We start from the raw sequence: 144,179 nt of genomic DNA, 5'->3' as shown, positions 1-144,179 counted from the left end.
ATAGGAAGGAAGGAAATGACAACTCTGAGGGGATGGCCACGCTAATTAGCTTGACTGTGGTGATGATTTCACAACACGTACGTATTTCAAAACATCATTTTGTACAACTTAAATATGCACGATTTTTATTTGTCAATTATACCTCAATAAAGCTGGAAAAAGAAGAAAATTGTATTGAGTTTCGAGGTGCAACTTGAATTTAAATAAATTCAATAATATGAAATGTTGGGATGACAGCAGTTTGTCAGAAAAGTATTACTAGGTGTGAAACTCTATTTCGTTAATTGATCATATAAAATATTATATATATATATATATATATATATATATATATATATATATATATATATATATATATATATTTTTTTTTTTTTCCATCTTGTCTATTCCTTTCTGTACCTGGAAAGGAAGACACCATACAGCAGCCTGCTGCCTTTGGCCTCTGTTTTTGACTCGTTCTATTTTGCACTATGTCAACAGTCAAACCTGTTGAATTATTATGCTTGCTGATGTTTTGACAATGCCGTACATCTGTCATCAATCGTATTAGCTGATAAAATTAACACAATTGAACCCTACTGTAGTCACTCTGAAGTAAAAAAATAAAAATACTTTTCAGGGATAATAATAGCTTCTTGCTTTTCCCCTCTACTTCTGCAATTGTTGGTAGTAATTGGCATGTGCCACTCTCTTCCACTTGACATACCGTTACGTTTATTTTTCTTAGGTGACATTTTGATGATATATGAGACTCATGTGACGCTAATAACGCTTTTCATATTCAACCCATCTTTGCCTTCATACACTTATATAAGCAGAAAATGACTGTATTTGTATAAAAGCAGTCCTACAGAATTAGTTGTGAACTTAGAAAATTTTCAGTTTGACACTAAAAAATGTCACCATTTGATTATTCTTGCCATCTTATCAATCATACTCTGAAATGTCAATTCAGAGTAAAAAAAAATGTTTTCATAAAAATAAAACCAGCATTTATAACTCAATAAAACCATGACACCAGTCACATGTTTCAGGGCTATCTAATTATAGAAGGGGTGTGACATTTATTCTCACAGGAAGCACAGATTGTCAAGAAAATTATTGTGGAAAGTACCAAAGTGATTTTTAACATTCTTGCTTCTACTGTAAATGTTCAATAAATGTTCCTTGATGGACTAACAGATGTCAGTTTTTATGCTAATGTGCTTTTTCTGAGTTTGTATTTTAAGAAATGTAAAGATATGAAAATTATAGAAAAACATCTGCAGTTTTGATGCTATGACACAATATTTTATGTTCATAAATTTTTCTGGTACTCTGCAACTGAATATGAAATTTAATATGGAATTTTAACTCTCTTTTGGGATTTTATATTTTTTAAAACAAAACAAGTATGCTAAAGCAACTCCATTTTGTGAAGTAGCACCTTTAAAAATATATATAAAATAAGACTGATATGGTAAGTTAATTAGAACATTTATGTGTCTGTTCTACCATGTGCCTACTGCTATTCAAGCCAGTGTAAAAAAGAAACAAAATAGAGGTCCTGACCTCTGTATGCAATGAACTTGCACTTAAACAAAAAAAGATTTTAAAAGAAAAATAATTAAATACAGTATGTATAAGGAAATTTTTTGTAAACTACCTAAAGAGATGCCATTATTATTTTTAATATCTGTTAGTTTGAGAAATATTTATGGAAGAATTGTTGCTTAATATATAGAACTTGAAGAAGTGGTAAGATGTGGATGAAAATCTATATAACGTGAAAAAAATTCAGCTACAAGTGGTGACCAGAGACAAATAGTTATTTAGAACATCTAATAATTTGAAAATCATAAAATATCGTAGTATGCATGTTACAGACAAAATTATAATTATAAGAGTTCTCTAATGTATACAAGCAAAGAAAAAATAATTTGATTTTGATTGTGTTTAATTCCAACTAATGTAAATTCATGTAATTCACAAGGACATAATAGGACCAGTAAAATATACTGGGAAGAATTATTTAGATTATTCTGTCTATTAAGAGTCATAAAAATTTTCATACATAAAATAAACACAGATTATTTTTTTGCCATCCAATTTGCCTATGTAAAAAGTATTCTTTGCGATGTTGGAATCCTTTCTTTTCTTGTTATATTAACTGCATTTGCCAGTTTCCTTTTTTAAGACTGGAGATATCTGGAGAGGAAAGGTTTTAGTCCTATGCACTAATGCTCTTCCACAATCTCCTGTTATAATAGGGACACTGTGAAACGGGAGCTGATGTTGACTCGGATGGACTCCCTCACTTTGACTGACACTGGAGACAGAATTGGCTGACTTACACTTATTGAAATAAAAACTATGGCAGATCAAGTCAGACAGGATATAAGCGTTTCCAGTACGGGGATAAATTATTAACAACAACAAAAGGAGATAAGAGGAAAATTTCACTGATAATAGATGAAACCAGTCCTAAAAGGAGCTTTGTGTTAAACACAGAGAACTAGTAAGCACATGCGTGTTACGCTCTGAGAAGTGGTGCGTGCTAAAGATGTAAATAAATACCGTAAGAGCTTCTGCTGAGACGAGAAGAAAACCCACTTCAGGATTACTGCATTAACACAAGCCTGGGGAGGCTGCCAGAGGAAACAGAGTTTAGTGGATCCCGCAAACTAACCTTAGGAGAAACCACGGGGAGACAAGATAGCTGGGTCATGGTATGGGAGGGAGTATTGGTTTGCCATGGCTGCCAAGACAAAGGGCCATACACATGTTGGTTTAAACACCAAAAGTTTAGTGTATTATGGTTCTGGAGGACAGAAGTCCAAAATCAAGGTGTCAACAGGGTTGGTTCCGTCTGAGTTTTGTAAGGCAGAATCTGTGCCAGGCCTCTCCACAGCTGCTGGTGGGTTGCTGGCCATGTTTGGAATACCTTGGCTTATAGATACATTATCCTGATCTCTGCCTTCATGTTCATGTGGAATCCTCCTGTGTGTGTGTCTGTGTCCTAATATTCCCTTTTTATGTATGGACATTTGTCACAGTAGCACGGGAGTCCAGCCTACTGCAGTATGGCCACATTTTAACTTCACTAATTGCATCTGCAACAACACTAGGGTCTCTAATATTAGACTTCCAAATGCATATTAGATCATGTCACTCCACTCTTTAAAATCTTTAAATAACTTGCTATCTCGTTCTCAAAAAAATCAAAGGATTCACATTATACGGCCTTTCATTATCTGACAGAAGACAACCTCACATCTCTCGCTTCTCGTCTCTCCCTCCCTCATCTCTAGAACCCATCCATCTAGCCGGAAGTCTTGAAGTTCCCCAATGTTCTACCCACTTGCTGTCTTCTTAGACCAACCTTCCCCATAAAAAAATTCTTTCACTGAGTAATAACCTCAAAACAGCTCAAATTTCCCCTTTTTAGGAATCCATTTTTGCCCTTCCACCATTCCTATACTTACGTGTCCTTCCTGTGTGTCCGTGTCAGCTGGTCTTCAGCTGAACCAGTGTACATGCGTGCGTTCTCACATGGCTTGCTTTCTACTGGACTGTGAGCTTTAGAGAGAAAGAACAACGTTTCTTTTCATTATGTTCTTAGTGATATAAGAAAACGTGGCTCATCGGTGGTATTTGAAAGAATGAAAGAATGAATAAAACAGTACCTTCTTGCTGATATGTTGCCCTCAAATGTTCTGTTTACTAAGTTTCTCTGTTCTCATCAGAAGGGAAGGTTGAGTCACTACTTGGTCAAAAGAATGACCTATGTTTTGGACTTATTTTAATCAAAATTTAAATTATTCTGTAGTTTCAAATTTTTCAAAAGGAAATTCAGTATATATACCAGGGGTGCCAAGAAAATGTTTACACATGACTTGTATTCATCTTTTGTTATTGATATATATTGAATAGTTAATGCAGTTTTAATACCGTTTCTTCCTTTCTTAAAATGTGTATACATTTTTTGTCACCCTCTGTGTGTGTGTGTGTATGTGTGTGTGTGTGTGTGTGTGTGAATGAAATTAGATATCTGGTATTATATAGAAACATAATATGAGGATAAAGGTTTTCTGAAGCCGTCATTATATTGGAACCAGACCTTAAAGGAGAAGAGGTGCCCCCTCCCCCCACCCCCCCACCCCCGCCACCCTTGGTATTTCTACATTATTGTGGACCATGCCTCTTATTAGTTTCACTGGTATAAGTATCCTGTTTCAGAGTTGGTTCATAAATGATCTTGTTGTTCCTAGTATTGTGTCTTGGCCAAGAATGTCCAAATGTTGCTAAGATAGAGCAAAGATGTACTTTAAGGTTTGCATCTTTTTAAGGATGAGAAACAGTGTCAGAGCCAGAATACGCTGTTAGTGATAGCCCGGAAATTAGATTTTCTGTAAGGCTCCGATGAACTCATAAAATATTTAGAGGGTCCTATGCTAATATCATATCAAGGGATATGCTGCATTCAGTGTTATGGGTTGTAGTAATCAAGTAGATGAAACCAAAAAATAGCTCTTCCATTTACTTGTGGTATTTTTCTGTCCTTTCCTTGTGAAAAGGTTATTTATCAGAAAACTTTATCTTCATTGCCAGTAAAAATCATGCGCTGTGAGTTCTGCATGTTTTAGACGTGTGTCTCTTAAAAAAAGAGCAATGCTGGTTCTTTGGCCACGACAGTGCCGTGTAACTGGCATGGACGGTTACATCTGTCAGTGAACAAATTGTCCTTTCCCTGTCCTGAGGAAGGTATTGTTATGGTAACAAGTAAGTTCCCGCTCATGTTTTCTTCTTTTTTTTCTTCTCAATAACAATTCCATTTTACCGTCACCCCAGGGTGGAAGTGAAGGAGTTTGCAATATGCCACCCCCAAATATGCCATTCCAGCATAAGGATTTTTTGAACTAAAGGCAATTGAGAAAAAGCAGACAGAGGATGAGCTATCTGCTCTTCCCCCACCTGCTTACAAGCAGACTTTAAATTCCCTTGTGAAGGTGCTCCCCGCTCCCCGCCAAACTGTACCAGGGAGAGGATACTAGCCTGGTCACCAGATACAACACTGAGAAATCTATGGAAACAAACCTTATAGAGGGTCCTTACCGTCCATTAGTTTTCCCCACGTATTTACCATCTCAGTTTGCCGCCCCAACAGCCTGAAGCCCTTTGCTTTGTCTTGTCACTTCTCTACACATTGATTGTCCTTTGGTAGGATGCCATATACGAGAGTCGCAGGTCCTGATCAGCCCTGCGTGTTGCCCATCCCTGCGTTTCTCCCACCTGTATGTGCACTGCCTGTGATAATAAACTCTGCCTTTCTCTTCTTCATCTACCTTTGTCGCTCACATTTGCAGGACCTCAGCTAGAGAACAAAGGAGAATAGAGGAGAAAGTTGTTTTTTGTGTGTTTTTTCCTCCCTACAGAAGTAATGGGGAAATTGTGGAATATAACTAAAATATTTTCTTGGACCTATGAGGAGGAGACCATATAAATAAATAAGGTGAATTTTGAAGGAAGATGGGGCTTCATCTCTGTAAACACGGTTTGGGAAACGAGCATGATGTTGAACTACAAACCAGCAGGACAAAATGTATAGGTAGGTGCGTGAGGAATGCTTAAGAACTTTCTGTGACTGGAAAGTGAACCTCTAGGAATCCAGTGCTGTTTCGTGCCCTAGGTAGAGATTGGCTGTCTCTTCTTTTTAAAAGGAATGACTGCATTAATTCATCAACATATCAAGCTGTCCCTCTGGCTGGGGGTGTAGCTCAGGGGTAGAGCATATGGTTTGCAGGCCTAAGGCCCCAAGTTCGAACCCTGGCATCTCCCAGGCCCTACACTGACTGTCCTGACCTCCTATTTAGGCATATTCACTAAATATTATGTCTTCACAGTGAGCATATATATCAGTGCTACACATTAGCGTAAACTATAGGTGATATCTTACTGTAATAAGCTATCTGCAAAGCTAGTGATGTGATAATGGTATTTTCTTTCAGTATTTATGACTTTTTTTCCTCATGAATCCAAAATAAAAATCTAGCCTTTCCTAGTTTGATTCATTTACATCACAGCTAATATCCTGTTTGTTTTGATAAAACCATATAAATAGATAAAAACTTACCTTCTCTGCTATGGGCATGGTCCACTTAAAGAATAAAAATACAACAAATGTATTTATAATGCTCCTTATTTCTGACATATTTCACATAATATCCTTTTATTATTCACAGCAAAGTTCCATCAGGTAACGGAGCCAGGGAGGCCTGATATGTGTCACACATCTCAATGTGGTGACCAGTCAGTTACCCTAGACGATTACCTGATTATAGCTTTAGTGTAATCCATGGAATTAAAGTGGACCCATTCGGATCAAACATTGTAGAGTTACCTTCGCCATACAGTTTGATCTCCATCTATAATGATGTACAGAATGAAAGACTTTAAAATAGTTGCTGTGTATCTTTGGCGAGGAGGAAGCTGATTCAGGCCTCACCTGACTTTCAGGTCACCCAGCACAAGTGACACCGTTGACCTTGGGCATTGTTAAGCCTGAGGAACTGAAGGAAGTGAATTTCTACACACGATGGAGGGCACTGTCGGTGATGGCACAGATGCCTTTTTCTAAGGAAACATTAGTGATGTGAATTCAGGTCTATATGGTGTGATGACCAAACAAAGAGACGTCAGTGAGTCTCCCTTTGCTGCATTATGGGTCTATTTGTGTATTTGATTGTATGCTTTCACCCGAGCATCTGTTAAATTGTGTTTACTGTTTTAATATGAAAAAATGAAGAGAACTATTGTGACTTCAGCTACCTCTTTTTCCTCAGATGGCACAGAATGACATTTCCGATGAATGGAGCCCCAGTTTCCCCTGTGTGTTGAACATCACCCTAACTTTGGCCCTGACAAAGATCCCAGAAATCAGTGTTTCAACACTTAATTTGCTTGGACACATTTAAGACCTTCAGATCAAAGGCGTCTTTAATTATGTAATACAAGGCTGTACATAGACTCATGTTTCAGAGGGATATTATTCACAATGAGAAGCTATTAAACCTGAGAACTGAGAGAACTAACAGTTTCTCTAATTACTAACATATATTACACATTTTGTTGCTTCATTTGCAATACTATCTCTCCTCGGCGTGCTCTCACTGTCAGTTCCCTTTCTTACTGCACTCAGATGTTCGGAAAGGGGGACAAAAAGGTTACGTGCACTAGCTTTGTCCCTGTCACTATCTGCCCAAAACTGTGTGACAACCCCCATATTTTCCTGACAGACTTAACTACACCCTTCTTTCCCTTTTAGCACTTAAGTGTGGCTAAACTGTCAAGCTTGTGAACTGAAGTCAAATATCGTTTCATTTTGTATATTCTAGAAAATGGGAGACGGTCATAAAAGTAAAGCCAGAAACAGTAAAACAAACAAACGAGTGCTCAGTGTTTTCTCTGCCGTAGGAGACGAAGAAGAGAATAAGAAATTGTATGACGAGGAGGTATGAGAGTTACAATAACAGCGGCTGAGCGGCTGCGTCAGGAGATGGTCTGAGTGCTACTTCTGTTACCTCACTCATGCCTTACAGGAAGCTTGTGAGATAGGTGCTGTTTAAGCTCCCATTTTAAAACTGAGGATGCTGAAGTGGGGTGTTGAAAATATGTCTTCTGTGTGGCCACTGCACAGAAGTGACAATTAGTCTGGTCCTGCCACGAACTGGCTTTACAGTGTTGAGAAATTCATTTGCCTGCAGGGTCCTGACTCCTTTTGCACGGAGGAGGTCATATGCTCAGGCAGAAGTAGTCTCGGTTTTGCTGCTCGGTGAAAACCACTCTCGGGATGCTGTGTAGATGGATGTTTGAGTGGGTTTTACAGCTACAGTGACTCTCAGTGGATTTATTTCACAGAAAATGGAGATGATGCTTAGAGGTGTTCAGGGGATTTGAAAAGTTAACATGTTTTACATACCTTGCAGAATTCCTGATACACTGACAATAGTGAGTTCCCATTCTTTTCCCTCTATCAAATAATAGGCAGATGACATCCAAGACAGCTTAAAATTCTTAAACAGTGATTCCAACATCAGCCCATTATTTGGAGAATTGAAGGATATAATTGAGGCAAAAATATATAAGCACATGACAACTTTGGACAACAGTTCCAAAGTTATTGTGTATTATTTTAAGAAAAGACTATAGTAAAATTATTCAGACCGGATTCAGAGTATGATAAAAAAAAAAATGCTTTGTTTTCAAAGAAGGTAGGAAACTTATGAACTGGAAAGATTTGGGAATTTTTTTTCCCCAAATACCTGCAAAATAATTTTTTTTACGCATGGCTCGTTGTGGTAGTAGGCAATATTATTTTCATATATGATACTTGAAACAAACAAACAAAATAGCTGTTGTAACATTAAACGGTTATCTAATCAGCCTGTCCACCAGAGCTTCTGCCTTCTGCAGTCTTCTGACATCTCGTCTGGTTCCAAGTCGCAAGGCCTACTGCAGAGGGAAGACCTTGCACATTTGTTTCTTCTCTACAAGTCAGTCCCCACACCCCAAGAGCTTTCTTCATGTTGTCCAATGGTATTCAGAGCTGAGCCCGATGATTCATAAGTGTAGAGTCGATTTGAATATCTTCCAGTGATGTTGGCTCTAACTGCCAAAGATGGGTCAGTGAACATAATCCTGGGGACATATTGGCCATCAGAAGAAAGGTGTTTGTCGATGGCTTCATAAACTAGATTGAGGAAGACAGACTGCTCTGCCAATTTCTGGGTTTCTTTATTTTCAGCAAACACTTTCTTTAAAGCTTGACTGTGTGGGCATTCATGCAAGTACGAGTAATCATCAAAGGTGTACTGCTTGGCTTGGATTTGTGTAAAGCTTCTTCTGTGTCTGAGTCCAGATGAGTTGCTCACCCCAACCTCTGGAGGGTCTGGGGAAGTTTGGGTGGCGGGTCCTTCCTAGCTCCCAGTTTGACTGTGGTATCTTTGGCCAGCGTGTAGGAGGGTCACGGCGAGTAAGAATGTTGACACCAAAATCTTCTCCATGGCAAGTCTGGGGGAGCCAGGTGGCCTTAAAATTCCTGGGAGTTTTCAAGAAGAATGTAAAACAGGGCAGATGTTAAATGCTGCATAGCTTTTTTTTTTTTTTCTCTTTTCTTGCATAGCCTTCCAAAGAGGAAAACAAAAACCCAACAAAAAACCATTCACTGTCCCCAAAGTGACGAGGTGAGGAGAAGAGGTCAGAGACAAAACTTGTTTAAGAATCTGTGTATCCACGTTCGAGGGAAGCAGAGTTAATAGTGATGTAGTCAGGGAGCGGCAGACAGATCAGGGAAAAGAAACTTACAGTCAAAGCAGGATGACTAAAAGTCCAGGAAACTTAACCCTCGATCCTGGTGGTGAAGGGAATTCACCGCTCAAGCCAGACTTCATCGCTTCCTGCATGTTTTCATTTCCTCTTCACTCCTGGTTCCAGAATCATTCACTCCCTCAGTGTCCCCTAGGTCTGTGTGGTTAGGTGTGCCTCCACCAAACTCTCGTGTGTCCCGTGGTTCCCTTGGTCACAAAACCGATCACGTTTGCCTGTAATTTCTTGGTGATTGTCTCCTCCTTCATCTTGAGCTCCTTGAGAACAGAGGCCATCTCTTATACATATTTGTGTTTTTTATATTAGACTTTACGTTTTACAGCAGTTTAGAGTTACAGAAGTGTGGAGGTGATAATACAGAGTCTCCATGTATGCCGGCATCTTCTTATTGACATCGAACATCAGTGTGGTGCATTTGCTAAAATGAATGAACCAATATCGGTACATAATTAACTCAAGTCCATAGTCCATTCCAGTTTTCTTAGTTTTTATCTAATGCCCTGTTTCTCTCCCAGTGTCTGATCCGGGGCACCATTACATTAGTTGCTGTGTCTCCTTAGTTTCTTCTTCAGTGTGGCTGTTTCTTAGACTTGCCTTCTCTTTTTTTTGTTATAGCAGACGTTGAGTGCATTGGGCACCTGTGACCCATGGGTGTGAAAGAGGGAGTCTGCGAATTCCCAGAGCAAACGTGCAAATATGTATGTGCATGTGTAGACACAAGCGGGGTATGTCTTTATTTCAGTTACCTTCCTCTAGAATCCGCATCTATGCTGAAATCACACTCAAGCTCTATTTGAACATCGTGATAACAAATGAAATGTCTGCTGTGCTGCCAAAAATCTGTTCTTGAATTAAGAATTGCTGCTTCTGATCACTAGAAGAAATACTGTCTGCTTGTGGCCGTTGGGATGGCCTGTGCTTTTAACTTGGATAGGAAGAACCTTGAATGTGTTCCATAAATGCTGACATACACTTACGGAAATAAGTCTGTCTTGAATAATGATGTGAAAAAGTCACCAATAAGCACCCTTTAGTAAAGTACAAATGACTGTCGGGTACAATGTCCAGAAATGTAAGCTTCGGGGAAAGTGACAATTCTTCCGGAAATTGTGTCCCTGGAAGGGCGATTGGGCTGAGTCCAAGCTTTGGCCTCAGCATGCCTGTGAGAGATGTCCCAGAGCAATTACAAGTGAGGAAGTGGGTCAGATTGCCACCTGAGAATAAGATTTCCCCCACTAACCTCAAATTGACAATTATCTTTCTATCAGTAAGCTACTCTGTCATGCATGGTGACTGCCTCAGAGTCAGGGGCGTCTATGAGGAGGCTGTTTCTGCAAACTCAGGGGAGGCCAGGGCTCTGCTGCTGTGCAGACCTGCCAGGGAGCTCCCAGGAAGGTGAGCCCTGCCCCCCACAGGCTCTGACTTTGCAGCCCCTCCCAGACTTCGGGCGTTGTGCCTTGCATGCTTTCTCTCATATGTAGTAGCTTTTTCTTCCTGACCACACTCTGACTGATGTGTTGAGATAAACATCTTTCTTCAAAATAGTTGAGGATTTATTTACATATTTATAAATTATTACATCTGTATATGTATTTACTTTACCTAAGGGCAGAAAAAAGGACAACTCAGGTTGCATAATAATTTATTATTTTTTTCCTAGAATTTGCATTTAAGATTAAAAACTTTAAAATGCCATAGATTTTACTTCATTTTATATGTAATGTGAATACATGCATGTATAGCAAAATTATAAAAGAGTAATTAAATATTCTCATCTGGTACAAAGAAAACACGGAAGAAGTGTTGTATTTACGATCATTACAAAGTACATACAACCAAATAAGATATAGAAATGCATAACACTAATAATGCACAAATCTTAGCCAATTGCATACATCTATTGCAAACTGTTCGCAAGACAGAAAGTTTAAACAATCATTTTTAACTCTCATTCAGACATTCAGGGTCTGGAAGAAATTCTTACCATGATCAATACTGATTTTGTTCTGAAATTTCTTTCACCTACACAAACACAGCTCAAAATCAAGACTTAAAAAAGACAGGTTTCTATTGCTAAGTTTGTATATTCAACAAACAGTAATTGAGGTGGCCACTTGGGTTTTACTTAGCAATCTTGTGGCCAACACATAAACGGAGAGTATTGGTCCCCTCACATGGCGAGACATGGATTTCATTTTCAGCTGTCAAGGTTGCAAGTGTACAAAGCGGGGACTGTCCCGAAACATACCTTCACGTGTTCTGCTGCCATTTTATGGCATCTGTCGTTTCTGAGGCTACGATTCATAATGATGTCACCCAGCAGTCCCCATTCTTGTTGTTGTCACTCGGAGGCACTTCCCCAACAGCGGTGGGCAGGATGCAAGGTGGAGAAAGAACGCTTTTCCCACAATTGACTGGAGCATTGTGTGTTATTATCGAATTCTTTCGACCATAGACACACTTTTCCTTTACGTGGGTGTGAAACTGGGGACGAGTCACCATGTTTCAGTGGTTGTGAATGGAAGTGCTTTCCCTGCACGTGATGCCTCTCCCGGGCTTGCTCTCAATCCCTTTGGAGTAAAACACATTAAACTGATGTCCGCGTGTGTTAAAGGGCACTCGATGCCCCATTCAGGGATAATATTCCGGACCACGCAAGTCTGAGGGCAGTGAATGTGGACATGTCCAGCCTAAGACATCAGTAAGTTATACATTGGTAAATCCAACAGATGCTCTATTTCCCTACGACGCAAGAGTAGCTGAAAAAAAAAAAAAAAAAAGCATTTGGGAAGTGGAACTTTTCTATTCATGCATTGTTCAAGTTGCTTCTGTAAGCTATTAATTGTAAATCTCTTCAGACAGCAATTCTATTGTAATGGTGTTTCCAATAGCTCTAACAATACTTGAGGCATATCCAGTTAGTATTCAAAAAATTATAGATTCTTTGCATTCTACAGAAAATATTATTTACTAGTATTGAGACTAGAATCTGGCTTTTTTTTTTTTTTTTAAAGTGTGATACCTACAGTTATGAGCAGTTTAGTTTTTAAGATTTGTGTTAGAAATAAATCGATCCTTCAATAGTGGTGATGCATCTTTAAGTAATCTGTCATGTGAAGATGATATGTAAATACGTGCTTTTGCAACGCAGTATTACTCAATTTCCAGAATGAATAACCAGACTGAGACAACTTTATATTTCTCACTTGCATGATTGACATAATCATCGTTCTCCCTCTCCTGAAATAAAAATAACTGTGAGGCAGCAGACTGCTTAAAATCCAAATGCAGTAGAAAATTTCCCTTTCTTACCTTACTTATGAAATGGAGCAAAAAGTAATTTGTCCAGGAGACTCTGAATAACAAATACAGAGAATATTGAAACTCATAGTCAGTTTCCCCATGTATTTTGCTGAAAAATATGAATGATTACCATGTCACTAAGAGAAAACTCAACTCATATGGCTGTGCTCTTTCAAATTTATCCATCACAACTTTGCAATGCATTTCAAACTCTTGCACTGTTTCAATAAAATATCACTTTGTTGAGTGCAGCAACTGCTAAAATTTAAGCTTCCCAAATACTTTTCATTGGTTAGGCATCTTCCATACACCTAGAAACTCAGATTGAAGAAGCAAGGCAATTAAGTTGTCACAGACTTTGTAATGCATTACCAATGTGTTCGATGTATTTGTGGTTGAAAATATTGTGTTGGGTCTCACTTAAATGTTAATTTCTCAGAAATATCATTATGTGGGCAAAAATATGTTAAAAAAATGACTAACATTTGAAAAAAGTATTTTAAAATATGGTTACACTTTTGTGCCTCTAAAGCACACATTGGATCTCTTAGACTGAATATGCAGATAGATATGTTAAAAGGTTACTGTGCATATCTTCCTTGTGACCCTTTATATTAAAAAAAGTTTCAAAGTCTAGACAGACCTTTCTCTCGCTCTATGATAGTGATACTTAGTAAATTTATTGACAATATAATATAGCGTTCAATCGCCTGAGCTCTAGGGTCAGAACCCAGCCCCTCTGTTAACAGATGTGACCTTAACCTAGTTGTTTACTTTATCTACGTTTTCTCTGTTATAAAAGGGGAAAATGGTAGCATCTACTTCATAGGGTTCTTGGAAGGGTTCAATGAGTTAATAAATGTAAAACATTTTGAAGAGTGATTGGCACATATTGTTTTCTAATTGCCAGCTATTGTTATCTCTTTTAACTTTATTAACATCCTATGAGTTAGTAATTTTACTTCTCTGTTTTTTGAGATAAAAATCTCCTGAGATTTAGCCATTTTAATTAACTTGCCCAAGGTTACCTATCCTGCAAGTATTGCAGCCTGGATTATAACCCAAATTGTGTGATCAAAGTCCGTGAGTTTTATTCCTGTGCTATAGTTTCTCAACCCACCTCCACTTTTCATGATCCTCCTCTCTCCTAAATTTTCCAGCACTGATGAAGTCATGGCTCAGTTCAGAACTATGTTCTACATCACAAACACCGTTTTCAATGTGTTTTAGTTTTATTTGTCCAGGTAGGCTAGAATCTAATCAAAGGAAAGACTTGTGCTTTAAATAACACAGTTTACCCAGAGTCTGTACCACGGACCTGAGGAAGAATGTTTTCTTCATTCACATCATCTTATTGGAACAATGCTGAAAAGATATGCCTTAACATATGCACAAATTCAATTACAAACTTCTGTGGACATTTTCTGAAACGTTGGCAATTATATTTGGCACAAGTATGTTTTTCCTCAGTCAGTAGTTGTTATATCATTCCTGAAAGAACTTGATACATAGATTAAAGGTTGACTAGAGAATTCTTATGCAGCTGTAACATGAGGAAAACTACACGGGCCAAAAGAAAAGACATGTGGATTGTTCCGCGTGGCCAAAAGACTTGTGTGATAATTTAGCTGTACAGTGCACATGGCGGTGAAATCTGTGTTCCCTCTCGTTGCCAAGTGTAAGCTTGCTTCATAAAATCAGAGTTACGTGGAGTGATTCTGAGTTATCAAATGGAGATCTGCAAAGAACATCTGTGTTCTGACCTCTCATTTAACACATGTGGACGGTGTTTATTCACCGTAATCTGGAATAAAAGATGTTCCCTGGAGTTAGTGAGCTGTGGCCTTGCATATAAAAGGGTCAGCCATTTACCTGCCTCAGGAAGCAGCATACTTATTATGCCATATTTTGCATTATAAAGGCGATAAATCAGGCTGTGGTGGAACTAGTGGCTCCTGTGTAAAAAGCTTAGTAGCACTCACCTATAACTTGACCCATTTCTTCAACTTTGAGTAGGCGTCTGTGATCAGCAGCAGATGTAAGGGACCCTGGCGGATACTAGAGTCCACTTACAGTAGAGAAAATGAGAACGTAACACGAACACAGACATGGCTAAAGCACATGCTAAATCCAGTTTACGAGAAACACCTTAAAAAGGCTGTGCAGAGATGTGATTGCCATAAATTATGATCACTAACGTACGTTGTTCGGCTGCGTTCATTTACATCACATATTAAATGTGATCTGTTCCCAAAGTTCCATTTTGAAGACACAGAAGATGCTAACGTTTTAAGCAAGCAATGACATTTCTGTTTCAATGACATTTCTGCTGAAAAGAAAGGGCATTTTAAAAAGGTAGACTCTGAATTACAGTGTCTTCACTCACTGCAATATGTAAAGCTCTTAACTGGTAAAGTAGGTCTCCATCAACAAGATGGTTCAATGTTACAAAAGTAAGAATGCTTCTAATGCTAAAGTACCTCTTCAAAATGAGCAATACATCTCGTTAAATAATTTTTTATAACACTAAATTCGGCCATGAGCTGCTTTATGGAGTAGCAAAATGTCTAAAATGGATTCCAGTAGCCAAACATGATCTGTAGAGACATTCTTTTCTTACCTAAATTTTAGCACTCTTGCCTTGGAACAAAAATCATATATTACACGATCATCTTTTAATAGCACAGTATTCCATGGCACAGCCACTGAAGGTTTAATTTAAAATTTTAAATAAATATCAATTGCAATTTCACTGAAAATGACGCACACATTTATTGGTATTTTGACGATTTAAAACAAGGAGTTGTGGTGGCACCCAAGAAAGACAAATGAGTAAAACAGAAATTTCAAAAGGAGCACCAATAAATAAGAAAGAAGCTTTGCAAAAACTCAGACTATTGAAAAAGCTAAGATTAAGATGGTATTTGGCCAAGGGATACAGAAATACCCAACTGGATGCTAGCCTTTTAAAAATGAAATTGATTATATCAAGTTCACGTCACTTATGACGTTTTTCTGTTTTGACCTAGGCTGAGACCACTGGTTTTTATGTCCTTCACTGCACACGTAGATCATAAAACCTTTCCTGCTCAAGATGTGTGCTGCCCGTCACTGCCCTTCCCATGCAACATGGAAGTGATGTTCCCTCCTGGTACAGAATCGATGCCACTGCCCGCTCAGCCTCTGAACCAACCTATTAGGTTGGTGCAAAAGTTATTGCAATTTAAAAGGTTAAAAATAATTGCAAAAACTGCAATTACTTTTGCATCAAATGACTAACTAGCTAATGTCTCTGTGGATATTAAGTTTTCTCCACCTCTCTAAAATCTCATCATTCTATGTCCCATGTTCCCGAGGGTCACTGTCCTTTTCAGGTCACACTTTTGATTCCATATTATGATCATTCATTACTTTATAAAAAGGTGTAATGAACATTACAACGAGGTATGATTTACTCTTCCATTGCTGCCATAACCAATTACCACAAACTTAGCCGCTTAGAACACCGCTCATTTATTATCTCATAATTGGGTAGGTCAGAAGTGTCAGAAGTCCGGCGAGCTCAACTGGGTACTCTGCTTAGCTTCACATGATGCTCAAATCAGGTATCCATGGCCAGGCTTCTTAGCTGGAGGTCTAGGGAGAATGTTTTTCCAGCATCACTCTGGATGTTGATAAAAATCTAGTTCCTGGCTGATGTTGTTATGAGGTCCTTATTTACTTGTTGGCTGTCAGCTGGAGGCCAACCTCAGATCCTAAAGGCTGCCAACATTCCCCTATGTAGTCCCTCCTTGAAGCCAGAGATGGAGTGTTAAGTCCCCCTTGTGCTTTGAATCTTGGACTCCCCCATGTATTTCTAAGGGCTCATGTGATTTCCGGCAGCCACCTGGAAAATCCTTAAAGTCAACTGATTAGTAACCTTAATCACATATGCAAAGTCCCTTTTGCCATGTAAGGTGAACTAGTCATAATTTGGGTGATGAGGTGTGGCATTGCCCTACTTCTCGGTCGTTCTCACTCACTATCTTTTTCATCAATTTCACTCCTTCATTAAAGACTTTGGCGCCTGTATGACACTCTACTCTGCCATCCCAACTCTTGATTTCAAGGGCCCTTCAATGTTGTAGTTTCGGTTCTTGGATTCCTCACGTCCACCGAGCTTCTCAATGTTGCTTGAGTCTGCAGGCCTCTTATAAAAATCCTGTGTTCACCATCCTCTCTAAAACAATGCTTGGGACCCTATTCTGACCCTATCATTTTACCCTTTCATGTCTCGCACTCCTTTACATCTATTTAAGATCCTTGAGCATTCCAGTACCTCGAACCTCCTGCTTTCAGCTGAAGCCATCCCTTTCCTGTCTGAGGGGTCTCTTTCCTTAACCATCCTTGAGCCCACACTCTAACCCTCTGTTGCATTGTCATTCAATAGACTTCCTTTCCTAAAACTAAAACCTGCTTGAATCCAGTTAGGTGTCTTCTATGTGAATTTAACATTAAAACATAAATACAAAATAAAAAGCGAGTTTAGGAATTTATGATGTAAAAAAACAAATGGGATAAGAAGGAACAAATCTTGGTCTAGATATCACAAAACACTACAAACAAACAAACAAACAAACAAACAAACAAACACACTTCTCTTGAAGAGGTAATGACAGATCTTCAGCTTAGGATGGCTATGGATACCCAGCAAATGTCTTGTGCATTTATTTTCAAGGTCTTGGGCTGATGGGATAAATAATTTTCATAGCTGTAAACAATATGCCTCCATATTGCATGTAATCCTTTCTCCTCAACTTGCATCTGTTTTATTTGGTAAAGAGGAATAAACATCTGAATATCTCTCAAGAATAGAAGATAAGAGAGTAACGACTTTCTGATCACATTCTTCAGTCAGTTCCATCACACCCTTCCTTTTGTAAAATGTTTGAGGAATGTGCATGTGTTTCAGAATTCCCACTTTAGGACTGTTCAGCCACAGGGTTTTACTTCCCATTGGGTTTGGATCCATCTGGTGGTGCAGACGTAAAAGATCTTCCCTTCAGCTGAAAGGGAAACACATTGATCACACGCTTTTATCATGCTGCAAACTTGACTGTTTCCGTCGTTATCAAGTAGAAGCACAGTGAGCAGGCACAACTTATGGCCATGACCACAGGCTTGGCAAGTGCAGCCCGTCACGGATGTGGGAGCACTTCCGCTTTCTCTCTCCTACCTGCTTGGGTAGCTGTAAATGGAAAATGATCTAACTTCCCAACTGGTACACCACATACCCACGGAATGATATCCCAAGGGTGGTGACTGCCTTAAGTCCCATATGCTCCAGCATCTGTCTTAACTCGTCTGCCAGGCACTAGGGTAAGCTTGTTACTTGGGTTACATGAGCGAGTTGTCCAACTTTTTCCTCTTTCCTAGTGTTTCATGCAACTAGAGAGACAACAGACAGTAGAGAACATTGAAAGGTCTGAAGAACACATTATCATCCTTACCTCAGTCTTACTGTGTGGAAGGGGGGATTATTCTGCTTGGAAAAATAATGGTCTCCTTTGCAAATGAAATTTTTGCATTGACAGATGGTCCAATAGGAACCCGTGTGGCTCTAATTTAGTTTTTCTAATTCATAAGTATGGAGAGATTTTATTTGATGAATAAATAGGAAGAATGTTGGAGGGAAAATGTCCGATGGAGGAGTTAAGAAAATGCACATTGGTGTGCTCTGCTTGTGTTTCTAAGTGTATTCATTACTAAATAGGTCATGCCAGTTTTATTCCCTAGTTTCCCCAGAGTGAAGCCAATTTCCCTTCTCTCAGGTTTAAGCTAGCTCTGATAGCAGATTTCATTGACAACACTCCACGATAAGACATTTTATGACAAGATTTGTTTCCCCTCGTTGATATAAAGCATGAAAAAGTCTGCCTACATTTCCTATACCTGAGGTACACAGCCTTCAGGTAGTGGTATCTTGCGATGTAAAAGGGAATAAGAGTTAATAGACTGAAAACACTGGCTCTGGACGAGGAAGACAGACAGGATAGCGATCTTAGCATATCTATAGCAGTTGTGAAAATGTGTCCACCAGATGTGACAGCTGGTGGTCACATGCTTCCCGTTCTCCACGTCCATTGGCCAGGCTCCAAGCAGCAGTTTTGATTGCTGTGTGCTGCACTTTCTTCAGAAAATTCTCTTTCCTCCCTGATATCTGAGATATGGGCCATCCCTAGCCACCTTTGTACCTTTCTGTCCCTTTTTACCTCACCATTCTCTCCACTCTGTAGATGTTGCTATTCCAGGTAGAGGCTGGACTCACTTTGGTTCCTTTCCTTCTCTGCATTCACACTTCCACTTTGGGGTGCCTGGAGCACCCCACATGTCCAAACTGTCCAAAGTGGGGCTCGCTCTGCTGGGTCCTTCAAACCTTGGCATCTTCGTGGATTCTTCCTGTGCACCTGTCTCCCCTGAAATGATCGTGACTACATTCTGCGACTTCCACATTCCATGCATTTCTGAGCTCCCTTCCTTCCTCTGCAGCTTCACAGCTCTCGCTGGAACCAGTTCTTCTCCCATTAGGCTCTTCTGTCCGCTACTCCTGCCTCTAAGATCATACATCCATATTCACTGATATCTAAGGAGTTTTTGTTGAATACACGTTTACTCATACAGCCATTCTTTCTTAAATCTGTTTTATATCCCATTGCTTTTGAGTTAAATTTCGATGTGCTGCCTGTATATATGGGCTCGATAATTAATTATATGAAAACAACTTTAAGAAATATTTAGAAATTCTATTTCTTAGTAGTGTAGTCATATCAAAAATGCCTCTCACATCATAGATTTATAATTTCCTAAAAACGATATTTCCACATCTTTCAGTGTTATAGTATGAGATAGATTAAGTGTAAGATTTATTATTTACATAGAACTTGAAATAAATTCCAAGGTATTATTGCTGTTCTAAAAAATAAGTTTCACCAAATTTATTTTTGCTGTGTTTGTAACCTATAGTAATAATTCATCAGCTTCGCTTATGCTTCATTAACTCATAATTAATGCAATTGTTTAATCACAGGCTCTGGTGAAGTGGTAAAGTCTCAATATTGTGTATTCACCTCTGGGAAATGCATAAGTTTTCAGCATATTTTCTCATTTATTTTGTAAAAATTGGACCAAGACCCTATGAAATGCAAAAATTCTTGGCTCTTATCCTTTGAAAAGTCCCTAAGGGAGCCTTATATACTACATATGTTTTTCTTGTCAAGCGTTATGGCTGTCTTTGAATGTGGTTATCGTAAGAAAACAAAGAAAAGTGTCATCAGTTGCTTTATATTTTTATTATAACCTGTGAGTGAGGCTTGTTTATAATACAGATACTCCAATACAGGTCAAAAATCAGACTTTGTGAAGTAAAATGACCCACTTCATTAAAACAGCAAGAAACAAATGGAAAAGTTCTCTGTATATATTTTCTTTTTCAAGATTTTGTTAATGAGGTGGAATTAAATATGGGAACATCAGAAAATATTTTCCCTCAATTTTATATTCATGAAAATTACATGTAGAAACACAAATGATTGTGTTTGATTATGTTGATTATTTATCTATATTTTGTAGATTCTTGATTTGTACCTAAGTTATTTTTAAATAATTTCAAATTTATACTAGTTCCAACATACTGCTCCCTTGTGTATTTAAATATGCCAATAAATATATGTGAAAATTACAGAAGAGCTTAGCTTAAAATATTTATTTAATATAATTATAATGTACAAAAATATTTAACACTAAAAAAAGAGAAGTTGTCTAAATAATTCATTTTTCTTTCGAGTTAATTATTTCTCAGTCATAGATTCTAAGTCTTATCTGCAAGGATTCTGCTTTTAAACATTAAAGATTTTCTTTTTAAATGATAAAGTTAAAAGTTAAAAATTGTTTTTTATTTAGCAATTTTTAAACATTAAAATGAGCAAGAGAAATCATAATTTGCTAAGTTATATGGATAATGTATTTTGACCTAAAATGACATCAAATGAGTAGCATACTAGAAGGCTAAAGAAAAATAAAAACCTTGAAAATGATGGAGACAATAATTAAAAAGTTTCATATATTCTTGATGCATTTTTGATCACTTCCAAAGAAATTGGAAATCAGAGAGGAAGAGTTTTCTCTTCCAAGTAGTCTTATCTGTGAATGAAAACACATGAATCTATGGTAGAACATATAAAACATGTGAATTACAACATTTCTGAATAAAATCACAAGTTAATCAAATGGCTAATATTTTATGCTCCTTCACACAGCTCAAATCTGTGAAGCTTAGTATCTATAGCAACTATCACAGGGTAAGGGTGTGTTTTTCCCAGACCACTTTTTGTTTTGTTTTGTTTTGTTTTAGATTAAGAGGAATTCCCTAAGCTTCTTGTTAATATTCTGTACTAGCAAACTACTGAACCAGAGAAAGACTTTTGCTAGCAACTGTGTTTGAGATTAACTTCTGAAAAGTTAATTGCAAAAGACAAGAGTGAAAGCCAAATGTTTGCAATAAATATAACACAATCAAATATATGACATTATAGAGTCATTAAAAAGGTCAAATTTAGAATCACCAGCTGTGAATATAATTGAAAAAAAAACACCCCACAAAACATTGATTTCTTTATAGTTTCTGAAGCGCTTGGATATGAAAAACATACATTAGACAGGAAACCCAGCTGGTGCTAATCCATCACAACTACTCAATTGAGCTACAAAAAATAATGTATATGGATGGGGATCTTTGATCCAAAATCAATGTCAATACTTTATTATTTATTTACTTATTTATTTATTGAAGTTTAAATTTCCAACAAGGGGGAAGCATCATGGTTCAAAAGTAAACCTTTTGAGACTACGTAGGGTAATTTATAATGTAGTCATTAATATTTCTGCAAAGTAAGAGTTGCAAGGGAATTGATGTTTTCAATGGGACAATGCTGGTGCTAGTGGTTCTTTTCATTGTTTTGCATAGGACTTTAGGACCAGTTGACCAGTGAAATTGCAAACCTATGCCACATAATTTGTTAGAGAAGAAAAGTAGATGCCATATGTTTCCTTTTGTGTGTCACATAAATATCTTAGGCCATGTGTTTTTAAACTAGCCCATGTCAGAATCACAGAAAGGCTTAGTAATTCATGGACTGCAGCCTCTTCTTCCTCTCCCAGAAATTCTGCCTCAGGAGGTCTGAGAACATGCATTTCCAAGTGCCCAGGGAAACTGATGCTGCCGGTTGGGGACCACCCTTTGGCAACCGACCGCTTTGTTAGAATATAAAACATCTCAGTGTGAAGTATCCTGTAATCTAGTCATAGAGGTTTCCCTGCGTTGCTTTCTCCAGCCTTGTGTAATCTTTACATTCCCTCCTTAATTCCAAATGCATAAAAAGAACAGCAAAACCATCATTCTCTGGAGCACTTGAGGTCTGGCTTCCTGGCATGGTATTAGTTTGGCTCAAATCAACTCTTATAAAAATACAAAAAAAAAAAAAGAATATAAAACATCTCCTACCTCCTACAGCTATTAGGATTGAATGTACAACTGTTTTTCTCATCATTTGTCTCTATATTTATTGCTTGCTTATTTCCTTACGTAACTTAACATAATTATTAATTATTCTGCATATTAACCTAAAGTATCTCTCTGAAATTGATTTTATTTTAGCCTCCGACTTTTGAAGTTTAAACCACCACATTTTGATTACTCTCAAATCTCTCTAAATTAGGCTTTTTAAAGATCCTATCACACATTTCAAATATATTTGTTGTTCATATGATATTGACACTCTGTTACTATGATCCAATCTTGTTTTATCTATGTTCCACAATTCTAAATGACATAAAACATAATATAGTACCTGACACATAAACACTTGTGTCCTCTGTGATTCCCATAAGAACATCTGATATTTCTGGGTTAAGATATATGTTTTGTATGTACATTCTACTTAAAATTGTCTTATATATTCCAGGTGTTCTTGAAATAAATGAACTGAACATAGAGTAGAAAAAGTCCATTGGTTCTTTAATTAGTGTTTAAGGAGTCCAACTTTTTCACAATGTTTAAACTCCTTAGTACATTTCAGAAATAGATGTTTTTCTTCCAGTGTAACCAATGGATGTTATACCTGGAACAAGGGTTATGCTTGTAGTAGGTAGGAGCATAGAAAACAAGAATATTCATGTTCTTCAGGACCCAAAATGGAAGCTGTGCACATTTCTTTTACAGTCTGTTTGCTCACATGTTAATTCCTAGCAGCGAAGAAAGGTCTGGGCACCCTGCTCACGGGTCTCTTACATTGTGTGTATCTTGTGGGAGAGGCACTGTGCTCCCTTTGCTCTGGACGCTATGTTCAAATATTCTTGTGTATCAAACAGCCTTGGGAGATGAAGAGACTGTCTCCCTCCAAATCAAAGGTCAGGCACTCAGAGTTTCCGAAGCTCAGGGTTACTCTTCTGTAAAGCCATCACCTGTGTGCAGCCCTGTGTGGAGTGGGACACGGGAACTGTCACAGGAAAACGCTTGAACTCTGCATATGGTTATTGCTGTAACAAAGTCCTTTTTCTCTGACCCAGGGATCTCACGTCTTCTGCCAGCATCTGTCAAACTGTTAGGCTCATGTGTTACATTGAACGTGGGATAAAATTCCATCTCCTTCAGAGTTCTTTGCAGTTTTGGCAATGATGATAGGATGGTGACAAAGGCATTGTTTTCTGGAAGAGAAAGGATGGGGCATTGTAAGCTGATTCGTGATGGCAGAGGTCGCTCCAAAACGAGGCCACCCTTACATGCTCAGGGAGAACACCAGAGAGATAACTGATTCATTATTTGTGTCCTCCCTGTAGACAGCTTTACCTGCAATGCCTATAATCCAATTAGAACAGATGACATGAAATTTGTGATCAGTGACACCACTTCAGTCTTGGAGATGTTCAAATCAGCCACAGCTCGTGGCTAAGGTGGTTTTGGTGGTAGAATGGTGCTTGATTTGGTTCTTATAGCCCAAGGCTGAGTTTGTGTGATCTCTGATAGTTCTGATTGATTACTTGTATTATCTAATAATCTAATATTATCTGATTGATATCTCAGGCCAAGTGGAAGCCTCAGTATAGAAACTTAAAGAGAAATTAACCTGACTTTCTAAGGTAGAATTAGATCGTTTGCAGGGTGTTGCCAGCTGGTTAGGTTGGAACCGTGCGGGGCATGGTTGAGATCAGCACTGCAGGACGGCCTCATTGGGGTGCTTTGAGTCTTGTTGGTAGTAGTTTAAGAAATTTCCAAATGAGAGAAGTTTAGGGGACTCAGTGCAGCTTCTGTCAAGCCAGAATGCTGTACTCATTGAAATGTTAGACAAAAGCAAAGAAGATATAGAAATCAGGACTGAACATTGTTGGACAACTCTCCTTGGTTCTCCCATTTCTGTGGACTGTGCAAGCAGTGTATGTCACCAGCTGCCTTTTTTCAGGACTATATTTGAAGGATGTTTGTTTAGTGAACAGTCAGAAGAGAGGGCATCTCCTGCAGTCTACAGGGAGCACTTCTGTTTCCTGCGTTTTGTTGGTCTGCTTTCCCTCACAACCCGCTTTGTGAACAAATGTCATTTGACACTTCTCATGTTTTCTGGTGGGAACTGGGGCAAGAAAATGTTTATACTTTGGTGTTGCAGGGTAAAGTGTGCCCTTCCCTCCAGATTCACATTTTGAGGTACTAGCCATCAATCCTAACCACTATTTTTTTCAGGATAGCACATCTACTGTATTTGGAAATAGAAAATTGAAATAGCTGATTAAGTCAAAATGAGGTTATTAGAGTGGGCCCTGAATATGACTAGTATCATAATAATAAGAAGGAAAAGGACACAGATGCACACAGAGGGAAGACCATGTGAAGACACCGGGAGCACGTAGTCATCCATAAGGAGATGAGGCCTCAGAAGAAACCAACTGTGTCAGTACCTTGATGTGGGACTTTTAGCCAGGGGAACCATAAGAAAGTAAATTTCTATAGGTTAAGCCACCCAGTAAATGGTTCTTTGTGATGGCAGCCCTAGAAAACCAATACTTCTGGATACTGCTATTGGTGTATGAGGTAAAGCCCTTTGTTTCTGACCTAGGAGTCTCTCTCTCTCTCTCTCTCTCTCTCTCTCTCTCTCTCTCTCTCTCTTTCTCTTTTTTTTTCCCCCTTTTGGTTTGTTGTTGTTTTTCCTCCCTAGCATCTATCCAAGCCAACCTGTCGGCTTGCAAGTACAGTCCTACTTCGGACATTCACAGTTCTGGGAAAAAGGAAGCTCAAAATTTAGTCTCTAGCTGGGTGGCCATATGCTCAGAACAATTCAAGATGGGAGGACAGCTATTATGAGTAAAATGAGGAAAGTAGCTACAGACGCTGGCAATGGGGTGGGGATTAGGTGGGCAGAGTAATAATAATGGAACTCAAAAGGAATAATAATGATGTAATAAGAACAAAGATGAAGTGTACAATCACTTATTTAATCATTTAAAATTTTACTACCATATTCTAAATAAGAATTTCCCAATGTTTATCCTGCGGATCCAAAGAAGTTTCTGGGTTAAGCGTTGTTAAATAGTGGCTTCATTAAGGGTTTTCAGAGCCTTTAATATGGTAATGATTGATTCCCTGAGATAGCTACAGTGATGGTTTTTCACTGAAACTTTCACTGAAATTGACCTAGTCATAGCCCATGGTCGTACTTTGAAAAATTCTGTTCAATCCCATAGAATTAGAGCTAGAATGTAACTCAGAATTCTGGTCTACTGTCATCATTTTACGATTTAGTGAACTGATGTCTCTATAATTGTGACTTGATTTAGAGCTATGTGCTTGAAGAGTGAAAAATGGGATCCATTTATTCTGATTTCAATATGAATAGGTTTTCCAGAATAATACTTCTTTTTAAAATAGGCATACATTTAATGTAAATAAAGCTACAATGTGACATAATATATATAACACTTAAAATGGTTTACCTAACATATTTATCTGTCTTAAGCTAGTTTGATAGCACTAAACGCTTAATACTCGATAATTTATTACCAAAATATTAAGATTATCCAGAGTATTAATATTTTAATAAATAATTTTATCAGTAGCCATAGAATCTTAGATAAAACTTTTTGGGGAAATTGCTTAAACAGAGTACGTCAAGCAAAAGCTATTCTTTGAAAATATTCTAATTTCTTGTAGTAAGTATATATGGTCAAAAAACTTCTCTTAATTTTGTTAAAGCCACTACCACATTTAATTGACAACATCGCTATTAATACATAAGTTGTAAGGTTTTAGGTATGAGTCGCTCTTGAATCAGATTTTGTTCATTCATTGTTGTCTTTGAGATACCATTGCCCTCTTACCCTGATCAATATTAAGAGGAAAACTTAAATGTTATGTGGAAAAGTGTACCTAGAGGAAAAGAGCCTGAAAGTGGAAAATATAGATAGATTGCTCTGATACTTCTAGTGACGGTGGCAGTGTGGGTCTGGGGGAGGGGTCATAGAATAATGGACTCCCACAAATGTCCAGGCATGGAGCCCAGAACCTGTGATGATGTTACTTCCCACGGCAACGGGAATGATGGTTGCTAACCAACTGACCTTAAGGAGATCAGTGTGGTTTATGCAGGAGGGGCTGATAAGTCACAAGAGTCTAAACGAGAGAGAGGGCAGCCCAGAGCCTCCCTCAGTGTTGCAACATGACAAAGATGCAGCTGGTCACGGCCACAAACCCTGACCCCTGATGGTAGCCCTGTGAGCCCCAGTTCAGACATGTGACCTCTAGACCTGTGAGATGATCAGTTTGTGTTGTGTTCAGCCAGTGAGTTTGTGGTCATTTGTTACAGCAGCCACAGGAGACCGATACAGTCCGTACATACACTGTCAGTGTTGTTTCAGAAACACCAGCTTCTCCATCCTCCCACGGCTTCCCTGTGTTACTATGCAAGTAAGTTTCCTTTCCCAAAACAAAAGTCGAGAATTATACATGCACATCACATAGAAATAAATAAATGTAATGATAATAAGTGCTCTTGAGGACCGAGCGCCACTGTTGCTCAGAAAATCCCCTCCATCCTCATCCATCTGCGCCATCGTCTTCCTTTTCCTTCCTAGGATTCCCATCTTGATCTTCCGTCTACTACTTATTCAATTTGGAAAAAGTCATGATCCCGACTCAACTCTCATGCGGAAGTCAGTGTTTTGATTGGAGAAGTTTGGTCTTCAGTTGTGCCTTAATCAATATCCGCTGGCAGCTGGGAGAACGGAGTGGGTCTCTCATTATATAGTGATGACACCACTTTACAGTGAAAAGTCTGTTTTTCAGAATGACAGGTCTAGAGTCAGTGATGGCTGGGCATTTCCCCCCAAGATGTGCTGTGGCAATTAGTGGCTCCATTATGATTTTTTTTTTTTTTTTTTTTTTTAACAGAGACTCCAAATCCAGTAACACTTAGAAGCTGATAGCAAAGGATTCATCAAAGAAAGCCTGATAAGGTGTTTTAGCCTAATCTACAATTTACAACTCCTTTCAATGTCTTTCTTGACCTTCCTGCTCCACAGCAAGCAGAAAATGTATTTCTTTCTTCAGGTCTTGCAACTGTCTCATTCAGGGGATGACTGTGATAATCTCAGTATAGTGAGGATTTTGTACAGATCTCCTTCCACTCATTGAAGGTTTCTTAAATCAGACTGAAGACCTGGACCACTTAAATGACAACTTTCCCAAGCTCTCATTTTAACATCAATAATTCCGCTATCCTTCATGTTTCTGGTTTTGGCCCATTTTTTAGCTTCAGATGTGAAGACATAAATTATTTCTTTTATTGATTCATAGTTCCAAAATTGACCACTGCTTTCTGTGCTATACATTTTTTGCAACTGAATGAAATCAAGGTAAGCAAGAGACAGCTTCTGCTTCTTATACATTAAAAAAAATAAACATTTAAAGCTTACGTATGTTTAGACCATTACCGGTACAATTTGTTTCTTGCTTAATGCCTGTTGGATTAATTACTCTGTTAAGCACTGTTCTAAGTACTTTAAATAGCTCTTTGTTTTTGGTCATCAAGATAAATCTGCGGAAGTTCCATTATAAATCTGTGACATTAAATATTATACTCTATACTTAATACAAAGTAATAGCAAAAATTATTTTATTGAGAGTCTGCTACATAGTACTTTAATTAAGACTTTGCTCTTTTAGATAATATAAAAAGTTGAGTAAATGCATTTTAAAAGAAGAGCGATAATTGCATAAATTTGTGGTTTAAAATATATTTGTCTCTAATATTTTGAGCAGTAATGAGTACATTCTTCTTTGGTGAATCAGAAAGCCTTCATTGTAGCACGCCCTCCCCCCGCCCCCCCAATCATCATAGGTGTTTATTTATCTAAGAATCAGTGCAATTGGGAATCATTAGCGTCTGAGAGCTAGAACTATCGGATGTTTCCTATCAGAGACACCTAGAATAAATGGATGACAGGCATGTGTTAGGGCTAGTTGCTCCACTGCCCCAGGGGACATCTTGTCAATTTTGTTCTTGTCAGAAGGTTCTAGAATGTGTGTAATAAAGGTAGAGTAGCCGGTGAGACATAAACACACACCAGTCAGATTTTCCCATGGGACCCAAGATGGCCTTGTCTCACAAAGTAGGAGTGGTCAGATCGCCTGCCAGCCCTTGCATTTGGTATAACTCTTCATACGCAGATCAATGTTATTGGATTTATTCCACAAACATTTATCAGAACTCTACTATGTGTCTAAACTATGCTAATTGTTTAAAAATTTTAATTAAGATTCCTTTGCTTGCTGGGACACATTCCTTTGGTGAAAGTCCTACATGATTTGTGCCATCATTTTTATTTGTGTCTACCTAGCTGATCTCTCTACTTCTGGCCTTGCAGGGATTGACCTGCTCTCCTGCAAGGATTGATCCTGCCCTGTCATACTCAGTCCCATGTCACACCCTAGGTCTTGTCCTTAGCAATATCTGGACGCCTCCTTAATCTCAGTGTCAGACGTCTCCCCTTCTGACTACCACCTCTTATCTTTTCTGTCCTTTCCCTATAACTCCAATTCCAACCATCTGACTCATCCTTTCAGTGTCTGCACACTGTCCTACCCCCATTATCCTCCTTATTCAGGTGAAATTCCCACCATGCGATATTATAACTCACCTAGATATACCTTCTAACCTTCTCCCTGCTCTCGTGTCGTAGTGGGCAGTCCCTGGGATAAAGCGATGCTTGATTCTCTCCTACTTCCCGACACCAACATGTTGTGGCAGCCCAAATGATGGCCGCCCAAAGACGTCCGCATCCTGACCTGGGAACCTGTGACTGTGTGAGCTTACATGGCAGAGCCGGGGTTAATGTTGCTCATCACCTAATCTTAAGGTGAGGGCCGTCTCAGGAAGACCCCATGTAACACAAGAATTCGTAAGAGGGAATTGGGAGAAAAAACTGGAGACAAAGCAGCGTGAGAAGAATTAAGCCCGATACCCATGGCTTTGCAGATGGATACAGGGGGCATAGACCAAGGGATAAATGCAGCTTCTGAAAGCTGGGAAGGGCAAGGAAACAGTCTCCCCAAGAACCTGCAGAAAGAACACGTCCCGGCTGGCACCTAAATTTTAACCCATTCAGACCCATTTTGGTCTTCTGAGCCCTAGATGTGTAAGACAATAAATTTGTATGAAGGTACTAGGCTGGTGGTTATCTGGCAGCAAAAGTAGGAAACCGGTAACGTTAGCTGCTAGATGTGGGTGCAGGAGAGCCAAGGTGCATACCCCTGGGGCTGGCCTTACTCTTGTCCACCAGTCCCAGCTGGGACGGTGACGATGCCTGGCAGGTTACACTGGCCCTCTTGTCCGCTTCTGCACCGACAGCCTGGTGGACTGTTTCCTGCCCACTGTTAACATACCTAAATTTCCACACATCCTCAGTGTCAGCTGATGGCTTTTTTTCTTACTTCAGTGAGAAAGTAGAAGCAATGGAGCAGAAATTCCACACCTTTGCAGCCACTGCTCTCAAGCTCCTAAAAGTCCAGGACTATTTTCTTTCTGATTACTGTGGTCACACTGTGTGCTCTTCTGGCAGGAGCCATTCCCTCCACTTGTGTGGCAGAGCAGCGCTTTGGAAACTTGAGTACGTACACACATCATGTGGGCTTTGTCTCCTCCCCACCCCCACGCCAACACACACCCTTCCAGGCTCTGTCCAAGATTTCACTGACTTAGATCGCATATTTTCTGTTTGCTCCACTGCCCCAGGGGGCATCTTGTCAATTGTGTTCATCGCTTATCTCTAACACCAATAGCGATGTTGAGTGCATCCTAGGCGCTGAAGTAATTTGGGGATGAATGAGTGGCAAACAGCACCACCTTCTTCAGTTTGTATCAGCAAACAGTTATCAAGCACTCAGATTACATTTGTGCATCTCAGTGATGCTGGGTGATGAGCAATCAGACTTAAATAGAAGGTTGCGAAGTCAGATGAAGAAGGAAGGAACGGAGATGTGGAATCTAGGCTGGACACACAGTACCGCCTCTAATCTCAGTATAGAAAGTAGCAGAGAGAACAGCTTTGCCAGAGGAGGAAGGCAGGTGACGGGTGTGACGCCGCCCTCCTCTGTTCCTGCATTCCCTTCCAGGCCGTGGGTACAAAGACTGTGTCCTTTTTTAACTCACAGTTTATTTGTTTGTTTGTTTTTGATAAATTTTCAAACTGCATGAAAGTAACTGGCTATACTATGGATTCTGTTTCCATTTTTAGCTCATACCCTTCATCCACCCATCCACCCACCCATCCAGTAAAATTGTAAGGTCCATCTACATTGAAGCAAGGCATTCTGATGCCACAGTAGAATGTAATTATAGGAATGAGGTCAAGAAGTATACATTGGACTTCAGGGTACGTTCTCCATCCCCCCAAAAAGCCTTCTACTTAACAGCCCAGTTGTATAGCCTAAACCAGGTCTAGCCCCCAAATTCTAGAATCTTAGTAAAGCATAGACTAATACATCCCCCCTGTTGATGTGTGGCCAAAACGGAACGTGTTTAACTCCTATTGTGAGTAAAACTAGTCTTGGAGAGATTTAGAGTAATTTGCATATTGCTTGAGTAGGTGCCACTTTGAGCCACCTTACGGTACCCTGTTGTACTTAGTCTCAGTTGTCAAGAATAGACAATATGAATGGCTTTTAGCTCGGAATAGGGCAGCCATTCTATTTTTATTCTGGAGCCCACCTAAACAACATATATTTCATACTTAGAGCTAATACTGTGCTGAACTGAATTCCAACTACTGGCCTGGAAGTGAACAGAATCATTTTTCTTTATACCAGACTCGTAAGATATCAATTCCGTGATATATTCAGAAAATGAGCTTAGCAAAATCTGTACCTTTCTCTCTCTCAAAGCACATTTGTATTTTCTTACTTCCTTTTTTTTCCTTCATACAGGTGATGTAAGTAGATATTATTTTTCACTTTGCTACTTTCCACTGAAAAACACATCCCAGAAATTATTCTATATTAGTTTATATAAATTTCTCCATTTTTTTTTTTTTTTTTTTACAGCTGTAATATATCTGCAGTGCTAGGCTCTGCAGTAATCCTTGGCAGGAAATGCGATATGCTGTTCTGACACTGTCTGAGGCCACCCCCCGCCCCCACAACACAGAACCCAAGAAACCACTTCCTCCCTCTTTTTCTGTAATACATCCTTCCCTAAGGTAATGGGCGCAGAATGATTTAGGTGCTAAAAGCAAGAGAAATGGATGACAAAAGGGGGAGTTATCAATGAAAACAATCATTTCACAGATCTGCCAGTGTCATCCCTGTAACAAGTGTTCTGTGAAGAATAGACGTGTGCTTCTGTCCATCTCACATGCAATTTATATTCGTTTCACCCAAGGTGTGTGATGAGAGCAAATGTGGGAATCACAGCCAAACTCCATCGCTAATTCTGTAACCTTGGATCCATTGTTTACTTCTCTGTTTCCGTTTTCTCATCTGTAGAAATGAGAACGACATAATAACTCTCATAAAATCTTTGCTGTGATCTAAAAAGATGAAAGATTAATGATAGAAAACACATGAAATGTGCTAAGCATATAATAAATGCTCAGAAATGTTATATATTATTACAAAAGCTTCCAGAAAGGATCTGGATCTAGTTATGTAAAACTGCTTAAGAGAACTTTCTCCCTTGTCCAGCCCACCACCCCCATGTGTCCACATATTAGCATGGAGCCTTTGTGAAGACACAGTGTGGTTCTGCCGATGGCTTTGCATCCATAGTCACAAACGGAGCACGGGAACCTCCTAAGACTTAGTGAGTTTATTCTAATAACTATAAAGCTGTATTCAAGGCATACAGAAGACCTGGAGAGTTTCGACAGAGCAATGATCAATAAGATATTGTCAGATGACCAGAGAGATGGATGACACAAGAATCTAATATTATTCCATCTCTAGTTTGCTTTTCCCCATCACACACAGCTACTGGTGACCTCTACATAGTAAACTGCAATGTCTACTCTTTACACCTAAACTAGGTGGCAGCAGAGTAGACGGAAGTTCAGACACCAGGTAGCTTGTCAGTACGATGCAGACCTGTAATGTAACCCCCAGGTAGGTGACTCTAAAGTCAGTTTCTTTTCTGCTACATTCTGAGGGCCCTTTGTATTGTAAAAATACATCTTTTGCCCTAAGAAACAAAATGGACGAAGAGTTTAAGGGTTGCCTTGCTCTGGGTGCTTTCAAGCCAGTTGCACATGTCCCGGGGGCTGTCCTGCTCCTCTGCTGACCGCTGTGAGTGTGGTGGCTGCACCCTCACTGGGATGGCTGTGACCCCGCCAGTGTCAGCTGTCAGCCCCACCCTCACTGCTCTTGTGGGACAAAGGTCTCACAGCTCGCCCGTGACTCAGCTCCTGCACAATTGGTCATGGACGATGCTGCACCATGGTCTGAACCATCAGCCCCCACTGACAGATGTTCTAAGTGATGTGCCTTCAGCTCAGAATTTTTGTTGTCCCTGGAAATTGCCAGTGATTTATGAGATCAAATTCTCCTGAATTCCAGGAATAGTATCAGTTTTCAGTTATGTCTCATTGCTGGGATTAGTTTTTGGATAGTAAATTGTAATGTCTATTCTTTACAGCTGGTTAATTTTAATCTGCATCTACCTGGTCTATCCCGAAATGTGGGACTTACCCTATTCAGGGCAGTGATTCTTAGGATTGTCTTACTTTTTTCCCAGTCAGATATACTGAGGGTACCAAAAAAAGGTATATGAATGGACACTTTGGTCAACGTTGCACAAGCAGTAGTTCACTGTAATCAGAAGTGTCTGGACACTGATGGGAACCACTTTGAGCACCTCTTGTAATTGCAGAAGTCAAACATGACTTGTATTCATTTTTTTGCTATCGGTATATATCGAGTATTACAATTTTAATAGTTGTTTCCTTTCTTAAAATGTGTCTACATTTTTTGGCACCCTCTGTATATGTATGTGCATGCATGTGTGTGTGTATGCATGCACACACACACACACACACACACACACACACACACACACTTCAGCGTTTTAGTTGCTTCTTACTGGAAAGTTTTTCAGGCTATCTTGTCTACCATAACTGTGGACACAGAAATCCTCACAAAAAGTAACTTTATAGATTAAAAAAAATAATTCACAGCATGCAAATGACCTTTAAACACTTTTATGAAAATGATTTCATATGTAAAATAAAATGTAACAGATACATTTAGAAATCAGATGCAAATACTTATAATACGGATGTGTGTTTTCCCACCTTATCAGTGAAAATAGTTCTTGGATGTTTGGATGAATTCACAAAGACTTGCTTCACTTCTACCTCAGGTGTCTGGGGCGGGGGGGGGATGGAATGAGAAACGTGAAAAATAGAGCTTCAAGTATCATTCACTTAGGCAAACTCAGCATCGCTGGCATTTTCCCCATTTAAGACAAAGTATGATAATTACATAATATATTGTCAACAAAAATGAAAAGAATGTCTGTAGCTCTAAAATATTTGAGAAGTAAGATTTCCAAGATAAATGGAACAAAAATAGTAGAACAAGGTTTTCGAAGAGATTGTCCTTCAAAATAAACACCAGTAAAATCTGGAAAGGAAAGCCTTGTTGAGAAGTTAGGAGAGGTTGAAAGAAGACTGTTTGCTAAGGCAGGATTTTATGAAGCTCTGAAACAAAGAAGGAAACAAAGCCAAATGACTACAGCAAAATGCAGTAAAAGAGCAAATGATTTCAGGACAAAATTTAAAAAGATAGATCAATAAAGTCTTCGCTAGATGCTAAAGTCTGACGGCGATAGAAATATGTTTGGTAAACATAGGCGGCATCGAGGGGTTTCACACTAATGGTGGAAATGTCATTTAGAAAATTTGTCCTAATGCTCCTTCAGCACATGGTCTCTGAAAATGTGGACAATAGCCCCAATTTTCTGTTCTTTAGTTCGATAGTAGGCAAAACGGGGTTAGTGATGCTTATCGTGTCCTAATGCACAAAACTGGCATAAAGCTTAATGAAATATTTTACAGAGAATTTTAGACTGATAAATTAGCTTTAACATTTCAAATAATATTGTTTGAAATAAATTTGCCTTCACAAATTGATATCACAGGATATTGAAGTCATAGATTTGAAGCCAGTCTAGTGGGGGGTTATCTGGCTGGATTAAGCCATATGTTGATCAGTGATGACTGCAGAGAAAGAAGAAATGTTTATTTGGCCGAGTACCAACAGTGATGAAGTACATGGGTGCTGGAGCCAGCTGGCCTGGGTTCAAATCCCACCTCCGTATTTATTAGCTGTGTGGGCAATTTGAATAAAATATTTTGTGATTCATTATTCTTATCAGTAAAATGAACGTAATATTAATACTTTTCACATATAGCTGTTATAAATATTAAACCATATAAAGTACTTAGAACTATGGCAAACATATAGTAAGTACTGTTAGTACATTATAAATAATGATATTAATACAGGACTCGAGTTGGGATTGAGAAGCACAAGTATTAAGTTAAAGGAGGGTTCCTATGATATGGTTACAAAAGGAAGGATGATAATCACAGCACCGCAAATTCAGATATAGGATAAAACATTAAACATACTTGCATGAGACACCTTATGACAACGAGGGGCACAGACTGAGTGCCTTCCTCATCGAAAGCTTTTGAAGCAAGTTTCATGCCCTTCCCACCCCCCGACCCCCTTTCGACCTGTCAAAAACCCACCAATTTTTAAAAATCCCTTCAAGGTTCCCCAGAGCTGTACAAACACTTCCTTTCTGTTCCCACATCCACCTTCCTGTAACACTTACACATTTCTCTATTGCACGTTTATGATTTTTGTATTTTAATAATTTGTTTCTTCTTTATCTCTCACATGATAGACTAGAGGTCCTGGATAGACTAGAGGTCTGCCCCCCAGGGGACATTTGACAGTGTCTGGAGAGGTTTTTGTTGTCACAGCTGGCGGTGGGGGAGAGTCCTGACATCTAGTGGGTGGCGGCCATGCATGCCACTACACATCCTACGACAAATAAGGCTGTCCTCTACGGACACGCTGTGCTATATTATACAGGCGTTTCTTAGAGCTGAGAAAATGCTTTATTTACCTTGTGTTATCTCTGTCTAGCACACAGATTTTTCAATAAAGATTTGTTGAATTTGGGAATACATATTCAATTGTGTAAATAATGTTTAGAGGGATTAAATGTTTTCACGAGAAAGTCATTTCATGCTACAAAAATATCTTATAAAAGATCTATCTCAAAATGCTAATGCACAGGGATAAGATTCAAAATGTTTCATGATACGAACAGCCACACGAGGACAGGTAAGAGGCTCGCACAACAGTATTGGTATCCTGGTAGCTACAGACTGAGTCCTGGTTGTATATCTACCCTGAACACAACCATGTAACCTTTTCCCCAAATGCACGCTAGGAGGCATTATTTATGCTCTTCTAATAAACCTCTATTAGAGAAGGTGTATTTTATGATACAGACACTCCAATGTAAATGAACTAGGTCTTTCCTTTCAACTTCGGGGCAAAATCATTAGGACCTGAGTTCTGAGCTGAGCCTCCACTATCCTCTTACTCAATAACTTATTTTTGACCACCACACCTTAATTGCACCAGTCTGAAGGGGAATAGTAATTCAATGTTTGAAGCATAATTTGACTCTTAACATTTGGTTTCTCACTTTACCACTGTGCCACACATGGTCCTATTTAATCATTTGAAAAATTGACTTAATAATGCTATTTACACATCTAGAGTTTGAATGAATGGAAATTTTATTCCATCTGAAAGGTAGAACTCTTCTTTGAATTATCTCAGGATGCATCATAACTGTGCACTTTATGATAATAATTAAGTTAAATGTTCAGCATGGCTCATTGGATCCTTTTAAAATAAACATTTAGGGAATTAAAAATTAGTTTTGAATAATTTCTTCTCCTTAGAGAATTATTATATTTTCTGTTAATCACAAATTTAGGAACCATGTCAGAATTCTTCATTGCTTAATTCAGCCCAACTCAGATGTCGCTCCAAAGAACTAGTCATTTAAATGTAAAGTTTCCTATAGGGATTTCTTAATTAGCTTTTAGTAAGAGAAAAATATTAGCATCTGCTCTATCATCCTTTTTATTCAGAGAAAGATAAGGAATTCCAATATGAAACAACACCATTGGCTATATTCTTTATGCGTAAGAATATTCCATTGTGTAATACAGGACGTAGAAATTTGTTTATAAATAAGGAGATTACTACTCCCAATTCATATAATGTACATGCTTTGGAATTACAGTTCATAGGAAATTGACAAAACCTTATTCAATGTAAACATTATTACACAGAGAAACTAAAACATTAATGGGAAGAAACAACAAAATATATGTGTTTTAATGTTATTGGAAGTGGGTGGTTCTAACTAAATTTAGCATTAATTCAAAGGAACATGCCAATGTTTCATTCTGTTATTTAACATGTTGTCGAACTCGTGGGTGCATTAAACCACGTGGGACAGAGAAGGAAAGATGAAATGTGAGCTGTGTAACCTTCCCAAAGTAGTTTAGCTACTTAATGTATTACTTAAATTTCCACATATACATGCTTTATATTTCTGCTACTTCCAGTAATGTAGTTCAAAGCATTCTTTTGTCATCTTTCTAAGCTCCCTCTCTCTCCCACCCTGAAGACCATGAAGAGCCTTCCATTATATTTAGAATGTCTGACATGCAAACCCGTCCCCCCTATAGTGTGAAAAAGAAAATGAAAATTTCCCAGACCCTACCATCCAGAGAAAAACCACATTACCGTTATGGTGTATATTTCAAGACTTTTTAATTTTTGTATATATGTATGTTTTTTTCTTTGTTTGAGAATGGGATCCTCCTGTGCATAGGTTAGCTAGCATTTTGTTTTCTGCATAGAATGGTCTGCTGTAGATAATTTTTATGTCACTATATTTGGCTCTCCATTGTCATTGAATGTCCATATTGTATTTGGTTGGATGGCTGAACCATATGTACTTAACTGATCCCCCTTAGTTTGACATTGAGACAATTTTCATTTTTTCCCGATTTTAAACCACATTGTGATAAGTAGATTTGGGTACTGTTTAAAATTATTCTTAACTCAGGTTTTGACTTGATATTAGTGCTATGTTTAACATATTACTTCTCTAGTTAGTATATCACATTGTTGTCACAAAGCCTTAGTTTCAAGCATCGTGTCCAAATTACTTAGAAATGCATTTCCCAACCGACTTGCTCATCCCCACCTGTGGGGAATCAGACCCAGCATTTCCGGGGTGAGGCCCAGCTACAGATTTGTTAAAACTTCTCAAGTTGTTTCTCATCAAAGAACTAGTATCAGAGCTGAGAAAACTGACCCCTCTCTGGCTTGGACCAGAAACATTTTTGACAAATTGGGACAATTGATTATCCCTCAGGTCATAACTCAGAGTTAGCTGCCTTCTTTTGAGCAGCGGTTTCGCCCTTCAGTCTTCCAGGATTTCTACCCTGGGCATGAAACTCTTTCCGGAGACGAGTACAGAACCAAATCAGAAGATTACTGCTGGGGATTCTGAAGTGTCTGAAACTAATGTCTGAAAACCTTTGTCTTGACAGGTTCCCATTTCACCACGTTCTTTCACTTCCTCTCAGGGCCCTTTCACTTTTCAATTTCCATGGCCCGTGTCTTTGTGACTTTTTTGACCTTTTTGTTCATGTGAATTCATAGTCCATGGTCTCCCTTTTGTAATTACAGCCCAACTGAGGTGGGTAGACCTCCGCAGATGCCTCATAAGTGACACAAAATTGCATTTGGATTTTCCTGATTAATGTATCTAAGACAGGTCTAGCACACAGAGCTTTCTCAAAAAAATGTTTATTAAATCAGTGTTAGAGAAATAAATTGTTTTGAAAAAAGCAAAAGCTGAGGGAGAAAAATGGCTTCCCTTGTATTTCTAGACAACAAAAGAAAATTCAAAACTACGGAGAACATGAAAAAGATGAGTAAAAGTTTAAGCAGCTTAAAAATCACCTTATAGCTGTTTTTATCATTCTCCTTAGAATCTGAGTTACTCTGGATAGCGATTTATTCAGGACTCATGAGCCCTGAGACTCTTGGTGAAGCCACCTCCTTCCATTGTTAGTCCAATCAAAAGCTTGGAAATTCTGAGGTAAAGAATATAATCACAGAGGTATTGAGGGTTTGCTTGACGATCCTTTCAATGAATGGCCATGCAGTGTAATCACTCTTGTCGTTTGAGCCCTACCTGTGCACCAAGAAGTTTAAAATAAAGTATCTAAAGTATTTATGCATTTCAAGGAATGGGACCATCAAGTGTGTCATCATAAGAACAATAGCCCCAAGGCATTGGAAGACAATGCATTAACTTCCTGTCTATATTTATGCTTTGAAATATGGTATGCATTTCCCATATTTTTTTTATCAGTTCGAAATACTTTGTTTCTGTCCATTGGCTATAAAAGTTGTCATGTCATCATTGCTTCCCTGCTCTCTTTTCAACTGTGGGTACTGAGTCCTGTCACATGCACATCCAGCGTCGTCAGCCAGTTCACCCAGCTTTGTTATACATCTGGGGGCTCCTACCTGGAGCGAATTTTATTGTTTTGATACAATCTCTGCCCAGCAACTTAGCTGTGGACATCATGTGCTCTCTCCTGTTTGATGTCAGTCTCACCGCTAGTTAACAATTTAATTCCCATGTCCCCTGCCACACTGAAATCTCCATATCTATTTGAATCTAGCCTCATTTCCCCAGGTCCCTTGAATTGCTCTGATAATTAAGCAATGGCTGTGTCAACTCCCATATCTCTCATTCCACCCTATCCTTAGCTTTCCCCTTCACCATTGATATGCAATTGATGCTCTAATATTATACATCGTGTAACAAAGTCTAAGAGATATCTTACTTTTCGGATTTTTCATTTTTCATTGGGCATCCATTTTTGGATACTTTGCATGATCCCAGTCCTTTGAAATTTGGTGTATAGCTTATTTTTTTGTAATGTGTTATATAACTTTGGTAAATATGCCATTCACATTTCTAAATAAAATTTATTCTGAAATTATTGGTACTATTTTCTTGTTCTTGAGTCAAGTTTATTAATTTGATGTCTCCTTTGATTTGATATATCCTCTCATTTATGGAGAGTTGGGATAAAACTGCCAATTTTTATCTCTGACTGCTTTTTAATATTCTTCAATTTTTGCTTTAAATATTTTAAGTTATTTTATTAAGTGAATCAATATTCATAATTATGATTTTACTGGAAAATTAACAATGTTATTATTATACCATATTCTTCATAATACTAGTAGTTTTTTTTCCCTTCACATTCAAATTTACTGTGATAAAAATATTAGATGCACTAATTTGTATTAGTTATTGCTTCCATGGTATTTCTTATTCCAGTCTTAACATTCATTCTTTTTGTACTGTTCTTTTAAGAAGTATATAAGTTTAGAATATTTCTGTTTTTAAAATCCAACCTGACAATCTTTGTCTTTTATTTAAAGTATTTAACCATTTATATTTAATGTAATAACTAATATTGTGAATTTAAATCTATGATCTAATATTTAATTTTAATGTTCTCTCTCTCACTCTTTTACTTTCTACATATTATTTTTCTCTCTGTTTCATAGATTGCTAATTTTAAATAATTCCAAAAATTGGTCCATTTTCTTCACTTCTTATCTTTTAGTTATATATTTATAAGGTAGCTCTTAATTCTGTTTGTTTTTTCTTTTTTTTTTTGTTCTTTGAACGTATTATATCTTTTATCTGGGTGCTTTTAATATCTACTCTTTTTTATTATTTTTCTGCAGCATCCCTTTTGTAGATGTGGTTTTTAGGTATGATTTTCTTTATACATGTGTGTATCCTATTTTTGTTTATTTTGAACAAGTTTATCAAGGTATAATTTGTATACCACAAAATTCACTGATCTTATATATACAATTTAATGATATATTGTAAACATATAGAGTCTGCAATTATTACCATAATTCGGTTTAAGCATATTGCCAGCACTTTCAATAAATCTCTTACTTACAATCAATCCCCCTTCCTAGCCCCAATTCTAGGCAACCACCTAGGTGGAGATCTATTTTCTACTTTTATAGATTTTTCTGACTCTACTGTATTTTGTGGCACTTCTGGATCTGGGACTTGATGTTGTTTATCAATTTTAGAAAGTTATGCATCGTGAGAGCCCTGCAGACAGTGTTTCTACTCCATTCTCTCGTGTTTGTCTTTCCTGGACTCTAAAATTACAATATGTTCCATGCATCTCTTCTGCCCTAATATTTTCTCTAGTCTCTATTCTTTGTAATTTACTCCTTTTTAGGAACTGATTGTCCTTTTTTCCCCCTATGCATCATGAGCCTACTGAAACTCACACTCTTAGCTGCTGCTTTTTACTGGACTTCTCAGCCTCTAGGCCCTAGAGATTTGCAAATACATTGAGGGAAAGTGAAACCAAATTTGGGCTTCCTTCTGTGTTCTTACTTACTTTGGATCTGGACTCTCAAGGCTATCTGCCTGAAGAGCCATGAATTCTGATTTTTATTTTTCTGGCACTGTTACATGCCTAAAGTTTTAATCAGCTTTTCTCCTTTTAGCTGCTATTTTTTTAAAAATCTGTTTCTCAAGGACACAAAGAAAATTAATGAGAGCATTTTGAGTTACAGTTCCCATATCACATCAACAATGATTGCAATTTTCAGTTCATAAAGATAATTACCATGATTGCTTCCTTAAAAATAATTCTTTATTCACATATATTCCTCAGGACACTTATAGGGGACTTGCATTTGGCTAGAAGTGTGCCAATTTCATCACTTTATAAAAGCATTGTCAACTTGAAAAATATCAGTTCTTCAAAATTTGTCAAGGTCATTGATTTTGTTTTTTGAAGTGTTTCATTTAGCTTGGAATCTTATGTGATTTTATGTACAATGGATTATTTTCTTTTGTAGAAATATATATATATATATATATATATATATATATATATATATATATATATATATATATATAAAAATATATAATAGTATTTTGCCTGCTGTAGAGGATCAATTCTTTTATAAACAGTTGCTTCAGATCCATCATCATATTTTTACGATCAATTTTTAATGGAGGAACTCTTTCCACTTCTCAGAAAGATTTTAATTAGTTGTTATTTTCATTAGAGAAAAAAACATCACTTTTGCAAAGATTGTTGATAGAAATAGCATGGATCACTAATAAATATGGACATTTTCATGTAACTATGAATAATTAAAATCTTCCATATATTGGATCTTATATGTGTTAGGTCTCTGTGTTATGTTCTGTGAGGTATGATAATTTATTTCCTAGAGTTATTTGTCATCTTTTTGACAAAGAAGATATTCAACAGATATTTCAACAAATACCATTTCTCTCGTCATTCTTATTAAGATTTTGGTTTGTTTTGTTTTTCCTCTATAGATTTATGTAGAAACTGGTAATATAGGATTATGTGGTATTCGTACAATAATATTAATTCAAAGAACACGATAAGTCAGTGACCAGAATGAGTTCATATTTTCCCAGTGAACTTAATTTACACTAGGTGATACTTAATAGAATGGAACAATTCTGAAAGCCTGTAAATTTAACTGGGGGAATTAAATCCATATGTACAATGCAATATGGCTGAATTTATAATCAATGTTCCATCGTAAAACTAGATACACCTTGAAGTTAGGTGTACCTTTAGAAGTGAAAATATTAATGTGGTAGTTTCATGTGAAAAATCAGATCTTTACTGAGAATCCTTTAATTTTGTAATAATCTTTAAGACCAAAGGAAATCACTATGAGAACTGAAGCACATATATTATCTTAGGGAGTTTTCTATTGATGTTTTGAAAAATCTGTCAGGTATAATTAATAATGAGACTTTGGGCCCTATAAATTTTACAACCTGGTGATAAAAATGGTTTATTTTTTTTTCAAGAAGATATTTCAAAGCCACATTGCTATAGCACTAATGCAGAACAGAATTCTTAAAAGAAAAAGAAAAGACATCAGACATTTGTGTCCTCATTACATCATCACTTTGATCACTGAGTCCTGGTCACCTGATATATCTTGTTAATGATAGAACTTCTATGGAGACACTCCAATTTAGAGATTTTCTGAGAAAGGGAAAAGGAGATCCTAAATCCTAACCAAGATTAATTCAATTATTAACTGAAAAAAAAAGTTCATTCAGCCTAATTAGGAAGCATATTCTAGCGTCATAAAAGTTACACACTCATATAAATATTAAATTTATATTGCCATTAATAATGAAATTTTAATAAATGAGTGAAATAACCTTAATGCTAATTTAATGGGAAAAACCAAATGAAGAATGTAACATCATGAACTCTTAACAGATGTCTTAATTAGGTATCATTAAGGAGACTATTAAATGAATTAAAATGGAGACTTTCATTGGCTACCAAAAATATACCCTTTAATTTATAATGAAGAAGTTAGAGGCTGAAATACTCACCTGTGCAATAGGTAGAAAGTAGGTCCAAATTTTCTGGAATCAGTTCTGTCATCCTCATTATAGTTCTAGCTCCCTGAGAGTAGATACTTAACGCTATTTATTTGCTGAAAACTTTTAAATGGAGAATAAGATAAACTGGTTTTCTCAAGCTTAGGTTCATGGAGATTTACAAATAGTTCATGAAGTCTTTGAGAATGTTTGAAAATTTGTTGTTGTTTTTTTTTTTTTATAAATAAGATATTTTATAAGTTCAAAAGTATTTTAATGGTAATTTCCTGTTGAAAGATATTTTAGTTTTCTAGGTCAGCATTTCTTAGGGAATGAGGTATGGACCCTGTAAGCCCTCCAGGATATTTGAGGTTGTACTTTCCTCTTTAGGAGAGATCTGTATACTATTACAGTGGGAGATACAAAACAATGTTTAGTGCTTCCCTCCTTGTGCTTGATTATACACAACAGAGTCACTGTACTAAATGCTAGTAAAAATAAATCGTGACAAACACCCAAACAATATAATGTTCCAAAGAACAGTTACTTATATTTACCAATTAATTTCTTTTAATTACAAATTTATATTTATATTCATAAACCAGATTTGCAACCCCATAAATGTGTTTATAGAATTCTCTTTCGTGTCTAATCCACCTGCATTTGTTGTTTTGGCCAATGTTCAGTTGACTCTTCCTAAATTCTGAGTGAAGGCTCCCTACTCGCAAACCAGAATGGGGGCAATCTGAGCAGACTCCCATCCATTATCTCAGCGTGGCCCTCTGCGTCTCACCTGGGACCAGTGATGCTTCTGGGGGTCGCACAAAGGGATTAAATTGTCGAGTCAGTCAGATGCTAGGTTATAGTTCCATTGCCATGAACTGGGACAAACTCGGCAACAGTGAAAACAGAAAAAGCAGCTAGATTTTGAAATCACAAGTCCCCACAGGCCAGTGTTTATAAATATTTTAATTTTATAACTTTTAAATCCCCTAACACTCATATCATACACAGCACGTGCTTTTAGAAGAATAGATTTTTGTGTTGATTAATTAATATACCTATGGTTGTGTTATGGACTATTGAACATAGAAATCTCTTTTATTTCCTTTGAGTGCCCCCGTCCTAACTCACAGCACGTTCTGTGTCTGGAGGTCAATGTGCCACTATATGTAAGTAATTATTGGATGGAGCAGAACTCCAAGTACAAGCTGGGCTCATCTCTGTTTTCTATAATAATTTCCAGTTCACCTGCCAGTCAACTGTAGTTTCAGAAAATGTAAAGCTTTCCTTTTAATTTCAGGATTTGAAACCCAGTTCAGTAGCTTTCAGAATTTCCTTCTTCCATCTGCGTCAAAAGTTGTCTCCCCTTCACCCAGCGGAGGCCTGGCAGGTGTCCGGAAGCCCTGCCGTGGTGGAAAGGGATGTCACTGTCTGCTGTCATTACTGTGTCTTCTTCACCTTCTTGCTCTTCAGTTGTCCTTCTTGAGTAACTGGTCTTCAAGAACTCAAATAAAATGGCAACAAACTGTTTCCTTTGTCGGGTGCAGTATAGATTTAGCTGGTGAGCAGTGACAAAGGCTCTAGCAAAAGATGCTATTCTGGGTTCCTCAGAAGCCAAAGCCCTTGATTTTAATGTAGTTGAATTTATATTAGTGTTTTAATGTCTTCATATGAATTATATTTATTGTTTCTTACTTAAGAGGGCCTCTCCTATTGTATGTCATAAAGATGTTTCTACATTATCTTTGAAAATGTCCTTATTTAATGGAATTTTAATATACCGAACATTAATTTTGGCAAAGGTTTAAGTCCAATTTCAGTTTTCCATGTGGATTCTGAACTGACCCAATATCATTCATTATACAGATCGTATTTCCCTACTCACTTGCAAACCCAGCTTTGTCATTAATCAAATTTCAATTTGGGATTTGTCCCTTCTGGGGCTCTTTATTTTTCCATCGATTTGCCTATCCCTGTCCTAATATCACATTATCCTAATTCATAAAACATGACACATTAATTCTTGATATAGATTAAGAAAAATTCCTTCACCTTGTTCTCTTATTCTAAGTCATTTGAACCTTCACATAAATTTTAATATATGTTTTCAATTTATGTACAATTATGCACACACATATACACATACATGCATCTTGGAAATATTTTTATTGGAATTACATTAAGTCTATAGATTGATGGGTTAGAAATCATATAAGTAGTCAGAGTTCCCCAGGGAAACAAAACCAATAGTGTGTGTGTGCATGTGTGTGTGTGTTTTGAGTCTTTGTGCACCAAAAGATAATTTTTAAAACAGGTGCAAGTGTTCCTTTGCATGTTGTTTTTTATTTGTTGCTTTAATGCATCATTTTTTTTTTTAATTTGGCAATTTAAACTGACCTTGAAAGACAGACCTAACAGAGAAGGAGGGGACCTGTTCTTATGTCAGATTATGAGCCATAGGCTGTCTCTTCTCCCATTCATCCTAATCTTGACTCTGAAGTCTTCATGATATAGAGTTGGCTGTTGCAATCTTTTTGCCAGAACCTACAGTTTAAAAGTGTGACACTATGCTGGGTAGAATGCAGTTACTGTAAAACTGGAATTCAGATATCTACCTGCTTGCACATTTCCCTAATTCCATTCCATTCAGGATTCCTAACCCCTGTGTGTCCCAAAGTTTTGCTGTGGCTCCAGAGAAAAGATATATATATACTTTTTTTCTCTTAGGGGCATGTGCAGTGATTCCATAACGTATTTGCTTTCATCATCCATGTAGCTTCCGACAGAGATCTCGGTCTTAATTTCATCTTATTGAAGTGTGGGACTTGCCGTGTTCCCTTCCCTTTCTCCTCTGTCCCACCCTGGATGACCTACTCAGTGCCGATTGTGAGAATTCTCTCTGAGCTCTCTTTCCATTATCTCAGCCCCAATGTCGGTGTCCAGGCACATACTGGCCACACCAACAACTAGGAAACATTAAGTATCCACTTGTTGGTTCTGTTTTGGGTGGGCTTTCCTGAGAGATAAGGTTACTCTCATATCATGGGACATCGACGTTGCGGTGGCTGCTAGGCCAGCCAGGTATAAGAACAAAAGACGCAGTTTTATGAGCAGGTAGTCGACCTGCACGTGGTGTCCGTGGCATGTATTCCTGTCATGGAACAAGGCCAGATGGTTTTTCCTCTTCGTCCTCCTCTCAGTGTTTTTCAATTTTTTTCCAGGTGCTTTAATTTCACTAGGCATGCAAGAGACTTGGTTTTGGAATAGCTGTCTGTTTTTCCTGATTAATGCCAATTACTTATCGGCTGCCAGAGAATCAACCAGCAAATAAATAAACATTGGCAGAGGTAAACGTGGATTGGCCACACTTACCTCTACCAATCTGGAAGGGACTGCCATGGTGTTATCTAACTCACAAATATGTAATTATATTCTAACTCTTTTCATCTATTTTCTTGGCAAAGTGGATGTGATGATTAACATTTATATGTCCCTTGCCAAAAAGTACAATGGCATGTTTGGATACAGAATCTCGATTGCATAGTCATTTACAATTTATTTGTGTATGCTCTAGCATGGAGCTAATCACTTCTAGGAACTTGAATGACAGGAAAGGAGAAGATAACAGGGCTTTCTCCACAGCCGTTTAGAGATGAAGGATATCTCTGAGTTCTAATTTAAGAAAGGGAAGTAATTCAAATGATATGCTCTAATATCTCCGACAATGAAGAAAAGGACATTTAAATATGTCCAAAAACATGTTTACAAGGATGGCCTCATTAGAAACCAAAGAAGTGCAAATTCAAATGAGATATATTTTTTCCCCATCAAATTGTCAAAAGGTTGATTTAGCTAGGTATGAAAAGGCTTAGCAATGTACGTACTATTTATATAGTGATTCCACTTTAAGAATGATCAACTGCAACGATAGAAATAAGGATGTGAGCCAAATTTTAATATCAAGAGTATTTATCATAATGACAGTTCAATGTAAATGACAAGCAAAATAAAAAAAGTTATGGTATATGTATGCATGAAAGTGTTCTGAAAGCGCGTAATACGTGAAGTGAACATAAGCAGCACTGTGTCCAAGCCGCTGTTACTCAGTATACCCTGTTTCCCCGAAAAGAAGACCTAGCCAGACAACCAGCACTAATGCATCTTTAGGAGCAAAAATTAATACATATAAGATCCGGTATTATAGTATATGATATTATATGATATGATATTACGTTACATTACATTATATATATTATGTTATGTTATGTTATGTTATGTTATGTTATGTTATGTTATATTGCATTGCATTGCATTGCATTGCATTGCATTGCATTGCATTGCATTATATTATATTATATTATATTATATTATATTATATTATATTATATTATATTAAAGACCTGGTCTTATATTATAGTAAAATAAGACCTAGTGTTATATTATTTTTTGCTCCAAAAGATTCATTAGAGCTGATTGTCCAGCTAGGTCTTTTTTTCGGGAAAACATGGTATTTGGTTTATACGGACTTATAGTGAAATTTTTGTGCCTTTTATGAGGCTAGTTTTAGAGACAGTTTTCAAAAAGACCAGAATATAATTTTGGGTGTATTATTCAGTTTTGATTTCTAAGACAGGGTTTTGTTTCCAGTCATTCCATAAGAAGGCATTATCTACTGACGGAACCAAAGGTTAAACTGAATAATCAAAGTATGAAGCCTCCCTTAGGATCCCACTCTACAGAGATTCGACTATTTAGAGATGCACAGGTCTTAGGTAACAGTTTCTACTCCAGCAGCTCAAGATAGTTAAGCAAAGTCCAAAAAACATTAATAACATAGCCCAAAATGTAAAGTAAATATGTAATGGAAGTGGATCCAGAAATTTTGTTTCTTGGCCTTCGCAGACCATACGTAAAAGATATACTTTCGATTCCTGAAGTACGCACAGTTTTCAAGCTAGCATTATGCTTATTAATATGATTCTGCTTCAGAGGAAGCTGAGTACAGGCATCTATAAGTGATACAGTTCAGTCATCACTATCAGTTAAGAAGAGGCAGTCCTTTTTTTACGCACTCTGGGGGCTGCTCCCAGCTTCTGAATCACGATGTCCACAAATCGTGTGATCTGAAGACAAGGCACCTAGTCAGTCTGTTTTCCTTTTCATAAAACTGGAGATATTTATGGAATCTAGCACATACCACTGTGGAGAGGTTCAATGAAATACAACCTGTAAAACACATAAAATAGCACTTACACATTGTAAGCAGTGGATTATTTGCTACTTCAAGTTTATTATGTTTTCCCTTTGCACTCTTTTGCATATTTGCTGTACTTCACCACTTCATCTAACCTCAGTCTTGTATCTGCATCCATGAATACATTTGCAGTGGTGAGCATGTTTTATTCCTCAGGTGCAGTTTATATCACACTGTGAGAAGCGCTGGAAAACATCAGCACAGACCTTTCTACAGGCTAAAGAAAGGCCGGTTCTGGTGCAGGGGAGCCGCTTATGTTCAGGTCCTGTATGTAGGTCCCCGGGGGAGGGCCGAGCTTCTGTGTTCCATCAGGTTCTCACACGACACTGTGGCTGATGGACAGCAGACTATGCTGGCAACAGAGGAAATGTCTCACTTTACACATCGATGGGTGACATGTGAGCTCACGAGATGTGGGGACCATCCCTATTCCTCTCTATGGAGTAACTAAAGTATGATTGTGATAATTATCCCTTCTGGCTAATTCTTATCTTGTCTTTATAATTGGCCATTTTTAAATAGTGTTGTTTCAAAGGGGTTTATGCAAACATATATTTCCCTATATAACAGAGCAAGACTAAAGTGAGTAGTGAGTAAACATGGAAAAAAAATATTAAGGCTTTAAAAAATAGGATGAAATCCTTTATATGCTAATATCCAACAGTCTTATAGAAACGTACACTTTGCATCTCAGAAGCCGATGAAAGAGTTAAACAATTCAGCTACCTAATTCCTTGCAAGCTCATGAACTGTCATAAGACAAGATTTGGTCAGGAGAAAAACAGCTATTTCTGTTTCTAAAATCGGAGAGAAAATGCTCCCATGAGCTCATATAGAGAAGAAGCTTAGTGACTTGTAAACAACATTATCAATAATACCTTTTATCCTTACTTGAAGGAAAGTAATGAGTGTTCTTGAATTTTTTCTTAGAAGTTTCCTCTGTGTGAGTTGATGGAAAAATGCTAAAGCATAGCTTGGTAAATGTCAAAATAATGTGATCCAGGTGCAAAATTCTCCAGCACAGCCTCTTGATATAATATATCCTACTGTGTTTATATATCAGACTTCAGATGAGATCTGAAGCCACTGTGATGGAGAATTGTCTCTTACTTGGGGGACGTTGCATCTTACTGTCTTCAGACCTTCCCCTGGTTGGATGAGACCCACCGGCACGGAGGACAGTCTGTGGTACTCTACTGATTAAAATATTAGTCCTATCTGAAAATGCCCTCCCAGAAACAGCCAGAAGAAACTGACCAAATGCCACGGTACCCCGAGGCCCACAAAAGTCCATTCATAAAATTAACCATCACAAAATGGAGAAAAGACAAAATTGTATGCCTGCTGATTCTGAAACATTCCTCGAGCCCCGTGATGGACGAGTGTGCTTTTTCAATGCATTGGTCAGAACTCTCTCACATGGCTACACCTAGCTGTATGGGTGATTAGGAAACTGAGTATCTTAGCTGGACTTACTGTCATCTCAAAGAAAACCAGGAATTTCTTAATAAGGAAGAAACAGAAAATAGATATTGGGTGGTCAGTTACCAGGGTCTGACTCACTAAATAATTCACAGAGTTCCATTATTGTACAAAACAATAGATGACTAACATAGTCTATAAATCAGATATAAAGAAAAAAAATGTCCCCTGATTTCTCCAGATAGTGACTCAGAGAGTCATAATTTAAGGGAATTTGATTAAAATTTCAACGTTAGAGAAAGGTCATGTAGGATGCCCGTGTAAGGAGGCAGGCACACTTTTATTTCCATATAAATCCATTTCATTCTGGGATAACCAGCAGCTACTAAGTTTCAGGATTGGGAAAACTTCAAAGGGCAATTGCAGTGTTGTAATTACTACATCTGACAAATATAAACTTGTGCAATTAATTAAATTCTTCCCATCTTTTCTTCACACAATCCAAAATGGGCGGCATACTTCCCTTTTCCTTTTCCAATAACACAAGCACACTGTTAACTTAAAAAATTATGTATACATCACATAAATTTAGAAATATACCTTCCCATATTAATTAAAGCTTAGCTGTTACAGGTGTCTCTCCAATAAGCAAAGTGTATTTTCTATTGTTCATATAAATATTCCGAAATATCTCATGCGGAATAATTATTTTACGATTTCATTAATTCAAACCTAGTTATTAAAATTTATTTTTCTTTTACACTAATAGAGCCAAAATTTTGATCCCCTTATTGAAATGTCGGTGACTAATAATTAACATTTATTTTCTGAAATATGGCAAGTGGGGCAAAGAATTGTGGGAGTGGGGTTCAAAGTAGGGATGTATTTACTGAAATTTACTGAAAGAATGCCGTGTTCTCTCATACCAAATGTAAATAGTATAGAATATTTTTTAAACTTAGATTATTTATTGAATATCAACTATATAAATATTTAAATGCATGAGATATCTGACAAACATTGACTCATTTAAGTTTTTGCTGTGCACCAAAACACTCACAGTCAATAATATAGTGCCAAGTAAAATGCTGTTTTTTAATCTCTAGATGTTATCCTAATATCAATATTTACAAATTTTTTAATTTAGTTTTTGTAATTGAAGCTTATCATGGTATATCTGCCAAGAATTGTAAAAGTGACACATCTAGTTAATTACAGAAGTTCAAAGATACAATTTGGATAGATTGGGCTTCCTAACACCTAAATCTGTGTTATAAGGGTATCTGTATAGTTCAGAGTTGAAGATCTAAATTTACATATCTGGATATTTCAATAGTGATGTTTTGTACCATATTTATTAAAACAATTAAATATTTTTATAAAGTTTCACAGAAAAACAACCCTTACAGTGTGAGGTTACATAGACCAATCGTTTTCCTTCAGTTAGACTTGGCTTAAAGTCCTAGAGGTAATGAGGTATATTTTGTTTTTCATTTTATTTGACAGGAACCTAATCATAGTACCATTTTTAGAAATGCATGTTTGGAGTTGAAATCGAGTATTTTCTGAGATTTCTATTAACTGAGTGATTCAAGTGCGATTGATTTGGATGATTATTAAAACCGTAACAATATGAAATGAATGCGACTTATTACCTCAGTGTCATTTAGAAATGGAGCGTCATAAAATTCACCAATTCAGAGTGATTAGAGGGAAACCCAATGTAAGGTGGTTTGAAAAAGCAGGTGTGGATCGCAGACTTTTCTCTAAGAAATATAGTACTTTATAAATATACAAGCCATGCCCTAAAGGTGCAGAGGTCACAACTGTCCCTCCGTGGGTTTATCCAGGATTAATCCGGGTACTGACTCTCCATTCCTCACGTTGGCCGGTTGACAGTCAGTGTGAAATAAGGGCTGTCCACTTCCTGCTGCTTCTTTGCAACCCCCTCTTCCAAATGAATCACGCTTCCCCCCGACCTTCCCGTTAGTGCCCTTAAGTTGTTTCCTTGCCTCTATTTTTGTGCCCCTAAAATTGTTTTCTCACAAACCATTTCACTGCTTTCCTTGAAGCTCCTTGAAGGCATTCTTACTAAACCTCAAATAAAATCCAAATTACCAACAGGTCTCTCCAGGTTCTAGTGCGCCTGGCCTGTTACTACTCTCCACGTTCATGTCTGCAACTCTTGCCATTAGTCTCTACTCTCCAGATCCATTGGACGACCCTTCCTTCTCCAGGTACACCAAGCTCTCCCGGTCCTCAGGGTCTCACTGAGGCTGTTCCCTCTCATGCCAATGACTTTCCCAGTTCTTGACAAAACTGGCCACTACTCATTTTTCAGTTTCTAGCCTGGATGTTCTGCCTTTTCATGAATTTACTTAGAATTGCACGTCCCCATTCATTTATTCTCTTTAACATCACACATCATAGAATGTATCAAAATGACAATTTTCCAGTGCTTGTTATTTTTCATTATGTCTGCCCCCTTCCCACCTGGACAGACTATAGGTGCCCTGGCCAGAATCTCTGAAGAGAGCCGTTGGGCTCCTGGCACAGTAGAAATTCAATAAACGTTTGCAGATTAATGGAGTAAAATCTAAATGGTAACGGATCTGTGATAGCAACGATTCATTTGAGTTGGCAACAAATACTGTGTCGCAAAAATGGAGCCTTTATGTGTCAAACATTGTGTCATGAAAAGCGTAGCTGTCAGGACATTATCTTGTAATTTTGTAGAGAAATATAATTTATACTTTAAGCCATTCATTCAGAGGCAGTAATAATATTCATTCAGTGTAGGTGAAACAATCTTAAAATCTAAGGTAGTCTGAATGATTAATATTCATTGTTTCCTGAACTTTGAATAAGTATTAATGTGGAAACTATCTAGACTTATAAATAAGATGTGTAATTCAGAAACTAGTACCTTGTTATTTTTTCCACCTCCTCATTTACAAAGAGCGTGTGAATTTAAACCATTCTGTGGAGCAGTGTCTTTCCCTGATCAATAAAATATTCTGACAGATGGAAGGAAAGAACAGTGCTTCTGTTACCATTTTGAAATGCCACAAACATATATATTTTTTTTGAGCTTAGATCAAATTTATTCAAATAATAGTAGGAAAGGGTTTTATATTTTATTAAACAAATTACATTTCAGTGCATTCCAACTGTACAAGAAGGTGATACATACAGCAGAAGTCCCTCTTCTCTACCTTTCTCCAGCCCAAGGCCTCTGGTCCTGCCTTCTGGCTGAGCCCTGTCAAGAGCGAAGTTTGCATAATCACCAAATCCTTTAGTGCTCTTACATCCATCTATCTGCCTGTCTGTCTGTCTATCTATCTATCTATCTATCTACCTACCTACCTACCTACCTACCTACCTACCTACCTACCTACCTATCTACACATCCACACACATCAATTTTTGTATCTGCTTTTCCTAAGTGGAATTAAACATATTATTGTATTTTAGCAATTAGACTTAGAGACGTATTCATATGTATATATCAATTAATATCTTTCAACTTATTCATTTTATAGCTACTTTGTAATTATATCAGGATATGCTATAATTTATTTAGCCTTTGATCAATGACAAATACTCAGTTTTCTTAAATTATTAAGTCACATAATGCTGTGAAGAACAAAAATGTGGAGTCCCCATTTGCCCACATTTTTGCCATGATTTGACATTATATATCTCACCCATTTTGATGATTTTTTTGTTTTACATGTTAGTCCTAAGGATATACCTATTTTAATACTTTTACTAATATATTTACTATTCTTCTGAGATAGCCTATGCATATGATTTGTCTATTTGCATCTTTTTCTTTTCATTGTATATGTATATATAATATAAAGTATACATATATAATACACATGTAGACTCCAATTTAAATTTTATAGGGCTTTTAATAACATTTTGATATTAATCTGTATATTATATAATATAAAATATATAACAAATATAAAAGAGCTCTTTAAAATGAATGATAACATGTAGCTTCAAAAATTATATATATGTATGCGAATAAAAGAAAAAGTTGAGAAAAGCCTGCATACGAATAAAAAAAGACAAAATACATGAAAAAAAAACTTAGAGAATATGAAAAAAATGGAATTTAACTGTCAACTAGAGTTACCAAGAGATAACAAAAGCAAAGAGAAAAATTAACAAAGACATATTTGAAAATTTTCAAAGAGGAAGAACCTAACAAGAAATGAGCAGGTTTCATTTAACACACACACACATATGATTGAAAATATTACTGAGAAATATTAGAACAGCAAAGAGCAATGGAATGTTCCAGAAGCTTTCATTGTAGAGTGGAGGTAGATAGACAGAATTCAGTCAAGAATTCATGACCCTTATCAAAATCCCAATGACATTTTTTTGCACAAATAGAAGAAACCATGTTAATATTCAAATGTAATCTCAAGGGATTCAGAATAGCGAGTCTTGAAAAAACAAACAAACAAACAACAAAAAAACCCAAAATACAGAGTTGGAGTTCTTACACTTCTTGATTTCAAAATTTATTACAAAGCTATACTAATCAAAGCAGTGTGGTACTGGATAAAGACAGACATATAGACCAATAGAATAAAACAGCGCCCAGCACTAACTCCTCACATATATGGTCAAATTATTTCTCACAAGGTTGACAAGATCATTCAATGGGTAAAAAGCAGTCACTAAACATTGAGAAACGCAAATCCAAACTGCAATGAGATATCACCTCACACCTATTAGGATAGCTACTATTAGATAGAAAGGAAGGGAGGGAGAGAGGGAGGGAAAGAGGGAAGGAGGAAGGAAGGAAGGAAGGAAGGAAGGAAGAAGGAAGGAAGGAAGGAAGGAAGGAAGGAGGAAGGAAGGAAGGAAGGCAGACAGGAAATGAAAATAGCAAGTATTGTCCTGTCCCCCAAAGGAATCCAATGCTATTGAATGTTCTGCTGGTGGAGAAGAAATCTTTGGCAAATATTTGATTTTGATACTGAAGGGACTGTATTGTATGTGTTTGAGAAGAGGAAGGCAGTATCGGAGGGCTGGAACGAAAACTTCAGAGTGAGACTTAATAGAAGGTATTAGGGTTTGAAGGCAAGACAGTTTTAAAAAAAAAGTTGTCTAGCTTCATCAACTATAATCAAATCCATAATTAAAACGAATGGATGAGATGAAAAGTGCTCAAATGCCAGGCAAATCTATCCTCTATCAAAATTTAATTGGTCATTTAAATGGGAACCTTTATAATCATCCAAACTCTTTCCAATAGCAAACATTAAACTGTGCTAAATTGCTGGAGATCAATAGGAAATGTAGTCTTTTTTGAAGAAAAAAAATGGAAGTGAAAATACTTAGCCGCACCAATTTGCTGTCAGAAAAAGAGATGAACCCTAGAGACTAAATGTTGACTCAATAGCTGGAACAAAGTAGTTTCATTGATGACTGCCTGAGGCAGATGTACTTTTTTTTTTATTATTAGTTTCAGGTACACAAGACAAAGTAATACTTAGACGTTTATCATTTATATCCCTCACACTGTGTGAACCCCCCTCCCCCCATGCACTATCCCTCTGACATCGCACACAGCCATTACATTTCCACTGTCTCTATTCCTAATGCTGTACTCCGCCTCTTGTAACTATGTACATATACATATATGTGTGTGTGTGTGTGTGTGCGTGCGTGCGTGTGTGTGTATACATATATATATATATATATGTATATAAACTTGTAGTTGACATTCATTATTGTTCAGCTTCAGCTTCAGGTGTACAGTGCAGTGATCAGGCATCTACATCATCCCTGAGGTGGTCTCCCTAATGAGACAAGTGTCCATCGGATACCCTACAAAATCTTTACAACATTATTGATTACATTCCCCAAATTAATTTTCAAAACCCTGTGGCCATCTTGTGGTTACTGACTGTTTTCTAATCCCCTCACCTTCCCCCTTATCCCCACCCCCCTCCCATCTAGCCACCCTCAGTTTTTCCTCTATGTCTCCAAAACTGTTTATGATTTCACTACTCAAGGAATCCAACAGGCTAAAAGTGACTCCTATGCTTGAGGCATTTGGCTCATTCTTTGTTTGTGATTGTAAGTAACTGTGGAAGGGAGACAGGCACAATTTGGTTTTCATAGGCAAGACTGCAAAATAGATTCCTGGTCTCTGTTGAGAATATTGAAATTCTCCAGTGTATTGCAATCACCTGGTGAGACAAGATTTAGTTATGATTCATCATCAAAGCAATTTATTACGTTGATGACATCCCGGGGAATGCTAAAGGGTATGTGAGAACTGCTATAACATGCATGAATTACTAGGGGAGGTTGGTTTCTTTGGTCAGGTGAAATACGGGGCCAGACTAATCAGTTCAATTCTTGGTTATAACTTGAGCTAAAGAGCTAAGAGACATTCCACAGGCCGCATGGGATAAATTACTGTCTTTGCTAAACCCTACCAATAAGGAAAAAGTATAATGCCTGTGACATTTGAGTTTTGACAGACACATACACCTCACCTGAGCTTTTTGTTAGCTATTATACATGACGTGACCAGAAATGCATGTGCGTTTAAATATACAGACACAGACAACCGTTTAGTGGTTACCAGAGGATAAGGGGAAAAAGGGTGGTACACAAGGACAAAGGAGGACAAATATATGGTGACGGAAGGAAAACTGACTCGGTGGAGAACACACAATGCAATATACAGATGATGTATTACAGAATTGTACACTTGAAACTTGCAAAATTTTACTAACCAGTGTCACCCCAGTAAATTGAATAAAGATAAAAATATTCTTGCAGAAATCTGTAGCTCAAAAAGTGCTTTTCAGAACATATAATTTCCATAATAGCAAATGTGAAACATCTTTTCTTACACTTATTGGCAATTCACATATCTTCTTTGATGAATGATTCATATTTTTGGCTCATTTATTTATTGGCCTGTTTGTTTCATATTACTGAGTTTTGACATTTCTTTATGTATTCTGGATCCATGTCCTTTACCAAATATATGGTTTTCAAAGATTTTTCTCCTAGCAGAAGTCTCTATTTTTTATTTATTACCAGCGTTATTTGAAGAGCAAAGTTTTTCAATTTGATGAAGCCCAAGTTATCAATTTGCTTTTTTATGGTTCTTGATTTTGGCCTTATGTATAAAAGTTAATCTTCATACCCCAAATCACAGATATTTTCTTCCATATTACCAGAAGTTTTATGTTTTTATGTCTTACATTCAGGTATATAAACCATTTTCATTAATTTATTTTTTTTTGTATCAAGTATGTGTCTGTTTTATTATTTAGTTTTTGCAAACGCATGTCCAATTTTTCAGTATGATTTGTTTAAAAGACTATCCTTTTTTGCAGTAAACTGCCTTTGCACATTTGTACATGTCAGCTAAAGATATTTTTGTAGTTCTATTTCAGGGATTTATATTCTGTTCCTTTTATCTATATGTGCCTATTATTTGTCAATACCATACTGTCCTGAGTACTATAGCTTTATTATAAGCTTTGAAACTGGTCATTGTGAGTCTGCCAATATTTTCTTTTTCAGAATTATTTTGGTTATTCTTGTTCATTTATCTTTTGAATAAATTTTAGGTTCAGCTCATTAACATCTACAAAAAGCTTGTTGAGATTTTTATTGGGATAGTGATGAGTCAATAGATCAAATTGAGTAGAGTTAGTCTCTTAACAAATATTAAGTCTCTATATCCATAAACATGGTATATCACTCTAGTGATTTAGGTATTCATTTATTTCTTTCATCAGTATTTTGTAGTTTTTAGCGTAGAGATCATAGACATATTTTTGTTAGACTTAAATTCAACTATTTCTAGCGCGCGCTCTCTCTCTCTCTTTCTCATTAATGTGTACATATATATTTAAATGTCAAATTTCAATTGTTGCTTTACTGGCATATAAGGACATGATTGACTTGTGTATACTGACTTTATATCTGTGTCCTTTCTAAACTCACTTTTTACTCCTAGGAGTTTATCATAGACTCTGTGATTTTCTACATAGATAGCCATGTCAGAGATTTCTGTGCACTTCCTTGCCAGTCTCCATCCATTTTAGTTCCTTTTTCTACCCTTATTCCAGTGCCTTTGCATTACTCAGAGTTCTCCAGAGACACAGAACCAATAGGAAATGGATATAGATGCAGACACAGATATAGATATACGGATAGATGATACAGACACAGCTATAGATTATAGAGATAGATTATAGGGAAAAGGATCGGTATAGAGCTAGAGCTAAAGACAGAAGTAGAGATGGAGCTGAGAAGATTTACTATAGGAAGTGGCTCAAGTGGTTATGGAGGCGAAGAAGTCACATAATCTACCATCAGCCAGCTGGAGAGCCAGGAAAGCCAGTGGTGTCTTTAGCCTGAGTCTGAAGGCCTGAGAATCAGAGTCCCGATGGGGTAAGGCCTGGTCTGAGTGCAAGAGCCTGAGAAGCAGGAGTGCCAATGTCCAAGGGCAGGAAATGAATATCTCAACTCAAGCAGAGGAGCTAATTTGCCCTTCTGTCTCTTTGTTCTTCTCACGCCCTCAATGGATTGGGTGATGCCCACCTGCTTGGGGAGGGTGGTCTCCTTTGCTCAGTCTACTGATTCAAATCCTTACCTCTTCTGGTGACAGCCTCCCAGACACACCCAGAAACAATGACTTACCAGCCGTCTGGGCATCCTGTAACCTAGTCAAATGGGCACGTAACATGAACCATCACAGTCTCCCACTACGACGTAGACTAGAACTGGTGAGAGAGAACACCTGGGCTGTGTCCAATCACAGGGAGATATCACTCAGCCTCTCATCAGTGTTACCTGTAGAATATTTTGTAGGTATACTTGATTAGGTTAATGGTTTTTGGCTTAATTTTTCTCTCAAATTACTGAGAGGAATGTTGACCCTATAATTGTAAGTTTGTCTATTTCTGCAGATCTGTCAGGTTTTGCCTCTTGTGTTTTGCTGCCCTACTTTTGCATGTATTTCTACTGAGGATTTTTATGTCTTCTTGAAGAATTGATTATATCATTATCCAAAAAAAAAGTCTCTATTACTGATAATGTTGTTCTGAAGTCTACTTTTTCTGATAGTAATATAACTACCACAGCACTGTGTGAGTGTGTGCATGTGCGTGTTTGTGTGTGTGTCTACATGATTTATTTCTCTCTTTCCTTTTGCTTTTAACCTATCTGTGTCCTTAGAGATGGTATCTGGGGTTTCTGTGGATGGTATATAGTTGGTTTAAAAATCTATAATCTTCTTGGCTATTTTCCATTTGTTCTATTTGTTTATTATTTCTTTATTTTCTTTTCCTCTGTTTTCTCTTGCTTCCTCAATATCTCCAAATGGATATGTGAGAGACTTTCAAATTCAACATGTCTGGTATTGAATTCCAATCTTTTTTCCTTTAACCCTACCTTTTCCCAACTCAACTGATGGCAATTCCATTCTTATAGTTGCTCAGGTCAAAACCTCAAAAATTATTCTTAACTCCTTCCTTTCTCTTATGTCTCATCCAGTCTGTTTGGAAATAATGCTGCTCTGTCTTCAGAATAGATCCAGAATATTACCACTTCCCATCACCTCTCACCTAGACCACTGTGAGTCTCCACATGGGTATCTTTGATTAAGTTTTTATACTCCAGCAACACATTCTCAACACAACAGCCAGAGTTGCCCTGTAAATTAAACCCAGTGGGATAGTACATTGATAACTGAGAAAAATGTCTCTTAAAAATTATTCAGGAGTCGTTGATGAAAGAATGACAAGATTTAATATTTATCTAATTGGAGTTTCAGAGGAAGAGAATAAAGAAGATGGATGACAGGCAAGATTAAAAAATATATATTATATAGAATTGATAAAAGCCATTTCATAAGCTGGATAAATAAAACCACAAGGTGAAAAAAAAAAAAAAAACAGCAACAACAACAACAAAACCTGCTTCCAAATACATTGTATTCAAATAGTAGAATAGTAGAGACAAAGGTAAACTTAAAATAAACAGAAAATAAATGACCTCAAAGGAAAGATGCTTAAATGGTTGCTGAGTTCTCTATAGTTAATAACAGAAACCTGGAGAAATAGACTACTATTCTCAAAATACTGAGGGGAAAAAAGTCCTCATTCATTTGACTGAACACATATTTAATAAACATAAGTGTGTTAGTTGTGTTTTTTTTTTTTTCCCTTGTAGTCTTGGAAACATTTAATTTACAGGAGTTAAATATGAATTGATATGTAAGGAAAGAGAGTGGAAGAGGGCCAGAGAGCTATACATTTATATGGAATCTCCCCATCTGGTGTTCATTCAACAGCCAATGGCTGCTGGTGGACTGACCTCTTTCCCAAATCTCTACGTGTGGATGGTGACCACACAAATACCTTTTGCTCAGTCTACTCAGTTGACAAATACACACTATCACGTCCGTAGGCATCTCTTCTCTTTCTGTAGGCTATGTCAAAGTGTCACAGTATCAGAACTTGTGACAATCCTTGTGTCCCATTGCCTTCTCTGCACATACATAAAACAAGATACTTTTCACTAGATTCTATAGATGGCTACTGGTTGACAGATAGGTCAAAGAGGCCCCCAATTTTTTTTTTCACCTCTACCACTTTCTTGAAAATTGCTCAGGCTTCCCATTTGTGGGTGAGACTTCTTTCTATTTTCTTCAATAAAAAATAGAAACCCTGCTTACTTGACCTGAGCCACTTTGATGGGACGTGGCCAGTTGCACCCATCCTGGCTCACCTCACAACTTGATATTGTCACACTTAACAACGTTCTTAAGATTAGCTGGGTCTGCTCTAAATTCATGGCTCTTTTTCTGTTCTGGGCATAAAGTGAGCTGAAGGTATGGCTCTTTTGCAAGTCTGCCTGATTTCGCGATTTTTCACAAGTATTTTTAAATTGGTTATATTTACTGTATGTATATTTTCCCATTCTCTTATTTTCTCTTTAGGTAAAATAAAAAGTATAAATTAGTACATCATTTTAAGATGTACAATATAGAAAATACTTTTGTAAAGACCACTTATTCATCTTAATTTTTAAACATTTAATATACCCAGAGTTGTCAGTTTTATATAGGAGTAGATCAAATCTATGTGTTTATGTGAAGAGTAAACATAATTCACCTATTCCCAAAGATTTCTTATCAGCTATTAATGAAAAATTGTGAAAAGCAGGCTGCTTACCATATTATACACTTACCTGAGTCCAGGTGACATGCTCTGCCTTTATTTACTATCTGAATTTTAAGAAGGATGGGAAAAGAGTGTTTATTTATTTGGGCTGAGGAGTGAAATAGTGGTGATCGAAAGTTTTCATTCCCTCTCTTAGTCATAAAACCTTTTACTGAGAGATTTAGCAGAGTTTCTGGCTAAATTATTCTTGCAACAATTTTTCATGTTTGTTGAAGTCTCCTGTTTTCTCGCTTTCTCCATCTCATTGTATTTGTTTACCAATATAACATCCTGCCAAAAATAACTTTAAAAATGGAGCATCTGAAAGTTTATGGGGGGACATAATTCTCAAATGTATTTGAGAGGCAGTTGAAGGATTTCTGGCTTCTCCGAATGGCTAATGATTCTCACAGCATAAATAGTACATTCCAGCCTCGCGTCATAAGCATACTACACCACAAGATGCTGGCACAGAAATTCTTCCATTCTTGTATGCACATCACCTGTGTAAGCTTGGGAGACTCTACTCCCCTGCTAGCCCTGATTGCGTCAACTCAGGAAGTACAGTAAGTGAGTGGACAGTGCAGATTTCAGCACCAATCATCTTGCTGTTGTCACCGATAGGATGGAATTAGTCAGTTCTCCCCAGGGTGTCTGCGTTCCACAAGCATAATACAAAGTTAACTTAGCTGGTGAAGTATTGAGAGTTCTCATGCCCCCACTTCCCACCCCACACTGAGGTGGCACAAGCTCCTTCACCAGCTGCCTCCTCTCCGGCCTCATTCCTTTCTACTCCCCTCCTTTCCCTGTAATGAGTGCAGACAGATGGACACCAGGCAGGACGTACTCTCTCACCTATCCACACCTCTGCACGTGTCCACACGCTGGCGCCTGACACACCTGGACCTACCTGTCCATTCTTTTCCTGAAGGCCTGCTGACTCCTGCACACTTCTCTCCTAGCCCATAGCCCACGGAGGGAGAGAGTAGCATTTACATTTCATTAGTTTGGTCACTCATCAGAGGGCTTACCTATTATCGCTGATTATAAATTCAAGATTTCAGTTTAAAGGAATGAAGGACCTTGAATGAATGCAGTCGGTATTTTGATTTTTTGATATGAGCTAGGAGGAGAATGCTGACGTTGAGATTTCAGTGGAACATGAGAGCTATCCATTGAGCAGCTAGAAATGAAATACTAGATTTCAAAATTAAACTGCGATTACAGATTAAAAATTCAGACAATGTCCTCACAGAAAAGAGATTTAAAGCTGGGTCAGGGAATGGGATATCGAGGAGAAAGACTGGAAAGGGTGAAGCTGCCTTACCTGTGAATGATTTATCACCCTAGATTTTCAGTTATCAAGTCCATATCTATAATTTATTCAAAATTGCTGTTGAAGCTTCTTTTAATACTAAATTACACATTTCCTTAAGATGTTGTGTTTAAGCTGATGACAGCAATCCCGTCCTGGGGAGAAGCTCATTCTGCTACTGTGCCCACTGAAAGGCTGTTTATCCGCCCAGAAATGGTCCTGTCAGAGGTCAGTTATGAGATAGACATCCGTGCATTTGGCACAGTTCATCCGTCTTTTGCTTTCTGTTTCATTAGTCAGCATTAGGAAAATTACTTCTGGTCGCCCCAGCCTTCAGAATTGGTGTCTGGATCAAATTCATCCTGGGAACATTATCTTCTGAGTTATTAGTCACCTGTTGCTGCAACAATGTGCCTCCCGGGAAATGTTAGAGGCAGGATTTAAAAGATTAGGCTCGGAGCGTTTTCCCGGTGCCCCACAGAAGCAGGCTTGCTGTCGTTTTAAATTAGGAAAGATTATGGGAAATGAAAATTAAAATGAAGACATGGTTTGTTGCAGGCATGTTGATCATTTAATTATAATGTTGTGTGAATCTTAAGTACCGCTTTGCGAGATCCTTAAAAGCAGCCTTCAGGATTAACTCCAGTTTCCACAAAGACAATGAATAAAGGTTTGCCGTAGCATCTGCCGTCTTACAATCACACTTACTGCTGAAAAGTTTCAGAAATCGTACCTGAAGGTTGGAAGAAATTAAACAAAAATGCCTAAGAATGATTAAATCCTGAATACTTCCATTTAAGAGATTTCGTTATGGTTACAAAATCTTGACCGAAATGCTTTCGTTATGTGGGCACGTATTTTGAAGCGACAATCTGTCAGCTCTCATGGGTGTAGCAAATTGAGATGGTTTCCTAGGCTTCATCCTGGAACAGATTTGGTTCCTGTAGAGCCTGTTAACGGGGCAGTGTCTCCAGGAGGCCGCTGGTGGAAGGAGGCAGCTTTTACCAGTTGGTGCTAAACAAGGCCACGGGGCTTATAAATTCATCACAATCAGTCTAGAAAAGGAACAGTGTAACTGGGTTGAAAAGATAAGGTAGACACATCCTATCTTTTTTCATTCATTGTTTCAAGAAACATTTGTTGAATATTGAAATTCTAAGCCAGAACTAATGTAAATGGCCAAAAAAGGGGCATTAATAATATCGAAAGGAAGGTGAGTGGAAGAGTAACAAAATTCAGGGTAAATGTTTTTTTCTTTTTTTAATGCAGTGTTTGAGGACGTTATGAACAAAGAAAACAAAAATTGGATTAAAGGGAAAGGCATTTCATTTGGGAATAACTGCACATACAAAATCTTGGACATAGAAATTATCCAGCTTTGCATAAAATCAGTGTTTGTTTTGAATGGAGATTTTGCATTTAGAAAAGCAGGTTTTATGTTATTCAAATGGAGTTACATTCTTAAAATCCTCACTGATTATTCACAGTGGAATTTTTCTTCTTGGCAAAGAGAAATAACTTATAAAAAGGAGTATAACTTTACACTTTTTCTCATAAATTTTCTATTTTAAAAAATGTTATGTTACCATTGTGACTGTTTTAGGAAAACCTAAATTAGTTGCTAATGATCTTCCATAAAATTTTGTGAGGCCCTACAATGTAGATAACGTAGTGAGATTTCCTAATGGAAATTAAGAGTAAGAGGATTGTGATAGAGAGAAATTGAGAATTTAAAAAAAAATCTTGTCAAAAGAAAACAGATGATTACTTTGTATTTCTGCATCAGATTGATTCTTGATATTTCATTCATTGAAAGTCTCCCCACCTACTCAATTTCTCTGCTGTAATGTGGACGAATGACTACCTACATAATGTAGTTATAAGTATTATTAACGTTTATGTTAAACAACTTAGTTATTGATGATATATATTATGAGTGAAATAATCAAATATAAAATCAAATTAGTCTTAGATTAGTATCTTATCTAAAAATATGACGTGCCATAAAATGAATGATATTTAACGGTAATGAAAATTTGAAAGAAAGAAAAATAATTTAATCTGCTTTCAAAATCTTCAAAGGGTTCACTATATATACATGTATATATTATATACAGACTTTGGTGTTAACAAAGCAAAGCAAGGAGTCAAACAAACCAACAAACAAACTCTTCTCTGGCTCACCTCTCACCTCAGCATTGCACAGGCCTTGCTTTGTGGTTTTGTAAAGGTCCCATTTTTATGTTTGCTCTTTCTAGGCTAGCTTTTGTCCTAAACTACAGCTCTACTTTGGCATGAGGCTGCTTGGTTAAAGGTATGACCCTTTTAGAATAAAAACACTCTCCAGAGGGCCTGCCCTTACCCTCAGTTGTTTTCCTCTGTGATCTCCTGAGTAAGGACAACTGTCTCAGGTTTCTCAAAATTCAGAGAACAACAGACCATTCCCCCCACTAAATGTCCTAGGAGTGCCCAGTTCCCCAAATGAAAAGGCACAGACACATCTGGGCCATTATTTCTCACATTCTGAAACTAAATGTGAGACAGGTGGTATAAGTTGAAGGTTTAAGTTTGGAGCATTGAAGCATTTGAAAAGAAGGGATGGGATGCGTGTACTGCTAAGTCATGACCACTGGTTAGAATACTTGAGATGTCTCTTTTGGAACATCCTGTGTATTCTGTGATGGTGGGAGCAGACCAGAAGAGGTGACAGACTCCAAGTCATATGCTCACAAAGAATGACTTCTTCCTCTGAATGGTTATTCCAAAGGATTGTGATTGTGATGAAATAGGTGTGTGTGCGGGGTGGGGGGGGGGGTGAAGGAGGGGGAGAAAGAGACGGGGAGGAGGAAGGAGGGACAGAGGGAAGGGTGGAGGAAGAGTGTATGTCTGGCTCATCTGTGCCAACTTTGTCCTACATGAACCTCAGCAAGTCTCTCTGCTGTCCCATGTAGTAGTTACTATTTTTTGTACATGAGAAGACAAAATTTTAAAACAGCGTGACCAGCACTGTATTCACAAATGGTGACGCTAGGGTTCACATGGCTCGCATTAACGCCAAGTTTCTATTCCCAGTCGTAGCCTTCTCAGGGGCACAGTGATATTTCTGAGTTCCGCAGGGGACAGGCAGCCTTGGTAGCCGCTGAAGCAGAGAGCCATGCAGATACCTTTCCCACTATTTGACGACGTGGTGCTGCCTGCTGTCATGGTTCCTTCCGCTGCTCCCCTCTGACCCATTGTGAGTAGACGTCGGGACAATGCATTCAGCCTCGTTTCATACAACAGCCAGCAGTGTTGGAAGTGGGAACCGGTTGTAAAAAAATTTCAGATAAACTAGGTACATGCTGGGATTCCACATTCATTATGATGAGACCTACAGCCAGACTGAATAATTCTGGAAGACACCCTCTGTCTGTTCATTACATTGTCTTCAAATTTACTAAGTATAGGAATCACACGTAGCTTGCTGGTAGCCTTGTGTTTTCTCCGTGCCTCTAGCTAATTTAGGTAATAGTTTCACACACACCCTAGCAGATCTTTATGTCTACATGTTATAATGAGCCCGTCAGCCAGAAGCACAGGTAGCTACATGGACTTGTGATTGGTATTTGAAGAGGGAGGGAGCGCAGCCTGTGAGAACAAGCCCTTCGCCTGTGGGATTTGCCTTAACTCCCATAGTTGAACTGAGTTAAACTGTAGGACCCCCAGCTGGTGTTGCGGAATTGCTGGATGTGTGGGTTTTCTCACACATCTGGTGTCATAAGTGAGGTGGTTTTGTAATGGAGTGGTCAGAGTAGAGGAGACAGACCAGTGAGTTTTTCCAAAATGCTGGATTGTATGGTAGCTCTACGCTTAATTTTTGGAGGAACCACCAAAGTGTTTTCCACAGTTGCTGCACCATTTTACATTCCCACCAACAGAGTATGAGGATTCTTAATTTCTCCACATCTTCTTCAGGGCTTGTCTTTTGTTTTCTTGATAATAGCCATCTTAACAGGTGTGAGGTGATTCCCCATTGTGGTTTTTGACTTGCATCTCCTGCCCAGTAGTGATGTTGAGCAGTTATTCACATATCTGTTGGCCATTTGTATGTCTTTGGAGAAATGTCTGTTCAAATCCTTTGCCCATTTTTAAGTCAGGTAGTAGAATTCATTAATATTTATTGGTGCACAAATTATTACACAATGTTTTTTATAATTTTCTCCATTGCCATTGTGTCTGGATTCATTTCCTCTAATCCGTTCTCTGTTTTGCTTGTTTGTCTTTTACAAATTACTCTTGGTATCTATTATTCTGTTTTATTTATTATCCTTTTCAAAGAAACTACTTTTATGCTGTTACTTGTCTCTGTTGTTTTGTTGTTTTTCTCTAATTCATTGATTACTGCCCTTGTCTTTACCACGTTTCCCTGAAAATAAGACCTAACCGGAAAATAAGTCCTAGCATGGTTTTTCAGGATGACATCCCCTGAACATAAGCCCTAATGCATCTTTTGGAGCAAAAGTTAATATAAAACCCGGTCTTATTTTTGGGGAAACACGCTATCATTCATCCTGGTCTTTTATAATAGTGTTTAGAACATAGCAAGCTCTCAATGCACATTATTTATTATTGTTACTGGCTAATCATTTTTCTTTCAGTCTCAGACTTCCCAAGTCGTCAGTGTTAACAGTTTGGTATGCATTGTCACACACTTTTCCTTATGGTCATGAATAGGACAAGCAGAAATGCATAAGCACACAGAAATACTATTTCCTTTTCTAGGGAACATTTGGGATTATATTGAATATTACTTTGCAGCATCTTTTTTTATTTTTTGTTCTGAAGCATATTAATCCCTTGGGGACACATTTATATCAAACTGCTTTATTTTAAGAGATATAGTTGTATGGAATGGATGTGCTACAATTCATTCAAACTTCAACTGTTCTTAATCATTCTGTTTATTTCTGAGGTAGGATGTGTGTGTGTGCATGTGTCTTTTTTTTATTTCTCATTTTTATTTTTTGCCACTGCACTCAATGTTACATAAATATCCTCTTATTTGGTATATTATTTCTGTAGAAATAAATTCACATACACAGTAATATTTCTGGACTAAGCAATGTATGCCTTTTAAATATTGATATGTATGGTGGGATTCTTTTTTAAAAATTGTAGCATTTTATTCTGCAAAAAGCCTGCTTTTCCTCCTTGCACAAGTTAGAACTAAACTACCTGGGTTCAAATCTCAGCTCCACCATTTACTAGATGTGTGCTTTTGTCAAGTTTTTTATGTTCTGGATCTAAAGGATCTTATCTGCGAAGTGGGGATGATAATAGTATCCATCCTCAGAATGCGATAAGGATTCATATAGTAATATTGATAAAGCGTTTAAATTGTGTCTGGCATATGGGAGATGTGTTTGTTAAATAAATTTTAAAATTATAAGTGTATAAACTTTGCCATCAAATTGCTTTTTCAACATGTGTTTCCTTAATCATAGGAGGTTGACCCGCTTGCTATGTTGCTAGAACAGCAGTGTTTACTTTTCCTATCCTGTTCTTATCCTAGTTAATAAGACTCTTTTGACTCATTCAGAGCAGATCATGGTTCCGTTCCTCATTCCAGTTTTATCAGTTGTGGTTTATGCTTTTTAAGCAGTGTTGTTTCTGTGTTGTCTGTTACATCTGAATAGTTTTGTAATGGTGAGTGAATATTTGTGATAAATCGAGTAAAGCAACAGCAGTTTGACTTGAACAATTTGAGTCTTTGAGTCATCTCAGGGCAGCTTTTATTCTTTCTCATTCCTGATGAAGGCAGGGTCTTTACCTGTTCTGTTCAACGGGTATTCCAAGCACCTAGGAGAGGGCCTGGCACATAGTACTCTTAAACGAATGTGTGCTGAACGAATGTTTGGATTGCTCTGTTGTTCCAAAGGAACTTCCAATTTAATAAAAAGAAAAACCGAGGAAGCAAATGACAAGTTCTAAAACAAACCATACTTCTGAGCTCATTTGCTCAGACTGTTCCGACTGTTCATATTATGTATGCAAACCTACCAGGCTTGAGGTCTGAGTGCCTGGGCTGGACCCCGTCCAGCCTTGGCATAAGCCTTCCAACCCCTCTGGGCACCTCAGTCTCAGCTGCTGCTTTTGTTTATTTCTCCATTTCTGTTTATTTTAATTACCTCAACTTCTTCTGTCTTCGACCAGACCAGTAGGAGGACATAAGAAAGGCAGTGTGAAGGGCGTTATGCAGCGTGACAGGGACAGAGATCACGGGCTTACATGAAGGTCATTGACCAGAGAATGTCAGTCTGAAAAGCTCCATGTGTGTTCTGGCTCAAATGGCTTACAACCTTTTAAAAATCTTAAACTTCATTATGCTTTTTATGAAACGTTTCTTTCTTAAAGTTGGAAAGCGATAGATATTGTCAGACAAAAAAATGGAGGAACATTTATAGAGGACAATATGCTTTGCTTTTTTCAGAAGCTAATGTCTTTCTATTTATCAGAGTAATACATGCATGTGGGAAAAAGTATCGACCATTATGGAATATTCGTCCATGAAATATATATTCGTGTAAAAGCTATAGTCTCTTGTCTTTCTTCTTCCCACTCTAGTTTCATTTGTACAGGTTATACCTTTCCACTTTTCAGTGTTTGAATTCTTCTGGTTGTTACTGTAACAACTTTAAATAATACACATATGCTTCAATTTTCCTTGCTATTATACATTTATTTCCCTGTGTAGTTCCTTACTGTAATTTTCCTGGAGTTTTAGGAAGACAGTATCGTGAATCAGATGTCTTACCAAATCCTTTAAAAGTTTGCTTGGGTATAGCAGAGAAAGAACAGAATTTATGATCAAAATGCACAGCTTGAATTTCTTCTGCTTACTAGCTGATTTACTTTGGGGAAAAAATGTTATGTAAAATCTTAGAAAGTAAGTTTTCTCACTTATAAAGTGGTAGTAACAATACTTTCCTTAAAAGATCATCTTAATGATTACATTTTTAAACATGTGAACATGGTTTGAAAAACTTAAATTCTACACAATGTTAAGTATTGTAGCTTTTAAAAAACAACACATTCATTTTATTGAAGAATCCTCAATAAAAGATGTGTTGGAGTAATTATTTCCCTTATTCCAATACAGAAATGGAAATAATGTTTTAATTCCAGTCCACAATTATTTTGTATAGATACAGGGAATTTTCAGACCTGGACTATAAACAGGAAAGGTCAAAATGCTTAAAAGTTAATCTATGTAAAATCCATGACAAAAAGTTGGTGGCATATATGTGTGTGTGTGTGTGTGTGTGTGTGTGTGTGTGTGTGTGTGTACATATTTACATATATATGAATATATATGAATATATATAATATGAATCTTTCCTTCCCTCTCTTTCCTCTCAGTTCATATTGGTCCCAAGACCTATCAAATTTACATCTTTAAAAATGAACACTTGCTCACATGTCCACCTCATTTTCCCAGTCACCACTTGACTCTTCCTCCTCTGGATTTCTGCCACAATTCACAATTTTCCTGTCTTTAATGTTGTCCTCCGTGACCCCTTCTGATACCAGAGTATGTTTTTCCATTAAAATTCAGGTCTGGCATTGTTACTCTTTTGCGTGCAACTCAATGCAAAGCTCTGTCTGATTCCCCAGATGAACGGTGGCTCCGTCTGGCAAGCATGACCCTGGGATCAGGCCTGGCTTGTCTCTGCATCTGCAGGCCCGCCTACCCTGCCCAGACAGCGCCCTTCATTCTAGCCACTTGTGGTCGATGGAGCTACTCTTTTTATCTTACTCTGTCAAGTTCATCCTCACCTTATGCCTTTGCTCACACTCTGTCACAGGCAGAAGTACCTCCCCACTCCTCTGAGTCTCTTGTTTTTGTTTGCTATCTAATCATGGCCTAACCTTTTAAGGAAAATGGACGAGGTTTCTCCTCCCTAACAAAATGCCCCTGACCATTTTATTAAGTGCGTCACCTGTGTTCCCTTCACCTCCTGGAATTAGTTCTATCATAGCACTTACAGTTGGTGTCATAATTGCTGATTAATATATTTTAAAAGATCAATTTAGTGTACTGTTTAAAAATGGAGACTCTGGTTGGATTGCCAGATGGAAACCTGGCTTTACTGCTTACCACCCACACAATTTAAAGCAAGTTACTTTTATTTACTACGCCTCAGTCTTCTAATCTGTAGAATAGGAATAGTGATTATATCTAACTCATATGGTTGTTGAGGGGATTGAAAAGCAATACATGTAAAATATCTAAATTAGGGGTGGGCATATAGAAAGTACTAAAGAATAGTTAGATATTTTCTCCCTTTCTTTTTTTTTCTTTAATTTGCCAGAGCAGTGCTTAGCAGAAAGTAGGTGTTGAGTGATGGTGAACCATGAATGGTGTTGAGTGTGTGATTGTGAGGGGTTGGTATGTTATACACACGCTCCTCTGATCACTTTCACATGTATTTTATAATTGTGTATAGTCGTTCTCTAGGCTACTTGTTACATATTAACTGGATTTACAGGTAGGCGTTTTGCTTTAAACATTGATTGTGAAATAGTTGAATAATCATGAATATGGACATATTAGAAATACTCTGAAAATTAAAATTTTGGTGGTTTCTGGAATTATGGATGACATATATATATAAAACCATCTGCTATGTAGGCTTTTTCTTCCCTAATAAAAGATGGAACAGCAATGTCATTTGAACTATCCTTTTTCTAAGTAAAAGGCCCAGATGATGGTGAAGTTTAAAATAGATGTGGAGATAGATTGATTGATTGATTTTATTATGACTGCTCATCAAGCACAGTAGGATTGTTGCACACTGCGCACTGGTCAGTATGTGGGGCTGGTCATCTATGCACCATAGTTGAATATTTAGAAACAGTTTTAAATTTAGATTTGTTTGTTATTTATGGTACTACCCATGGTGATTACAGAATTTTAAAAATAGTGCAAAGAGAATTTTAAAATAGCAAAACTTTTTACTATATAAAAAAACATGAAGAATAGAGTTGTTTCTACCTTTTCTTCAGATTTATTTTTATCTTTCTTATCCTTTTTGTCTCCCAAAACAAATGATAATAGCTTCAAAAGTTATAGAAATAGCAAATGAATGGCACATCAGTCTCCATTTTGTTTTCTTTACATGAATTACTTTTTATACTAATCGTTATTATTATCATGATATTCTCTCTCTATTCATCCAATGTTTACTCAAACACCTCAGTGGTCTTTGTGGAAACAGTCATAGGTGTCTCCAAGGGGGGGGGGGGGCGGCAGAAATGTTAATTCTAGTGCTGTCATGGGATGCCTTCTCCAGAAGCAGACAGTGAAATGAATATTTGTGTTAAAAGGATTTATTAAGGATGGGCTCCCTGCCTGTGGACAAACTGATTTCAGGAGAAACCCCCAAGACAGTAGCAAGTGTGGCCAATGGGAGGAAAAGCACATATAAGTGACAAGAGAAGAGCACAGATAAGGAGAGGGATGACAGGGCAGCCTGTCTGTGCCTGGACAGCGGTTGCATAGGGTTCTATAAGACAGGCGGAAGCTGTGTCATAGTTTGTGTCTGTATTAGCTTCCTATGGAAGCTGCAACAAAGTACCTCCAGCTGGGTGGCTTTAAACAATAGAAATTGACTGTCTCGGAGTTGTTGAGACTAGAAGTCCACCATCAAGGTGTGGCAAGACCATGCTTCCTCTAAAACATACAGGGGGAAATCCATCCTGGCCTCTTCTCGCTTTGGTGTTTCCTTGCAACCCTTGACACCCTTCAGTTTGTAGAGCCATCACTCCAATCTCTGCCTCCATAATGATATGGCTGTCTTCTCCTGAGTGTCTGTCTTCCTTTGATGTCCTCTTCTTATAAGGAGAGCAGTCAGATTGGATTACTGCCCACCCTAATAAAGTATGACCTCAACTTAACTTGATGACACCTGTAAAAGTCCTATTTCCAAATAATGTCACCTTCACTGATACCCAACGTTAGGACTTCAACATACCTTTTTAGAGGCCACAATTCCACCCACAGCAGCGTCCCCTAGATATATGCTCAAATTCATAGGAAAAGTGTGTGCCACGGTATGTTCTGGGATTCTAACCATGTTCCTGCAGATTTCATTACTAAATAATAATAAAGTAATAAGGCTTTTTTATTAAAAATTTGTCATGGATTGACATTTCAATAGTTATGAAATGTTTTTCAGTGGACAGCATTAAACATTCAGTTAGATAAGAAAACTAAATAGCATTATGATATTTTTTCATGAAAGGACACACTATTATTGTCATATTCTTTAGACCACATAGTAAGTAGAAAGTACAAATGAAATGAGGCCCAAACAATTTCTCTCTGTTATAGACTTTGTATTATTTGAGGTTCTTTATGTATTACTTATTTAATTTTTGAGTGGATGACGTGGCTTACCATCTCTAGCCTGTAGATACGTTGTTGTTGAACCACCTAAACCATTTGGCATTGGTCACCTAAACAGCCCCACAAGTATTGCCTAAGAACATTTTCTTACCTAACCACAATACCATTATCACATGCAGGAGATGTAATATTAGTTCAATAATATTATCCAAAAGTTTGTCCATATTTATATTTACCCATTTTATTCACAAAATTATCTTTGAGGCCACTAATTTTCAAACCAAATCCAGTGTTCATGAATTGCATTGAAATGTCACATCTCTTCATTTTCCCTTGATCTGGAAGAGCTCCCTTATCTTATTTTGGTCTCTCACGGCATTGATGTTTTTGAATTGTCTAAGGCAGCTTTTTTATAGAATGATTTTTCTAATTGTTTCCACATGATTATTAGATTTAGTTAAACTTTTTTCTTTGTGCGAGAAGGCTTCACAGACAATAATGCTTATTCCCAATGCAAAGTAAGTAATATCAGGTCATGCTGCTATTGGTCACGCTACACTTGGTCACTTGGTTGCTTTGCTGACCACCAGTTCTCTCTGTTTTCAAGGTAAATGTGTCCTTTCACAATAATAAGTAATATTATGGGTGATACTTTGAGATGATATGAATTTGCTGTCAGAATGGTTTTGATACTCAGTGATGATTCTCAAAGGACTCAGCTATTAATTTTGGTGTCGGCATTCTGATTTTCAATTTTAGCAATTCTTTCTATGTTATTAACTACCTTCCTCTACAAATAAGAGGTTTTCATTCTCCCTTCCCTCTTCTCATTTTCTTGATCTCTTTATCATATTATTGGAGACTCATGGAATCTTATAAGCAATCGCCATTTTTAAAATCCGGAGATTAGCAAACTAGACTCCACAAACCAAATACAGCCCACCCACTTTGTATGGACTGTGAGCCAATATGTTGTTAGCATTTTTTAATGGTTGAAAAATAGATAGAAAAATACTATTTCATGACACATGAAAATCATATGAAATTCAAAGAGGAAAGGAGACAAAGTTATGTGATCTGCGCCCAGTTAGAGCTGGACCAGTGCAGGGGAAGTCCGTTATCAGAGAAAGATGTGGTTCCTGCCACAGAAGAGTGACAGACTAACAGAGACCAGGGAGAAGCACCTTCCCCTCTTTCTCCACACCCCCGCCTCACCCTCTGAGCTCCTACAGTTGTATCCCACTGGTCTAATCCTGCCCAGAGCCAACTGTGAAGTAATCCGCAGGGCCCCCAATAAGACTGCAGATGGATGTGGGTGGGAGGTTGGTACAAATGAAGAATAACCAGCATAATGAAAGACAGTGATTTCTACAGAAAACTGGCATAGATGGTGGTCCAGACCAGGTGTAACTTTTATAATGAAATTAACATGACCTCACTGTACATTTATAAATACCAACTTCTATTCTAACATGAAATGAAATATAGAACAAATGGCAGTGAAAAGTATTTAGTTTGTTCATATATTATTTCAACAAATATTTGCAAGCTTAACAAATTCAAAGTCTTATCGAAAATGTCAGGATATTTGAGAACTGTGCTTCAAAGGATTGAAAAATTGAAAATTTTCTATCCAAAAGCCTTAACTATTACTCATTGAGCATCTTTAATGTAAATGTAAATCACAAGTGATTGATATGCATTGCTCGTACCACTGAGATATTATTATTAGTCTCATTCTGTGGAAGAAAAAGCTGAGACGGATGATTATTCTCAGATTTCATCGCTAATACATGCCAGGGCTTGATTGAAACACGTTTGCTCACCTCCAATCGTTCTATATTAGCGTCCCCCTTTCCCTTTGAAATTACATTATTCCAAGTGATGGCGGCTCATACAATGATAAAAGTGTGGGTGGTGGGGAAATACAGCTTAGAAAAATGACTAACTTCACGAGATGTGAGCTTTATGCACCTCAGTGAGCGCCCCCATATCTAACATTTATGTAACATCTACCAGCTTCTTACTTAAAGAGACTGTTAAAAATCATGTTCCACTGTGGAAAATATTTCTCCCAGGGATTTCATAAATGAACCTCACTAGCTTATTTTTCACTCTTCCAAGATGTGAAAGGGCCTGTAGAGAGAAATAAATAATAGAAGGGAATGAACGTAGGGGAGAGTCCATCCACTTCGGTTCTGTTACCACATTTCATGGTTACTTTAATTATTTTCTGTAAGCACAAAATTGTCAGGAATTATAAACCTGGAACATGCAGTTACTAGGTGTCACCGGACTTGTCTTGTTCCGAAGGTCCTTCTCAAATGTAAATATGGCACACATGTATCTACACACACACAGAGGCTGTCACCTGCCATTTGACTTGACAAACTAAATACCCCCCCATCCATGCATTCAGAAATAAAGCCCAGCTTCTCCTTACAAAATGTTGTTAGGAGACTGACTCAGTAAAATTGTGCAACATGATTCCTCTCATGTGTCTTTTATGTTTGGTTTCTACCCCTGTGCTCTCTTGAAATGCCAACCTGAGTTGCAAATGACAGTTGCTGGCTCAGCCCACTGATGTCTTATTGGACTAAAGGATCAATTCTAGCATATGATTGACTAAAAAATGTAAATCATCAGGAGTAATTTCAGTGAAAGTTTCTAGCCTGGATCATGAAGATATCCTACAGTAGGTGGTTACTTGCTGTGATTGTCAGATTTACATTTCTCTATTTTAGTTGTAATAACACTGATTTTGAGTTTCCTTTTGGGATGTTTTCCATGATGAGATTCTATAACCAGTGAGGAAGGCGAGAAGAAGAGTATACATATCAATATTTCAATCTCCCTGCCAAAAGCAGGCACCAAGCTCTATTGAAACAGATTGTTTCTGCTTGTTGACAGAGAATGATTGATCTTGTTTAATTGGAATGTGACCTGGCGCTGGTACTTTGTTTTTCAGGAAATATCTGCGGTAGCTTGTCTTCCGAGTACACTTACGCCACTCCCCCATTGAGAGGTGGAGTCTATCCCTCCTGCCATTTTTTCTTGAATTTTAAAAGGATTCTATAGAAAATAATATATATTATTTCAAATTAGGAACCCTATTGTGTATATTGATTTTGAGGCAGAAAAGTATTTTGGCTATTTTTTTTTTTTTTTTTTTTCATTTGAAAACAGAACACACCCCTGGTTTGTAATTAGTAACAACCCATCACTGTAGTAGAAAATGAGCTAATTCAGAAACCCATGAACTCACTGATAGCTCCGTGTGTGAGCAGCACATTTTATCTCCCCTTTGGTGGATGGAGCATGTGTAATAAAGCCATGATTTTCTGAGCACAATTCAACCAGTAAATTGTTTACTAACGCAAGACAGCAGCAGGAGCTAACTTTCTATCAATCACAAGCTTCTCTTTCCTGTCACTGGGCTGACAGCCTTGGAGTAACCAGATAGCAGGGTCCCTAACCAAGATGGTTTCTACCCTAGATGACTGCATTTTTCAGTAGACCCATGAGTACGTGGATCAAGCTTAAGCTAAAGAGCTAGGCAAGTAAAAAGCTTAATGATTTATGCCAAATCACTGTAATTTCGAGGAAAAGTATACCGCCTGTTGATAAAAACCTGGAGTGTAGAGGTGATCATTCTCAACCTCATAAAACATTCCAGTGCAAGGGGAGTCAGTGCTGTCATATTGCTCCTTTCCTATGAACTTCTGTATTCACGTTTTCCTTCTGCAAAGCATAGGAGAAGGATTGAGCTAAAGTCATCCGTATACAACTAATATTTCCTCATGGAGGCTGGTGCATATTCAGAAGGAGCGTTGGAAATGTTCTTCACTAAAACACAGCCCTGTAGGTGTAGCGACATTTCCTGGGACCCAGAGAAAGCCACAGCTGATACCATTACCTAAAATTTCCTCCTCTGCCTGCCCCGCCACGTCTAGGTTGGAACTATAACAACTTGTTCAGACCAGATTAGGTGAGATAAATGTAATTTTGGAATGTGATGTTGAAAGTATGCCACTTTTTCTCGTTTAATTCTTTCAAAATTCTCCATTTAGGTGTTGCACCATTTTAATCTTTTTTTAATTATGTATTTTTAAGCCATCCTACTAAGCCGGTTCTCGAAACTTTCAGCAAACTAGAATCATTTGGGGGGCTTTTAAAAAAATACCAGTTGCTGAGCCTGACACCCAAAGATTGATTTAATTGATTAGACATAGGACCAAACCTCCTCAGGAGATTCTAATGCGTGTTTAAGGCTGAGCCACTAAATATCCTGTCTTTGCACATACGTATTTTCTGCAATTGTGTGATGAACCACTGTCACCTTGGTTCAGAGAGTAATTGATTGTACTGGAAACCGCCCACTTGGAGGCGTAACTGCTGCTGTCCTGGGCGTTGTCACTCCTCCCTCCCTCCTCCTTCCCTTCTTCCTTCCTTCCTCCCTTTCTTCCTGCTGGTTTCTTTTCTCCTTTTTCTCTTGTTAGCAAGGAAATTAAGTTGATAGTCAGCAGTTAGGTCACTTGTACACTGATTCCACCCTCTGAAATTCTCATTTCGTTCGAGAAGTATATCTGTAATAGGCACAGACAGTGGCTGTGAGACAACTGAGGAAAGAAAAAACAAAAAGACAAAAATTTGAAGTTTAAAGCTATTCCCTTGAGACTTTGAGGGCTAATTTTTCCCTTCTTTTTATAAAACGTAGTCTCCACTTTTCACTTCCTTCCTTGCAATACAATTGTATGGCTTTTCTATTAAACATAGATGTGCCGTCCTCATTATCTGCTCTAACTATACGTGTGTGTACGTGTGTGTGTGTATACACACCACGTTTCCTCCAAAATAAGACTTAGCCGGACAGTCAGCTCTAATGCATCTTTGGGAGCAAAAATTAATATAAGACCCGGTCTTATTTAATATATTTATTATTAAATACATTAAATTTATAATGTCTTTTTGTTTTTTCTTTCCTCAGTTTTCTCACAGCCACTGTCTGTGCCTATTACAGATATACTTATTTAATATAAGACCGGGTCTTATATTAATTTTTGCTCCCAAAGGCACATTAGAGCTGATTGTCTAGCTAGGTCTTATTTTTGGGGAAACACAGTATATATATATCTATAACTGATCATGAAAAGTTGTACAAATATTTGAAGTTTTACAATTTTCCAAAGACTGAACTCAAATGACAACAAATTAAAACAAATGACTTAATTATGGGTATCATTTTTAAAAAAAATTTCATCACTATAAGTAATAAGTTGACATTAGGCAGAAAAATTAATTTCAGAATATGTGTATGCATTTTCTTTTTGTTTGCATTATGAAATTAATGGTGTAAATCAAGGAGTAAGAAAGCTGTCCCCTCAGCTTATAGACTGTTGTTTGCTAGAGTATTCCTTCATTTTCATTATTAATTTATTGATCCACTAGGATATACCAAGTCCCAACTAATTAGAGATATGTGTATACTTAACATAGATAACGTCACTGCCATTATAAATTTTGTGTTCTGTTCTGTGGAAGGCGATTTGTAGATTTTCTGGTTAATGTGGAATTTGTGTTTGCTTTTAATGGCTTAATCACTTTCCCCATCTCTCTAGTCATCGATGCCTAAACAGGCTACAGTGCTCACGGGCAGCTGCCGATTTTTTCAAGTAGTCTCAGTTACGGATATGACCTGGTATATTTTTTGTTTCCTATGATGATTTTTAATTAATTGTGAATGCAGATTATATGCAAACAGTAAAATTTAATATCATACATTAGTTCAGAGATGATGTTTAGTAATTAAATATATAGTGTTTGCTTATCGCCAAGCTATCAGGGAACGTAACGTGTACTGAAGATTTAAACCCTGTAACCCTGTTCTAAGAGCAGCTGGCAGCCATTGGGCCACAGAAATGAAAACTGAGATATTGCGGCTTTACTGTTAAATGGTAGGGTTGGCCCCAGGGAGCAAAGAGTTTTTGTTTGTACAGGAAAATTGCTTGGTAGTGACAGGGATTCATTTCAAACCTTTCATGAAGTTTTGTATGATTTCCCAAGAGGTCTTTCCAGGGGTCAAAGAGGAATGGGGAACACAAACCTGGCCTTTCTATTCTTGCTGGGAGGGAAGCAAATTAAAAAGCGGGCTTCAGCTGTCTCCCTTTCACTCACGAGAACAAGCACTTGTATTAGGACCTGTTTCTTTGTGAGACCCTTCCATCTCCACCCATGGTTGTTGCCCAGTTTCACTGGTGTTATTATGACAACGAATGCTAATGGGCCAAAGATAATAGTGTGAACATGCCCCTTTGTGTTCTTCTTCATGTAACACCAGTGTGTGTTTGTTTAACCAAGGGGGTCAGCAGTGTTTCCTGTCCCCCCCACATGCCTGGCACTAAGTACACTGCCGTACAATTTCTGGTAAAATTGTAATAACCTTTAATGTAAGCTAATAAAAACATATGGTAGTTTAATTAAACAATTAATAATTGTTTAAAGGAGAAAAGTATAATACATAAGCACTGTTAGCATGGAGACTCATTTTAATGGTGGGAAGATAACAGAATATAGCTTCTATGGGAAGGTAATTTGGAGAGATCTATGACCGCTAAACGGCAATGCTTTCGCTCAGGAATCACATTCCTGAGAATTTATTTTTTTAGGACATGTATGGCAGCACTCTTTAAAATATTTAAAACATCGGGAATCACTTAAATATCTAAATAGCTCAAAAATACTTAGTTAAATGAACACTGATGCTTGGACATAATGAAATGCCATACTGCTGGTAAAAATTATAAGGTTGCTCTATGCATGTACTCTCATAGAATCTCTAAAACATACTGATAATGGAAAAAATAAGATGTAAGAAGTTATGTAGAGTTGATTGTAATTTGTGAAAAAATAGCAGGTGTGTGTTTGTGTGTGTGTTTATGTGTCTGTGTGGTTATACATATTCAAACAAATACGTTTAGATTTGTGTACACATTGACTGTTCACAACATGCAAGAGAAGGTGCCACTGAGACTATAACTGGGTGGCCATGTGACTGTGCAAGGAGGTGGGATGATTTTCTTGTAAAATTTTGTACCATTGAAATGTGTTACTTTATCAAAATTAATTTAAATTTATTTTAACATCATTGCAAAGCAAAAATATAAATTAAGAACATTATAATTAAGGGTTCTTCATTTCATTTTTTTGTTAAATATATAGAAATCACTTTAGTGTGCGTAGTTTGTTCTATTTGATGCATTCCAGACACTTTCAGGTCCTAGGCACTCAAATTCAGAAAGTTATTGTTGGAAATAATTGTGGTAATTCAGTGGGTGAGATGTCCCTATAAATATTTTTAAATAGAAAGAGCAATTAAATAAACATTTTGAATTGTCTAAGTAATGTTTGTTCTTATTTTAACAACTCATGATTCACAACCATTTTAAAAGATCTGTTTCTCTAAGTAAATTTATTTAAAAATTTCTCTTAAATTACTATATACAACAAGTAATTTGGGATCCTTTTTATTTACTCTCTTGAGTCATGCTGTCAAGTGTCACATGGCCAGTTCAATAGGCCATTTCAAGTAGTATCATTTAAATATTGAAAAACCTTACTCTTTATTCTGAAAAAACATGCTTATGTAGAGTGAAATATAATTTAGGTTATTCATGAAATTAACATGAAAATAGAGAAAGGGAGAAAAGTGAAAGAAAATTTTTATAAAAATTAATTTCAGGTATTAAACATAGTAGTAATAGAAAAATTGTTTCAAAACAAAATATAATAATTGATTCAGATGAAGATCGTCAACAGATACTAAAAACCACAGGAAGAAAGATGTTTGAAGAAGTTGTTCAAGTGAGGCCCAAATATCGGCCCCATGGCTTACTAACAACAAAGGGAAACATTTACCTGGACGATGGAAAAGACTAAGGGTCACTGTCTTAACCAACCCAGCAAACAGCATGGCCAGCTCTGCAAGGAGACATTCACCCTAATATGATGAGATAAAAAGAACAAACTAGTCCCTAGTATCATTGAAGAAGCACAGTTTATCTGAAACATAGTTCTGAGGAAATAGATAAACCCAAAATACGGGGAAAAAATCAACAAAATATTATGGCGTGGACTTTCAACAATATCTCTCATGGAAAACAAATATTAGGTGACTCTTGTAGACTAAAAGTCACTAAATGGGCATAACAACCAAGTATACCATGCCAACCTTAATTATGTCACGGATAAATCAAAACAGTTATACCAATACATTGGGCCACAGAAAAAACTTGAGCATGAATTGATTGTAGACGATATTTTATATTATTGTTTATTGTCTCAGATGTGGTAATGGTGCCGGAGTTAGAGAGAAAAGGTCCTTATGCTTAAAGGAGGCATACTGAAGTACATATGTCTCTAACTTTTAAATAATTATACACGCTATTGGGTTACACACACATACACACCCATATTCATATGTTGTTTGAATCTATATGTTTTTATTTGCAAATATAATGATATAAATTTGAATGTGAGTATATATCCATATATCACTACTATCTCTAATGTAGATATATATGTAGCTATTTAGATAAGTATAGATATCCAGATAGATATATAGATAGTGGTTAGTTCCAAAACTCATTTTTCTAACCACATCTTTGTGTATGCAAACTCCATGGCTGATCTCTTCATGGATTATGTCATTTATATTATATTAAATTGGAGAACAGAAGACCATTGTGACAATTTTCCTCCATTTTCCCCTTCCCTGGCCTAGATTTATTATTTAACCTTCTGAGCCTTAATCTATACCCCAGTGTGCTGACCTCTAGAGACTGTAGCATTGGAATCCTTTGCTTTGACATTTTCAAAAGCTGATTTGTTTTATAATATGAGGCACAATTATGTTATCTTTTCTGGACATCAGAGTCTTGAATATAATTATAATTGTGTTGGCATGACTGTGAACATAATACTGTGCCAAACGCTGGGCTAGGTGTATTGCATGTACCTGAAACGCTGCAGTTCACTAATATTAGGCACCTATGTAGAATGAGAGTGAGATGTTCTTTCTGTAGCTACACAGTTTCTGGACACCACTTAAGGGTTTGTGGAATGTAAGTAAATTTCCATGAAGAAATAAAAAGCATATGTGTTTTGCTTTATATTAACTCTGATATGAATATATTTCTATTATCAGGGATGTAGAGTAAGATTGTGGCGTGGAGGACCAATTACCTGTTACCAGAAGTAAGGCAGGATGTTGGTGCCACGTGGCCAAGTGTCCTTGTGAACCTGCTCCAGGTCTCTCCTCCCCTTGAACTCCGTGTACACTCAGTGGCTCACTGTTCACACCCCCACACTGTTGTGCAATTCCATCTCTGCTTGGTTTGAGTGTGTTTTGCAGTAGAAGGATCCTAAAGCCAGTTTTCTGCTTAGACTCACTCAAGCTTCCTTCTAAATTGAATTCTGTGGACACTTCCTTATTTTTAAACATTCTTAATAGTGTTGGAATCTGCTAACTCAGGAATGGCTCCTTTCAGCTGTAATCTGCCCATCTCTGTCTTGTGAACAGTAATTAGGATACTGATGAGAAAATAATACTGAGTGGCGCCGAATAATATGCCATAGGCTCTGATTTGAATCCCATTGGCTATTTGACTTGGCAAGTATTCAGATACTTTGCACCTCAATTTCTTCATCTATAATATGGGAAATAAATTAATACCCATCTCATGCTCTTGTGGAGAAGATTAAATGGATAAATACATGTAAAGGGTGTATTTACATGTATTTATGTAAGAATAGTAAAAGGAAGTAGAAACCACTTAATATTATCATGGTGATTACTAGATGTGTTATTACTAATATCTTTATCATTATTAGTCAAGTTGATTTCTGAATGGAAATCAAGATGAAAATCACTGTTCTTATAGAAGAAATATATGGATGTAGTGACATTGCAACTTCATTAAGAATTCCCCTTATACATATCCTAAAACTGTTTAGGATGTCTCCCTGTTTAAACATTTCATGATAAAACAATGTCTGTATTGCCATAGGGTGAACATTGTCTTAAAAAGTTGAAGCTCTGTTTTGTGTATATGCAATTATTCAAACATGCATCCTTGTAAAAATCAGACAAGCTCACTAAATACATTAAAAGATTACTCATTAGTATTGAGATAATTTGAAGAGGAAAATATTTTAACATGTGCTTCACTAGACATCCTGATACCTGTATTTGAAATAATCTAGTGGAGCAGTGATTGCCATGCAAATGGATTTTGGGTAATAATTATCATAACACTGTTTTGAACAATTTATATTTTTTAAAGAATTTATTGTTTCCCTGTACAAAATAACGCACACTCTGAGTTCATTTGCTATGTGAAATGAAACTATTTAAGCTACTCATTTATGCAAATGTCAATGCATAATAAGTAAGTCTGCTTCCATCACTGAAGCATGGTTTTCAATATATCTGTTGATATTAAAACCGTTTGGACTTTCAAACATTCTCCCAAATGTTTCTCTCTAATCCAAGTGAAAAGTTTTATTAATTTCTAGAATGTGATGCCAAACGTTCACATCTGACTATCACATAACTCTTTAACTCCTAACAGCTGAAATTTACAAGGCTAATTGTGTTGTTGAAAAATAAAATCATCAAACGTTAGTATGTCCTATGTTGAGCCCAGCAAAAGGAAACCTTACCTGCTGACATGAACACCTTCTGCTCTATATGGCGAAATTGTTTGTTGCTAATAAAATGTGTAACATATTTCAGAAGGCTTACAGGCATTGTTTTAATTATCTTCACCTTTGTCCTATCTATGAATTATTTTATTGATTGACGGAGCGCCACTAGATCAATACATATCACGTTGGCCTGGACATCTCCCTTCAAATTCTCACAGAACTCGGAGTGACTAAGAGATAGTCACTAGTGGTTGGCTTCATAAATATATGGGAATGACTGCAATGTCTTCCAAATCCTTGCAGGATAAAAAGCATGACTCTTTATTCAATAGTTTCTATGTCTGCCTAAATTTCTGAACTTTGAAGCTATGGTATTTCAGTGAGCTATTATATGCATTTACTCAAATATTGGCAAATAATTAATAGTTTTATTTAAACATACATCTTCAAAAATTACAATGGTGGCATCTAATTGATTGTGCCACTAGCGTAATTTTTATGTTATGTGTCATTCGTTTTAAAGCTAGCAACTCAAAATTAAAATAGCAAATAACTTTCAAATTTGAAATATTCAAATTCAGTCAGATACTGTATGTGAATTATACCAGTTACACCTTATTACACCTCACAGTTCACACTCATTTATCTTTTAAACACGAATAAAAAGTGACCATAGAGATTTGGTCTCTTACAGAGAAAAAACCCTGTAGTTATCCACACCTGGTGTCACCAGTTCCTGTCACCCCCACACCTATGATATGCCCAGGGAAACAGATATTTGTGATATGATTTCTTTGGAGACAAAGAGAAAGATTTTAAATTTAGTGACTTTTATTTCAGCATGGGAACGGGCTATCTGATAGAGAGGAACATTAGCCTGTGTAAGGTGGGCCCAGCTTGTATATACTTATTTATACATAGGGCTTCTTTTGTTTTCCTGTAGCTGGAGACGTCCAGTATTGAATGTCCACCCTTCTGCACTTACATGAAATGCTGCCTGTAGTCCAGAATACATTTCTGAGACAGATTTTACTTTCTAATGCTGATCACAACAATGTATATCCCACTCTCTATACTCTTCTTTCTATGTGACAATGACATTCCTCCTTTGAGAGGAGGGGGTCTATGTCCCCTCCCCTTCAACCTGGGCAGACCTGTGTGTCCACCGTGGCTGAGAGATGAGGCAGGAATGATGCTATGTGGCTTCAGACTAGGTCCCAAATGGCACTAAGCTTCTCCCTTGGCTAAGGGTCTTCGGGTGGCCTGGCTACCAGTTAAGTCCACCTCCACGAAAAGCACCGATGGAGAAGAGGTGGCGAGATCCCAAATAAACCAAGAGAGGCACCTGAGGGGGCTCGGGTGGTCCAGCCCCCAGCAGTGTGGGTCTTCCCAGGTGAGAGTGTGGACAAGTGAGGAAGGGCAGTGGCTGCAGAGATCCTGATGATGCCCAGGGAAGGGGAGGCCAACTTTCAGATGGTTATTTGAAACTGTAAGGTGGTATGTTTTACAGCAATAAGTAACTGAACCAGTTCCCGTGTAGCTTTTGTTGCATTTATTCTGCTGTAACTCATTGATCTACATTCGTGTTTCCTCCATAGGTACCAGCTTTTTAAAATTACTCTACCTTTAAAAAATGAAGTGTGATAGAAAAAAATTCTCCATATTACTCAAAATATGTTGGATTTTTTTTTCCTGTCTTTTCTTGTTTGTGCTTTCTTCCAGAAAAGCAAATTAATTTGATATCCTCAAGCGAAACAACAAAACAAACAAACCCTGTTTAGTTAAATTGTTATCCCATTGAATGTTAAGAACAATTACGAGATAATTGCTAATTTCATTCCATCAGCTGCAAGAGCAACTTATACTTTAAAATTTATTTGCATCTTATTTTTTGATTCAAACAAAAGGCTTTAAAATTTTACTTATGTAAGTTGTTTCAATATAGACTATTTCCTGGTAGCGAGAGTGCTCAATAAATTTATCTTATTGTCAGCTTATGGCTTCTTTTATTTTTATTTTTGTCATTTTGTAAGACTATTTTAAGTGTGTTCTTTTACTTTAGAAGTGGGGCATTTAATTCAATTATATTTTTAAATATGTTAAATATTGCCCCATACCTTGGGACTAGTTATATAAGTATCACGTATAGCAACCCAAGGGTTTACAGTAACCCACTCAAGATATTCTTACTGACAGTGTGCCTCCGATTCTGAATGCAAACATTAAAACACAGGTGTTGGGCTGTCAACAGTTGTGCGTTTTGATTGATTACTGCATCACAACGCTATTGTATCAGAAATATCTCCAGATGCCCAGGTACCTTGCGAGCTGGATCAAAAGTCACAGGTGAATACTCCTTTTAAAAAAGGTGGTGTGGCTGTAATTCTTTTCGTACCAGAATTGTTATTCTGATAATTTCCTCAAGGACTATTGGCTCCTCCACAGTCTGTAGCTTGTATCCTGAAAAGCACATCAGTGTTCCATGTGGTTGCATTGAAAATTGCGCATAGATGACCCAATGTCCCTCCTCCCTATGCATTGCTCTTCCTGTGCTTCATCTGCAGTGCTCTTCTCCTTGCTCAGAAGCATGGACTTCATTTTGTACATTTCCTGAAGCTAATTGGTGGGCTGAGGAATCTGCCCCAGTGTCTAATTGTCATGTGTCTTTCACCTGTGAGCTGCCCAGACCTACTTCCTGCCAGTTCGATGATATTCTCATCATATACAACTTGACTTTGACCACAAAGAAGCACCAAGGCCTCATCTAGTTCCTCACTGACGCCTCTCTGCTATTTCTGAGATTTCCACTCTTCTTAACACTCCCTTTCCACTGAATACTTCCCTTCATCCCTTCTTTAATGATTATTCCTTGGCAGGTGTTTGGAAAATCCACATTTTGAGATTATCTTACCTTTTCTCAAATTCTGATTTGCCAGCAAACCACACAGATGTTCTTTTGACACATAATTCTTAGCAGGGACAAAAATCAAAATTATTTTTGTGTTTTTTTGTTTTTTTTTTTCAAATTTCCAGTCTCATAAGCTTTTTTAGGACTCTGTTTTGGTTTTGCAATCTTTCCCATTCTGTGTAGTGCTATTTAATGGTTCAAAACACTGACAGTTTTTAATATTTTTTTCATATTTTCCACATTATCTTTAATCCCCTTAATTCCAAACTTGCCTGGACCATTGAAACCCAAACTAGGATTATTTCAGCTATAGATACATGATACTACAATAGCCCTGGTTCTGGTGTGCTTCATAAAGAGTCCCTGATCTCAGCCTTACAACAAGAGCTCATTTCTTACTCAAGCCGCAGTGCCACGGTCGGTGGGCTGCAGTCCTCCATCTTCTTCATTCTGGGGCCACCATCATTTTTATTTTCTCATCCATAAGCTTTTTAAAAAGATCCTTCTCCCTATTGAAAAACAAAACAAAACAACAACAACAACAAAACAACTCCTTTTGCTTTCTCTCACCCAAAACCAGCTAGCCATTTCTAACAATTTCATCAACAGTCCTTTCCCAGCCGATGTCCTCTGGCCATCTCTATGGATGTCATAGAGACGTCCATTCTTTTAGCAATTCTTTTACTTTTACTGTGAGGCTTCCTGGTAAGGCTTGGCCATAATCTCTAGCTGCAATGCGTTTAAAAGCTTGTGTCTCCGTGTGTATGCTGGAGATCCTAAGGGCAGAGGAATTCATACATAAGCTTAGTTTGCTTTCTTTCAGAATCTAGAATGAACTTTTGCCAAATTATCTCAATATGTGCTTTTTGAAACTTTGATAGGAAAAGTTTTGCTTTCTTAGAGAAAACGATTGACTATAAACAAGGTTCAGTTATGTATATCATCGACCATATCAAGGAGGCTAAGAAAAGTCCAAGAAAACACAGATGCTTTGAAACAATACGGATTTTGTAGAGAGCATGCTTGCCAATTGCTAACTGGAGTGTTTTAAGAGTTTTCTTTTTCTTTTTTTTTTCTTTTTTGTCCCCAGTGCTCCGGTTGCTGCATTGAACATTTGCATTTTGACAGTTTATGTCCTCCAAAAGAATGTTGCTCTGTTCCATTCTTTAGATCAGTTATAATTAAGTCGACTCTTAAGTTGACCCGTAAGGAAAAGTCAGGTCTTCCTGACTGCCATGATTAGATTAAACCCTCCTATCCTCATCATAGTTGCAATTTTTCATTTATTGTGTGATTGTTTGACAATATTTTCTCCCATCTACTAACATATAAAATCAATAAGAGTACAGACTGATCAGTATTTGGCTCTCGGTGCACTGCTGGAGCTTGGCACACTGTAGCCCCTTAAAGATATTTGATTAAGTGGATCAATACAAAACATTTTTGAAGGTATTATTTTGTAGACATCTGTCCTGTTGGGGCAGAGGGTATATCTATATGATTCACGCATATTGATTTCTAAGTGAAAGAACATTTCCGATAACCTGAGAAGAATTAAAATAAATGCTTTTCCATTAAAATGTTTTTAATGTGCTCCCTTGTGAGATTACTTTTGACCCAATGTACGTTAATAAAAGGCCTAGCACATATACTTATATATAGACCTTGCTATAAAAGCCGAGACGTTTTCAGTTGCAAATGGTGACAAATCTGGCTCAAACAATAGAATGGGATCTACTGACTCCTAAAACCTAGGAGTACAGGAATGAGGTGGACTCTGGTAAAATCTGTACACACAGATCCAAACAATCTGCAGTGTGATCAGAAATTTAATGTCTGTCTTTCTGTTTGTCCATCCATCCATCCATCCATCCATCCATCCATCCATCCATCCATCCTTCTTTCCTTCCCTCCCTCCCTCCCCCTTCTTTCTTTCCTTCTTTCCTTCTTTCCTTCTTTCCTTCTTTCCTTCTTTCCTTCTTTCCTTCTTTCCTTCCTTCCTTCCTTCCTTCCTTCCTTCCTTCCTTCCTTCCTTCCTTCCTTCCTTCCTTCCTTCCTTCCTTCCTTCTCCCATCCTTTCGTCTCCCTTCCTCTCCCCTCCCTTTCTTTCCTCCCTCTCTCTTTAAACTTCACTCTCCTAAGGATGAACTTTATTCTCAGACAGACTTCTTCAAAATGTTGTAAAAATGACCACTGGCGAGCCCCATTTTACCTCCTTCTCATTTGACAATACAGGATGAATAAAGCATTTTTTTCTACATAGCAGCTGCAAAATCCTCCAATAAAATTCTCTTTAATCCATGATGTTGTGTCACGTGCCCAATGCTGAATCAGTCACCGAAGTGACTGGGCTTAGCCATAGACCATGGAGTGCAGACAGCCCCACAGGGACAGTGATTCAGAATGGGAGGTGAGTGGCTCACAAATGGTTGTGACGGAAGCACAATTGGGTTACTATGATAGATGCAGCAAGGATGGTGTCGTTCCTGACACTCCAGTGTGACGTTACAATGACTTATCTTTCATAATTTAGCGGGAAACATGCCCCATCCAATGACTCATTTTATTTTTGTTAGCCTTTTGAAATATTTTTTATCTTAAACAAAAGCTTTGTTTCTTTCTTAGCAGCAGAACTAAGATTCAGCTACACCTGGTACTTAAAGTCCTTTGTCCACACATCAGGATTTGAAGAGTAGGTAGTTTTCTATTAAGCACACAATTGATGTATAGCTTTTATTTCCTGAAGGGCTTCCTCATGTGTACATTTTTTGTCTTACTCAGAGTCAATATCCACTTAAACTACTGACTGACTCTCACATCTCAATGTTGTATTACTCTTTCCCTTCTTATAAAAATAGAACACAATGTAGAACAGATTCTAATGTATTTATTACTCTTGCACTTCATTAAGCATTTATTTATTTGTATTAATTGATTTGTACATGCATTAAAAAATCAAACATATTGTGAAAAGAAATACATACAGTCCCATTCGTCTCTTTGGGAACATGTGGTTTAGTAGAAGGGACCGTCCTAATGACATTGTCAACAAATAGTGTTCAAATCTAAAGCAGCATGTGGTCGGAGAGACACAGACTACTGCATGTGCAGGGATTTGCAGCCTCATGAAAGAGTGTTTGCTGGATGGGCCTCATGGCAGAACCTTAGAAAGTAGATTGCAGTTTATAAGTGAGTGGGAAGCAGAAGGAACATTCCTACAGTTTGGCATATTTCTTATCAAAATGGAAAATTTCTTGCCACAGAGAAATTTACCTTGATGATAATAGGAAATGGTAGAATGGTTGACCTTATGTTTTACTTAGCTGATTTGATTATTTGTTTTTTGCAGGTCACTAAATGGGTCTCATGCCAGGGTTAGGGTGCAGTAACACACAAGGAGTTCAATAGATTGCTATCAAAATTTTAGATCTGTGTATAGTCAGACAAACATAATATATTTAAACATTTATTCACCTTTATGAGCTATAGTCAGTTTAGGTTATAACTTTTAGTAAACATGATAATGATAAGAATAATAGATAACAGTTATCAAATGTTTAATAGGACAGCTTTATTTTTAGCCTTTTATTTATATTAATTCATTTAATTATTTAATCATTAAAAACTGCAATTATCTTTACTTTAAATATGTAAACATTGATAAAATTTTCATCAGATTATTTATTCCAACATGCAATTGCATTCTAGAATTAGCTTTCAATTTTATTATACAATTTTGATCAATTGAAACATATTTCCATATCTATATTTTTTTGTATTGTAGCTATGATACAGAAGCTGCTCAGTTTTCAAAATGCAAAAATAAATATTTCTTTAAACCTTGATTTTGAAAGATTATGTTTAATTTCCTAAGTGAACTCGAGGCAAACAGTGAATTCATTTTTTGGTTTAATTTTGATTTGGTTTCAGTTCATTTAATTATTTTACAAAAAAGTAGTATCACATTTCAAAGAAAATTCCTTATAGAAATATTTATAGTTAAAATAGTAAGAACTACATAAAGTTTATAGGAACATTAGCAGATGCTTTTTGTAACATTTTAAGAATTTTGACATAAAATTTATCAAATAAAATGCAGCTGTTTCACTAATCAATTTACAGTAAAAAACAGTTCTGCACCTTCAACAAAATGCATTCTTACAATCATGTATTAATGTTTTTCACTTCATAATTTTCAAATGAAATAACAGCTTTGTATGAATTTTATTGAAAGGAACAAAAATCATATGCAATGACTTATTGATATAGGGGACACACATTTTTGTTTTATATGGAGAACATCTCTATATCTTAGTCTCCTGTTAATTAATCATACGTTTTATCTGTGAAAGCAGCATAAACAAGTTGCACAGTATGCGTGTTCATAAGACAAATGTAATCTGTAAACACGTGTTTGTATAAATTCTTTTCCTGCAAGTTATATATGTGATAGTAATTACCAGCTGGTCTCATCACTTATTAGGGATGATTTTGTACAAATTATAGCTTCCCACTGACTAATATTTACCACCTATTAAATGGGATTAATAAGGATGCCTATCGTATTTTCTTATGAAGATTAAATTAAATTATGCAACAGTACACTGAGGAAAATGCTTGGGGCAGGCACACCCTTTATATGTTTAGATGTTATTTTTACAATTTTTAGTATTACAGAAGCTATTTTATTGTGTATTTTCACATGTTTTGTAGGGATTATAATTGGACTATGAATAATTTTATAAGGTCCTGTATTTTCAGGTAATGAAAATAAGTCATAACATATTTATATGTGATTGATTTGTAAACGAACTCATGACACCATCTGAATCTTGATTACCAGGATTTTCGTGGGAAATTTACTATGGAAATATTGGATAAACCTTATATCATACCATTTAGGATGTTAGAACCAGTGAGATCATACCTAAAATCAAAATAATGTTCTATAATCCATTTAAATAATTTGTTTTGTATATATTTATTGGGTAATTTATAGTGTTCTTCTACAAGTGCTTTTTAAAGATGTTTCTAACACACTACCTCATACATTTTATGCGACCTTGTCCATTAAAGAAATAAAATCTTTAACTATATTACCTCTGGACACAATGTTATACAATAGCCCTTGAAGGTGAATTCAAGGAGCATGACTACAAATTAAGACAAAATATAAAAATAAGGGAATTGCTGTCACCAATGCCGTAGCACAAGTTCTTCTCTTAATACCCTGGAATATTTCCAGTGGCATCTGCAACATGGACAGTACTTGAGAAGTGCATCATTGTGACCCTTAGTTTGCCCTGGAACAGGTAGACATGTTGTCCTTCTCAGACACAATTAAGTTCCCCTCTTTCCTCTAATACCCAACCCTCTGTGTTCCCCTTGGCCTGACTAAACTTTAGACAGGTATTTTTCTGACTTTCAGCCCTGACCTCCCTTTTCTGAGAACATTTACTTTAGAGAAGTTGTAATTGTAAATTCTTTTTCCGGCCTTTGGAGATGTGAATCTATTTTAAAAATATTTTGCTTGTGTTAAAACCCAGGGAATGTCCCTGTCAGTGACCTAGAAGCCATCCCTTTGGAATATAATCATCAACAAGAAAGATAGAGCCCCCAACCTCTGGGGGGAGGGTAGGTGCCTGACTTGGATGGAAGCCACTCTCCAACTTGTAAAGCTGTCTCCTGTGATGGAGTAACAAGAAAGTTTACTTATTTTTTTGGGTAGGAAATACAGATGACCTAAGATTCTCTCCCACCCTAGCTCTTAAAAGTTCTTCAGCCCCCTTTCCAGTAAATGTGAACCCAGCTGAATTCTGTTCTCTCTCCCCTATTGCAATAGCATTGCATAAAGTCTTCCCTGCCTCTTTAAATTTGCTTGGTGCAACTTTTCCTTTCACTATATTCATATATCAGATATCTCTTCTCTGTCTCTTTTCCTCTTCCTTCATGTCTTTGTAGCCATCTACACATGTTTTTTATACTTACACCTATCTTCAGGCATACAAGGATGACAGTAATAAAAATTACTTGCTTTCTATTAAACTATTTGGTCAATTGGGACATCTCTACAGACACAAAATGGTGTATAATTTACATGCTTAAAGAGAATCTGTTTCTATTTTATAGCAGTGTTTTTCACATAATCTATTTAGATGATGGTTTGGGGCAGTCAAGGAAGAGCAACTTAAAATAGGATGTTGGATCTATGAGTTTGGAACTCAGAAGTGCTGTCTCTGTTTTTAAATAGACACATCTCATATTATGCAGTTTATCAGTCTGCTTATTTTAATTGTTAATGGAGTTTCTAGGAGGAGTGTGATTCTACTCACATGTACTCATACTTGATCAAAAATTTCTTTCCTTTTTCTAGACATCTGTGCTCTTAGGTCACTTGTGCAAATATGGGAACAATGCACATGCACATTCATAGATCTTTTTTCAGTTAGATTATCCTATGGGACCAAAGGTTTGGAAACTACAGAGAAGCATAGAGGCACTTGAAGAGTATTTCTATGAATAAAAACTAAAAGAACTTTGTTTTGGAAAAGAACAGGTGACTGGCTGGTTCAGGAGGGCTACGTACGTGTTCCTTCGGGCTCTGGGAAGAACTAGATGCTAGATCTTTGACAAGTCCATTAATCTTGTAGAACCACAGGGCTATTAAATAGAGTTTGAGACATAATGATTAAATGAGATAACGTCTGAGAGTTCACATTTTAATATTCTAGAAATATATAATTTCTAGTGCTCTTCAAATATTCACACACCAGATATTCCCCCACACTTTATCTCTTAATTTTTCAACTTAAGTCATGGCATTGTTTGGTATAGCAACTAATAGAGAAATCTTCCTTATAAGATTTCCTGTTATTCATTTGCATAAAATGAAAATCACTGAGATTGCTTCAGAGCACCAGTTTTTCCCCTGTGGGTCCATGAGGAAGTTTAATGTTCTCAAAAGTAAAATTTCCCAAGAGGATAATGCCTCATTACCATTTTTCAAAAGCTGTTAGGATCTCCTGAACCATAAAATGTAATTTAAAAAAAGAGAAGGCACTGTTTTTTTTTGTAGGTGATAATTTGCTTTAAGTCACATAAAAATATTACTTTTGTTATTCATATGGGATCACCTAGGCTAAATTAATAAAACACATAATAAATTTGAATTTTATTATATTTCTGTAAGATAAGGAGCAAAATTGTTTTACAATAAAGTAAAATATTGTAAAGCAACACCTCATGCAAATATATTTATTTAAAAAAACTGTGATTTTTAAGATTTTTTCTCAATTTGAAATCAGTTTCACTTTATTCCTAAGTAATACAGACATTACTTCTGAGTTAAGCATCATCATGTGTCATCATTGTTTTGTTACTATCTGAAAATAAATTTATAAGTCATATTTGTGTTAATGTAATAGAAATTTAATAAGGGAAAATAAAACATCTCAGTATTTAATTTACATACCATTTGGGTGTGTACTATAAGTTGTCCAGACTATCATTATTTCTATTCATATATCACCTTCCTAGATTGTGTTTTCTTAGTTTTGTATACCACCGTGCCCAGTATGCAGTAGGTGCACCATGAACACTTATCTATGTGAATAAGCAATACTGGGATCTGGGATATTTTTCTATCCTTGTGTGGGTGAAACCTGCTCAAGGAAGTACTTTTTTCCTGGAAGATAGCGTGTGAAGGAACCAATACAACTTGTTATCAAGAGCCCCATCAGGAAGTTTGCCTTCATGTGCTCACCAATCCATAGCTGTTATATCCTCAACTGTTCCATCTGAAGCTTCCTTAAAATCATCCAGGTGAGACCTAAAACCCTATAGGTATCATCCACGAATTTTCCTTTTTTGAAATGCTACTAAGATTCCAGCAAAGTGGTATTCTTCCTTACTGCAGTAAATCTAGTAAAATTTACTTGACCAACAAGTTTTTCTGGTGATCTTGGAAAATTGATGGTCAGTCATTCTGGACATCCCACTAAGACCGGATAGAGACATTCTCAATGCTCTGGCTCAGCTGTGTCCCTCAGAGACGGCTCCCTTCCCTGAGACGCATAGAACCTCCCTGGAATGTCTCTGACCACATTTTGTCTGAGCTCAAATTTCTTTCCTTCAAGCTCTCAAATATGGATTTATTTATATGAACTGGTGTGATGACTTATCCTTGGAGAAAACTCCATTGTAACCAACCTGACAACAAAAATCAGTCCAATTTTTATTTTCAGTTTCTTGTATTGTTTGTTTGTTTCTGTGAGACACTGTCTTTGGTGCTTCTTTCTGTGAGCTTCTAAGGGAACGTCCATGAGGAAGAGGGTGGGTAGATCCCTCCTTCCCTCCAGCCTGTTGAAAGAGCTGGTGACTTCAGAAGGTTTCATCCAATCGGCCTCCTCATAACATTTCAGTCTTAGGTGTCAATGAGAACAACTTTATTTCGTGTCATCTGCCCTCTCAACACAAGGATGTGTCACATCTCCAGTGGATCGGGACTGGTCTTTGGTCTTGCTCGGGAGATATGTGTTTGGCACAAGGGTCATTTTGACCAGCAATTGCTATTTTCATGGGTGTTCACTCTTTGGAACTCCAGTCCACACACCTGCCCCTTCATTTTGTAACTTATGTTCATATAACTTCAGTAGAATTCATGCCAGCCAGGACCGTAATAAGTTGCACTGGCCATTCTGGGAAACTTTGACCTGAATAGCATAACTCATCTGAAAAACACAGAAAAGTGAGTTCACCATACTTAACAAGAGGAACTCTCCCTTCAATTCTCCCCCCTTTTTCCTTCCTTTTCTTTTATTATTTCTATCTTTGGGAACAGGATAGAGGTGGATTGTGATTTCAGGTCCTGGCTTTGGCCTCTGTAGAAGATGAAAAGCTAGCAACTTAGAGCTTAAATTTAAGAATCCTTGAACATTTTTTGATATGTGAACAAAGGTTTATTTATATTTAAAGAACTCATGAATATTCTCAAAATAGGAGAATGTTTGGGCAGATAGAAGTGACTTGACTTTAGCATAACATAGAAACAACTCTATGTTTCATTCCCTCACTTTATCACAATATAAAAATAATGTCCGTCCAATAGAAAAGACTGTGGTTTGATTTCTCATGATCTAAGATCTTTAAAATTCATACTTTATTTTTATACCTCTAATAAGTTATCATTATTTCCATAAATTGTTCAAAATTGTAGGAATTAAAAAATGTGCTTAACCGAGTCAAATTTTAAAATCAGCTATATTTCAAAGGATTTAATTTTATAAAATTTTATAATTCTTTAGAAAGGAAAAATGCATGACATTAAATTGTAATTTCTAGATCTTTATTCAACTTTAAGACTGTAGAGTAATATTAAATTGTGATAATTAATAAAACAAATCTTCAGAAACCTAGACAAATTTTAATAAGGAAAATGATACAGACACTGGTGATTAAACAATTTTTAGTGACTTTGCTGTTTATTTTTATACATAGAATGGCTATAGGTTAATATGATGTGAAAATGCTTGTAAATGACATGCTATTCTCACACATGCAGATATGTCCATGTTTATTTGTAGCCTTGAAATTTTTTGAAGTAACAGAAAAATGTATGCTCAAGGAAGAACGATTAGCTAGACAATTTATATTTCCTGTCTTCTAGTTTTCTTTTGTGTTCATATAAACAAAAGTTGTTTACTTTGGTTAAAGTAGGTAAAAAATGGTTAAAACAATATTACATGCAGTGGTTATAGAACTATAAATATCTGTTCAAGAAAATCAATATGGTTGGTTTCTTAAGGAAATTGTTACAGTTTGTTAAAGTAGTAAGTTCAATGAGACTTACTCAATTTATTTAACATGCTGAGAAAGTTAATATATTAGGGTTAAGTTCAAAGTTAATTTCTCATCTAGGTGATGATTTATATTATACTTAACATGTTTCCCTGAAAATAAGACCTAGCCAGACAATCAGCTCTTATGCGTCTTTTGGAGCAAAAATTAATATAAGACCCAGTCTTATACTAAATTAGACCGGGACTTATATTAAATAAGACTGGGTCAGATATTATAGTAAAATAAGACTGGGTCTTATACTAAAATAAGACCGGGTCTTATATTAATTTTTGCTCCAAAAGACCCATTAGAGCTGATGGTCTAGCTAGGTCTTATTTTAGGGGAAACATGGTATGTATGTCTAAACACATACATATGGAGCATATTAAGATTACATTTTCTAAAATTGGCTGTTTGCCTGAAGAAATACTTGTTCCTGGAAGATAAGGCTGTGAACCAACTGAAACAACTTACATAAGTAAAATAAGAGCAGGCCTCTTTATGAAGAGGCCTTTTGAAATGTCATTCTGGCCTAGCTAGCATATAATAAACTCACCCAATTTCTCTCAGTCCCCATCTGTGCAAGGTCCATCTCAAAACCAGCCAGTTCAAGACCCCAAACCACAAGAATATTTTCTCCGAATTTTCTCATATTTAGAAACCACTATGACTATCAAGGTGGCCTTCTCCCATGTTGTAGGAAGTCTAATAAACTTAGTTTCATTAGCTCCACAGTTTTATCTGGCAGTCTTTTGTGAATTTAAAAGTTGACAGTATTGACAATAATGAAACAAATAAAAATTAGAAATGAATATTTTTATAGAAGGTATTCATTAGAATTCTCTAACAGATAATAGTATTTTGAAATGTAAGTGTCATCCAAGTTTAACCTCAGTAATATCTTTATGATATGTTCAGTATACCACACACTAAAACAGTTTAGAGAAGTAACTGTTTTTGAGACAATACTTCAATGACATAAGAAAAATTAAGGTTGGAGTTATGCTTGAAGATACACTTGTAAAAATATGATGTGACTTCTCTGTTATTGACAGATAGATTAGCTGTGAATGCAAGAATTTCTGCTTTTTCTTCTTAAAAAGTTTGAACTAAAAAGCTAGGTCATTCAACAGTGTACCTGCCATGTGTCGTGGGTGTGACAGAATGAGAGCGCTTATAGCCCAAATTAAAATGTCTCATGGTAGTCTCCCCAGTGAATCTGAAATGGAAAAAATAAAAGCCAAGGTCAGAAAATTGTCACCATTTGAACAAGCTGTCAGGCAGCCTCCAAGGAAACGTGTCCAGATGACTTCTATATACGTAGAGTAAATTATTTAAGTGAGAAGATGCAGTTTAAATATGCCTTCATTTAGTCTATCTCAGGGATTGAAGGAAAGACATCTTTCTCTGTTTCCCCTGCCTAATTTTCTATACTCCTCCAAACTTCTGGGATGGGGATCAAGACCTCTCCTTCGTATTATGATTTCAAAAGGGGTTCATGATTTGGCAGGGGCATCAGAAAAGAGGATCACCGATGCAGCAGTTGAGGTGCAGGGTCTCCTACAGCCATAACTGCTAGACCACTGTGTCCAGGAAGTGCTCACCCAGACTGGCTCCCCTCACAGACTGACTCGAGCGCCCCACCTGTTTGCTCATAGGTCAGTTTCGTATATCTACCTGCATTTTGGTGTTAATAGGTGTGTTCATAGAACTTTTCCAAATTTGCAAGGATTGTGGCCACCAAGTTTAAATATTTGTCCTAAATATGGGATTCAATAATCTTGAAGAGTTGATTGCTTAAACGTTTGCAGGAAAATGAAAACGGAGATACAGCTTTTACAGTAGTGGAGGTAGCGAGTGATATAAATGAATCATTTACTTCTAAGGGATGCGCACATAGTACAAACTGCACAGACTTCCTGCCTAAGTCACCAAGACAGAAACCGAAGAGGAGGTGAAGGTGTAGGCAGAGCAGAAACAGAGATGAAACGGCCAGAGCTGGGAACGTATTACTCCTCGCCTGTCTGTCCACCAGCTTCATCCCTCCTGACTGTGGAAGCCCCATGTCTGGGCTCCCTGGGCTTATGCCTCCATGAAGGGCATTAATTGAGTTGCAGTGGAAGGCGGTGCCCTTGTTCTTTATCAAAGGTTATTATAAGAAACAGCCACATGAAGGAAATTTCCCCATCTTCAGCAAAATTGCAGACGGAGATATTGCCCATTATGCTAGTGAATGTCTCTTTCAAGATTTTACACAATAATTTTTTTAACATTTAATGCCATATGAATCTTCTTAACGTGTGTGTGTGTGTGTGTGTGTGTGTGTGTGTGTGTGTGTGTGTGTGTGTGGAGATACACACACAAAGACACAGAGTCTGGCTTTTATGTGTGTTTTTTGAATGAAATCCACGTAAAACCATGTTTTGGTTTTATCTTTTTGGAAAAGCAAAATGAAACTGAGTTGCCTTTTCTCTTAGGCTCCTAATACCATTTTCCCCTTCCTTTAATTAGTTTTATATAGTTCTACTTTATTGTTTTTATTTTTATTTGCTCAGCTTTATGTGTATAGTGTAAGCAAATGTTTTTGGAAGTTGCCAGGTAATCAGCTTTTTAGGGAATCATTTTGAGTCTGTACCAGTGACATATACACATCCCAGATGTACTTGTAGATGAAGACGCTGAACACCAAAGGTGGTAATTAACTTGCTACCGGTCTCAGAAGCACTTACTAGTACAGGGAGACTCTCCATGTCTCTGAGCAGACCTGACGCCTTCATTCTATGCCGCACTGACTCTCAGAGAGGCTGCCAGGGAAGCCTCCTGCTCTAACTTCTCTCCCCACTTCCCCTCACAGTCCTAATCTCGGCGTTGTCCGGTGGCACTCATGTGAGTCTTGGAGGCTGTCTCTACCTTCAGTGTAAATTCCATAATGTAGAGACAGCTTCAACTTCTGTAGGCAGGGGTGCTGCTGGGAGCTCTGGCTTTCAGAGGGGCCCCCAGCGAGAAAAGAGGCATTGAGAGATACATGAATGCAAACAGGTAAATCCACTTAAAGGAGCGTTTGCTCGTGTTTGTCGCTCGGTGTTCTGCAAACCACAAAACACGATCAACATGTTCTGGAAATCATTTCCCATATCTGTGTTGTGACTGTCATCACATGATTTCTTTTGAAAACACTATTTATGAGAATAAAAGAAAAAAAGTCCAGTCCAGGTGGAGCATCAGCCTAGGAGAAGCCGCATCTGCAAATGAGAAAGAAGCTGACTGTTACAGACCAGGACTCTAATCACCGCAAACCCATTCGGAGGTAACTGCTGGTGATGACTATTGTTGGACGTCGGAGCTTGTTAGGCAGGTAGAGAGAGAGGTTTACAGTTTCCACTCTGGCTTAACAGATTCTGTGCAAAACAGAAGAGATGAAAAGTATGCACTGCCCCGAAGGGGGAAAACACAGAACAACTAAGAAGGGTCATCTGCCTTCTGGTTTTAGGCTTTCACGAAATGTCCTGTTACTTGCAACATTAGAAAAACAAACAAACAAACAAACAAACAAACCTATTTCCGAGTTCAACATAAAGGATTGTAGAGCTAAATTCCTGGGAAATGGAAGACAACTGACATGTATTTTATCACCTGCAAACAAAAGAGGCGTTCCCTTTACAATGGCAGTCACCAAAGCCATGGCAGTATTTAAAAATGTGTAAAATTTGTTAAGGTAAAAGAAACAATGACAGTAAAGATAATGCAAATGTAGTATTCTAAGTACCAAGTGAAGTGATGTTCAGACCATCCCATAAGGAATGAAACATGTTGCCAGCCTTCACTTTCAGTGAGCTAAGAGCAACCTCTTACTGCAGCAAGCACAGAGCATGTTTTCTGCCAGACACTCAGAGTACAGTACTTACTACATTTGGAACTGTGTGTGGACGACAGATGCTGCTGTAAAATTCAAGTGAATCAACTTTGGGCAGAAATAAGCAAGGCTATTGAAAGAAGCCCAAATTCAATTCATATATTTTTAATTTAGAAGAGAAAATCTGTATGTATGTGTGTGTATATATATATATATATATATATATATATATATATATATATATATACAGATTTAATATGTATATATATGTATATATATGTGTATATATATGAGTACACTTACATAGATGAAACTATGCATTTAAGAGAATATTGTTTATTGTAGTCTCAAATTACTAAAACACAGTAGTTGAAGAAATAGGTGCATTAAAAATGGAAAGCGTGTGCATTTCAAGTGGGAAAATAGAATTGGAAAATATAAATTTTCCTTAGGAATTTGCACATGGATATGTGTATTAGTTTGCTATTGCCCCACAACAAATAACCACAAACTTAGTTGCTTAAAACAGCACCCAATTATGATCTCAGTGTGTGGCTTGGCTGGGTCCGCTTCTCAGGGTTGCCCCAAAATACCCCTTTCCCTTCTCTAGCACTCTCTAACATTTCCCTGCTCTACGTTCCTGCTTTGCACTTTTCAACGTCTAACGTACTATATACAGTTGACCCTTGAACAACATGAGAGTTTGGGTCACTGATCCCAGTGCAGTCAAAAATACACATACAACTTTGACTCCCCCAAAACTTGTCTCTCAGTTTCCATGAGGAATTGGTGCTAGGACCCCCCCCCCCCCAATCCCCACATGGGTACCAACATCCGAGGATGTTCACCATGGTGAGAATGGGACAAAGTAGGGGTGACCAGATGGCACACATAAGCCAAGAGATGGAGTCAGAATTGTACTTCCGGTGTGAGGGGAAGCTATTGGGGCTTCAGGAGAGGGGATCATGTGATGAGGTTTACAGCTTAAAAACAGTCATTGGGACTGCTCTGTGAACAAAAAGTGATCCAAAAGTGGACTGGAGGAGAGCTGTTAGGAGAAAAGTGCACTTGCCTGGTGGAACTGGTAGTGGCTTCAGGAGTGCGGTGACAGTGAGGGGACAGTTCAGGGTTTGGAGGCTGCACCTGTTCTGAAGGGGAGCTGACAGAATCAATGATGGCCTGAGTGTGAGTGGTGAAGGGATGGCAATAAAATACATAACTCTGCGTGTATGTAGTCTTACTATAATGCACGGTAAAGGTTTCGTAGACCCTTGCTTTCTCTTAGAACTTCCATGTGCAAGTAAGTCTTGCTTGCTTTATAGCAAACAGAAACAAAAACAAAAAACTTTGGGCAATTGCCTACAAACATCCCCCCAAGAAAATCTGACAGATACATCAAGCATTTGAATTAAATAAGTCAGTGGCTCTACAGTCTTTTGTCTATTGTTCTCATCAGTTTCAGAAATTTATATTAAAGGCATCTGAAAAAATATAGTGTAATAGTCACATCATTATACATATATATGAGAAAAATACATAGATGTGTATTTGTTTATATATACATTATATATACATATATATTTATATGCAATGTTCATATGTACTTGTATAATTATAGAATATCCTCAGAATGTTGACATCAAAGAAAACTATTATGTAAACATGTGGCTTTTATATCTTTATGTCCTATTGATTTGATCAAATATATTATTGGTTATCAATGACTCACAATCAAGACTGAAATTTTCCATTGGTTTATCTAAAATGAAAAATATTGTTATCTTAAAAAAAGTTTTTTGTGTGTGTGTGCGTGCACGTGTGTATGCACGTGTGTGTACATGTATGCGTGTGTGTATGTGTGTACATGTGTGTTATAAACTGACAGGTCCTGGGGGGAGAATGAAGGGACCAACCAGTAATTTACGCTGCTGAGATCATTTCTCCCTGTGAGTCATGGAGGGGCTTGTGGTCCAGGAGTAGGAGGGAATTTCCCACACTGAACTAAGCTAATGACAGCTCATCGGGTGGGGCAACAGGGACAGTTCCTCAGCCTCAGGGAGCCTAAGTCACAAGGGCACTTTGCTAAACGGTTAAAAAATATATGAAGTGGGAAGAATGCAGCAGCCTTACATTAACCAAACTGCTTGGTGTTAAAATGAGTGCTGGGCCTTCCCCACGGGCATTTCAATGACTGCGAGTGGCTATTATGCACAACTGTTTAGTTAAACCTGTTCTACCTCACAATGCGAAGAGGTCATGTTGGTCTAGAGGGAGCGGCCTCGCTCATTGCGGCAGCTGGGTGTCCTGGGGGCGATCTAGACAAAGAGAATTTCACGTGTCAGCGATGGCCAAGCAACTTTAGTAAATCTGACCTGTTGCATTCAAATGTTTTTTGGTTTTTTTTTTTACACAAACTTTTATTTTTCAGAGCCATTTTAGGTTCACAGTTAATTTGAGGGGAAAGAGCAGAGATTTCTGATGTATTCCCTGCCCCCCTTCACATACACAATCTCCCCCACTGTCAACACCCCCAGCAGAGTGGGACAATTGTTATAGTGGATGAACTTACATTGACACGTCATGATACCCAATGTCTATAGTTTATGTTACAGTTCACTTTTCATGATGTACATTCCATAGGTTTGGAAAAGTATGCAATGACAGATATCCAGCCTGATAGAGTCATATAGCGTTTTCACTGCCCTGTCCTCTGTGCTCCCCCATCCATCCCTCCTGCCCCTAGTCCTTGGACACCACTGATGTTCTTTTTCTAGAATGTCATATAGTTGGAGTCACACAGTAGGTAGTCTTTGCAGATGGGGTTCTTTCACTTAGAGATGTGCATTTAAGGTTCCTCAATGTCTTTTCATGGCTCGATAGCTCATTTGCTTTTAGCGCTGAATGATACTCCATGGTCTGGATGGAACACAGGTTATTTATCCTTCACCTACTGAAGGACGTCTTGGTGGCTTCCATGTTTTGGCAATCACGAATAATGCTGGTATAAACATCCGTGTGTAGTTTTTGTGTGGACATAAAGTTTCAACTCCTTTGGGTAAATACCAAGGAACGTGATTTGGGGATCATATGTTTAGAGTATGTTTAGTTTTTCAAGAAACTGCCAAGTTGTCTTCTATAGTAGCTTCCAATGTGGTACTATTTTCGTACCCCCAGGGATGTAGCTTTCAATTTTAACATTTTTCCTGTAGTGGCTTGGACTCTCAAAGAGCCTATTAATTTAACGGTCAGTCAGCATCTACTTCTTACGACGGCCTTGTGTCAGTGTGGAGTGCGGGGAGGGAGGCAGAGATCAGCATGGTGAAAAGTTGTGCAGAAGGAAAATGGCACCAAGAGGAGTCAAGGAGGAGACAGTGAGTCGCTGGAAACAAGAAATAAGAGCTTATGGGTTCCAAGGAAAACAGTAACCCCTTGGCCATCTGCAGAGAAATTGCCTGGAAAGATGGTCCACCAGAAAGTCTCCAAACTGAAAGTCAACCCAAAGAAGTCCTCCTGGGAGGTCAACCCCTAGGGAAGGGACATTTCCGGGTTCAGACACCTGGAGGTCACTGTTGGCATCAGAAATTCCATCCAACAGGCAATTTAAAGACAAAGCTAACGGGTGGAAGCAGGGTCACCCGAGAAATTGGCAGGTGAATGAAAAGAGCTCGGGTCATAAGTGCCAGCAGGGGAGGTGCCATCTGCCTACTTTGCTTCAAGTCTACACATAAGGGGTGTGGAAGTGAGGGGACAGGGCCTGGACTCTACCTTTGAACCTCCTGCTCTTGAAAGAAGCTGAACGCACATGCCAGCTTCTCAGTGCCCTCTGCACACTGGAAACACGCTCAGGATGACACGGCCCCATGGCGAGGCTCCCTGGCATCCTGCCCCTCCATACCTCCGCCCAGGCGTTCTCAGGCTGTTGTCAGCTTTCTAGTGCCTTGAGGCGTTTTCTTTTTAATATTTTGTCTAGGTTTTTCAGTTGTCCTCAGTTCGTGGTTAGTTGGAAGAACTAGTGTGCTCAGGTCAATTTGGGGTTAAATAATAAAAGAAAAAATAACGACACTCACTGGACTACAGTTTTGTCAATTTAATAGAATAAAATGCAGACTGTTTTGGCTCAGGCAGGGGAGTGTTTGCTTACCTTTTCTTTAAATGTTGTATATTGACCTGTCTTCATATTCTGAGAGTAAACTTGAGTAGTCTTTATCTCTCCTCTAATTCTGCAGAAATGGACTGGTTCCCCAGGGTTAGGAGACTTTGCATTCACATGTCCAGCTTATTATTTTTTATGATATTTACATACTGCCTTGTGAAGATTTGCCTTATTTCATTATTATTATTCTTTTTGTATTTCAAGTAAAGTACATGATTTTTTTTTCCCAACTGATACCTGATATTTTCTTAGATTGTTCACTTAACTTTTATTCTTGTTACAGGTGAAACCAGGATAATAAGCCAAACAAAACTAGAATTTGAATGACGTTATACACACCTTTCTGAATAATAGACCAGAGAATCTGAAAGAACCATAAGCAATTTAAATATATCAATAGCTCATAGAATTTAAAGGACAGTTTTGCAATTTCTTGATTTAAATAAACATTTACATTTTATCATATGTCTCCCAGAGCAGAGTATTTGCTGATGCTGAAAGAAACTGACACTCAAATCGCATCTTTGCAGGAACAACACATTTTCAGAACATTTGTCATCATTTCCCATTGCTTGGTTCCACAGTGACAGCTTTAAGAAAAAGTGTTTCTGATGTTGCAGAATTCATTTAAATCTCTGGAAAGACCTTTCCTTATAAAGACTTCTCTGTGACTATGTTTCCAAGTAGCAGAGGCTTAATAACAATTAGAAATTAGAGACTCTGAGCTTGAATCACATGGTAGCCTTGTGTGTCCTCTGTGGATGCATCGTCACTCAGTGTGGCCCCCTCCCCGCACTGCCATCTACCATACAGGAAGGGTTTCTCCCTCACGTGTATGGGAGGACAACATTCCCCATGTCCCTTTGCCCACAAGTACTGCGTCCATAATGAAACCTCAGTACTCCTGGCTTCAGGTATAGTTTAGAAAAGTAGTATTTCACCTGAGACAGTTTTTATTCACTAGTACAGTCCCTGTGTTTATCAAAATGCCTTATTTGTAGCAGCATATCAATAAAAGTTTCCTTATAGAATGACCTAGTTAACTGTAACATTTTGTGTATATATGTAGGTGTAAATAAATAAATGCGTAATATATCGTATAGACAGACACAGATATACTACCTATAGCTTTGGTCCACACAGCTCCAGCAATGTGGTTAAAATCTATAAACTTCAGAAACAAATAAAAGTTGAAATAGTCATCAATTATAATCTTAATAAGTAGTGAAAGAAAAAACATATGAATGAATTCCATATGTACATCTGTGATCTATTTAGTCTGAGAAATTAACAATCAGTCATGATGATTAGAGAAATGACATGGTCTAAAAATCTTTAGGAGACAGCCTAAGGAATAAACAAACAAGTTTTAAAAGAATAATGTACGAACATAGAAACTATGTTCTTGACTATTGTTTTCAACTGTTGTATAGATTTTGAGTTATCATATATATTGGAGATACTTATGAAAACAAACAAACAAAAAACCAGTTTTTCATTTAAGCAACCTTTTTCATCCAGGAGCAGAGAAAGAAAGCAGGTAAAAGCAGAGGTCAGAGAATATACTGGGGAGTGGATTCCATCCTGCCCACTTTTACTTGAGTTACCTAAATCAGCCAAGGATTGGGAGAATGAGTAAAGAGACCCACTATCATTAGATAATCAAATTACCCTATTTTTCTATTGGAATATTGGAAGAGAATGCTAGAAATAAAATCTGTAGTGTATTGCTGAAAATATAATGAACTTCTGTGTTGATGTTTTTGAGTATTTCAAATCTTATAAAATACAACTTTTAGATAGAGTAGTGTTAAGCAATGTGAAAGAAATTATTAATTGAGGTGAAATGAAGCGATGGATATAGTGAAAATCAATAGGACCTCGAAAAGTACTGAAGGACAGTCTTATTCCAATTTAAGTCTAATTTTTAGAATTCTTTGTTGTTGTTGTGGTTGCTGTTAAAAATCATGACTGGACTTTCTGGGATGGATAGTTCTGTGTTTAGATGAATATATATTACCTAAAAATGGGAAAGTAAATGCATTTTCTCTACAAAATCGCAAAGTGGCAGTGATTTTTTAAATGATTAATGTCAAGTATAATTTTATGCATAAAATCATTTCAGAAAATGTTGTTAAGCCTTCAAATGATAATTTATATTGCTTAACATATTGCTAAATGGCACATGCAAGAAATTTCTAATTTTTCATTCTTCAGACAATTTAGGGGTGCATTTTGTGGTAAATCAAAGATACAACAGTGCTAGTTGAAATAAGATACAAAATATAGGTTAATTTAATGAATGACAGAATATGGTATGCATGTGTGTATATGCTTATGTCACATGCAACAGAGGAATTAATAAATTTATAAAGTAATAAAATGATGTATACATATCAAATATGCAAGCAGAGAGTATTTAGAGTGTTTCTGTACAACATCAGACATGCATAAAGCAATAAAACTTGGAAAGCAATAAAATTCAATAGCTATTAAGGAACATTTTAATATCTGATAACTATATTACAATGAATTTTATATTTGGCCATACCAGGCAATGTAACATATGTCATAAAACCCTCAGGCAAATTAAAAATAAAAGGATCCCATTGGAAGGGAAAAATAAAACGGTAATTAGGAGTATCAATGTAATAGAAAACAAGAGGTAGAGATAGATGAACATAAGTGTTTGGTCAAGCCTTGTTTGATCAACATTGAAGTGTGTTTGATTCTTGCTAGTTCACTTTTACCCTGGGACCATCACACCCATTCAAAGAGTAACCATGGATTTCTGGACTTAACACATCAGGGAAGGGGTGATAGAGACAAAATAAAAAAGTCAATTCACTCACTTAAGGTTTCCATATAGGTTATCAAGCTTACGGAACCAACAAGATTTTGGTTAAAAGCAGTGATAGAATTTGAGCTTTGAAGGATTTAGTGTGTAAGATTTTTTCCACAAATAATAGATACAGATAACACATGAGGGCATAAGAATGGTATTTTTTCTCTTCCAGAGGCAATGACATCTTTCCAAGAGAGGGATAAGAAGACGGTGGCTCCATGTACCTCCCATCTCCCTTGTAGAACCGGATGTCTACAGCTGCTGTCCTATGGCGGCCCCACCACTGTATTTCGGGATGTCAGGAGTAGGTAAGTTATGTTTTTACTTTCAGGGGTTCACAGCTGGAGAGGGAATGTGCTCCAGGAGCTGCACTGAGTGGACGAGACACGGGAGTCTCATCCACACCTGGACCTTATTTAGACTTTGGACTTGGAGCTGATGAGGTTTACATAAAATTTTGGACCTGAAGTTGTTGAGATGATTGCATTTTGGTTTAGATGTTAAGATTTGGACTTTGAGCTGATGCTGCAATGGATTGAGACTCTTGGGTGTCGTGCAAAAAGTTGACTATTTGTGAAGGATGTGAATTATGGGGTGTCTGAGGGATATTGGGGTAGACAAAGTGCTAAGATGGCCTCCAACCCTCAGGATCCCGGGTGTACCCAGACTGTCACCCCCTCCCACTGCTTTCTGTGGCTGTGTGAACAAGATGGATGTTCACTCCTGTGACTACATTTCTAATCAATTGACTTTGGCATAAAGAGGGGTAGTTCTTGCTAAGTCTGCCCGGAAGTTTATCCCTTAGAGGAAGGACTGTGCCCTTCCCGAAATGCGATGTCTTCTGCTGGCTATGAAGAAGAAAACTGCCTTTTATGTGAGGACTTAGGAGAAGACAGATGAAGAGAGACACAGGAGGGAAGAAAGTGTGTGGAGTTTGCGTGGAGTGTTGATGGGTGAATAGAATTTTCCAGGCAGAGAATAGAGGGTTTTTCTGCATCTAAGAAAATATCAGGAAGATATTTAAAGGAAGGAAATAGCATTTTGCATTTGGGGGACTGTGAAGAGTTTGGCGTGATAGAGTATCAAGTGTATTGAGCCATTGAAATAATAACAGTAATTATCATGGCCACTGTTGACTGAAGTTTTAGTTTGTGTTGGGGACTTTCAGCTGTGTGTACAACAGGCCATAATACATTTATTCTTCATAACAAACCTCTATGATATATTTTACCAAGAAGTAATGAGGAACCAGTAAAGGAGGTCAAGGCAATAATTTGGTATCCTTTTAAATAAACACACTGTACTCAATACTCATTTAGTTGGATCAGACAAAAAATACATTATTCATAATAAGTATTATACATTCATCTTTTCATGTTTGAAATAATGGCTTACTAGGTGTGATTTTTCTTCAAAATGCACCACTTAGGTCAGCACCTTTGTATTTTTCTCTTTGCTTGTAAATATTTAGGAACAGATTCTCTGGGGGGAAAGAGGAAAGGAAGGAAAGAAAGAGAGGAAATCTCTGTCCTGTGGTGTTGGCTGATTTCTGTCATGCAGACATTCCCACCTTCGCTCAATTGAGTCCATGGGCCGGGTCTCTGAGACAGGGCTGGGAAGCTGCATACCCCCCCACCCCAGCAGCTCCACTCAGATGCCCCGCCACCCAAACCTCTTCCTTCTTCTCTTCAAGATTTCAGTTTTCACACTGAACATGGTGCTCTTATAACCCGACTTTCTTTATATTAATATCACAGCATGTCTCCCTAAGACTTTCCACACTGTCATGGTTTTGTTTAATTACACGACTAGGTTTTCTACCTTTCTCTCCCCACTAGAATGTCCATTGCCAAAGGGGAGGAGCCTTATCTATTTGGTTCATCACTGAGTTCCTAGAGTTTCTCAGCATATGGTATAAATTCAATAAAATGTGTTGTATTAAAGACTGAGAGTCTGGAGAAGGTAAATACAAGAGGCTTTTCCTCTGACCACTTAAGTTAGTAATTATATAGGTTGTCGTGTTCATGAGCAGAAGATAAATGGGCGAGAAGTGATGTGATTTGGGGACCTGCACCATCTTTATCAACTTCATTAAGACAAACATGGATAATTACATGGCTGTCCGTATAGAGAGATGCCAATGGACAGCATATGATAATATTCTGTTAAACCAAGATTTTGTCTTTTCTACTTCATTGCAGGATCTTGAGATAGAAGTGATAGAAGAAAGATTAGGGCCCCCTATCACTGCAATCTCATTAGTCACAAACCTTTTTAAATTTGCGGTGTTCAGTATGGGGTATAGAGGAATTTGGACTATGACAGACCTTGTGTCAGTGATTGTTGAAATTAATGAGGATTAATTTAAAGGTACAGGGTAACAGTAATGGAATGTGGTAATGTGACAAAAAAAAGAAGTGACTTTCCAATCCTCTTGAGTTAAAATCTGTAATATGGATTTATCATTTTGCTTTACAACTTGATCTTTACTAATCATTAGCTATAAGCATCCTCAAATATCACTAAATTTTCAGGGACAAATCCAGGTATTTGGAGTCTGCTGTTTTATTGGGTGAGCTGTGCCTTTCACTAGTTTAGTTAATTTAAGAAAACCAGACTGAAATTTTGAAGTACACCATGGGGTATGTGCTGAATGTGCCATGTACTCATATTCTTTGGTGTATTCTGATTACAAGACAAGTATAACCAACTTTAATAAGCATCTTTTCTCTTTGCGTTTGATAGGAAAATGTGTCCCTATATGCCTTTGTGTTAATGCCAAGATGTTTAATTGTACTCTAGATATAAAGTAGAAAGTAAAAGATTTTCCAGGTAATCAAACTAAACTGCACAGAAGAGCAGAAAAAAAAATGAAATCATAAAATCCTCTGTCTTTAAAGTGATGAAGAAATTCATGTTGAAAAAACAATTATTTTTAAAATAGGTGTTAATAATGAATTATGCTTCTGAGTGTTGTTATGTGTTGAGGTAACTGTCAGTGCCGTGTGGCCGTGGCAAAGGTGTGTGTTGAGCAGTATGAGGTCACACAAATGCAGTGCAGCACTGAGTAGGAAAATCACGTTGATCACTTAAATTGCTACCTTTTCAAGGATTTACTTTTATAAAGGACAACGTAGGGAAGATGTTAGACACTTAAATGCATCATCTTCTTTATGTGCATTTTCCCATTAATCTCTGTTACCTTTTTGCCTCCAAATGATCCTTCTTTTCCTTGTTCCTGATTTCTAGTGTGCCATTATTGCACATCTTGGAAAATTTTGCATAATATCATTTTATCTCATTATTTCATTGAAACACTGTATCCTCTGCCATGCTTCCCACTTAAACAGCTACAAAACCCCATTTTCATAAAGCCTCTTCCAGTTGGCACCATATTTGCCTTGTCTTTTTTTCCTAGCATGGCAAAGTTTTAAACTTTACCCAACTTGTTCCCAGTTTGCACAGATCCATAAGCTTGTCTATACTGTTCATCCAATGCTTATCCACAACATTGGTGAGCCCAGGCTTTCTTCATGATTTTCACCTTTCCAAGTGTCCCAAACCTCATACATAGGCTGGGCCTTCATGCCCTAGTGAACAAGGGCCAAGCCCATGTCACAGAATTTGTATTACTCCATGCACAAGGAAACGTACTTTTGTGTGTGTGGATGGTGATAAGGTGATTACTATCTTATTTCATGTTTTTGGCCACCTTTGCATGTCTCATTCCTCAATTACATTATAGTTTTTCTCTCCGACCTGTAGTTTTTAAAATTCTATTTACCCTCTGCATGTGTGAGCAGCTGGAAACAGAATGGAATTCAATTCACTATATGGAGTGCTTTGAATTGTCTCTTTTTGGTTGGATTTTAAAAATGTAAGAGAGGGTGTCATGGAAGCAACTTATTTTGAAAATCCAGAACTCATTTGCATCCATATTGTACTTTGAGTCAAGGATTTAGGAAGGTCAAACACTCTCATTGAGTTCACATAATAGATAGAGGCCGCTCTCCTACGAGGACAAAAACCCTTGATGATATTTATTCATGAACTGGGACAATCTCAACAGTAAAATAATTCATTGCCCAAAATATCTTTGCTGAAAAATTCAAATAGCCAGATGGTGGTTGTGCAGCCTTATATCTTTTCAAAATGTGCTGTAGTCAACAGATAGTAAGTCAGTGAAAGAGGAGCTGATATTCAGCGTAAACGAAATATAATCGGAACCATATATCTCCTGTACATAGAGTTACAAGAGGATAAGATGACAGAATAAAAAGTATGTTCCTTAGTACAGGTCATGATATTTTGTGCTAAAAACAAATATACTTGACTTTGACTCTTACTTAGTCATTCAGTTGTCTAAGAGAGTTCAGGATATCTGGTCTCCTTCAAAAGTAATTGTTGGAACATACATAAAGATATGATGATGGCCCTTCTACATCATAAAGTTAAATAATTTAATTCATAATTATTATTTAATAGTCAATGAAAATCTATCATGTCGTCTGCCTTATTTTGTTAAATACGATTACATGTGACTTGCCAGTTTAAGAACTCCTAGTAGCTGCCAACTAGCTCCTGATGCAATGTTTGTATCTGCCTCACAAGAGGCTTCTCTTGATGTGGTTTCTACTGATAATGTGGTACAGAGTTGGGGCTTAGGAATATTTAGGCATTAAAACTAGGACATATAATGATAACAATTGCCGTTTTCTGATAAATACAATTGTCTGTAAATGCTGTATCCGTTCTGTAAACATTTTTGATGCAGGGGACAGAGTTTTCATATGTTTGAGAAATGTAAAGGGGAGTCATCATTTCAGCCAGATGTCTTGTTAGGCTAAACTCTAACAGAAGAAGCAGTCATATAAAAGATCAGCGTTTCACTTTAGAATGAATATATTTTGTTTCTACAATAATTTATTCTTATATAAATTAAAAGTGAACTGTAAAGGTAGTAATCCAGGATGAGAACATTCATGCCTGTGCTCCATCATGCCCCAGGACCTTTGCATATGCTTTTCTCTCTCTGGAATGTACCCTCTCCTTACCCCATCCTCCTGTCATTCATTTCCACATCTGTTAACTTCTCCTCCTCCTTCAGTTATCAACTCAAATGTTGATTTCCCTTGAAAGACTTCCATACTCCATCCATAGCAGTGTATGTCCCTTGCTTTTATTTGAATCTTTCTAATTTGCTCTTACCACAAATGCAACTTATAACTGTTGACATAATTACCTGATTGCTGTCAGACTCCTATTTTAAACCATGTCCTCTTTAAGTGCAGATGACTTGTCTATTTTTGATGACTAGTATGTACACATAGTTTGGCATAAAAATATTTGTCAAAAGAATACGCTTGCATTGAAGAAGACATATCACTGAGTCATCGTCTTAGTTATTAAATGTAAATAAATTTCCTGAGAAAGCGTTTTAAGGAACTTCTCTGTGGTTTTGCAAAGTTACCCTTTGTAACCAATTAGGGTGGCTGGTGTGTCAAAGTTACACTGGAACATGGAACTTCTCTGGGAAGAACGGTTTGAGATCCATCTTTGATCTCTTGGGAGGTCCAGTGGTAAGGCTTGCCGTTAGCAGATGCTCACCGCAAATAACGGAAGTGAAGAAAGCACCTGGGTCAGCTCAATAGGCAGAAGCAGAGCCGTGGTCCAGTTCTATCAGAATCAACAACCCCTTGACATGAATAGCCTGATAATGGAATTCATAGCAAATAGAACCTACCTACATACTGTACTTATGCAAGAAACTGTATGTTGAGGTCCTCAATAAAAATAATGCTAAGTTGTAATAACTATTCTATTTAAATATAAACAACAACAAAAAAGAAAAATAAAACCTGTAAACTACAACTGGAGACAGCAACGTGCTATGCTTTTTGAAGGCAGGGGTAGTGATTTGGTGAGAGCCTGGAAGAGCTCGGGCATCTGATAGTGAGTGGACTATGGAAATCCATCAAGTTATGGAGAGGATAGTTTGTTAAACCGCAGGGACTGAAACAGGTCATAATGGTTAAAAAAGAAAGAAAAAGATTATTGTAGATGAAATTGCAATTGATACAATAAAGCCACTTTGGTGATTTAATTCTTACTTTTTCTATCCCTTTTTCCTTTCTCCCATCTATTAGTCTTCAAATTGTCACATATTTACCACAGATAAATGTTATTTTCCCTAGTTTCCTGACGTAGAATTGTGCATTCCCAACACAGATCCTAGATAAGGAATAGTATATACAGTGACACCTGTAGGAGTTTATAAAAATATGGAGCTCAGAAAATTGGCTTGAATATGAAAATATAATTTGAAGTCATTTTAAAAGCACAAAACAATTAAAAACTTAGCAAAAACCAATAAAATAAAGTGCTATGTACTGTACCTAAATTTCACTCACGTCATAATATTGTATAATTATACAAAAAAAAACAAAAAAAAAACCTGTTTGTGAATGAATGGTAAAATTACGAAAGGGAAATTTTCGTTAATTAATTGTCATGTGTTCAACTTTTCTTTTCAATGGGTCCTTAGAGGCACAATTTATTCCTGCCTAGAACTACAGCTGTGTCTAAATACATAACAGGGGATTATTTAGCTAATGGAATGGGAACCATAAAAGCAAAAGAATTATAAGAAATGAAAAGAGGGTCATCCTGAATGTGAGTACAACAGGTTATTGTCTCTGAATTTAGAATGACGTGATTTAAAGCACAGGATGCCGAAAGAGCCACCAACCAGTTAGTACATGCAGCTTTTGGGATAAAGAGTCGTCTCCAGAATGTATCTGCAGAAAAAGCATGGATGCTATTTCAATACATTTCAGCAAGAACTAAATGAACCCCTGCTATGTATGAGATGTCATGCAAGGTCTAAAGATAGATGAGATACGGCAGAAAAGTGCACAGTCTATTCACAGTGGAAAAGACATATTAGCACATACTTTATATGTTATAATATTCTGAACCCCAGTTGGAAGCACTCACATTTTTCCTGAAAGGTCAAAGCAGAATGCTCTTTACAGGAACTTTAAATGGAGTATTGCAAAATTGCACTTTCTTCATAACTGTATCTACCTCTGTAGTGCTTTTGAAATCTTCCCACTTGTCAGCCAGATATTTCGTTCAGTGGAGTTGATGAACCTACTCTAGTACCGTATAAGTGACATGGAAAATGCTTACTGGCTGCACTGTCTTCAGGGTTCTCTCGCCGTGACCATCGCCAGTGGGTGCAGGTTAGATGTCCCCGAGCGCTTGTTCCAGCAGCATATCCCTACCCTGTGGGTTTTGCTAATGGAGTGAACAAATCGATCTTTTGTGCAAGGGGAGTGGAAGGTGTGCAGGGGACTGGACCTGTGAGCCACACGTATATTTGTGAGAAGGAAACCTTGGGGGCAGCAGTGGGGAGGCACTGCATGGCGGGGCAACTTGGGGCAAACCATCGAGGCCCTTAAGTGTTCTCAAAACAGTGAAGCTCAGCACTTACTGGACTTGCCTTCTGTGGTTTGCGTGAATGTGTTGGTTTAAGAAGAGTAGGGAATTCTGTGTAAACTCTGTGACAGAAACTATTTATACATCCGAGTAGCCTCAAGACTTAATAAAGGATGAATGTGCCCAACCGAATCCGTTTCTAGAATCTGATCATCTTGTCCGTCTCTATTGCCTAACCCTGAATATTCTCTGTAATCTACAAACAGGAAGTAGCGAAAATAAATTTAATAAATCCTGGCACATACTCTCTCTGACTCCCACCTACCTTTATATGACTTTTCTGGTACAGAAGTTCTGGGGTATGATACAAGTGAATGTAATACATGCGTACTTTTAACTTCTAGTTAACCTTGTGGGTAGGGTACTTTTTTGTATTTTGATATGGTTAACTACACAAAATTATCAAGTCAAATTTAACCTGAAAGGATTTCCTTAGCCCTTCATTTATTTTCAGTTTTCAAGATCTGGTCTACTCCCTTCCTTATGGCTGCTCTGAGAAATTCAATCTACTTGTTTACTTAATCCTTGGAATGCTTGTTCCTAATTGAATCCGATTATATTTCACTTTTGTTTGCAGATGTACTTAAAGACCCAACACACATCGATTATCTGCCTTTTATATTTAAGGGACCGGTAGGTTGTGTAGTGATTCTAAATTTAAGCAGATAGGCATTAAACCCCTATTGGATTATCATGTACACGTATACACGGTTAAGACACCACAGGAAAGAGATAGTTAGTTCATTGTCATTGACATGTGATGTGCAAAGTACAGTGTTGCAGAAGAAGAATGGTTGAATTCAGTTCCCGCATTAACCTGAATTCCAGGTTTAGTTGTATGAATTTTACCCTATAGGTAGTGAGGATTTTTTGCAAGTATTGAGCAGGGGGTGTTACTAGGATCAGAAAATACTGCCAATAGGTGAATATGGCAGCTGTGTGTCAAAGGAAGTGACGTAGGTCAAAAATAATAAGGCATAAGAATTAGAGACTCTAGAATCATATTGTCACTGCTCTTTTTATAATGAGTGATATTTGGCAATTGGTTGAATACGGGGGCAAAAATGAAAACATAAAATTATTCCAAGCTTTTGAAGTTGGTTAAGTTTAATATCTTCATACATTTATATGAATGAGAAATAAAACCGAAGGAATAGAGGTGGTGATGGAAAATGAAGTTGTATTTGAGATTCTAAAAAGATATTCAGGTAGAGATTGTGATAAACGTTCACTTGGTATTAGTAATTATGCAGAGGATTTCATGACTTAATGAAATTTAGATAGCCTTGTAGGAAGCAATGAAATTGTATAATATACTGACAATTAGCTAAGAAATGTAACGTGTATGTTTTATCCATATTTCTAGACATCAACCTCTGACCACTGGATATTTGAAACTTTACTTCTTTTATTTTCTAAGAATCCTCTCAAATGACTGATTTTATTCATACTGAAAGTTACCCAAAGTGGCTGCTTGTCTGACCTGAACTTACCGTATATGTGAGGAGCAGGAGTCGGGGGCCGAAGAGGCTTCGGTCAGTTCAAAGTTTGCTTTTGGACCTGAACTCCCCGAAATATCACTGTTAACACATCAAAGCTAAATCTATCAGCACATCCTGTTTTCACAGGGAATATCCCCTTGGCAAGGGTGGCAGTGTTGCAGGTGGGAGAATGCGTGGCTTACGGCGTTTCTATCAAGGCAAGGAGCTGATGAGAGTCTGGCCGATTCGTGATGGATAGTTCAGGGCTGGTGACGAGGGCCAAGTGAGGCCGCGGAAGCCAGCCTCAGTAAGAGAGCTGCTGGCCAACTCGCAGACTGTCCTGTCTTTGCACATGGGTCAGTAGGAGTGTCCTGAAGCAGATAGTAAAGGCGCTTTCCCAAAGTGTCAAGAGCCAGGTAACTATTTGGGGGCCAGTGTACCTGTGAATGTACTGTTTTTTTCTGGGGTCGGGGGTAAGTTTAGGCCTGTTAAGCATGATGTAAATTAAAACCGTGTGTCTCATTTTCTATAGTGAAGAGAATGTATTACATGCCACGGCTAATAGGAAAGACTTACAGACTCGCCTAAACACCAATTCCATTCGTAAGGAACAATGATAAATGTTTCTTCTTCAGAATGGGAATAGGAAATTACTTGACTACACACCATTCAATCTGGTATTATTAATTATGCAGAGAATTTCATGATTTAATGAAATTTAGATAGCCTTGCAGGAAGCAATGCAATTTTGTAATACACTGACAATTAGCTAAGAAATGTATCATGTATATTTTATCCATATTTCTAGATATCGACCTCTGACATATTAGAGCCATGAAGGCTGAGAACCTGTATCAGTCATTTTTGAACAATAAAAATGTCTTTAAAGAATAGGAAACATCCTGCTGAGAGAGAGAGAGAGCGAGACAGAGAGAAAATTATAATAAAAATGAATTTACAGCAAGACCAAAATATCTAAAAGTACTTCATGTGTGAGAACTTGAACTGCTCTGAGGAGGAAAATCAATTAGGAAAAAGAAGTTATTGGCCATTCCTTGGAACTCGATCTTTTCATGCTTTTTCATTCCCACAGCACTTTGTGTTGCTCTTATAGCACATCCTAATTTATCCTTTGTATCAGTTATTTTTATGTCTGGCCTTGTAAGAGTATTTGCATTGAACAGCATATGACATCTGCTTTGAAGAGACCTAAGTAAAAATTCTTAGCTGACTTGCTTAGCATCTTGGGTCTCAGTTTTCATTTGAGAAATGGGGAAAGTGAAACCTTACAGTTTTTCTTGTCATAAAGATAATTTATGCAAAACAGAAGAAATCTGGGAAGCGCCCAATGCAAGTTATGTTACCAGGGTGTTAGCTACTTTTATCTTTCTTTATAGCTACCTATTATCAAATATAGCCCAGAAGAATGCCAATTACGTAGCATGCTTATTAATCCTTGGTCTGAAGAATCTGTAAATAAACTAATAACATAACTTGAGAGGGAAATCATGTCATTGTCACACAATGGATTAGAGGAATCATGGTGGCAAAGACTGGTAGTGCCTGTCTTTATAGGAATAGGTGATGGTTCTCCATGGACTTTGGATTTTCCGGCGCTCTGATACTAATATAACATTAATTTAGTGATGGGTCCAGCAGTTGAAGTGGTTAGGAATATTCCCATTGTAAGTAACAGAAATGTAACCCTTTCCCAGGCACTGTGTGATTCTGTATTACTCAGAGCACATATCTCTGCTTGTAATTATTATCTTAGATTTGCTTATTCCTGAATTTTATGGCCCCTTCCCCTAAGAGCTCCACGAGGGCAGAGAAATTGTCACTCGTGTTCAGTCCTATACACCCCACACCTGAAAGATGCCTGAAAAAGATTCGTCAAAAGGATTGCATTTGCATTGTTATTTACAAGGCTTTTCCCCAACTAGACTGGGAATGCTCTGATGGCAGAAGCTCGGCTTCCCCACCAGCACACCCTTTCCTAACAGTTCCAGGCATTCAGAAGTGTGATGAGGATGAGCAAGACTTGATAACGGAGAATTATTTTAGGAAGGTAGTCGTTAATATGTCTTTGGATCCCTTAAATAGAGACTTTCAAGAATCTTATATGGCCAAAAATTAATGTTGAAATTGTCTAGAGGGCATACAAAAAATAAGCTAAACTATGTAAACATAATTTTTCTGGTACATAGTAAGTATGATATAAATGTTAATGGTTAGTAGGGCTACTTTTTTCTCTCTTTCTCTCTCTCTGTCTCTCTCTCTCTTTCTCTCTCTCTCTCTCTCTCTCTCTCTCTCTCTCTCTCACTCTCTCTCTCACACACACACACACACACACACACACACACACACACACAGTGTTATAAAGTTTTCCTTAGGTAATACATACTGATAAAATCAACATTATCAGCTTTTTGTACTTCTACTTTTTGAAAAAAGTCCAGTGTTAGATATATTGTTTCCAAATATTTTTTCTCTCAATCTGTAGTGAGTCTTTTAACAGCATCTTTAAATTATCTTAATAGTGGCTTGCACAGGAAAAAAGTGTTTAAATTTTAAATTTACTTACCATGTTCCTTTATAGATTGTGCTTTCAGTGTCTTCTTTAAATACTTTTTGCCAAACCCCAGGACACAAACATTTTATCCTATGCTTTCTTCTAAAAATATTACAGGTTTTTTTTTTTGTTTGTTTGTTTTGTTTTATATTCAGTATAGTCACCATTTAGAGTTCATTTTTGTGTAATGGTCTGAGGTTTGAGTTAGGCTTTTTAATTTAGTTTCTTTTTTTGCATGTGGATGTCCAGTTTTTTCAATACCATTTATTAAAAAACTATTTTCTTTCTCCACTTTAAAATATTGCATATATCGGCCTTGCTCAAAAAAGTACATATCTTATTTGTGTGGATCTCTTTCTGGACTCGATATTCTGCTCTATTAATTCATATGTTGTTCATTTACCAATACCATGCTGTCTTGACTGTAGCTTAAAAACAGCTTTTATTGAGGCCTAATTGATATATGAAAAACTGAACATATTTAGTATCTAGATAACTTGATTATGGAGATATGCATGCAGTCTTGAAAGCACGGCCACAGTCAATGTAATAAACATATCCATCACCTCCAAGACTTTCCTGCTGTGTGCGTACGTGTGTGTGTGTGTGTGTGTGTGTGTGTGTGTGTGTTGGGTTTGGTAAGACCATAACTTGAGATCTAACCTCCTAACAAACTTTTAAGTGCACTAAACAATATTGTACAGCAGATCTCTAGGACTTGTTCATCTTTCATAACTGAAATTTTATACCCACTGAACAACTCCCCGTATCCCCTCCCCAACCCCTGGCAATCACTGTTCCACCATCTGTTTCTATGAGATTGACTATTTTAGGTTCCTCATGTAAGTGAAATCATGCAGTAATTGTCCTTCTGCGACTGACGTCTTTCACTCAGCACATTGTCCTGCAGGTTCATCCATGTTGTCACATTCCTTCCTTTTTAAGGCTGAACAAATTCCATTGTGTGTTCATGCCACATATTCTTTATCCATTCATTCATCCAAAGATACTTAGGTTGTTTTCATATCTTGGCTATTGTGAATGATGCTACAGTGAACATGGGGGTTGCAGATATCTCCAAGAAATCCTGATAGCAGGCCATGTATCTGATAAGTAGCTACTATGTAAATTATATAAGGAACTCCTAAATTTAATAGCAGAGAGAGAGAGAGATAGACATAGAGATAGTGATGATAGAGAGAGAGAGAGAGAGAGAGAGAGAGAGAGAGAGAGAGAGAGAGAGAGCGCGATATGTAGATAGCCGCAGCTAACAGAGAGATGGGCAGAGTAGAATGATGTAAAGATTACTTCCTACTGATGTGGAAACTGAGTTCCCACCTCTGGAACTACTCTACCACCAGTATTCTTCTGGGACATGGTCCTTCATTACTTGTCATTTCAGGGTAATAAACCTCTGGAAGAAAACTCAAGGTTGAATGAGAATTTCTTGGTTAAATGAATAAAAAAATTAAAGACCATCAGAGAGAAAGCATTTCTGATCCTGAAAATATTAAAGCGTAGCCGTCTGCCTTTATCATTGTTATTTTTTGTAGTTTATATACTTGCCTCTCTAGCATTTTATATCATTTTAAAAATTATATTTCTGATACTGATGAATGCTAACTTAGAAGGTGGTTGAGATGAGACTGTTGTCGCATACACAATGAAGAGTAACCACATTTCTAAAATGTGTGGAATCCCTCTCTGCTACCAGTTCTTTTTAATGATATATTTCCTAAAGATTTTCATTCGCTGATTCTTAAACATTTTGGATTGTTGCCTTAGGATGGAAAAATAGTCTCATCAGGTTCATGTTCCTCTTAACATTTTATAGTTACTCTTTTTAAATTGTCATGTTACCCGAGGCTTTATAAGACATATCTTACTGAATTTTTTCATGGCGATAGAGACGGAGATAATTATGCATTTGGTCTTGGTAACTGGTACAAGTCTTGTTGCCAGTTAGACGGGTGAGTTCTTCAGAAAACTGTTCCAGTACTGGAAAAACGACTTGGTGTAATCACAGACAGACTAAGAGAATGGTTAGGTGTTTGCATTTCTGAATCAGACTGACCAGGGTTTAAATCCCAGTTCAATGACTTTTGGTGTGACCATGCACAAATTATTTAGCGATTCTAAGTTTAATCCATAATAATGGGATAGTGATAGAATTCAGAGTTGCCTTTACTCAGTATCTGTAAGGATAAAATAGATTATGCTTACAAAATGCTTATTCGCACCGGACCTAGCACCTAAGTTCTTAGGTATTACTGAAATTTACAATTCAAACTTTAAACACCTGTCATTCTTTTGATTCCCTTGCATTGTGTAAATTATCTATTTTTCTTATTATTAGGAAATCCACAACAATGGGGAAATAATGAGAAAATGGGATGTGTTTGCAGACTTTGACAAGGGAGACTGTTAAGACCTAGAAGTCACCATTAAAATTTCAGTGGACCATTTTGAAAAGTAAACTGGCAAAAATAATAGTTGGCCATGCTCTTGAGCTGGTTGCTGAACTACTTTGTTCAAAATCTCTTTAGTACTTTGTAGTCATTTCACCACACTGCTGCATATCTCATGAACACAGGTGCCATGGAGATCGTGGGGTAGCGTAGGGAAGGTGTTACAGGTAGACTGCAATCACGTAGTGTCAGGAAAGAAACTCTTCAGGTTAGAATCTGTGTGATGCAGGAAAACAAATGAAATCAGTGGGTAAATTTAAAGGGAAATCATTTAAAACCCTGAGGGCAAGCACTTATATGTACTGATATCCAGTAGGGAGATTCTATACATGTTTTAATAGGAAAAATGGCCTGGTCAGATACATTTGGGATGTAGATTGCACCCTGAGAAGCAAGGGAAGACAGGAGATTTACAGGTGGTGAAATACCCACCATTCTCTAAGCAAGACTTTCAAATTAGACATGCTTCGGTCACCAAATATTCTCTGTCAAAGTTACCTAAACATCACCCAAACGTGAAATCTTTTCATCCCAAGCCCTAATTCTTATAATTACTATTTTTGTTTCTCTTTTGTATCTTGATTCCTTCCTTCATTTCTCAATCACAGGTCATCAAGTTTGCTAGTTTACTAGTGCAGAAAGAGAGAAAACACAACTGTTCCTCAGTTCCTCAGAAAAGTCTCAAAGTGTTCTTTTATGCATAGCCCACGTTCTCTTCATGGATTTTGTGACTACTAGGCTGGAAATGTATAAAACAAAACAGTCCAGAAACATGGAACGCTCTCATTTCAATTATACCAATGCGTGATGCTTCCTTCCACGTGGCCTTCGCTGGTTCCCAATTAGGAGATGGTGTGGATGATTGATCTGGACTGTGATGTAGTAATTCTATAAACTGTGCGGGTCCTCACTGCAGCCCAGTCACCCTTCCTGGTCTTACTGCTCCTGCCTCTTTCTTTGCTTCTCTTCTCCCCTCCAACGTTCAGCAGCTCCACCCCATCCTCCTTGTCAGGCCCCTCTGACCCAGCTTCCTGCCACCCAGAGGGCAGGCAGTAATCAGAGCCCTTCCTCCCAGGCTCCGGGGACCCGTGGCCACGGCCTGAGCGCGCTTCTCTGCAGCCTGACTGCCTCCTGAGCCCTGGCGCCATGTCTTCTTGGCGACCCAGACAAGTGCCCCTGGGTGCCCCCCGTCTGTCTTACTTCCACGCATCTCTTTCTAAGGGAACCTTCCAAAAACATGTTTCTCTGAACTCAAACGAGAGACAAACTCGGAATCAAAGCTCAAAACACAACAGAGTCCCAAATAAAATGCTCAGCTGCTTAGGCAGACTCACCCCTGATTAGGTCCACAGCGACTTCAGTTTTCCTGCTTCCACAAGGAAAATGGTTGAATAGACAATTCCCATTAATTTAGCTAAGAATACTTTCAATGAGTTTTCTCCAAAAATAAACTTTTTCCACCCAAATAAAGTTTGATTATTTACTCTTAGTAAGACAGGCAGGCTATAGTTGACAATTTTTCAAATTCTGCATTTCCAGGACTCAAATTTTGGTTTTACTCTCAAACATATAAATCCAACAAATGCCTTAAAAGATTTAGAAGGAGTTTTGCCATGTGCAAATCTGTAAGCATTGCCTGCCAGTATAGTAGAATAACCATAGACTATATCTGAGAAAATTCATGATACAATCACGTCATGCCTCTTTCTCTTCTTCCTTTTAACTGGCTTAATTCTTTCATGTCAAGAAAACCATAAGGAAATTTAGAACTAACAGTAAACAGTTGTGGTGCATTCATTGACTTTTCTTCATTTTTCGCTCATGGATGATACAAGGCAGCAAAAAAATCACTATTTGCATGAATGTTGCTTGAGGGAAAAACGCGAATTTTACTTAGGAATAACTGAGTCTGTTTCCTTATGAAAACAGCTGCTTGCTCAAATGTCTGACATTGTTTGACCATAGACCAAAGCAGAAGAGTCTTGAGCCTGGAAAATTATCATACCAGATGTCAAAATCCTCAGTAATTTTCCCAAGAAACATCTACTATAAATCAACATGGTTTCTTTGTGAACCTGCCAGAATGCATTAGGGCTGAAGTGTACCCCGCAGATACCTAAACAAATTAACATGCTGTAGAGACTTATTTGAGAGAAACCAATTGCATTTTGTTAATTTTCAGCCAAAGATAATAATTTTAGTTTTAGAATAGCTCACAGGAAGCCATTTTTTGAGACAGTAATTACATAACGATCCTAATTGTCTATCAAGAACATATTTTGCTTGATAATAAAACCAAATTAACAGTGTTTAGACCTATCAGGGGATTCTTTTGAATCTTCAAGTGTTATTCAAAGACAGTTTTAGTAAATTTGTTAAGGACAAGTGCTCGCTTCCTAGCAAACACTGAATAATTATATGGTGAATGATGGATTAAAGCAATCAATGAATGCTCATCAATAGAACCATATCTGCAGTTCATCACACCACTTACCTCTGTCCACAAAGTCAGATGCCAATTAATGAAAGACTTGTGTCTTCAACATATCTACAACCCAGTGTTAACCTTCCCCTACTTTTGTGAAGCTTCTATGGTGTTTTATATTTAAGATATATTTTTTTTAATAAAGAAAGAAAGAAAATGTTTCCATAAGTTTTAAGAAATGGTGATTAGAGAGCTGGAACTCTGGAGTCATGCGGTTGTGGCTTGAATTTCTATTCTACCTTGTAACAGCTGTTTGTTTGGGGCAAGTTGATCAACTTCTCTGAGCCTTAGGGTCCTTCCTCATCTTGAAAATGAGACTAGCATTAATACTTCACCTCAGAGTTGTCACTAGAATTAAATGAGATAATGCATGTACATCACTTAACATTATGCCTGGCATACGTTAGGCAGTCCCTCAAGTTTAGATATTAATTTTAGCCTTCTTCTTCTAATTTTTCCTTGCACTGCTCTATTTTGGTAAACATTTTGTCATCATGACAAATATATTTTGTTACAGTGGATAAATTTCCATTTCACTGGTCATGAACACTGGTTTAGCATACATAAAAACTGAATAACTTCTTGTTATGTGATATGTTAAAAAATGTGTTTTTCTTCTTACTTGCTTAAAACCGCTGTCAAGTTATCGTAAATTTAATTTGTAACTGCCTATTTATCCATCTGGCATTTCATTTCTTTCACTCCCATTGTGTTGAAATGAATGGTCATTTAAAGCTGGGCTCTCAGGATCATGCATGCAAATGTTTGCTTTGCATTAGCAAAACTAATGATTTGGGTTCCATATTGCTCTGATAATAAAACTAAACTAAACCCCTAACCTTATTATGGATCACTCCTTTGGGAGACACAAATGCAGGGTTGGAGCAGAGATGAAATGATGAGTAAAACTGTTTGAATGGCTATTACAAAATCACAAAGTAAATCAAAGGTAAATGTTTTAATAATAGAAAGTATAATTAAGGCAGTGTAGTTCAGCTCTTTATATCTGATAGGGCAGCAAAACTGTGAGCATGTTGGCCTGTATACAAAGTCTGATTGCCTTGGTTGTCCTCAAGTCTTTGCAGAGCGATGCACTTTGCTGAAGATTAAATAATGTGATATGGAATCAAACTTGAGTTACACAAGTGCTATGGTCTGGAAGTTTGTGTACCCCCAGAATCCATATGTGGAAACCCTAACCCCCAATGGTATTGGGAGGTGGGGTCTCTGGGAGGTGATAGGTCATGGGATGGGGCCCTCGTGAATGGGATTAGTGCCCTGAGAAAAGAGACCCAGAGAGATTCCTCCAGCCCCTTGCACCACGTGAGGCTAGAACCAGGAAGAGGGCCCTGACCTGACCAAGTGGATGCCCTCAGCTCAGGCTTCCAATCTCCAGAACTTGAGAAATGAATGTCTTCCTTTTATGAAACTTCTCGGTTGTGGTATTTGTTATAACAGCCTGAATGGACCAAGATACCAAATGTCAGAGATTTGACATGTTTTGAATAAGCATATCACCTTTTACTGTTACAGTGGTCCTCCCTTTACTGAGGTTTTGTTTTCTGTGGTCTGAAAATATTAATTGGAAATTTCCAGGAATAAACAATTTGCAGGTTTTAAGTCATGTGCCATTCTGAGTAGCATGATGAAATCTCACGCTGTCCCGCTCTGTCCCACCTGGGATGTGAATCGTCCCTTTGTCTACTATGCTCACGCTGGACAGGCTCTCTGTCCGTTAAGTCACTTAGTAGCCGTCTCAGTTTTCACATTGGTTACTAGAGACAGACAGACAGAGAGAGAGAGAGAGAGAGACAGAGAGAGAGAGAGAGAGAGAGAGGCCACAGTCACATAACTTTTATTACAGTATATTGTTATAATTGTTCTATTTTATTATTAGTTGTTGTTAATCACTTACTGTACCTAATTTATAAATTAAACTTTATCATAGGCATGTGTATATATAGGGAAAAAATGTAGTTTGCATATAAGTTCTGGTACTTACTAGCCATGGTTTCAGGTATCCACGTGGGGTCTTGGAACATATCTCCAGTGGATGGGGTGGGGGGACTACTGTATAAGCTTTTATATCTTAGAAAAATGTCTTATCAGTTCTTCTTTCTCACAATTCTTTTAGGTGTGCAGGGATACTTGTCCTGTCTCCCTTTTATAAGAAATTAAACAAACCTCTGAATTAATAGAAGTCACAAATCTACCTGACCTGTGAACCCACCTACCTGACTTTTCCATTGTGTCAGACTTCCTCTCTGATTAAGAAGAATTTAAAATTGCATGTAATTGTTGTATAGCATTTTTATTGGAATGCATATAAAATGCATTCCCCATTCTTCTATATTTATATTTTTTATATTTATATTTATATTATTTATATATATATTATTTATATTTATATATATATAATATATTTATATATATTTATATATATATAATATATTTATATATATATTATATTTATATTATATTTATATTTATATAATTTATATTTATATTATTCCCCATTAATCTATATTTATTGATGTAAGTATCATTGGTATTAGGACACTGGGGCAACGGAAAGACCAGAAAGGAAATCTGAGAGAAGTTTACCTATTAAGAGTGAAAGTAATGACCACTGCTCAAATGATAATATCAGAACTTTATAGATTGACCCATCCTCTTATTACAGTGACTTCATTCCTAGTTTTTTGCCAATTACCCACCTTTATCTCTAGGCCTAAACGTTCCCCCAAAGCGTGCGTGTGTGTGTATCAACAGTCCCAAAACTGACATTATTTTCATATCCTGTTGTTTAGAGCCTGATTTAGTTTCATCAAATCTAAACTGATGTCAACACCGTACCATTGGTGACCCAAGCGAGCGACCGTGGCGCCATCCTGGGCAGCTTCTGTAGCACATGTTCATACTTATAATCACCTGCACGTTGAACAGGTTCCACTTCCCACATCACGTTTTCATCTCTCCTTTCCCATCGCTGTGGAGCGCCCTCAGACGTGATCCCTCCCATCATTGGATTATTAAAACTTGCTTCCCTAGTTGCTTCTGACTGTGACAGACAACTGAAAGGAGATGGGGAACCCAAATCACTAGTCTTTGTTCAGGGCACCTAGTAGAACCGCTTTTACATAACAATTGCAGGTTTGGTTTGGTCCTTAGGTCCTTTGCTACTCCCTGGAAGCTCTGTCTTCATCCCTTTCTGAGAGAAAGCAGGTTTAGTGAATTCTCCCAAATAGTCATGCCTTGTAGCTGAGACTTCGCTTTTACAATTAGAAAACACAACGAGGACCACCACGAAGAATTTGCTTGTATTCTTCTCTGCAGTGTCCTAACACCTTTCCCAGAGGCCCCGGGGTAGGTGGCTGACTAAAATGGAAGGGCAGAGGTGACAAGGACAGCTGGAGGAAAGCCTTGGGGGAGTGACCTCTCAAAGCTTCTTGACTACTGTTTTCCTCTACATGCTCTTCTCACTGTTTCATTTTTTGGAAAATGTCATTGTGTGATAAAATGTGCTCTGCCATTAGGATGGGCTGAGTATTTCTGGCGCCTCTCCAGCACCGTAAGGGAACATTTCGGGCTAGTCTCACCCCTCTGATGCAGTGCTCAGTGTGACGTATCCTCATGTCTCAGTAAAGGCAACCACATAATTAAATCTTGTCCAGATTGTGTCAAATAACGGTGACAACTTTGTCCATGTAGTTTTTCTTGTTGTTGTTTTATAACCTGCTTCTAAGGATTCTTATTACTCCTAAAAATACCCCTACACTAAGCTCTTAACTTTTCTTGCTAACAAGGTATTTTAAAAATATTAAAAGATTTGCCTCATAATCATTTACTCAGTCTGTGGAAGGAAGATCAGTCCACGTTTACAGAGATTATATACTAACATTTGTAATAGCGATTGCAAATGATACACATGTAATATCTTGATTATGTTTCTCCAAAACTCAGTGGTTCCTAAAATTATGCCTAAATATTGAAATATTAAGTTTTCATTTGCTACATGGTAATTTACTCATTATTCAAAACATATTGATGACTTACTTCCCTGTGGCTTTAAACCAAGAAAAAGAACAAAGGGAGCTTATAGCCTTCTCTTTGTTTTTCCAAAGCACTTACTCATTTCCTGCTGAAGAACTAACAGTGTATGAAATTGTCTATAACTCCAGCTGCACTTTGAGTTATTGTGTGTTAGGAAGCTTTTACTTACCTTTGATTCTTCCAGCACCAAGGAGAGTTCCTAGAACATAGTAGGGAGTCAGTAACATTGTCGAAAATAAAATACATGTAAATGAATAAGTGATAGTGAACATCAGGTCAGGTTATTTTTGAAAGATGGGGTAGAGCAAGTTGAAATTTTGGAGGGTTTGCAGTTATTAGAGTTATTAGTAATGAAAGTTGCAGTTTGGGTTTTGGTTTTGCATTAAGTTCGTCAACACTGATTTCCCGTTTCAGCTCGTCCAAATTGGAGTGAGAACTTGAGGGCTTTCATGACAGTGTGAACACTTTTATTTTTTCACATTAAACTTAGCAACAAAATTTCACTAAGATTTTTCTAGACCATTCATCTTAGTTTTCATAGAACCAATTTTTCGAGCTTATATTTTATCACCGCATATACAAAATTGAGATATTTATCACAACCGGCATGGACAGGCGAGGAAACAAATATGTCCATTGATAAGCTAATAATTCATATTTTAGGAGCAGAGGTGTACAGCATTCTGGAAATCATACTGTAAGTCTTGAGAGTTCCACATATTGAAATGAAAGGCCTCTGTTTACTTAAAATGTCCGTTAAAAGGGGATTGACTAAGTGAGGTTTTCCTGTCTATAAGAGAGGCCCATATATATTAAGAAATTCATATTTCTTAATCTATCAAGAAATATTTGTTTACATAATATATAAAGATTTTGCATATGGATCTATATATAGCTATAGATAGATAGATAGATAGATAGATAGATAGATAGATAGATAGATAGAGATAGATATATCCACAGGGAGTATACATGTCTCCAGGTGGAACACATATATTCCATGAACCATATTATAGGCAGTGCTATATTCAGATACTGCTGGTACTAATTTTAAGAAATAATGCAAAGCACGGTGATGACAAATATTAGAATTGACCAGGAAAACTGAAAATAAACATGTGACTAACATGAGAAAAACTACAATATTTATATACGGTTTTGCCAACTCATCCTCATGATATGATTAAAATCATACACCTCTTTAAATAATACCCACATGTATTTTACCAAAGCAGGAAAGCGTGTGGAAAATGCCAAGCAATAGATTTGAGTCTGCTGGTGCATTCCCTGTAGATGCCATAGATTAAGGCAATAATTGTGCCTTGCGATTTCACTTTTATTCCGAATTCACACTGTAACTATGCTGAACTGTCCTTTTCCACCTGAGTCTGTAATGCATTTACTGGCTACTTTACTTTCATTCCTTGTTTCTTATTAAAGTGCACGTTGTAGGGTCTAGAACCTGCTGGATCCCTCATAGACTTACAACTATGATTCTGACAGGGGATCATATTGTACATGTTTTGAGAGTGAATTAGCAGGTAGAATTATTATAATGTGAGCATAATTGCAACTTCTGTCTGTTGAATATCATTCCATGTTGAAAATAGCTGTTTGAGCTTCACCTCCACGTGCCTATCTTAGTAAGGAGCCATTAGCAAATCACAGCTTTCATTAAGTCTTTCATTGAGGGTCACTCCTAGAAGTCTTCCCAAACCTGCCAGGTTTTCATGCTACAACATTTGGCTCCAGGACTTGTCCCTGCTCAGCCGCCTGCCTCCTACAACAGTGCGGGGCACTGCAGGGAGACTTTGCACTGCATGCAGTGTGGGGTGCTCCGCGAAGCGCACTGCTGTGACGTCATTTAGCAGCTTGCGCTTCCTCTTTGATAGAGAAAGACGTAAGAAAGGATTGCATCCAAGGAGCTCTAGAGATGGATGTTTCTAGAACCACAGCAGGTGCCACCATGACCCATAAAATGAAGACCAGTTGCATTGCAAATAAGGTTCCAATAAACAAATAACCTGGGCTAACCTGCTGTACTTGTGACAAGATAATGGAATAATAGAAGATTAGGAGAAGAGAACTGGGAAGTAAGCATGTGAGAATGGTGAGAAAATGTCAACTTCCCAAATTGGAAGCCAACACAAGAACATCACTTTTTACAGAGCTCTGTCAGGTTTTATGGAGGAAAAAAAAACAAAAAAACAACTGTATTCAAAACCTAGTTTTTCATTTTCATTTGTAAAATATACTCCAAAATTAATTATTAGACTAACTCATTGGCTTATTGTGTGGCCTTTTCTTTCCTCCCAGTGCTTCTAGCAATATTATTGGGAAAGAAACACTGGATTAACATGGCTTTACGAGAGAAAATATTTTAAATTACCATCAGAAGAATTCCAGAACCAAGTAGATAGCAGAAATAGTTTCAAACTACTTAGTATTAATAGAATATTTTTAATGAAAAAAGTCCTATAAATGTTAAAGCTTAAGTTATAATAGATGGTAAATGTTAAATAAGTTAAAAGGAATGAATTTGTTTGGTGTCCTGCTTTTTACTCTCTGTGCTAAAAGGAAAAAGTAGCCTAAACCGGAAGCATAACCAACCCCCAATTTCCATTTCTGACTTTACGTATGTCTGATATTCGGTGAATGCTTTTCAAACAAGATAAAGCAGACCGTCATGAAATCCTCATTTTCACCGTTACTTTGAATTTCCATTGTCTCTACCTTTAGCTTCTGTCCTTTCAAGTGGGATATGCTCTGTCACTAGGTGGGGACAAAAAATTATAACAGCCTGTGGTCCCTGGTCACACAAAAAACCCTAAATAACATTGTGTGGCCAACAATGCTGTTTTTGGAATAAAGAAAAATTGCATTTAAATTGCACTCATCTCTTCAAGTATTATTAACTAACAAGATGCATCAAAAATGTACATTTATTATGAGCTTATTTGGATCTTAGATTTCAATTTCTTATAGAAATAATATTGTAGAAAATTACTTTGTTTCTCTATCAACAAAAATATCTTTGTAGTATACTTGAAGTACCAACCAACATGTTGATACTTAACTTTATATAATAAGAAAAATGATGTTTTTTTTTTTTGTTTGTTTTTTGTTTTTTACTATAAACAGACTGTGATTACAAAGGGAAATACATCAAATGTCAGCTGGGACAGGGCTGCCTCCTGGAGTCTGGTTGGAAATAATTCTAGATGGGTGGGCTCTCTGCATTGCTGTCTTTCCTAAGCATGAACATGATCGAAAAACCATTTTATAACATCCTCAACTCCTTCCATGCCCAACCTAGGAGGTTGGAAAACAATATTGGGGAATGAAGAAGAGTGGTAGAAAAAGATATAGCTATATAAATATTAAGAGTGTTTGAATTACAGACATTCAGAATTTATAACACTTGTCTATGAAAGTGTTTTTCAGTCAGACACAATAGTTACAAATAGTTCCTAGATACACACAGAAAAAGAAAGCCAACTAAAGGAAAACTGGATAAAGCAAATGAAAAGGCAGTTTACTCAGTTCACAGACATTAAACTTGGTCTTGTGACAGGTTATCACAAACATACAAACCTGCAACAGAGATAATTTTTCCCAAACCAAAGAAGAATATCCTTTTTTCATAGTTTTACATTTGAACAGTCTGATGTATTACAGACCGCTAATAAAGCTTTTTAAGGATTATACAATAACAGGTGCCAAACTGTTGGGTGAGACAGGTTGAGTAACTAAGTTGCTCCCTCACTAGCTTGATGCTCTATAAATTCCTATTAACAGAACCATTTTATCATAATGATATTTTTCTGGAACATAAATAAATATAAGTTGACTGAAGTACGATTCTTTTAGTTCATAGGTACATTTATTTACAAACTTGTTTTATGAAATGTCGGTTAGTAGAAAAATACTGTTATAAAATGAGTGAAATTTCCAAAGATTAAAAGTGCAAGAAATTAATAATTTTAGTACCAGTAATTCAGACATCACCGCCATCAGCTTTGAAGCCCTTTGTCTATCCCGCCTGTCCCATCTCCTTTCCCGTCATATTCACAGCTTAAAAGTGTTGTGAATTTTGTGCTTATTTTTTCTTTTATTTTCTTTATATTTTGTCTCTCCAAATACATCATTTTCCTTTGCTTGTTTGAAACTTAAAATAATTTGAATCATACTCAAAGTATTCTTTAGTGGCTTCATTCAGTCACTCAGAATTTTACTGAGAAAATGTCGATACGTTGAGCCATAGATTATTGATTTTCATGGCTGTATTACAATTTTAGGGACATGTGCATTTTACTATATTCACTCTGTTGCTACCAATCTATATGGGTAAGTGTTTCCGCTGTTGTCAATTTTTTTGGCAAACTGTGTAGTTATGAGCATTCCCTTACATACCTCCTGTGTGGGGGGCACACACACGTCACTTACAGCCTTTGTTCATCTTCAGCTTTGCTAGATAATGACAAAATGTTTTCCAGATTGTTTGTATGATTTAGAATCACAGCAACTGTATGTAGGGAATTCTGATTCTTTCACATCCTTTCATACACTTGATAGTTCAGAGATTTCAGTATTTGCCAGTCTGGTGAGTGTTAAATAATGTCCTATGATTTTTCTTTGCAGTCCTCTGATTGCTGGTGAGATGATAGTTCTTTTCCTATGTTTATTAGCCTTCCTTGTTTCCTGTCTTGTAAAATTCTGGTCTGCCCATTCTCCCACTGGATTGTGTATTTTTTATTTTTACTATAGACTGACATGATTCGTATATTAGGAACGCTAAATTTTTATTAGTTACGTGGGATGGAAATGCCTTTTATTAGTGTGTGACTTTTACTTCCATTTCATTTATGATCTTGTGTAATTAGTAGGATTTCTTAACATTGATATTCTCAGTTTTATCGTTTTCTTCCTTTGTGGTTTATACTTGTTGAACATCATTCGAGAAACGTCTTCCTGCCCAAGCTAATAGCTATTCTTCCAGATTGTCTTTTAAATATTTTATATTTTTCACATTTATAATTAGATCTTTAATAAGTCTGGAAAAGAGTTTTTTGTCTGTGGTTTTAGATAGAGGTTCACTTGGTTTCCACATGGATATTCTGTTAATATAGACCATTTTATTCAGAATTTATGTTTTGTAGTAATGGCATACAATGTCATTTCTGTTAAATGGCATTTTCAACATGAGTGGTATTTTTCACATGTTCATTTTTCCTCCCATTAATGAATGTATTCTATCTCTACATCATTACTATTCTGTCTTAATCCCTAGAAGTTTATATAATTATAAATAATAAATACATAAAATGATTAGCTTTATGGAGTTGTATAGTTTTCCAGGCCTGCCATAGCAAAGTACCACAGACTGTGAAGCTTATACAATAGGAATTAATTTTTCACAATTCTGGATACAGAAGTCCAAGATCAAGGTGTGTTTAGGGTTGGTTTCTTCTCAGTCCTGTCTCCTTGATGTGTAGACAGTCATCTTCTCTCTGTGTCCTTATATAGTCCTGTGTGTGCATGTGCGTGTGTGTGTGTGTGTGTGTGTGTGTCCCCTAATCTCCTCTTATAAGGAACCAGTCCTATTGGATTAGAGCCCACCCATATGACCTCATTTTACCTTACTTACATCTTTAAAGGTGCTGTCTCCAAATATAGGCACATCTGAGGGGCTGAAGTTTAGGACTTCAACATATGAATTTTGGAAGGCACAATTCATCCTTGGGTTATTTGCTTATCCTTTGCCTATTCTTGAACTTCACATATATGGGTACATCCAGGGTGTAATACTTGGTTTGTGGCTACTTTTGCTGATCGCAATGTTTTTGAGTTACCCACATTATTGCATGTGTCCATAATTTATTTTTATAATTGCTGTATAATATTCCATTCTCCAAATATACCAATAAACATTTGTGTTATTTATTGATTCTGACAATGAGCATTTAGATTATTCTACTGTTAGGCTATTATTGATAAAGCTACTATGCTCGTTTCTGTATTTGTCTTTGGAATTTGGGAGTTATATACCCCCAAATTCATACATTGAAACCCAAATGTGACTGTACTTGGAGACAGGACATATAAGGCAGTAAGAAGATTAAATGAGGTTAGAGGGTGGTCCCTGGTCTGCTGGCTCCCTCTCTCTCTTCTTTAGTTGATCTGATTTGGGATTTGTAAACAGAAAAATTGTTCCTTTACTTTGCTTTTTTCTTTATTGTTTGGCCGTTTTCTCAACTCATTGCTTTTCTTTGTATAGCTTCTTGAAATACAAGTTTTAATATTTTATTTTAAATTAATTTTTAACAATTTATATATTTAGAACTATAAATTTGTGTATTGACATCCCACAATTTTGATATACTTTCATTCTAATTTGTTCTAAACTTTTTATCTTCATGATTTCATCTTTGACCCATGAATTTTTAGAAGTATATTATCTAATATCCAAATATTGGTGAATTTTTTACATTTCATTTTGTCATTAATTTATAGTTGAAATCTATTGTGAACAGGGACTATAGTCTATGACTTTAATCTTTTGTGATCTATTGAGACCTATTTTGTGGTTCAGCATATAGTTTGTTTGGTGAACACTCCTTGAGCACTTGAAAAGAAATATTGAAATGTGAAATGATTTTGGTCACATAAAACCAATTACAGCAATTTTGCTTTTTCCTTGAAATATATGTGCCTTTTTTTTTTTTTTTTAGTTCAATTAAGGAAATAATAGTTTTACTTTCCTTATAATATCCTAGAATTTAACAGAAGTTTACTTGACCCCAAATTCTCCAGTATTTTTCCATCTTTGTATAGTCAGGGGTTATTTTCTGAGATAATAACATTCAATTTTGATATCATGTATACTCAAATTTGAAAAAATCATCTAGATTTAACTAAAAATTTAATTTATATGGAAGTTTTCATTTTACTTGATCTCTTAAATTTGTTTAACTTTTGGTTTTCTAAAGGAAGTCCACTGATAATTCTTTTTAAGAAAGAGAATATATGTCCTATGTTTTGTGAACTTTTACAAATTTTGAGAATGTTATTTTACTGTCACACTTCTGAAAGACAGTCATCGTGTACAGGCTTCTTCATTCATGAGTGCTTTCTAAAATCTCTAATGTATATAATCATTTCAAAATAGTTAAAAATTGATACCATAATTTAGGAGTGCAAATATGAATTATATAAATTATTGTCTTTTCAGGTGAAAGACAGAGACACAGTGAAATAAATGACTTAAAGTCACCCAGTGAAAAATCAGACAATATTATTTCACAAGTCCACACTATTATTTTTAACTATTATGACATGGAAATAATTTATTTCATTTAAGGGGTTTTTCAAGTACTGTGTACCTATTCTGCACCTGTAGAACCAGACATTATATAATAGCATTTATATACAATGTAGCAATTAAAAAACATTTATATACAATGTAGCAATTAAAAAGCATTTATATACAATGTAGCAATTAAAAAGTATTTCAAGTTTGTTTACATGGCAATCTCTGCATCTTAAAAAGTAATTCATTTCATTTAAGTTAAATCCCCAAACAAAATATTTCTGTTATATAAATAGCCTTCAATTAAGGGAAATAAACAATATTTATTATCTAAGTATTCTGTCTCAAAAGTAAAAAAGCTTAAGGAAACTAGAATAACTTATAATAGGCATTCTCCATATGTTTATAGATATTTCCTTCAAAATACTAATGAAAAATATTAATCTTGATAATTACTAGAGAAATACATGTTATTCTCTTTTTGTCCTGTTATGTTTATTTTTAAAATCCATAGCAATCTCTTAAAGGATAAATTCCTGTTGAATAGATGATATCTCACGCAAAGTGGATTTAGAGGAACTATTTTATCAGGAGGCAATGTTAAAAAATTATGTTGTCATAGAAAATCTACTGTGGCCCTCTTTTAAAATAACTCTAGAATTTAGCATTTTGTCTTACCCATGTTTGGCCCTTGAAATGTTTGGGATGTATTGAATTGTATTGTTATATTGGTTATGGTTCAGCTAGGAAAAAGTTAACACATTCAAAACAGTTTAAGCAAAAATAATCCTTAACAGAGATTGTTTACTGAGGTGCGGCCGGTTTGAGAAAACCATCATGACATGGTGAATCTTATGACACCAGCAGCAATGGGAAGCTGCTGTGCCTGGCAGCCGAGCTGGGCGCGGGCTCCTTTTGCACTGAGGACCTCAGCCAGGCCAGCCTCAAAGGGCACATCCGCTCCTCCAGGAAAGCACTGAACAAGTGGCAAGTGTCAATATTAACGATTTCAGAACTCTGAAAATAACTAAAGGCTTGCAGCAATTCACAGAGTATTTATTGGAGAAAAATGAGTATCAGTAAGAAAAGAGAAGTTGTTGGTATTTTGTGCCCCAGTCCCTCCTTCAGGAGCAGGCCTGAAAAGCAAAAGTGTTCTCTGACCCATGAATATGTCCCTCCATCAGCGGCATGGCCGTGGGGGCCATGATGTTTATCGATGACATGATCATGTGGGAACATTTATGGGGCAGCAAAGAAGCATTTTGGCTTTTGTTCTAGGGAAGACGGGGAAGAAAGCAGAAAGCAGCAGGTGCTATACTTTTATTGAAAAATCATAAAGTAATAGTTTTGTATTTCTATTTGCAAACAAAAAATATGATGATGAGAAGTAGAAATTTAGTATTGTGACAATTTTATACTGTTTACTTTTTTAAGTCCTTGTCAGAATCCTTCACATTTGGCTTCTGTTTCTCAATATATAAATAACTTTAAATAACAGTGACCTTGGATGTCGTTTTTTTTTTTCTTTTTAGTGTATGTAGTTTAGTTTTTATCTTTTTCTGGTTTTATAGAGAAGTAACTGACATCCATCACTGTATAAGTTTAAGGCATGCAGCATGATGGTTTGATTTACATGTACTGTGACGTGATTATCACAGTAAGTCCAGCTACCAACCATCTTCTCACACACATACAATAAAAAGGAAGGAAAGTAGGAAGGATTAAAGGACAAAAATTCTTCTTGTGATGAGAAACCTGAGGATTGACGCTCTTAACGTTCCTACGTGTCACACGGCCATGTTCACGATTGTCATCAGGCTGTACATTGCACCCACAGTACGTACTTCCAACTGAAAGTAGGGGCCTTCGGACCACCTCCCTCCATTATCTAGAGAAAAGTATTTATGATAAAAAAGCAAAGGGAACAAAAACAAGAGTAGTTCTGCAAAAGTCTTTACAGCATGCCTTATGCTTAGAGAAGTTGTGCTTTCTAACTCTTACCTTCGTTATAACTGTGAGCAGGGAGATTTGGGGCCCCTCAGGACCCCAAATGAGAATCATTATTGATACACTATCGACATCACTATCAATACAATTGTTTTAGAAAAGAGAATGATTATCTTGGGAATGGTGACTCTGTGTTGGATCTGAAGTTTGACTACGGATGAGAGGATTTTCAATGTGCTTCTTAAGATAGGGATGCAGGAAGTTTGGGGGGGGGGGGGCTCTCCTTGCTTGTACTTTTGAAATATTTCAAAGAACATCAGAGGGCTTAGAAACCATGACTCCTAATAGGTGATTATTTCTTAATATTATCCTGAACAGAAAAGAAAAAGCATTTGATACACAACTTTTCTTGACAGTTGTGTATCTGGTGGCATTCAGAAGAACTCACTGCCTTACGAACAAGACCGATTCATTAGGGAGTGGGACCTTCCTCTGTCTCATGCCGAATGTTCCCCTGAAAAAGTCACCCCCAGGCAGCTTTCCATGTTATGATGACATTTGTAATCTACATACTGAAAACAGCTTAAATTTGTGACTATATTCTCAAATATATATCGGACAAATGTAAGAGGATTGTAATTGCAGAGTTGCATAGAACTAGGCTGCAGGCTTGAAGATAAGTGTATTTGGGGAAGAAATACTAATAAAATGCTCATTTTAAAGCCAGAAAGCATACCTGTGAGAGGTTTTAAGTAAATGCAGGCAGAGGGGAAGGTGACACATTTGAGCTCTAGCAATACTGAAATCTATCTCAAAATCTCTTTCTTTTTCCGTACAAAGGCTCTCTAAAAAGCCTTCATCTATATTTTAGATTACTATCAACATAATAGTTGCTTCCTCTTATACTTTTATACACTCGCTGTAGAATTCTATTGTTGTCAGAGCTTTTCAGCTACAGTTGAAATTGCGTTCGACCAAATCTTTATTTAGGTTTCGTAGATATGATGACTTATTAAACAGACTACAGCTTATTTTGGCATTTTTCAGGATTTAATCATCCCCGACAAATGGCTTTAGGAGGCGCTGACTTTTATTTTACATTTTTTCATCATTCAGTCATCTCTCTGAGAATAATCGAAGTCCCAGAATTGAGTCATTCTCAGGACTGCACCCACTAAATGCACGAAGTCCCGTTGATCTCGCTCACACACTAGACGCACTATGTACAATGTGCTGGAGCGACATGTGTATCACAAACACAACCTCTCAGATCCTGATATATATTTTGTCATTGAAAATGAATGGTAACATTATAATGGGAAGCCCTCCACAACTAAAGTGAAATAAGTAAATAAACTGCATTCATAAGATTGTTTATTTCAGATAAATTTTGCATTGAAAGTAAACAAACATTTATATGCAAATCGAATACAGCACATTCTGAGAACTGCGTAAAGTTCATGTTGTTAGAAATAACCTTCGTAAAAAAAAAAAAAAAGAAATAACCTTTGTGATTGTAGGTTATTGCTTCAAGGTTCTGTCAGCTGACAAAGAAAAATGTGTGTGTATATGCTAAACCATATATATATACCTATCTATAAATACATCTACATGCAGCCATCTCAATCTGTATTCAGCTAAACATGAGTCCGCGCTGATGTGTCCAACTCCATTCCATCCCCACAGGGCCATTGTAAGCACCTTCCTTTGCTTATCTATAATTATGACTCCAATAGTGAGAAATCTGGCTCCCACCACAGCTCTTCATTTACGTAATTATTCAGTGTCATTATACATGTTCAGCAGTGTCAGAATTATTAACCTACATCCCCATGGGAAGCAACTGTATGAACTATGGTGCATTGCTCTTCTGCAGTTTCTTCCATCGTTAGTCTTACAGACTCCATCCATTTCCAAAGTTAAGTCAGCACCTTTTCTCCCCACTCTCTTAATGAGATTGTCCTTTTGGGCAGATCATTACCCAGGATTCACATATCTCTCTCGTTATATTATTTCATCCCATCACTTTTTTTATTATATTAGTCTCAGGTGTACAAAATAACATAATGAGTAGACAGTTCCACCCCTCACAAAGTGATAAACCCCCCAAGCCTACTACCTCGCTGACACTACCTAGCTGTTACAATACCACTGACTATATTCATTATGGTAACAACTGAAATGTCCATCAATAGACGATTGGTTAAAGAAATTGGGGTACTCTGCTATTAAAAAGAATGAAATATGACCATTTGCAATATGGTTAGACCTAGAGAAATTATTCTAAGTTAAATAAGTCAGACTGAGAAAGACAAATACCATATGATCTCACCTATATGTGGAATCTCAAGAAAAGAATAAATGAGCAAACAGAACAGAAATAGACTCAGAAATATAGAGAAAAAACTGATGGTGCTAGATGGGAGGGGAGGTTGGGATGGGAAAGAAGATGAAGGCATCCCATCTCTTTTTACATGGTTCTTTTTCCTTTGTTATTCCCCCTCCTCATTTTTTTAGATACAGAAAATACATATTAAATGATGAGAATGTGGCAAATCTTTCCCCCTTTATAAAAGGAAATTTAAATAACTTTTTAGAACTTTAATCCACTTCATTTTCTAATTCTTATCATCAGAAAACACAAAGTTCAAATGAAAATAATACAAAGTAGAGCAGCAGTATCCATCCTAATATTTTATTTCCCCCTTGTGGTTTCTGTCTCAGCTCCCAGGACCTTTTCCAGAAGCAAAGATATGATTTAATATGCATTTCAGCCTTTGCGTCCCACATATAATGTGGTAATAGAAAGGAAAAAAAAATGTGTTTTAAGGAAAGAAGGAAATGAAAAGTATTGAGAATTATTTAAAGATTAAATGTTTCTTGATCCTCTATTTGAGCTGAAGCTGTGTCATATTCAGAACCTGCTCTGGAAACATTTCACTGACCAGAAAGGACCGTGCCGAACCAAATCTGAGCAGAAAACAATGTGCAACCGAAACTGATTTAGGCCTTTACATGCCCTCCCTTCCCCCCTTCCCATCCAACTGCTCCAAGGTATAGATAGCACCAGAGGGTTTAGCAAACCCAGACTTGAGAAAATCTTGAAAACTGTAGGACTATCTCCACCATAGGCTGAGGCAGTGGTGTCATTCCACTGAGAAAGTGGAACGAACTCTCTAGTTATGTTGATCTTTCAAACAATACCAGAGTAGAGAAATGTGGAGTAACTATAGTTCTTACCCATCAGCACTGAACAACCAGGCCTATTACGTTGGCAGGCACACAGCAAGGATCAAATACTTGTCCAATGAATCAATGGACTAATGTGCATACAGTTTGTAACATAGCACCTGCTATGCAAATATCAATATATATTAGCTATTATTAATATTTATAATAATTGCTGTTTTCATTGTAGTTATTTTTATTAGTTATCACTATTCTTCAGATTTAATTCTCTTTGATGGATGTGTCACATCCCCAGGCTCGTTTTCTGATCCATAAAATCCCCTACGCTGCTCTGAGGCACCCTATGAAATGTACTAGAGATTTCCACCTCTTCTTTAGGAATCACCACACTTTATTGGATAGCTCACTACTTCCAATTATACGTTATCACTCTAACAACCCTCTGATTTATCATAAGTTCAGTGGCTCGACCATTATCTTGAATCTGCTATGATTATGAGCTAGGCCATGTCTGCAGCCAGTTGTCATTTAGCTAAATTCCACAAAGCTCCCCATTCCATATTGAAGAGTGCTTCGGTTGTTTCTAAAAGGCAACTATTGTTATTAAATTTCAGGCCCTATGTCCCTGAATAGTCAGCTTGGGCTGCTATACCAACATACCAAAAAGTGGGTGGTTTAAACAGCAAACATTTATTTCCTGCAGTTCTGGAAGGTCAGGAGCCCAAGATCACGGTGCAGACAGATTTGGTGTCTGGTGAGAGCCCTCTTCTTGGTTCTCAGATGGACTTGGTTTCTCTGACATCCTCACACGGCCTTCCCTTGGCTTGAGCATGCAGATGGGGAGAGAGAGAGATCTGTGTCTGCCACTTTTTGTAAAGGCAGTGATCCCATCACAAGGGACCCACTCTCCTGACTTCATCTAATTTGGAGTACGTCCCGAAGACCCTGCCTCCAGATAGCTTCACACTGCAGATTAGCGTTTCACATATGAATCCAGGGTGGGTAAATGCTCTCTGTCTATGGCAGGACCTAATCTTAAAACGGTATGTCCATGGGCAGCCAGTGGGTTAGAGTGCGGTGCTCTTAACAAGGTTGCCGGTTCGATTCGCACACAGGCCAGTGTGAGCTGCGCCCTCCACTACTGGATTGAAACCACTACTTGACTTGGAGCTGATGGGTCCTGGAAAGACACACTTAAATGAGTAAAAGTTTAAAAAAACAAAACGGTTCCTGACCCATGTATTCCCACCCTCTCTTCCCTCCATTGTGGATGGTGTCACTCATCAGTCATAGGCCTGTTTCCTTTCTGAACTGGATGGTGCTTGTGAAAATCCTCAGTTCACTGGAGTGAACACATGACAGCTCCCTGCAGGCAGGCAGCTCGGCCCCCTCCTGCGTGTGCTGGAACTACCACGGCCGCGCAATTAATTAACCAGCGACGATAATTGATATTTTGGTGGTGATGTTGGAAGAGCTAGGAGAAAAGAAAAAAAAACAAAAAACAAGCAAAAAAACCCACAAGTGCTCTAAAAGGTCTTCGTTCTAAAAGTGGGGCAATTAGAAGAATGACTTAAAAGCTGCAATTAAGTTAATATCCGTAATAGTTTTATTTGCCGTAGGTAGCGACGCTGTGTAACTATTTAATGTGTTCAGAGAACTCAACTTCTCCTGACTTTATTAACTTTTCTATATCCTGTGATTCTTTTGTTCTCTGAATAATTATAAAAACTTTAAAAGTCAAGGATATCTTCCTTTGTCTTGAAATAGTATTCAGAGATCAGGAGGCACTTGAGTGGGACGTGCTTACATTTTATGTTGCAGTTCACTGCTTGTATCAGCCTGGGCCTGATACCGCCATGAGTCCTTTCTGATACGGACGCATGTTGCATGTGGCCAGTGGGAACGCATTCCTGCCTCTGACATCTGACGCTGTTAGCAACTTACACTCCCTGCCAGGAACTTTCTTCATTAACTCTCATTTGTGAAACTTTTTTGGACTTTTCATTATTTCTTGACTTTCTTTTTCTTTGGTGGCTCTCTTATTCCTTTTATCTTAAATGTCCAGAGGATGTTGCCCTTATTACTCTGGTATTTTCTTTCAATATTTGTCAATATATACACTTTATATTTTTATCTAACTTTAGTATCCATGTAAGCTTTATAGTTCAGCCACACCTGAAGTAAACAATTACTTCTTGCTTCCGGATTTCTCGTATCCCACTCACAACACCTGGAAACCCATGCATTTGTGAATGATGACTGACCATGTACATAGGGACAAGACAAGTAGTGCTTAGCAACCAAGCGTGAGGTACCTCTGTAAGCTGCACAGGCTGTGTCCAGTCACAGGCATAGCTTCAGAGTGGAAAGTTCTCTCTATCGTGACAGAAGACTCTCCACAGCAACATACAGCGCCGAATGCAGCAAAGGGCGCTCTCAACTGATCAGACGTTAATTTTTCTCTAAAAACATACTTTGGAAATAAGTCTCTTATCCTTTAGTAGAACAAGCCCTAGGAATTGTTGGACAATATTTACTGTTTGGAAGAGCCAGACAGGGGCTCTGAAAAGTGAATAAAGGTAATTCCCATTAAAGGGATAAATTAGAAAAATAAAATAGATGCAACTCGGTCACATATTTGGAGAAGTTGGTTCTATTACAAAGATATTATTGAGAGCTATTGATTTATGTATGTACTGCATAGTAAACTGTTTTGTAACTGGCAAAGAATCTTAGTTAATTTTTATGGGAGATTACTGTTTGTACATACTCCTGTATGCAAAGGTATATAACATGACACAAAATTCAAATTAACTTATTGAGCAATACTCCAATGTGCTTTAAGAAATATTTGCCTTGTATATCTTCCCAATAAAATTTTGCATCCTGGGAAATTAGAAACATATGTTCAATAACCAAAATGTTGAAGTAAAGTGGCTTGAAATAATTATCTCTTCATGTTAACACCCAAATCAACAGTAAACTTCCTTCTTCAATGCAGCATTTCACTTGATAATTAGCAGCTGTATGCTAATTACATTGGGAGCTCTTGATTTCCTGAGTATGCTAATTTAAAGTTCTGTTGAGTGGTGACTTTGTTTCTTGGAAGCCTGAAGGATAAGCCATATAGAATAGGCTCTGCAGCTCATCCTACCCTCCGTTCCTGGGGAAGGACAAACTGTGTCTCTCTGTTAATGGTCCCTCCCACTGAGAGGAAAATCCTTAGGACTCTGCATCGCTCCGGAAGGAAGTGATTGCCATATAAGTAATCGACCTCTGGGGAGACCGGGGTCCCTACTAGGGACAGAGAGCAACCTGAATGCCAATGGAAAGGTGAGAGCCAACCAGCAGTCACCACAGTCAAATTCACACTTGGCCCAGCTTTACTGAAAGTTGAATCTTCTAACTGAGCGTTTTGAAAGTGCATCATTTGACTAATGTAAATGTGATGGCAGTTAAGTGCTGATGGACATCCTGATGGAAAGCGAAAAGCATTAGGGACTCTTTCTAAATGAGGGGGAGATCGCCACAGAACTGCTGACAGCAAGAGTGGAGTGGACTTTGATCATGAAGTGTTTATGTGATCTTTATTCTCCAGTGTGGTTTGATTTAGGTTTCTCTTTGCAGTTCTCTACCCAACCCTTCTTCTGTGCAGGTTCTGTACTCTGCTTAAACAAAAGGGAGGCAGCTTCATTTGGAATAATATCCACAGCTTGATCCCTGCATTAAAATGTATCTGTTATGAGATAGACCGTTGGAACTGAGAGAAAGCTTCGAGAAACAACATGGAGAAGCAGCTGCCGTGTTTATACAAAAGGGAACAGAAAGCGACTTGAGAAATTTAAAGAAATGGTCATTTTTTATTTTTCTTCTTGAAATATACCAGGGGTGCCAAAAAATGTACACATTTTAAGGGATGTTATCTATGTATTACTTTTTAAAGTTGAATTGAATTACAGTAGCAATGCGTAGTATGACATTCGCTTAAAAAAAGGCATTAATCAAATGAATGCTAGTGTAATTCATTGTATTACAATTTTAATAGTTTTTTCCTTTCTTAAAATGCATATACATTTTTTTGGCATGCTCTGTATATAGACATTGCATGCTTTAATGACAATAATAGTATTCCTAACATTTATTATGTTCTAACTGGGTATGAGTCTAGTAAATACAAATACATATATGAGGTGTGACAATTAAGTTCCAGAACTTGTTGCAACGATGTTGCTACCGTTTCTGCTCTCAGAAGGTTTATTTATTATGAATTTGTACCAACTGGACAAACAGTTCACCAAGTTTACTATTTGGGAGTGCTGAAAAGGCTGCATGAAAAAGTTAGATGACCTGAACTTTTCACCAACCATTCATGGCTCTTGCATCACGACAATGCAGCAGCTTACAAGGCACTGTCTGTGAGTGAGTTTTAAGCCAGTTACAAATAACTGTATTGGAAC

At 37.2% G+C, this 144,179-nt stretch overlaps 1 pseudogene; it reads right to left on the bottom strand.

Annotated features, from left to right (window-relative positions):
- Positions 1-8,413: 8,413 nt before the first annotated feature.
- LOC109436484 (anterior gradient protein 2 homolog pseudogene) lies at positions 8,414-9,041 on the bottom strand (annotated as a pseudogene).
- Positions 9,042-144,179: the final 135,138 nt, after the last annotated feature.

Source organism: Rhinolophus sinicus, chromosome 4 (genome assembly GCF_057876585.1).
Source record: "Rhinolophus sinicus isolate RSI-liver-muscle chromosome 4, RSI-T2T, whole genome shotgun sequence".
NCBI lineage: Eukaryota > Metazoa > Chordata > Mammalia > Chiroptera > Rhinolophidae > Rhinolophus > Rhinolophus sinicus.
The sequence above is the reverse complement of the archived record's forward strand: the minus strand, read 5'-3'. Positions and strand labels throughout refer to the sequence as shown.